The 144,179-nt window shown below is 35.7% G+C and overlaps 5 protein-coding genes across 20 annotated transcripts in view; 2 read left to right on the top strand and 3 right to left on the bottom strand.

The window, feature by feature from the left end:
- The window catches only part of LOC125658750 (mannose-6-phosphate isomerase-like), a 10,520-nt gene extending 2,795 nt beyond the window's left edge, over positions 1 to 7,725 (bottom strand). Inside the window, exons 1-6 of the mRNA XM_056149122.1 lie at positions 7,571 to 7,725; positions 3,684 to 3,811; positions 3,362 to 3,562; positions 3,088 to 3,229; positions 1,990 to 2,175; positions 1,441 to 1,614 (exon numbers count right to left, since the gene is read on the bottom strand). Coding sequence (XP_056005097.1) covers positions 1,441 to 1,614; positions 1,990 to 2,175; positions 3,088 to 3,229; positions 3,362 to 3,562; positions 3,684 to 3,811; positions 7,571 to 7,589 — 850 coding nt within the window. The 5' untranslated portion in view covers positions 7,590 to 7,725. The remainder of the gene's footprint in view (positions 1 to 1,440; positions 1,615 to 1,989; positions 2,176 to 3,087; positions 3,230 to 3,361; positions 3,563 to 3,683; positions 3,812 to 7,570) is intronic.
- Positions 7,726 to 7,940: 215 nt separating this feature from the next.
- LOC125658749 (equilibrative nucleoside transporter 1-like) lies at positions 7,941 to 47,491 on the top strand. 3 transcript variants are annotated; one of them, XM_048890141.2, is made up of 15 exons: positions 7,941 to 8,172; positions 16,194 to 16,286; positions 22,541 to 22,667; positions 24,153 to 24,234; positions 28,635 to 28,774; positions 30,415 to 30,509; positions 31,868 to 31,918; positions 35,051 to 35,136; positions 37,050 to 37,098; positions 38,732 to 38,829; positions 39,307 to 39,414; positions 40,885 to 40,987; positions 41,913 to 41,998; positions 43,453 to 43,655; positions 44,717 to 47,491. In XM_048890141.2, exons 2-15 carry the CDS (start codon positions 16,208 to 16,210, stop codon positions 44,832 to 44,834), a joined length of 1,425 nt encoding a protein of 474 aa, XP_048746098.2. In that variant the 5' UTR covers positions 7,941 to 8,172; positions 16,194 to 16,207; the 3' UTR covers positions 44,835 to 47,491. The 3 variants fall into 3 exon arrangements, with proteins under 3 accessions (XP_048746098.2, XP_056005096.1, XP_048746099.2); XM_056149121.1 differs by having other exon boundaries at positions 8,144 to 9,232; XM_048890142.2 differs by having other exon boundaries at positions 8,166 to 8,403.
- Positions 47,492 to 49,633: 2,142 nt separating this feature from the next.
- On the bottom strand, positions 49,634 to 103,709 carry LOC125658747 (dynactin subunit 1-like). 13 transcript variants are annotated; one of them, XM_056149107.1, is made up of 40 exons: positions 103,522 to 103,598; positions 101,077 to 101,187; positions 100,269 to 100,384; positions 99,907 to 100,021; positions 97,265 to 97,276; positions 95,372 to 95,604; positions 94,294 to 94,521; positions 92,863 to 92,934; positions 92,360 to 92,467; positions 91,988 to 92,084; positions 91,350 to 91,428; positions 90,437 to 90,596; positions 89,652 to 89,756; positions 89,170 to 89,271; positions 88,308 to 88,397; positions 87,587 to 87,706; positions 87,143 to 87,163; positions 84,374 to 84,473; positions 83,966 to 84,051; positions 83,121 to 83,248; positions 82,061 to 82,229; positions 81,809 to 81,940; positions 81,118 to 81,201; positions 80,591 to 80,650; positions 79,835 to 79,937; positions 78,655 to 78,666; positions 75,805 to 75,828; positions 73,660 to 73,680; positions 71,122 to 71,221; positions 68,756 to 68,849; positions 67,364 to 67,492; positions 65,793 to 65,935; positions 63,071 to 63,210; positions 61,178 to 61,251; positions 60,368 to 60,439; positions 59,573 to 59,728; positions 57,373 to 57,430; positions 54,525 to 54,616; positions 53,421 to 53,516; positions 49,634 to 50,870 (listed from the first exon to the last, which is right to left on the bottom strand). In XM_056149107.1, exons 1-40 carry the CDS (start codon positions 103,538 to 103,540, stop codon positions 50,733 to 50,735), a joined length of 3,999 nt encoding a protein of 1,332 aa, XP_056005082.1. In that variant the 5' UTR covers positions 103,541 to 103,598; the 3' UTR covers positions 49,634 to 50,732. The 13 variants fall into 13 exon arrangements, with proteins under 13 accessions (XP_056005082.1, XP_056005087.1, XP_056005084.1 ...); XM_056149112.1 differs by lacking the exon at positions 103,522 to 103,598 and adding an exon at positions 103,009 to 103,134; XM_056149109.1 differs by lacking the exon at positions 97,265 to 97,276 and having other exon boundaries at positions 103,522 to 103,709.
- A 7,867-nt stretch (positions 103,710 to 111,576) lies between these two features.
- LOC125659698 (dentin sialophosphoprotein-like) lies at positions 111,577 to 118,792 on the top strand. The gene is made up of 3 exons (XM_056150727.1): positions 111,577 to 113,350; positions 115,225 to 115,280; positions 116,661 to 118,792. The coding sequence occupies exons 1-3, from the start codon at positions 111,592 to 111,594 to the stop codon at positions 118,224 to 118,226; spliced, it is 3,381 nt and encodes a 1,126-aa protein (XP_056006702.1). The 5' UTR covers positions 111,577 to 111,591; the 3' UTR covers positions 118,227 to 118,792.
- A 3,696-nt stretch (positions 118,793 to 122,488) lies between these two features.
- On the bottom strand, positions 122,489 to 137,809 carry LOC125659456 (monocarboxylate transporter 9-like). 2 transcript variants are annotated; one of them, XM_056149106.1, is made up of 6 exons: positions 136,579 to 137,809; positions 135,187 to 135,313; positions 126,655 to 126,798; positions 126,063 to 126,206; positions 124,475 to 125,665; positions 122,489 to 122,977 (listed from the first exon to the last, which is right to left on the bottom strand). In XM_056149106.1, exons 3-6 carry the CDS (start codon positions 126,782 to 126,784, stop codon positions 122,841 to 122,843), a joined length of 1,602 nt encoding a protein of 533 aa, XP_056005081.1. In that variant the 5' UTR covers positions 126,785 to 126,798; positions 135,187 to 135,313; positions 136,579 to 137,809; the 3' UTR covers positions 122,489 to 122,840. The 2 variants fall into 2 exon arrangements, with proteins under 2 accessions (XP_056005081.1, XP_056005080.1); XM_056149105.1 differs by lacking the exons at positions 135,187 to 135,313; positions 136,579 to 137,809 and adding an exon at positions 131,855 to 132,137.
- Positions 137,810 to 144,179: the final 6,370 nt, after the last annotated feature.

Genomic DNA, 144,179 nt, shown 5'->3' with positions numbered 1-144,179 from the left:
ACCCCAGAGTGATATGCACACAATAAACTTACTCTCTGAGGAGTAATGACAGTTTTAGATTTAAAATATTTACCCCAGAGAGGTAAGAAACAGGTAAATAAACCCTTAACAAGTCAGTGTGAGATATATTTAGGATAATGAAGTTAATAATGTGAGACATATTTAGGATAATGAAGTTAATAATGTGAGATATATTTAGAATAATGAAGTTAATAATGTGAGATAGAGTTAGAATAATGAAGTTACTAATGTGAGATATATTTAGAATAATGAAGTTAATAATGTGAGACATATTTAGAATAATGAAGTTAATATTGTGAGACATATTTAGGATAATGAAGTTACTAATATGGGATATATCTAGGATAATGAAGTTAATAATGTGAGATATATTTAGGATAATAAAGTTAATAATGTGAGCAATATTTAGCATAATTAACCCCTGACAGGTAAATGTGAGGTAGACTTTGGACTTTTACCTCTGACTGTGTGCAATAGATTTCAGACCTTTATGAAGTAGATTTTAGGACATATATTCCCAAAAGTTAAGTGAGGTTTGTCCCCTTGCAGGTAAGTTTGCAGTAGATTAAACTTATTTAAGGACATTTAACCCCTGGTCATGAGGTAGATTTAAGAAATTCCGCCCATGACAGATATTTAGGACACTTTTCCATAACATATAAGTGTGACATACAAATAGGACTCTTACATAAGCAAAATAGGCATAATGTAGATTTAGGACACCCACCGATAAAGACCCTCACTCCTGACAGGTTGACATGACTTAGATTTAGGACACTCACCCCTGAAAGGTAGACATGAGTTAGATTTAGGACACTCACCCCTGACAGGTTGACATGAGTTAGATTTAGGACACTCACCCCCTGAAAGGTAGACATGAGTTAGATTTAGGACACTCACCCCCTGACAGGTAGACAGGAGTTAGATTTAGAACACACACACCCTGACAGGTTGACATGAGTTATATTTAGGACACTCACCCCCTGACAGGTAGGCATGACTTAGATATAGGACACTCACCCCTGACACGTAGGCATGAGTTAGATTTAGAACCCACACACCCTGACAAATAGACATGAGTTAGATTTAGAACACACACTCCCTGACAGATAGACATGAGTTAGATTTAGAACCCACACACCCTGACAAATAGACATGAGTTAGATTTAGAACACACACTCCCTGACAGATAGACATGAGTTAGATTTAGAACACACACTCCCTGACAGATAGACATGAGTTAGATTTAGAACACACACTCCCTGACAAATAGACATGAGTTAGATTTAGAACACACACACCCTGACAGATAGACATGAGTTAGATACAGGACACTCACCCCCTGATAAGAAGGCGTGAGGTAGATTTAGGACACTTACCCCCTGACAGGTAGGCATGAGTTAGATTTAGGACACTTACCCCCTGACAGGTAGGCGTGAGGTAGATTGGCTTCGAGGAACATACTCTCTCCAGGTTTTAATGTGATGACATTGAGGAAGTACACCGTGAAACAGCCCACATCTCCAGGAAACTCGTCATACAGCTTAAACAGAACCTCGCTCTCAAAGTTACAGGAGTCTGTTCCGTCACTATCTATAAAACACATAAAAACAGAGTCTGTTATATAATTTATAACATAATCCTTGTAACTTAAGCCAAAAAAAAAAAAATACTTTCCCGACCGACCCTAAAAATTTCTGCTGACCCTAACACATTTTTTTTCCCATTCTCACAGATTTTACGAATGTCATCACTACAACAAGAGTATATTTATTGACTAATTAAGTTATTTATTATGCACTAACAGATTCCAAAACACAGAAACAGTTTTTGTTTACAGTACAGTGGAAGAAATGTTTTGATTAATCATATAACCTTTATTTGATTACTAGACAATCACTATGTTTTGTTTTGTTTTTTGTTTTTTTTTACAGGTTGAATTATTTTTGTAATGATTTAGTATTCTACCTAATCCTTGTAGGCGATTAATCAGGAGTTTAAGCTGTGTCTGTATGATTTCTGGATCCTGTTTCATCAGTGAAGCAAAGCAGTCCTTCATGGCCTCCCTCTGTAATGGCATCTCCAGTGTTTTGCTGGCAGAGATTAGTTTACATGCATTAGGCCCTCCCACTACTGCTCGAAACTCCTCGATTTCTGCACAAAGAGAATCACATTTACAAGCATTAGGCCCTCCCACTATTGCTCGAAACTCCTCAATTTCTGCACAAAGAGAATCACATTTACAAGCATTAGGCCCTCCCACTACTGCTCGAAACTCCTCAATTTCTGCACAAAGGAGAATCACAATATTCATTTGTTCACTGTAGCAAATATGAAAGATAATATTACAAAGTTTAACACAAAAATTTTGAGCAGATGTAAGTCTTTCAAAAGTAACCTTACTATGCACAATACATAGATCTCATCTGTTCTGAAGTAATTGTGCCATTTACTGGCGCACCTTTGTCCTTGAATTACTTTCATAGTAACTAAATTAATTAAAAAACTATTCTGTTTTTGGATTAATCTTTGATAAATGAATAAAATAAGGATTGTGATCTACAACATTTTCAAAAGGGAAGGGGGGAGGAGGAGGGGGAGGGTTAGTGTGTTCCTTTTCAGTCCATTATAGGAATGTAGCATCAAGTATGGTATAACATGATTTTTATGTTAAAATTTTCCAACAATACAGAAACAATAGATGGGGAGAGGGAATATTTACATAATGTAGATCTACCTCTGAAATGACTGATTCTTCAACATTATCATTCAGGTCAATTCAATTCAATGGTTGAATAACTTTGAAATTCTATTATGAATTAAGTAAAATAAACAATTCTATTATTCATGATACAATAAGCGTTACTCAGGTTAAACAACGAGTAAAACTCATCACAGTAAAATGACTTTACAATAGCTAAAAGCAGACTCCTACACGTACATCACAGATATTCTGCACCACAGTAAAATGACTTTACAATAGCTATAGCAGGCTCCTACAATATACATCACAGATATTCTGCACCACAGTAAAATGACTTTACGATAACTACAGCGGACACCTACTGGACAGATATTCTGCCACCTCCTTGATTGGTCGGAACCCACACAGCGCTTTGAATGGTGTGAGGGCGACAGCTAATTCTGGTTTGTGGTTGTCATCTTTATAAACATCAGGGAAATTCTTGTGAAGTTTTTCTGCCTGAACCTGCAAAAGAACATCAAGAAATCAAGGAAATTTTTTCTTAATTTCCTGCTGTTTTTGGTAACCTATACGTTGCATATCAGTTAACCTATCTGTCTCTGAAAACTTTAAAAATTCATCTATCCTGATACAAACCTTATTTGGATGAGCCTGAACAGACAGGGATTTGTTCACACTCAGAACCTTGAACAAGAATGGCAAATCGTCTCCGAACTTTTTTCTGACCGGATCTCCTAGCTGCTCAGGATGCTGGGTAATCCAGTCTTTCAGTGACAAGTTACTTCCCTTGGGAGTCCGTACCTTTGATGGACAGTTCACATGCGTCCCCATCCACAACTAAGAAAATTTCAACAAACATCAGCTCAAGTTAAAAGTATTAAAACTCAACAGTCCTGAGATCACAAAAACATTCCTTGACTTAACATTTAGCATGATAAACAAACATTGACTGCCAAACCTCTGCATAAGGTGTGGATTCGTCTATCTGCCATGATGGATCTGCAGCTTTCTGAAGAGATGCTACTTCACTCTCCTTGCCAACTTTGCCCCAAGCATAATTCTGTACGGAGCACTTCAGAGGGAAAACTGATAAACAATGAAAATTAATAAAAAATGTTACCTGTATATAATATACAAACCACTGCACTTATCAACAATTTCTTTCTCTCTTAATAATTCAAACCTGCATATGACATTTAAAACTCTGTTAATCTACTATACAGTGGATCAGAATTCAGAAAATAATTCAAAATGGAGACCCCGCTCGCGCCGGTAAGTGAGAAATGGAGACATATGTATCACCAGGAAGGTGCTCAACAAACAATCCATCTGGTCATCAACAAACAACCTAGTATCTGGTCATCCATAAACAACCTATCTGGTCATCAACAAACAACCCATCTGGTCATCAACAAACAACCAACAAACAACCTATCTGGTCATCAACAAACAACCTATCTGGTCATCAACAAACAACCCATCTGGTCATCAACAAACAACCCATCTGGTCATCATCAAACAACCCATCTGGTCATCAACAAACAACCTATCTGGTCATCAACAAACAACCCATCTGGTCATCAACAAACAACCCATCTGGTCATCAACAAACAACCCATCTGGTCATCAACAAACAACCCATTTGGTCATCCATAAACAACCTATCTGGTCATCAACAAACCTATCTGGTCATCAACAAACAACCCATTTGGTCATCCATAAACAACCTATCTGGTCATCAACAAACCTATCTGATCATCAACAAACAACCCATCTGGTCATCAACAAACAACCTATCTGGTCATCCATAAACAACCTATCTGGTCATCAACAAACAACCCATTTGGTCATCCATAAACAACCCATCTGGTCATCAACAAACAACCCATCTGGTCATCATCAAACAACCCATCTGGTCATCAACAAACAACCCATCTGGTCATCAACAACCCATCTGGTCATCAACAAACAACCTATCTGGTCATCCATAAACAACCTATCTGGTCATCAACAAACAACCTATCTGGTCATCAACAAACCTATCTGGTCATCAACAAACAACCCATTTGGTCATCCATAAACAACCCATCTCACTCTGGTTTTCAACAAACAACCCATCTGGTCATCATGATCAAACCAGTCTGATTGCTGCATTTTTATGCAATAATTTTTTTTCTTTATTAGAGGAATGTATGTGAATACCATAGAACAGTTACATACATGTATCATCAGTGTATTTCAGATTCGCTACTCAGTAATCAGTTAATTCTTTGCAAGCTTCAAGTCAAAGCTTTGACTCTGTAGCTGCACTAGCATGGGATTAGTCAGTCTTAAGAATCCCATTACAACCAAATCTTGCCAAGATTATTCAATATCTTGTGCAGGCTGAGACAATTTAAAGCATACCCAGACAATCAACGTAATATCAAATCGATAATAGACAATAAGTCTTGTAGATTGATTGATTGATTGTATCTTGCTTAACGTCTCACTCGAGTTTTTTTCACTCATATGGAGACGTCACCAAGACCGGTGAAGGGCTTCAAATTTAGGCCTATGCTCGGTGCTTACGGCCATTGAGCAGTGAGGGTTCTTTAGCGTGCCACACCTACTGTGACATGGGTCATCCGTTTTTAAGGTCATCTCCGAGGACCTGTGACATTCACATCTGATGCCGAGCGTTTGGCGATGGAACTGTCACTAACTGTTTTAACGACTTAGGTGTGTCACGACCGGGATTCGAACCCCGGGCCTTCCGCGTGCGGGTCGAACGCCTAATTGCCCAAGCCAAAAGAATTAATTCCCCAAGTCTCCTATCCTCACAACAACCTTATTCAAAATTAAACAGCATTTTAATCAAATTCTTATTGTGATAAAATAGATGCGTACTAGATTTGTTTGCCGACGATCTGTAAAACCTACCAAGTCCAAAGTTTACAAACTACACTACTTTCGATTCCGATAAAAATGACTACCGGAAGACAAACATTTAAATATAGATCCCGATTTGTCAGTGATTTTTTTTGTTTTTCAAACTACCACCCCTCCTTTTGAATTGGGAAAAATTAGTGACATTTTCCTCAAATTGGGAAAAATCATTCCTAGTAAATTAAAATGGTAAAGATGCATAAAATAAATCATTATTTAACATTAAATATGTATTGGAAGTCACACCTTGTATATATATCATTTACTTTTTCTAAGAAATACTTATTGTCTAATTTCATAAAGAAAATGATAAATTATTAATTCACCAGCATTTGTACCCATAATCTTGTAAATACTAGTATTATATTAATAATCAAGTTTCCAGAATATCTCTCCTGTTTTGTATTTTTTGAATTTTAGTAAAACCCTATACTGTTGGCCACTTCCTGTTATTAGCCTGACCCTACTAAAAATGGCGGTCAAAATAAATTATAAACAATATGGCTTAATGTGCATCTGGAAGCTATATACTTCGCTGCACATCTGCTTATATGGATGCCTCTATTGTTTTACATATTCTTTACAAAACCTTTTGCATGTGCAGTGGTTTGGAGAATAAAACTGAAGAAAAAAACGTATTTACTCTGTCAGAAATAATACGGTAACTCTTTTTTTTAAATGGCCTAATTTCCCTAGATTTGAAATTGGGAAAAACATATATATATATAATTGGGAAAAAATAGCTAATTTTAGTGAGGGGAAACAGTCGAATATCGGTGGCATTTTAGCCCCAAAAAAATCAGTTTGTAAAATAAATAAATAAATATTAATAACTGTCAGTGGCAAAATGTTCTTCATTTTGAATCTTATCTCATTATCTTTTGAATATTACATGCATATTCTAATTCGCACCTAATTGACTGACACTAAACAAATCGGATTAGGACACTGTGAACTCGGTGGTATTATCTTGGTTCAATAAAGCGTAATGTTTTACCTAGATTTTTTCCCCTACGAGTTTTAATTAATACACAATATCAGGGCTTCTAAGTAAAATTATGATATTTACTCGAATTCCGTGACAAGCCAACAGGACTCGGAATATCAGACAAACTGCTGCATGACGTCCCAAATGAATTTTCTGCATCTAGGACGCATATTCTTATGTTAGTGACAACCCTGATATTCACCATTAAACGTTACTTAACACTTGCATTCGAACAGCATTAATCTTAATATTAAATAAATTAAGATATTTTTAATAATGATTTTTCCTGGGCGTCTTTTTCAAGTCAATGATTGGTGGTGGTGGGAGGGTCTCGACTAATTCAGTACTTGCAGAAACTTGTCTATGTCAGTATTTATCATATAATTATTAAACGTTGGCTGCCTGCCAAGTTTGTCTGGCTTACACCAAAGTGGTCATCTTCTCAAGTCAAGGGTTTCTGATCCGATCCACATATATATGTGGTGCGGAGTGGATCAGAAACCCTTGACTTGGGAAAATGAAAAGTGGTATGGTTGTAGTTGTCTTGTATGTAAGAAGGTTGCATATCATGCTGTCAGAGGAACATCTAATGATGGCTAATCGTCTTTGTGGCTAGGGTGGGTGGGTGTTTGAGTATAACTCCGTTGGTAGGTTACGAGGATCACAGAAGTCGGAAGTTTTATCTGTAAACGTCTACAATGTAAACAACAACCACTGAGCTTTGCGAGTTCGTTACACTCCTGAGGCTCAGTGGCATGGTTGTTGTTTACATTGTAGACCTTTACAAATAAAATGCCGACTCCTGGGATTGGGGTCCCTTGTTCCATTTTACGGAATGTGCATCGCCTTTGCAAAATCATAGATCCTGCAACTTACTGGTTTATGTTTTTAAAAAAGAAAGACTTTTTGCACAAATTATAATATATTACCAAGCTCGCCTTCAGACATTCTTCTGTCGCCGTGTCGGTCTCTTTCACTTCGTGCAACTTCCGGTGTAACACTTGCATTCAGTTGTACAATTTTGCATTCGTAGTAGATCTAGGATCACGAGGGATTCCGAGTTTAAGCGCCAGCAATAACATTTCCCGTGTGTTTTGGTAATCTCTACCGAGAGTTATTGTTCCCGCTACGCTCCACTAATACCTCTGTCAACGTCTAAAAATCATATCAAAACGTACTAAAACTAACTTAGCATATCAATCTGTAATGATCATATCTAAGCTAATCAAACACTTGTCTGAATTTTATAAACGCAGAAGCTGGTAAATATGAGACACCTGAGCAAATTAAAAGGTTTTATATAAATATTCATTCATCCAATAATACTAGAATAATCATGGAATTCGTTGTTTTTGTGAACTTACTGTAAGATTTTAAGCTTAACACTAAAACTTGTAAAAATGCAATAGGTAGAAATAAGTTTTGCCAAGAATCTTGACATCCAGACGTTGACAGAGGTGTTGTAGCGCAGCGTAATACGCCCTCTGGTGAGAGATTGGTGTTTTGGTTGTAATCGAGGTTCTTGTGGCAGGTAGGTTTACGACATTAACATCCATTTTGTTCATTTATGTGTACAGTGTATGGTATAATATAAAAACTAATGACCCTTTAATACACCGTCTTATCTACGTGATCTGTGGTCATTTGGATTCGCGCCAAGGTCTTGTATGTTCACGTGTTGTAGTAGGTCTTGTATGTTCACGTGTTGTGCTTGGTAAACAATGGCAGGTCGATAGGTACGAGCCCTGACCCCTTACTTGAGGTAAATCGGTTTCAAGCCCTGGGTAAAATGCTAGAATCATATGTTATTTGATACATGAAAATCTGTTTATAATATCAATGTCGCTCTAATCTCCTTTCCTCCACTTACAATCAATCTAAATTGTATATCACAATATTGTGTGAACAGAACTTTGTTATATACATATATACATGTATGTTTTATACATGTATTTCCTTTGTGTGTGTGTGTGTATATATATATATATATGTCTAATCATTAATGTTCTTTCAAATAATTCATATCGTATTGTAACAGGGAGAAAATGCAGCGAACCAGGGGTCACAGATCTGATCCTAGATTGATGTTTTCAAGATGTGAAAACATTTAGGGAGGAAGGAATGTGGTCAGACGGTTCGATCACTAGGGCCCAAAAAAATTTATGTGTAAAAAAAAAACTAACGTTGGGGGTCAGTGGTCAGATAGGTTCGATCACTTGGGCCCAAAAAAAATTAGGTGCAAAAAAAAACCAGCGTCGGGGTCAGTGGTCAAATAGGTTCGATCACTAGGGAAAAAAAAAATTAGGTGTAAATAAAACTAGCGTCGGGGGTCAGTGGTCAGATAGGTTAGATCTCTAGGGCAAAAGAAAATTAGGTATAAAAAAAAAAACTATCATGGGTGGTCAGACAGGTTCGATCACTAGGGCCAAAAAAAATTTAGGTGTAAAAAAAGGGGTCGTGTGTGTTTTCAATTACAGCTTGGGAAAAAAAATAGTGTTGGGGATCAGGAAAAAAAATATTTTTTTTATTTCAGTAAATATTGCCTTGTATCACTGGAAAAGAAACTTGTACACAATACATAGGATACATTTGTAAGTATTGACATGTAGCATCAAGTGTTCAGTATTGGGCAAAAAACTACAATAGACCAAAAAAATGGCATTTTGACAACTGATTTTAGTTTATTTAAATTAGACCTATACACAGCCTACATCACAATCAAATGTAAATGCGGAACCACGCGTCCGTTTTCTGAAATGTGGTATTTTAAAGATATCAGTTTGATTTTTACATGGCTATATGATTGTCCAATGTTGATTCCTTCCAAGGCGTTCTTATCAGCTGCGGTCAAATTTTGTATTTAAAAAAAAGGGGTGGGGGCTAAAGATGATTCAAGCTTTAGATAAAAATCGGTTGGAGAACAGACAACATTTTGGCGGATGAGGGCATCCGTGAGATACATTGACTATTCATGTATGTAAAAGTTTTACAATGATCCATGTTCAACATATGGAATTATGCGGGCATCAGAAAGTTGGAGAGACGGATGGGAAAGGGGGGCCAATTCATATTTCTGCCAGCATCATAATAATATTATTTCTTTTGTGAGGATCCGGGTTAAAGTAGGTCCTCAGTACCCCAAGCTTGTCGCAAGAGGCGACTAAATGGGACGGTCCTTCGGATGAGACAACAAAAACTGAGGCCCCATGTCACAGCAGGTGTGGCACGCTAAAAATCACTACTCAAAGACCATCGGTGTCGAGCATAGGCCTAAGTTTTGCAGCCCTTCACCGGCAATGGTGATGTCTCCATATGAGTAAAAAAATCTCGAGCGTAATAATTGCTAATTCAAAACTATGCAGCTGTTGAATCCAAATTATCATGAACAAATACATGGTAAGCTTGTGTAAAAATTAAAGTTCACACTTCGTTGCTCCAGTGACCACAGATATCGTAGTTGTGTTCACTGCTCCAATGTTGCAGATATTGACGCAAGCTTCAAAGAACGGCTGCAAATAATTTGTTTTATTTCACCGACCGTCTTTCATTTCTTCCCCATCCCCTCTCCTTTTTTTCAAAATCATTGGGGCGGCATCTGTTTAACGCGATTAGTTCCTTATTGAGATTGCATCTACATAGATCGGCGTAAGTAGTGTACATGTACGTTTATCCAATTTATGTACATACAAATGATTCCACGATAAAACATATAACACACATTTCACACATGCATCAATCATAATAGCAAACCTATCAAAATTCAGTTTGTTACTTTCGTTTTACATTCACATTGTGAATACCCTCTTCTAGAATGATTTGTTTTCAGATAAAATGTAAAATCTAATTGCAAACCACATGTACACAGTGGAACCCCGTTATTACGTTTTCCATTTTGTCACGATAAAATAACGTAATACCGGGGGCAACGTAATAAACGTTCCCAGTGAAATCCGTTAAAATTATCATTTGGAAATTGTGTTTCTTTGTTTAAAAGACTATGATACTTTGTTTTATTTACATCTTATCTTTAATGTCCGTAATTCTTTATGTTCTTATCCCTTTTCTTTATTTCTGGTGTAGGATACATAAGGATGTTTTGATAAACGTTGCTTTTTCTGCATTCGTTTGGACCGCCATTTTGTTCAACTTTAAAACAATGCGTTCATGTAAATTTCTCTCAATAACTCGTTCTGGTTTGTATTCAACATTCGTACTAAAAAAAATTAACAAAACATCGTTTGTATTAAGTTCTAATTATGCGCAATACACAACACAATAAAAAAAATCCCACCCAAAAAACAACAAAACTATAGACACAAAACGCACACGATACCCAACACTTACACACTTCTCACCAACGGTAAACATGCACGGAGAACAATTTAAGCGCAATCCACATAAAAAAAAATATAATGATGCACGAAGATTTCATTTATAACGCTAAATGATGGCACTAAAATCACGTGCGCATCAAGGGATTTTAAAATATTCACTGAGGTAAATGCCGTGCACGAATCGGCCGATAGATTGGTGTATGTATGGTCGAGATTTACGAACACCCAAGCTGCATGTCCAAACAACGAACATTTTTTTTTAATTGAACACCTATGTCCAAGCAGTTACCCAAGCGGTTGTAACATTGCTACGATAAATCTTGTCTTTCTTGTTTGGTACCAAAGCTGTCCGTAAATAGAGTTTTAATAGCGACGGTAATCACACTATGCTGAACACGCAGGTGGTTGAGAAATTATTTCTTTGATTATCAAAATATGCAAAATAAGTAAATTTCATAGAGTACAATTTCTAAATAAACATTATTTAATTGTTTATCACTGGCTTCTATACGGGGTATTCACCTGTATTGATGTCGCTAGATCTATCGAAGCGTGATCAGCCAAGCGTCTCTAATCCCCAAACAGACCAGGAAATGTACGTGGTGACTGTCTCAGGCAGTCAAGGTGTGAATGGCTTATTATTTTGAGAATCACTATTGAATAATTAGGGGTTTATTACGTTTTTGTCAGAATTTTTACAACGTAATACCGAGTCCCGGCATTTTAGGACAACGTAATAACAAGGTCTATTTTATATAGGTTTGTTAAGAAATGGTTTTGTGCTTTGAAATTCCAACGTAATATGCGGACTAACGTAATAAAGGGGGAACGTAATAACGGGGTTCCACTGTATCTATAATACTTATAGTTTAACATAGTTCAAATTATTATCCAAGGTTATAAATATACTCAAATTTCACATGTATGAAAATATGATAATGTATAATTCAAGATTTGGGGGGGGGGGGGGGGGGTGTACTTGTTATAGAGCTTATAGCTTTTAAAATGATATGTCAACATATGATTTTCTTATGCAAATCCTTTTTCTGAGATAATAATCTGTAAATTAGAAACAATTTATTCAAAGTTTAGTCCATAAAAATTGGGGGAAAGACCAATAATGACATCAAATGGCATTTTCAACAGTATTTCTTTTAACATGTGTGGGCTCACAAAGTGTACATTATGAAAATAGTTATTCAAATTTATTAAAATAAATGATTACATATCATTAAATAATGGGTATATAGTCTATGTTGCTTATTACAGCCCATTTGTTTTGGAAAAATAATAATTATTAAGAAAAATAAGAAGGAGGAATACATTTTCACAATCTGATTAAAATCAGATCCTCGATCCGCTCCTTTATTTCTTGTAGAACACCTTATAGAGATTCTGGGGGGGGGGGGGGGGGGGGGTGGACTGGGTTTGAATCCAATCTGGTCCATTGTATTTTCTCCCTTTCTGTTACCCTATGAACTGAGAACATATGTTCATGCCATCATGGAGCTTCTGATTAATCTATCTATGAATAAAACTCATATGAAAACAAAGCTTGCAAGTAAATTGCTTGAAATGTTAGCTGTGTTGTTGAGCCAAAGAGTAAACATAAGGCTCATAGGCTAGAACACTGATCTGAGTAGCCTCGTAGAATCCTCGGATTGGGACTTGATCAACTTTTACTAGACAGTTGGTCGGTTGTGTATCTTGGATTTATACTGCAGATCATTGATTTGAGGTTTAAGTCCAAGTTCACTCATTGCACACAGGTAAGGCCTGTGTACAAGTACAGCTGATTTATGAGAAATTCGGAATTTAAGTGTAGAGGTGGTTTAAATCAGACTTAATTTGACATAATCCACCTATTCAAGGTGGACAATGTCAAGTCAAATTTAAACCAAATTCAAAATGTGCAAATATTCAGGCATTTTTCAAATTCCTGAATATTTGGACATTTTGAATACATGTATCAACACTTTGCTACGAGTTATGTCCCTTAGCAGGGTCAACGAAAGGTCAATCAGTGAAAAATCAAGTTTTCCTTCTTTACCAAGTATAAGAGGTTACTACTGTGAATTAAAGCAAATATTTAAGTTTTCATACAAGTTTATGGGTTGACCCACCCTGGGGCATTATTGTAGTTAACTACAATTGATGGAAAAATATCAAAACTACAGACCAGAAAATTACAAAGGCCAGCGTAGGGAATACTGCTTTTTAACCGGGAGATGATGGACAAGGGACGTAACTTGTGTGAAGTGTTGATACATGTAATTGTTTTGATATGGATAGACTGATATGTAATTATGAACAAAAGATCTGAGAGCTGATTAAATCCAATAATATTTCATAATAATGAAATAATGATAATAATTGTAAAGTGTATTTTTATCACATATTAAAACTACTCGTCACACATTGAAAATACCAGTCACACAATGAAGTACCTGTCACACAATGAAATACCTGTCACACAATGAAAATACCTGTCACTCAATGAAAATACCTGTCACACAATGAAAATACCAGTCACACAATGAAAATACCTGTCACACAATGAAATACCTGTCACACAATGAAAATACCTATCACACAATGAAAATACCTATCACACAATGAAAATACCTGTCACGCAATGAAATACCTGCACTTTTAAAACGTATAAATGAATCTAGAAATTCGTATTGCAATATACTGTAATACAGGAACTTTCGCACTGTTTACAGACGATGGGCTTATTTTAATTCATGAAAATCAGTCCATTTAAAACGCACCATACTTGCATATTATGGGTGATTTCAAGGTCATGATATAATAGGAATATTACCTTTTTGTATACTACGTGTATCTAAAATTGGAGACTGATATAATGTAGAAGCATTTGACAAGGAAATTTTACATGTACACAGCTTGTCACTTGATAGTGGTAGTAAATAATGACTAAACATTGAGACCTTTTCTCTATGGTTAGACCAGTACATCATGACATACTTTTTCATTGTCATGTCATTTGGTGTTGAGTGCACTGTTGTACAGTGATGTACAGCACTGTGTTGTTGTTTTTTGTTAGGAAGCCCTTTTTAAAGTATTAGCTGTGATCATTTTGTCATAATTAAGGTTTTCAGAATCACTGTCAGACCATATCTATACATTGATGTGTTTATTCTCTGTCCAAGGTACCTAATCTACAAAAAGTTCTCTAATAGAATTCATGTATGGATTTCTTCAGTTAAAAATGGACTAGTAAATCCAAAACAATGTTTCTGTTACGCAATCTGAATGGGTTATATGTGATTTGTAAGATATAGTCTACTACGCGATCTGAATGGGTTATATGTGATTTGTAAGATAGTCTACTACGCGATCTGAATGGGTTATATGTGATTTGTAAGCTAGTCTACAAGCTAGTGCGTATAGTAATTTAACTCTAATCCAATTAGAGCTTTAAATAACTATATAGCCCAAAAAAATATTTGAAATCCATAATAAAGAGTACTACACGTGTAGTTTTTAATATGAAAACAATCGGTAGTTACTTCTTTTTTTTTTCAAATTAGTCTTGCATGTCTATGTCAGTGTATCTAGAATGGACAAAGTGAGACAAGTTCTGATCTAATGTGTACAATGTCTGTATGTCAGTGTATCTAGAATGGACAGAGTGAGACAAGTTCTAATCTAATGTGTACAATGATTGACATCTGATGTTTACAGCATTTTATTGACCACAGTGGTATTCTGACATCTTCCTTGAAGACAAGGTGACCTTCAAACCAAAAATCAATTCTCCTGAAGCAGACAGTCTCTTTGGCTGTATGACAGTGACTTTTGTAAAGAACACTCACAACACTGATTGTGTGATCAGTTGTTTTGTTTAAGGAGGTACTCTACATCATCATAATGGCTGACTTCCGATGAAGATGTAATAGATATTATCAATATTTGTGTATTCACTTCTAATGTTATTACCTAGCGGAGTAGCTTTCGACAGTAGGATAGCACGTTGAGTGCTGAACTGTAGATCGTGTGTTCGAGTCCAGCAGGGGTTTTAGATTTTTTTCAATTTGCTTTCTACTAAAACTGCATTTTTTAAAAACTAAATAAAGTAAATTTGAAAGTTTTCAATTTCAAATTATTATTGCACATTCTCCACTTTTCACCCACATAAAAATTTTCTGGTGTAGAATTCCTCCTTAAGTGTCAACACATATTCATCCTATCTTTTTTTCCAAGGATGTTTATTAATTATGGATATATATCTATCTTAAAGATTGAATGTATTATTTGTAATAGTTGAACAACATGTAGATATATCTATCTTAAAGATTTTGCATACTATTTTTAATAGTTTAATGTATACACACAGTTGCTTTATAGGAGATGTTGTACTGATCTATTTTTTCTTTATCATGCCTAACAAAGGTTTTGCTCAAGTTCCTCGATGCCGTCGAAAATTATAATAAGCAACAGCTATCGCTAAACACAAACAAGTTGTATGTAGTCTAACAAACTACAAACAGAAATGAACACATGGAAGGGAAATGTACAAATGTGATACATAACAAGACGTATACCATGTAAACACAACACCAAAGGCCATGTCTGAAATCACATAAACCTGCACTCTTAACTTACGAAGCTAAGAATAAGTGCACAACAGTTATATATATATATATAGAAACAGGTAGATTTTGTAATTTTTTCATTCCAAGAGTAAACAGATTTTGCTACTATTGTAAGATCAGTACATTGAAGATGAAAAACATTTTTTACTTGATTGTCCTTTTTAAAAACATATATAAGATAAAAAGTATTTTAAAATGGCAAATCTTGTATCTTGTTTACTAAATCCTTTCAATCTCGTTTTGTTTACAAAAGAAATGAGTTGGATACCAAGGATTGTTACAGTGTAATACCATGTAACACAGTATATATATTTACTTACATGTGTTTTAGTGCCAGTAAAGAACTTAATTAATTGAAACCACGTCTGACAAATCAGAATGTTTGATTGATAAAATAAATAGCAGAATTCCTGGTCAGGGACTTGGCCTGCCCTGCATGACCTAGAATCGGTTCAGAATTGGGTTATTTTCAGATGCACCGCATTTCATGTTTTAACCCCTAGGTCTTGTAATATCAACAAGTCTGCAGAAACCCCCCCAGTGCTAAAGCCATTTACCTGGTAATACCTAATCTGTGATGTGTTGTGTAATTATAGCTAGAGACGATAGGATGAGCAGTAAGAACTACTACCCAATGGAAACCAAAGGAAGTCCGAGGAGTTACCAGCCTCACAAAAATGGAAACCTGAGTAAGTACATGTATAGCTCTGGTGGGTGTCATTTAAAGTTCACCAAACTCCTCTGTAGTTGTCACGGTTAAATTCCATAAAACTTCCCTGTATAGTTTCCTGAGAGAAATGAACCCAAGAAATCACTTTTGTTTTCACCATTAAATCAAAGCATACTTTTGAAATGGTGTTAACAGTGTATTAAATAGATTAGTATACTCCTATATATGAAGCAATTTTACAGCAAAATGACTACATATCAATCTGTACTATAAACCCTCAAACAAACTATAGGCCCCTTAGTGTAAATAAAGGTTACTGCTTGTAAGGAGTAATATTTTTAAAATGTTTGTTTTCATGACTGTGACATAGCTGGAGATATTATGATCAATGTTATTGTCTAAAGTTGCTTTTAAAGTTAAATATGATAAGGTATGAGACATATGTAATGAAAACATTGTACAATATCACATCATATCAGCAGTTATATTGTACAATACCATATCACAATGTGTCTGCTGTTATATATCATGTACAATATTGTATCAGCTGTTATATATATCATGTACAATATCATATCAGCTGATATATCGTGTACATTATCATATCAGCTGATATATCGTGTACATTATCACATTGTGTCAGCTATTATAATGCATTTGTAGTATTAGTGTTGAGTGATAGCTAGATTTTGAACTGTATGTGTCTCTCCCTCTCTTTCTTCAGAGTTATCTTGCTTGGTGATAAAAGTTAAACACTTTGTCTTTGTAGATTTATTTTTATAGTCATTTCATGGTCTGTTGCCAGAGTTGGTTTATTTAATTTTCTGTATTGTAAAGATTAACATGGTCAACAAGATTAAAGAGAGAGAAAAAGCAAACCAATTTACTATCAAATTCTTTTCTCAGTTGGTCATGTTGGCTTTGTGCCAGCTTATCCAGATAGCTCACTGCAGGGGCTGCTGTGAAGGCCTGTACATTCTGATTCATTTAACATTGCCTATATTCTGAGATTCTTTGTTCACTCTAAGATTCTGTTTCATCATGCAAACCACTTTTTAGACCATTTTTACAAATGTTTGTCTTTCATTCCTAAGCCTGTAACAAGGGCATGCCACCCACTAAGTCCTGGACCTGCTGAATCAAAATTACATATCAAGAATCCACTGCTTAAATCTCTCTCATCATCATCCATTGTTACTATCCAGGCCGTTTATTAATCCTTTAGTAAGGCCTGGCTGTGACCTGTCAAAATTGAAGTCTTTCTTTCCATACTAGGTAGTCCTCTGGACTGATATTATCCAATCCTGTAGACTCTTAGTCTCGTTTTATTAACTCATCCCACATCAGCTGTGCCTTGAGCTCGATATCCAGTGGCATTCTGTTTACGAACCTGTGATATCCAACCTGTACTGCGCTCAACATTGTCTAGCCATCTCAGCCTACATGTATGGATAACATCAGCGATGTTTCTGATGTTAAGCTAAATAATAAGAGACTCGATGGTGACATTCACTATAGCAGATCCATCTTATCATGGCTTTGTCGTTGCATATCAGTTTCCTTAGAGTAGAGGCTGTTTTTGCCCATGTTTCAGAACCATGTTTCTATATATGATATTTTTCATCATTTACATCATTATTTACTTTCAAGCTGCTAGCACTAAATAAAATTATTATGTTCATATGTATGCTGTTAGAAGATATGATTGTGTATTAATTTGATGTAAAGATCAGGCGTGTAGCCAGAAAGAAAATGAAGTTTACACAAAGTATGGCAAGTGGTCTGGGGTCGCCTTGAGACCCCCAGTGGGTTCATGGCAAAGCCCTGGTGGGGGCCCAGGGGGCAAAGCCTCTGGAAGCTCCTGGGTTTTACCTATTTTTTGTGCATAGAAATAGGGTTTCTTGTCATTTTCCAAAATAAAAAGAATTCACTTAATTATTTTCTAAAGTGTTTTATTATGTCGACCGTGTGTACTAGGAGTGACTTTACATTCGTTCTACATATGTTTTTAGTTGTTTTTGACCGGTATACATGTATATACTGTTAAATGTTGTTGATAACAAGGAATATCCTAATCTGTCTACTACATGTACATTTATGATGTGCATTAAAGTGATATTCAACATGATGTTAATGATTTGAAATTCAAAAAGGACTTTAAATTTGATTGAATTGACATCATGATGCTGATTAAGTCATAAACCGGCACTATATAATGCTGTTATTTTAAGCACAGATATTTTAAAGATCTCTCTCTCTTTCTTTCTATCTCTCTTGCAAATGATGTGTGTACGCAGTTGCTATGCACCTGAAGATTGATTTGTAATTGATGAAAATAAATCATAAGTTTTCAGTGCAGAAAGGTCATGTTTAACACTGTAGCTCAAAAGCAAGCACTATGACTCCATTTCTTTTTATTATCACAAATCCCCTTCCATGTAAAATTCCAAGAAGAATGGACACTCAGGTTGGAACCTCTTTAATGACCAATGTACCCATAATTAATCTATTACTATTTAACTGACCATTTTTCATAATCAGCAGGTAACTAAACTTACATTAATTAACGTCAAAACACAGGTGACCAATTGTGATTGTGTTGATCAATATTTACTTCACTGTTTCTCACCTTGACTGACAAGCAGCAATTCTTTCAACTGTGGCCTAGGGCAGCTAGAGCTTATTAATAAAATCTCAGCCTTTGAGAGGATTAAGTTAAAAGTTAATGTGTTGAAGCAAAAAAAAAGTTGTTTGAGGTATTTTTGAAGTGGAGGGGGCTGGTGGAAAAGTATCATTGATCAAAGTCTTCCTTTATATTATATATAATCTGATCTCTCTCTCTCTCTCTCTCTCTCTCTCTCTCTCTCTCTCTCTCTCTCTCTCTCTCTCTCATTCTCTCTCATCTAAAATGAAAAGGGGGAACTACAGTTATATATTATGTTAAATCTGGCTTAACAAAACTCATCAAACAACCAAAACAAAAATCCTTGACTGAGATAAAAAAAAATTTTTAGAGTACATGTACATTTGTTGCACGGAATTTATTTATGGCTGAAAATTGACACCACTGTACTCAGTCTGATGTTCTATTTACCAATAACAGATTTTACACACAGCTGGGACCAATAGGATACCACACTTGGTGTATTTTGACATTCTGTGTTGGAACATATTACATAAATACATTTAGCTGCTCAGGTTAACTGACATCATAATCTAAGACGGAAAAAATGTGCATACAGTGTATGTTAATTAATCAAGCTGATACAGTATATGTTAATTAATCAAGCTGAGTTAATTAATCAAGCTGAAACACTTGTGAATTGTATTAGTGTTGTTTTTTCAATTTTAAAAGCGAAGATATTAACAACTGTAAATGTTTAGTGCTAAAGAATAGGGAATGCTAAGTGACCATTTTGACCTCCTTTCCAGCTTAAAGTTCAAAACAGCTAGATTTCATTGAAAAGAAAGAATTCTAGATTTCCCAAAGGAAAAGAACGTTCTCAATTTCCTTATTTTCTGTCTCATGAACTTTTTCATTGAAATTTTAAAGGGCATTAAGCTGCCAAGTAATATTTGTTGATTGTTACCAAAATGACTAAAACAGATCCACAGTGACTGTGTATAGAACATAAAATCACCACTGACAAATTAAATCCATATATCATGCAATATATCTTTTGTTGTAATTTTGACATTAAAATTTCTTTTATTTACATAGAAATAATGCCCAAACATTATTGTCCTGAAGTAAATAATTCATTGCAGAAAAGTTTGATATAATTTTTATAAAATCTTTTTTACATGGGGACCCGAGTTAGAATAGGTCCTCAGTATACCCCTTGCTTGTTGTAAGAGGCGACTAAATGGGGCGGTCCTTCAGATGAGACCACAAAAACCAAGGTCCTGTGTCTCAGTGGGTGTGGCACGATAAAGATCCCTTCCCGCTCAATGGCCATAAGCGCTGAGCATAGGCCTAAATTTTGCAGCCCTTCACCAGCAGTGGTGACTCTCCATATTCTCGAGAGGGACGTTAAACAATATTCAATCAATCAAACAAACTGAAATAAACAGGTTTTCAATTTTTGAAACACCAGCAATCAATATTTTCGTGAAAAGTTTTATTGCTGTACGATTTTGCAAGAGTTTCAACAAACTTGCCAAAGTTTGGTTTCTACAATATTAATATTGTCTTGAATAATGAAAAAGTGTCAATAATAAACAGAAATCAATATCATAATTGCTTTAAAGAATACAGAATTAAGACAAACACAGACCCCTGGATCAGGTGCCTAAGATGAGTAAGCATATTACCTTGTTCACTGATCAAACCCGCTGCGAGCTTTATCTCTTAATCAGGTAAACTGAGTAATCAATGGAAAAATTAGTATGTAAAGAGTGACCTAACAATTGGTATGAAACACATCATAGAGTTTTCAACTTAATAGCAGGTTTTATTTGTAAATTAGATCGTTATAACAACCATAGAATTTGCAAAATGCTGACTGTAAACAAGACTGTTGAAACCCTTAATTTGTGACATCAACTTATTTGTCAGTAGCCAGTCTCAATTTAGAAAGTGATCATATGTAGAACATGCTCTTGTGTATGGAATCGATTGAAAGACATAAACATCATATTCAAGTGATACCTATTGTTCTTGAAAATGTGTAATGAAATTTCCATAGAGATTTAGTTAGATGATAATGTGCAGTTTCTTCCTTCTTAGGATCCTGCTTTCTGTAAGATAGTACCACATTCTTATGAACTTTTTGATGATGCACTGAAAACAGGACAAAATGAGAATGACAGTGTGTCTGTCCTCTTTCCAAAGTAGATGAAACTTGAATGTTTGTAAAAAATATTCAGAAATACATGTGATGTATCCAACTACAGGTGACTCTCGATAACTCAAAGTTCAAGGGACCTTCATAAAAGTTTGTGAGATCGAAATTCTGAAATTGAAGGTCTGCCGATATGGTTCATATTTTACAGTAACCGGAAATGTTTACCAACAAGATCATATGATTTTGATATGTTTTTTTTCATGTTTGTCAGGTAGTTAGTTTGATATCTTATTATACCCCCCGCAACAAGTTGTGGGTGGGTATGTACTGGAATCGGGTTGTCCGTCCATCTGTAGACACAATGGTTTCCAGGCTCTAAAGCATTATCCTTTCCACCTACCGTCACCATATCATATATATGGACTACCCATGGGATGAAGATGTTCCCTATTGATTTTGGGGTCCAAAGGTCAAGCGCACTGGACATCGAAGTAGCAGTATGGTTTCCGGGCTCTAAAACGTTATCCTTTCCACCTATAGTCACCATATCATACGTATGGACTACCCATGGGATGAAGATGTTCCCTATCGATTTCGGGGTCAAAAGGTCAAAGGTCACGCGCACTGGACATCGAAGTAGCAATTAACAACACCCTTTTGGGAGATTGGGGTAAGCGGGGGGTATTCTTAGTGAGCATTGCTCACAGTACCTCTTGTTTTGCATTGATAAAAAGATTTCAAAGTTAATGTAATTATTTTTTCTTTAATCATGGTAAGATAGGCATACAAAACCAAGTTCCGATAAAGCTCTACTATTGCTAACTAAACAGAGCTCAATGTTTATATGTCACTCTTTCTAACCAATGTGTAAAACGATGTTTTAGAGTAACTTAACACAAAGAACAAACTCGGGAATTTTAACAGTCTGTAGATCTCTAAATTAATGTATAAAACTTACTCTCTCGCTGTCAAGTCAAAACAAATTATAGATTTTATTCATAGCTGGATTATATACAATTTTAATTATCACAAAACCCCTGTGTAAGATGTAAACTAACCAATTAGCCAATATTGTATACTCAAGTGTGTCACCTCCACAAAGAAGCACATGCGATGTTTCACCTATGTAAACACTAAATGACCACAGCCACACTATCCTCCAGCATTCGACAAAATCCCGGTAAGGTCCAAGTGGAAATTATTACACGTTTGGGTATCAATGGGTAAACGCTACCACCACTTCGAGAGATCAACATTGAAAAACAATGAAGTGTGTTTTGTGGGACCCAACTTCACTTTGAGAAATTGAGAACTTCGAGAGATCGAACGTTTGAGAGATTGATAGTAAATTTGCTTTGTTATATAGAGAGAAAAATCGGGACCATGATTTCACTTTGAGAGATGGAGAACTTCAAGAGACCGAAGTTCTAACCATGGAGAGTCACCTGTACTAAGTTGCCATGGTAATCCTTTTTCTTTTTCGCAGTGGAGAAGGGCTCTGAGGAACAAACAGAGAAATTCCTTCCTGTCATTGAGCCTGGGCTGGATTCCCTGAACAAGAACCCAGATGATCTCCCATTTATCCCCGAAGAGTTTAGCACACCACCGGACAGGTATTAGATTTATAGTATACCACCGGACAGGGATAAAATTGTATCACTACCAGACAGGTTTTACATTTATAGTATATCACCTGACAGGGATAGTATATCACCTGACAGATATAAGATATAAAATATATCACACCACTGGACAGGTATTACATTTATAGTATACCACCGGACAGATATAAAATTATATCACATCACCTTCCAGGTATAAAATTATATCACACCACCGGACAGGTATAAAATTATCAAATCACCTGACAGGTATAGAATTATATCACATCACCTGACAGGTATAGATTTATATCACATCACCTGACAGGTATGAAATTATATCACAGCACCTGACAGGTATAAAATTTTCTCACAATATCACCAGTGTGAGAATGTGAGACAGCCATGTGAGATTTTTCTGTCTCGCACTGCTACGACGTCATTTGATTGTGACATCATATATCTTCTATGGTTTAAGTTACACGGTGAAGATTTACGTTACAAGGTGAAGTAAAAATATTTTGCATTGTTATCTTTAAATTTTAATGTAATTTTAAGGCCAATTCAGCTTAATTGATAGATTATCATCCTCGCCCGCCCCTCAAAAATCCGCCCGTCCGGATTTTTTTTATTTTGAGAAACTTGCGATTTCCGGAAAATTTTCATGTCCGACTCCGGTATTTACAGTTCTTGTTTACATTTCCGGTGTAGCAACGTAAAAATCCACGTGAGGAAAATATAGATCATATGGTTTTCTTAATTTCTCATGCTCATATGGGCGAAAATGAAAGGGATTAATGTTCTTCACATCTTGAAGAAGTTTGGTATCTTTCTGTGTTTGAAAATAAAGCTTAACCTGGAATTCGTCTGTGAAATAAGCATAGATTGATATCCATTTAGCATTAAATGATGCACTTCTGTTGACAAAAAGTCGTTTGTCATTAATATTTTTCTCAGAAAATAGAAATTAAATAATAAAATCCTCTCACCCGCCCCATACTTTTTGGTGACCCTGGATGATAATCTACTAATTAAGTTGAATTGGCCTAATGCTTTCTGGTGGACAACCTTGGGTGTTTTTGTTTACACTTAAAGTGTAAACCATTTTCAGGTACGATCTTTCTGCTTAATATCTAATTAATTTTGGCATCGAAGTTCAAATGAAGATTTTGATAATTTAGAACTTTCTCAAAGCTCCTAAATTTATGTACTAAACTTTAGGTAAAATGTGAGAAAAATAATCCTTCATTATTTACTTGTGTGGGATAGAGAAATTCCACCTCTGGAACAAGATTCGCTGTCTAGGACTCGGCAAAGCCTAGTCCTAGACTGCGAATCTTGTCCCCTCAGTGGAATTTCCCTATCCCACACTCGTACTAATGAAGGGTTCTATTAATATCACATCACCTGACAGGTATAGAATTATGTCACATCACCTGACAGGTATGAAATGATAAGTATAGACTGTTACTAAGGATACATGATTTCATGTTACAGGTACAGAATAGTGTTCTTCATCATGGTGATTCATGGCATAGGGATTCTGATGCCCTGGAACATGCTGATTAATGCAAAAACGGTAAGAACAGTATTAAAATTGTACAGTAATTAAGGCCAAAAAATTTTTATTATTAGTTTTATGGGAATTTTTTTTTTTTAATGGGGGGGGGGGGGGGTCGAAATAAAAATAAAAGTTATAAATTCAAGCAGTCAGTCCAAAAAATAAAACAAATAAATGGATGGATATTTTTATTTTTTTTCTCCGATTTCCAGTCAGTTCTACTTCAAACATGCGGATCATGCAGCACTGTCAGTCTGTCACTGCCTTACAGCTGTTAATGAATTACTTATTTATATGTCATCATTTAATAGATATATACCGTATATACTCACCTATAAGTCGGTCCGCCAATAAGTCGGTAGATATATAGATCGTTTTTATTGTGGAGCAATTTCATCAAAATTTATTGAATGTCAAGTATTGAATGATCTATAGTGACATTTCAGGTTGTGTCAATGAAACATTTCAGTGATAATGCATGTACCCAAAGTCTAGCAAATCTGGAACATAACAGTGTAATCTCAGTTGAGATTCGGCTCGGCTGGATGGCCATCAGTTCAAATATCCAGCCAAGCTAAACCTCAACTGAGATTACGTAACACTGATGTCCACTTCAATGTCACCCTCACCATAATATTTTATAACAGCCACAGAATCACCCATCTCGTTAATGAAATCATTGACAGAGAAAGAGAGATTAACTTTTTAGATCTATGACTTATATGTTTTACCATTATGGTCAACAGTAGCGATCTTGAATCACGATCAAAATGCCTCAAGTCATGGGGGCTGACATCTTGGCGCTACGGTTTCAATTTCCAGCTAAATATCGTCATACGTTTCAAAGTCTCAGATTGGATGATGCCTGTGGAATCGGCCAATGACATGTCTCTTTTTATAAATACCCCTATTAGTCTGGTTCCCGTCCCTGCCACTCATTGATCACTCGAAACGAATGATCAATGAGTGGTGGGCATGGGAACCAGACTGACATTTTATTTTTTTCTCATTCAACAAGGAACGGTCGGCAGAAGAAATTAAAAAACAACAATGAACGGATACTTTTCATTTTATTTCAATTTTGCCTAAAGAACAAGGTACGGTTGTATACATAAAAAGGCCCAAAAAATTTCTCTCTATAAAATGTGTCTGAAATTAACCTTAATCAGTGTTTTAAGAAAGTAAAATATATGCCAGGTTTACTATGTAAACAAAATCAGAATGCTTTACGTAATTGGATACCATCATGACATCATGAATAAGACATTTCCCGCCTTTTTCCAAAATAAGCCTGAAAACTGTCAAATGACATACAGATAATATGATTTGTCAAGCAAAACAAAAATTGTGTATTATTTTAAGATGAAAAACATACTTGAATATGAATTTGCTCGATGCATGCGCTGTATGTTTTCTGAAAGGAAAACCACCTGAATTTGTGAATATTTTCATTGAAAATGGCATTTTTGCAATTTTATGCCAAATTCAAGCTCTCGTCATATGACACAAATCATTTTGCTGATCAAACTGAGCGGATTTTGGGTTAGCTAATCTATTCTTTATTTGAATGCCAGGGTTTGAGCTCCAAGGGAAATCATCGATATTTTGGGCCAAATGACTTTAGAAACTGTACCTACTTCTTTGGGTCTGCCTAAATTTGGGTCGGTGCTCCCGTAAAACAGATATTTAAAAAAAGTTGGCCTAAGTACGGTATTAAAATTGTACAGTAAGTTCAATATTAGAATTGTACAATAAAAACAATATTAAAATTGTACAGTAAGAATAGTATCAAAATTGTACAGTACAAAAGTTGAACAAGAAAAATAACATTGAAATTGAACTGTAAGATGAGCAGGGGAATTTTCAGGGATTTTTTTCAAGCTTTGATTTTAAGGGCTAGGGCCATTCATAATGGAAAACAGTGATATGTGGTTGGTAATGAGGGGGAAAACACTTATAATTCTTAAAAACATTCATCAAGCAAAACTGATTTTATTTACTGATTTAAGCAAACTTTCATATCCTGTTTCTCATGGTATAGAATATTGGAAATGTTCCAGTAAAGACATGACCAAGGCATAGTCTGAGTCAGGGTTTTGACACTATCTGATCGAACTGGTATAGTGTATAGAGTACACTCTATATACTATATATAACCTTGTGGTCTGAGTCAGATTTTATCAAAGGAAAATCAAATTAGCATCAGTCACGAATGTAAGTGGTGACTGAATCATCTAAATTTAAATCTGCAACATTTTGAATATTTTCGTTTTCTTTGTCATTCTCTGAAATCAAAGAAAAACCCGTGGAGTTTCCATTAATTAAACGACTTTGTCACTGGCATGACCATGTTCATTTTGGATCCAGTCTCTTGTTGATTTTTCACCTGTTTAACTCATCAGGAAACTTGGGTTCCTCACTTGAAGATTTATCTGTTGTTTTGAATTAAAATGTTTTACGGTGTGACCATTGAGACGATCAAAGACCCTAAATTAACATCTTGCAACACGACTTCAGACCTTTGATCTGGGTATTCATTTAACACAGGAACTTCAGACCTTTGATCTGGGTATTCATTTAACACAGGAAATACAATGCAGTTGATGTAGCAATGTATTGTGACATCAGATTTAGCTTCACTGTTTGTTTGTTTTTTTCCTTCAAACCTAGCCATATAATCAAAGATCAATTGGGGGGGGGGGGGGGGGGGGGTATCATCCTTTGAGAATTTTTAGCCGAGTTGCGTAGGCTTTTAAATTGGTGAAGGATGGGCGTCCAGTAGGGAACTTTCATACTTTTTGGTGCATCTTTGTGAGACAGACTTACATAACATGATCACATCCAAAAGAGGAGATTCCTATTTATTTTGAGGTCAATTTGTCACTAAATGCCATAGATTTGAGCTTGTCAGGTCTCTAACTTTCATACTACTAGGGGCATCTTTGTGAAACTTGCATAACATGATCACATCCAAAAGAGCAAAGTTCCTATTTATTTTGATGTCCAAAGGTCAAGGTCACTTTGTCACTAAATGCCATAAATTTGAGCTTGTCCTGTCTCTAACTTTCATACTACTTGGTGCGTCTTTGTCAGACTTCCATATTTTGATCACATCCAAAAGGGGAAGGTTCCTATTTATTTTGAGGTTCAAAGGTCAAGGTCTCTTTTTCACTATATACTGTAGATTTGAGCTTGACTCTAACTTTTATACATGTACTTGCTGGTGCATGTTTATCAGACTTCAAATCCTGATGACATTCAAGATTATGTTGCTTTTGACATCCAAAGGCCTAAGGTCAAGGTCATTATCACACTAAATACCTATTGTGGCCATTCAAAGCTTCATACTTATAAACTATATTAAATACATGCATGTTTTTACTTCGTGAATGCAAGCGTGCATAATTTTCCAAACTGCAATTCGGCCATACACATCTTTGATGCATTTTAGCGATTTTTAGGTATCATTTTGGGAAAATAACTGCTTTTCAGCATTGAGAATGGGACCGAATTTCAGCCCTCTACAGACCCTTAAAGATACCTGATTTTTTCGCTATTGAACAGCTTTTAAATTGTATAGTAATATTGGAACTGTATTTATATTGTAAGTAAAAACAGTTTTAAAATTCCATAGGGAAAATAGTGTGAAAAATTGTATGTGCAAATTGAAAAACAAAAAGTACTTAATGATTAAGATTATTGATGGAGAGAAATGTTGAAATATTGGATTGCAATATACAAATAAATAATCCACTTTGTTACCACACGTATGTCAGTATTGTTCCATATTTAAATTTTCTTCTTAATCATATTATTTAATTTTACTTGTAACACGCAAATTGATTGGCTGAGCACGCTGAAACAATTTTGTTCATATTGTATAAATGTAACTTATGGGGAAACACCCCCTTGACAACCAAGACAGCGCAGCACTACTTTTTCTTTTAAAATTTTACATTGTAACATGGAGTACTTTTATGTTGATAGGCCTTCCACCTAGGCCTTTGAATTTAAATATCAATGGAATGTGCACGATAAAATACTATATTGTCTGATAATCCCCCCTCCCCAAATATTTTTGCAGTTTATAATTGTAAACTGCCCCAAACCATTTTAGATCATATGAAATATATTTTTAAAAAATAAATTCACTCCTTAAATAACTTTCCAATCACATTGACTGCATTTGAAAAAGCTAGTTATATACGGGATGAATGGATTTGGACCCTTTCTAAATTTAGGACAGGGTATGCATTTGTTTGCTGCAAATGAAGTGAAGATTGCCCCAAATCCATTTCTTTTTTCCCCCAGTACTTTGAGGAATACAAGTTAGGCAAGAATGAGACGGAATTCTTATTTTATTTTATTTTTCAGTACTTTTAGGAATAATGAAACGGAATTCTTAATTTTTTTTTCAGTACTTTGAGGAATACAAGTTAGGCAAGAATGAGACGGAAGTGGTGGAACTGAAGGGGAAATTCATGTTTTATCTCGGAATCTTCTCCCAGGTCCCAAACTTTGTCATGAGTGGAGTCAACACATTCTGTCAATGTGGAGGGTATGTATTGTGTGCAACATGTTCTGTTAGTGTGGAGGGTACGTAATTGTGTACAACACGTTCTGTTAGTGTGAAGGGTACATGTATTTCATTCTGTGTGTGAACATTTAGATTTTATTCTGTCAGTGGAACAAGAGTTGAATTATTAGATTCATTCTATCAGTGGAACAAGTGTGAACATTAGATTTCATTCTTTCAGTGGAACATGTGTGAACAATTAGATTTTATTCTATCAGTGGAACAAGTGTGAACAATTAGATTTCATTATGTCAGTGGAACAAGAGTGAACAATTAGATTTCATTCTGTTAGTGGAACAAGTGTGAACAATTAGATTTTATTCTGTCAGTGGAACAAGTCTGAACAATTAGATTTCATTCTGTCAGTGGAACAAGAGTGAACAATTAGGTTTCATTTTTTCAATTGAACAAGTGTGAACAATTAGATTTCATTCTGTTAGTGGAACAAGTGTGAACAATTAGATTTCATTCAGGTTTCATTCAGTATGTAATACATGCACAGTGTGTTTGTAATTTAGTAGGAACAAGTTTGAACTCACCAACAATTAGATTTCATTCTGTTAGTATTTAATACATGCACAGTGTGTTTGTAATTTAGTAGAAACAAGTGTGAACTTACCAACTATTAGATTTCAGTTCTGTTTGTATCACATGCACAATATTTTCTGTTACAGTAAGTTTTGTTTGTTTTACATTGTCATAATGATAAGAATTTTTCACTTAATGATGTCACCAGCTGTTAATGAAGTACCAGGGATAATGATCTTTATATATTGCTCAGGGACGTAGCAGTGAGGGTTCTTTATTGTGCCAACACCTTCAGCGTACAGGATCTTGACTTTTAAGGTCCCATCAGAAAAGAAAGACCTGTAATTTTTTGATGCTGAGCAGTCAGTGCTTAGTTTTACCTCCTAGGATTTATGCAGTCTAAACTCGGGAGTGGGGCTTGAACGCACAAAGTCCTGTTCACCGCGAACACTTTAACCATTGAGTCATCACTATTGGTGTGCTCTGTTCACAGGAGCTATTTGATTTCTCTCTGTCAGTAACAACACCTACAACAGGGTTTGTAAGTGTGAAATTGGTCATTCTGATAATTTGATTTCTTTGCATTCACAAACATTGTATGAATTTAATAAAAAAAAATTGTGTATTTCACAGACACGTGTGATTTAATAATTTTTTGTGTGTGTTTTACAGACGTGTGAATTTAGTAATTCTGGTAATTTCTTTGCGTATTTCACAGTGCCTTTGTGTTTACAAATATGGTGTGGATTTATTAATTTTGATCATTTCTTTGCGGTTACAAACGTGTGAATTTAATAATTCTGATGATTTCTTTGTGTCACAGACATTTTGTGAATTTAGTAATTCTGATCATTTCTTCACAAAATTCTGACAATTTCTTTACGATTATAAACGTGAGAATTTAGTCTGTATGATCATAAACGTGTGAATTTAGTCATTCTGATAATTTCTTTACGATTATAAACGTGTGAATTTAGTAATACTGATAATTTCTTTATGATTATAAACGTGTGAATTTAGTAATGCTGATAATTTCTTTATGTCACAGACATTGTGTAATTTCATGATTTTTTATGTTTTCTTTGCGTTCACAGGCAGGCATCACCACGGAGAATCATCATCTCTATCAGCATCATGATTGTTGTATTCATCGCCACGGTGATCTTGGCAATGCTGGACTCTTCAGACTGTAAGCAATGCAGTTATCTCATCACTTATGCATTTATGATTTAATCTCACTTGTAAAATGCAATTGGATTGGTCCATCTGAGTGACTGGTGACCTATCATGATCATTGACTGTCCATTGGTTTTAGGCAAGGATTTCTCAGTCAAAACATAAATTCATAGGCCCTGCCACCCTGGGTGAGGGTTTCTGGTGGGAGACTTCATTGGCCGTGGATCAGGGGTTCTGGTACAAGGCTTCATGGGCCCTGTGTCAGGGGTTCTGATGCAAGACTTCATGCGCCTGGGTCAGGGGTTCTGGTGCGAGACTTATTGGCCCTGGGTCAGGGGTTCTGGTGCAAGGTTTCACGGGTCAGGGGTTCTGGTGCGAGGCTTCACGGGTCAGGGGTTCAGGTGCGAAACTTCAATTGCCGTGGGTCAGGGGTTCTGGTGCGAGGCTTCATGGGCCCAGGGTCAGGGAATTTGGTGCGAGGCTTCATGGGCCCTGGGTCAGGGGTTCTGGTGCGAGACTTTATTGGCCCTGGGTCAGGGGTTCTGGTGCGAGGCTTCATTGGCCCTAGGTCAGGGGTTCTGGTGCAAGGCTTCATGGGCCCAGGGTCAGGGGTTTTGGTGCAAGGCTTTTTGGGCCCAGGGTCAGGGGTTCTGGTGCGAGGCTTCATGGACCCAGGGTCAGGGGTTCTGGTGCGAGGCTTCATGGGCCCCGGGTCAGGGGTTCTTGTGTGAAGCTTCATTGGCCCAGGTTCAGGGTTCTGGTGCGAGGCTTCAGGGGTTCTGGTGCGAGGCTTCATGGACCCGGGTCAGGAGTTCTGGTGTAAAGGTTTAATGGCGGATAAAGTGAATTTCAAAATGTGTCATTCTTTAAAGACTTCTACTTGACTCTTACACGTATAGTGTCCCTACTTTGTATCACAGAAAATTAGTGGAAATTACTTTCATTCAATTTTTCAGTAAAACTTAAACAAGTAATTATTTCACATATATGTAAAATGAGTAGAAATTGCTTTCATTCCTTAAATAAAGAGTACTCGAGTCAAGTAATGACATCAGTTATATATATATATAGAGAGAGAGAGTACAGCTTGAGAATTCCGAGGGATCTACAATTGGGGGGGGGGGGGGGGGGGGGGGGGGGGGGGGGGGGGGGTGACAAAATCATCTGTTGAATCAATTAAGTTGGAGTCATTATAAAAATTTTAATATGGTAGGATTTTTTGTCCGAGGACCTCTTAATGTATGGATTCTACCTGAATTCATGGATTTAATTTTCACAATATGTCTTAGTCAGTGATCACAGTATGTCAGTTTCTACTTTCACAATATCTCTATTTCTACTTTCACAATAAATGTCTTTCTACTTTTGCAGGGTCTGTGACATTTTTCTGGATCACCATGATGACTGCTGTGATTCTAAACAGTAAGAAAGTAATCACTGCTGTTGTTAGTCTGAAAATATCTGACGTTTTCCTGGCTTTTTTATGATTTTGATATTTACTGTGTCAGGAAAACGTTGGAACCAGCGCCATTGTGTAAACTGGAAATTTCGCCGGCATTCTCGGGCCGATTCGAAATACTTGCAAGCCTAATTCAATGCTAAACTCATAATTAATCAATAAAACGATGCTTCTTGTACTTACTAATATTGATTAAAAGAAAATATCACCGCAAAATTTGATAACAGAAGCACACAATTGTAGTCGACTGAATTTTCGCTGTCATTTGAGTGAACGAGTCACGTGACTCAAAACAAAGCTCGACAGTTTGTTAAAATGTTTTCAAGAAACTGTTTATGTGATGAAAGAACCCATAAAATCGATATTAGTAAGTTTAAGAAGCATCGTTTTATTGATTAGTTATGAGTTTAACATTGAATTTGACTTGCAAGTATTTAAATTCGGCCCGAGAATGTCGTCTTGAGGCGGCGAAATTTCCAGTTTACACAATGGCACCAGTTCTGACGTTTTCCTGGCATGATAAATATCTAAATCATTAAAAGGCTTGGAAAAAGCCATATATTTCGGACTATGCTGTTGTACATGTATGTGTATAACTCAGGTTTAAAGTTTATTCAACTCAGGTTTAAAATTTAATTAACTCGGGTTTAAAGTTTATTCAGCTCAGGTTTAAAGTTTAATTATCTCAAATTAAAGTTTAATTAACTCAAATTTAAAGTTTAATCTACTCAGATTTAAAGGTAGCTGCAGAACTGTAGCTCTCTGAAAAAATGTTGTGACAGAACAGAGAGCTACAGATCCACCCCTTATAAAAACCTTCGATTTACGGCGCACAAAAAGCTGCGCACGGTTGAGGCCTGATATCGTTGTATTCTTGTGTTGCTGTCTCATAAATTCAATATCAAAAAATTCTTAACCTATTTTCCTACTATACTTGTGTCCAAACATACCTTCAAATATTAATTAAAGCCCCATACGATCCGAAAACTCGCAGCTTCCGATGATTTCGTTTGTTGACGTAGCCATGTTAGGTAGTCGGGTCAATTCGAACCCTGTTGCTGTTGGTATCTATTCATAAAATTCGTTAAAAGTTATGTATTCGCTCTTCATTTATTATCAACACGAATAATTAATAGAAATTAAAAAATATAGTTTTTCTAAAAGTAAAATAAGCTCTTGATTAATGAAAATACTACAAAAGTCCAATATAATCCTTAACACTCGTGTAACAGGGATGGAGACCGGACCAGACTAATGAAAGCCGCATTGCCGTGAGTTTAGCTATTTGAATAATTATTATTTAAAGGAATTTGGATGATATATTATATACATCTATTTACTGGCTATGAGGACAATAGCAAGTTTATTGTCCCCCAAGACCGCAACTATTTCCCAAGGTGCAGCCGAGGGAAATAGTTGCTGTCGAGGGGGACAATAAACTTGCTATTGTCGGAATAGTTAGTAAATAGGTGTTTTATTATACCAAAGTAGACTTCCCTTGTGTCAGACAAGTGAAGTAAACTAACATTCGGCATTAGATGAAATCGACCAAGGTGATCCTAGTGGTAAACTAAGTAGAGTTATCAGATTTTGACATCACAGAAAAGAAAACGTGGGAAAATATAGCATCCGGTAAATAGTTTCGAGACTATTTCCTTAGGGTGAGATAGTTCAGAAACTATTTCACGGCTAGCGTTATCCATAAGAAATAGCAAATTTATTCACCTAACATTTATATAGCAAAAACATTCTGAGGTAGTTCACATCTAGACATTATGTGCAAGTATGGAAATGAACCAGGATTCAAATTGACCGGCTACCTAACATGGCTACGTCAGCAAACGAAATCATTTCAAAGCTGTGAGTTTTCGGGTCGTTTGGGGCTTTAATTAATATTTAAAGGTATGTTTGGACACAAGTATAGTAGGAAAATATGTTAAGAATTTTTTTATTTTAAAGTTTTGTGGCAGCAACACAAGAATACAACGATATCAGGCCTCAACCATGCGCAGCTTTTTGTGTGCCATAAATCGGAGGTTTTTATAAAAGGTGGATCTGTAGCTCTCTGTTCCGTCCCAATATTATTTTAGAGAGCTACAGTTCTGCAGCTAATTTAAAAGGACATGGACATGATTTGAGTTGAAAATTTCCAAATTTTAGTTTTCCATTTTTGATGTTTAGAATGCTTACCTAAGGTATTTCAAATGGTTAGCAAAAATTTGAGTGTCAGTTGTCGAGGTATATGGGAGATACAGAGCTTACAATTTTTTGTTATGTAAACAAGGTTCGTGTCATGTTTTTGTTTACATAGGTTAAATGTACTAGTAAAGTTCCGTTTAAAGCAGATTTTTTTCAATTTACAAGTGAATTCTGAACACAATTAAATAGTTTCTAGTGTCTAGCACATCTCATTTTATTTTAATCATGCTATTTTCTATTATTGTTAAAACCATCTATATGTAAACAAAAACATGCCACGAGCCTTGTTTTTATAACAAAGAATATATTGTGAGTGCTGTATCTCATTCGTAACTCAACAACTGATATTCAAATTTTGGTTGACCATTAGAAATACTTTAGTTAAGCATTGTAAAAAATAGAATGGAAAAATCAAATTTGGAATTTTTCAACTCAAATTGTGTCCATGCCCCTTTAAAGTTTATTCAACTCAGGTTTAAAGTCTGATTAACTCAGGTTTAGAGTTTGATTAACTCTGGTTTAAAAGTTTAATCAACTCAGGTTTAGAGTTTAATTAATTCAGGTTTAAATTCTAATTAAATCATATGAATTTGTTGATTGAACAAGTCTTATTTCAAATTAGTAGTTGTGTGATTCAATCATACAATAACAATCTTTGATTTGATCATAATTTTATTGGTTAATCATACGAGTAACTATACGTTTCAGGAATAAATTAAATGTAGTTGTTGCTTTTATCACTGTATATAAAAAAAACAAAGGAAGAACTGGATAATTTATACTATTTGCTAAGCAAAAATAATCAGCTGTATGCATATGATGCATAACGAGTTTAAGAATATACATGTATATTTTTTTTTAGAATTGATACATACTTTGTTTTTTGTTTTGCACAGTGGCCACGGGAGTATACCAGAACAGCACATTTGGATTGGCAGCCATATTCCCCATGAAATACACAAATGCCATTGTGTTAGGAACTGTAAGTCAAAAGGAGATATACAAAAACTATGTTATCTTAGAAACTGTGATAAAACAGAAAGTAAAGGATATGTAGCATCAAACATAATATATTTACATATATGTATCAATTGCTTTTCTCTGCTATGAACTCAGCACCTAACAGTTGTATCTATGAGACAATAGACACAATTGTTTTCTCTGCTATGAACTCAGCACCTAGCAGTTGTATCTATGAGACAATAGACACAATTGTTTTCTCTGCTATGAACTCAGCACTTAGCAGTTGTATCTGTGAGACAATAGACACAATTGTTTTCTCTGCTATGAACTCAGCACCTAGCAGTTGTATCTATGAGACAATAGACACAATTGTTTTCTCTGCTATGAACTCAGCACCTAGCAGTTGTATCTATGAGACAATAGACACAATTGTTTTCTCTGCTATGAACTCAGCACTTAGCAGTTGTATCTGTGAGACAATAGACACAATTGTTTTCTCTGCTATGAACTCAGCACCTAGCAGTTGTATCTATGAGACAATAGACACAATTGTTTTCTCTGCTATGAACTCAGCACCTAGCAGTTACATCTGTGTGACAATAGACACAATTGTTTTGTCTATGATCACAGTGCCTTCATTTTGTGTAGGAAATCAGTAACCAATATTATTGGAAATTAATACCTTCAATATATACCAGATAACAAATTGTAAATAGACAGCTTTTAGTGTCTTTATTTATACATTAAATCTTAACAGATGTTCATTTACTAGATACTTTAATGGAATTTAGCATTTTTCCACTCCTTTCAAAATTGATTTTTCATATATTGTTGCAACAGAGAATAAATTCTGGACAATATGAATGTGTTTTATTAACACAAACAAAAACACTAGATTTTATTTTATATGTTAAAGTTTTATGTCACAGAATTTTAGAAAAATGATAACTCCTCCAGAATTTGGAAGTTTGTGCATAGTGATACAAAATTCTAATTATATAGCTCTTATCACAGAAAAATTAATAAATGTTTATGAATAAACCATCATGGTTGCAAATGAACACCCCACAATAAATATGAACTTAAGGTATTCAATGTATAATGACCATATTTCATATCTAATAAATGGATGGTGGAATATTTGTAATCATGGTATCATTTTAAAGGGTTCATCAAATAAAAATAATCCACCATAGGAATTTTTTAAATTTTGTTTACTGCTTGATTTATTTCACCTAGAATTTAACATTGAAGTATATGGGAAAAGCATGTTTTATTTCAATATTTTAAAAACAAATTATATTTTCATAATTATCTCTGGGTAGAAAGTTACATACACTTTCTTCTTATGAAAATATGAAATAAAATTAATCATTGACCACACACATTTTTAGAAAATTAGATTTTTGTTATTTTTACAATGGACAGACAACTCTTCCAAAAAGTCTTAAGTGCAAAAAGGTCAGCTTCTAATCATTTACCAGTCGTGTGAATTTCATCTGCTTCACTTTCATCAATATTTAACAATACACTTTTATATTGATCTAAATCCTTCAAAATTGTTCATTATCCTTTCATTATACATGGAATACCTTAAGTTCTAAACTTGTTTATCATACTGTAAATTGGTGTTTCCAGTGAGATGAATGGCAGAAATATTAAACCAAGAATTTAGTTGAATTGATGTATATGTATGGCAGCTGATGTATAGAAAATGTTCACCTAGGGCTTGTCTGCTATCAAGTTGGGTTTTTTTTTTCCAGATGTTTATTTCTATTTAGCTATTAAACAAACTTCATGCATATTTAGCTATTAAACAAACTTCATGCATATTTAGCTATTAAACAAACTTCATGCATATTTAGCTATTAAACAAACTTCATGCACCTTTGTTGTTCAGTGACTTATGTTCTGTTTTCTGTTTAATTTCAGAATTTTTCTGGAGTGTTCATAGCAGTTGTCAACTTAATCTGCATTGCCAGTGAGTAAAATAATGTAGAATTTCACTGATTTTTGTGAGATCAAATTTTTATTGTTTTAGAAAAATATTGGTATATGGAGTCTTGATTTCCTAATGGAGAATGATACGGTACTTTTATTCTGTGACAGTTCACTATCTCCTTAGTATGGAGAATGATACGGTACTTTTATTCCATGACAGTTCGCTATTTCCTTAGTATGGAGAATGATACGGTACTTTTATTCTGTGACAGTTCACTATCTCCTTAGTATGGACAATGATACGGTACTTTTATTCCATGACAGTTCGCTATTTCCTTAGTATGGAGAATGATACGGTACTTTTATTCTGTGACAGTTCACTATCTCCTTAGTATGGACAATGATACAGTACTTTTATTCTGTGACAGTTCGCTATCTCCTTAGTATGGAGAATGATACGGTACTTTTATTCTGTGACAGTTCACTATCTCCTTAGTATGGACAATGATACGGTACTTTTATTCCATGACAGTTCGCTATTTCCTTAGTATGGAGAATGATACGGTACTTTTATTCTGTGACAGTTCACTATCTCCTTAGTATGGACAATGATACGGTACTTTTATTCCATGACAGTTCGCTATTTCCTTAGTATGGAGAATGATACGGTACTTTTATTCTGTGACAGTTCACTATCTCCTTAGTATGGACAATGATACAGTACTTTTATTCTGTGACAGTTCGCTATCTCCTTAGTATGGAGAATGATACGGTACTTTTATTCTGTGACAGTTCACTATCTCCTTAGTATGGACAATGATACGGTACTTTTATTCCATGACAGTTCGCTATTTCCTTAGTATGGAGAATGATACGGTACTTTTATTCTGTGACAGTTCACTATCTTCTTAGTATGGACAATGATACAGTACTTTTATTCTGTGACAGTTCACTATTTCCTTAGTATGGACAATGATACAGTACTTTTATTCTGTGACAGTTATATACATCTTTTGTATGGGGAATGCGAAAACCTTGTTTGTCTATAGCACAAAAGTGAAAAAGTATGGAAAACACGTCTTCCCAAATCAAGATTTTGTAATCCATCACATTTCTCACAACACCCTTGACATATTTTGTTTCAAAAATGGTGGGTGCTGATATTGCAATTTTTCAGTAAACAATTTTGGCCCCTTTAGATCCTTGACTTTTAGCCAGAGTTAAACAATGTAGCGAGTATCCCAGCAGATCTAATATTTAATTTTGATGTGATTGTTGATATTGTTGAAATGTCCATACTAATTAGAAAGACTTTCAGAATTTTTAGACATGTTTCCAAGGACTTCAATGAGTTGGCCAAAAAATTGGAAGAGGGATAAAAAAATGTCTTCTCTGTCTCTGTGACAGAACATTGGTACATTTCTTACAGACATCATCTTCATTGTTATAAGTTCATGTAAACATGTCTTACACAGACCAGAGCATATGTGTCTCCATTATCTGTTGCATTTTTAGTAATTATATCTTATGGCATTGGGGATAAACCTTTTGACTTGGGAAGTTTGGAATATAATCTGGTTAATATGTCAATACCACACAAATTTGACTCCATAGAAATACAGTGTTGTTTGAGTGTAAAATTTCACATTAGATAAATAAAATGGTGTTTGCAGGTGCCCCTGATCCACGGACTCAGGCTATCTATTACTTTGTGAGTGCTATCGCCGTGCTACTGCTGTCGTTTGATGCCTACTTTCTGCTCCCGTTGACGGTTAGTGTTTCGTTGAACAGAAGTCTTTTTGTCAGATACTTGATGTTTATTTTAGGAACCAATATAGAATGTATATGGAAGGACAGTTCCAGTTTTATTTCCACTTGAAAAAAATGAGTATGTTTATTCTCGTGCCATATTCTTAAAGAACCACTGGACCAATTTTAACGGAATGAAGTTTTACCATTTCAACCTTCATCCATGGGTGAATAAAAGGTCATGCCCCCTTCAAAGGGAAGATAATTAAGAAGAAACTCTTCTTCTCGAAAAATAATGGACACTTTTATGAAAACTTTCCTTCAATCCTTATATACTAAAAGTCAGTGATCAAAATTTGATCAAAACGTGAATCCCCAGGGCTGAATATGAAGGCTTTGGATCTTTTTTTTTTATCAAAAATTCATATTCTTAAATTTACATGTTTCCTCACTTTTGGTAGCTGTATGGAATAAATCCACTGAATGATTTTTGTTGTAGAAATTCTACCAGCATCACCGTGCTCTTGTACGGCGTCAACAGAGCACGAATAGTCCTTCACGCTCATTCTCAGAAACTTGTTCACTGTTTGGACAAGTTCTTAGAAAGGTAAGAAATTCTCAGAAACTCGTTCACTGTTCGGACAAGCTAGTTCTTAGAAAGGTAAGAAATTCTCAGAAACTTGTTCAATGTTCGGTCAAGTTCTTAGAAAGGTAAGAAATTATAAAATATAGGTATGATGATGTCAGAATGATATATGAAGTACACTGTACATTTATCAGACAGGTTTGAGATTAACCAATAAGAAACAATTAAGACATTGAGGATCCAGAGTCACTCTGTCAATGGGGGGGGGGGGGGGGGGGGGGGCTATTCACTATTACACTCTGCTCAGGGATTCTAATCAAAAACAAATGTCTGGACTTTTTCTGATTTATGTATTTGTTCAATAGCCCAATTTATTCATTGATTTTTTCAATCAAGCAACTTATGCTTAAAAATTTAGAGATAGTTTTTATAGACACTGAAACATATCACTATATCCAATGAACCATATCATACGGATGAGTGGACATTGAGTCCAGGCCTCAGGTGAAATTAGTTTCCTTGATATTGGTGTCTTCAGGTGTCAAAACAGGACTTTTTGAGTATGTGTACTAAATGGATACCTTTACATGTACCATTAATTAATTCACCATGAATAATGATACAGTGCAAGCACAAAGTACCACACACCATGTGTGTAAATGTGATTGTGTTTGATTGTTAGGTCACAATAGTCACTATGGTGACCTAGTGCTGTTGGTCTGTGCATTAACATTTAAACATTGTTAACAACTTCTTGATTCCATTCCAGTTCTTTTTAGCCGAGTTGCAACAAAGTTGAACTTGGCTATTGGTTTGGTGATGCGGGCGGGTGGGTTGGCGGGCAGGCGGTTGGGCGTCAACAATTGGTTTCCGGATGATAACTCGAAAAGTTTAAAATCTAATCAAATGAAACTTCGATATATTGTTGGGTACCAGGTAAGGAAGACCCCTATTGATTTTGGAGAAAAATTGTCAAAGGTCAAGGTCACAGTGACCGAAAATAGAATGAAAATTTCAGAAAAATTTTCAAATTTGATGTGAAGCATCTTTTGAACAAGAGGGACATAAATGTAAATTTCAGGAATCCTGCACCTCTTCTGGGTGGGACAAAAAATTACAAATTTTCATAAAATCTTCTCCACAATTGCACATCTGTATATTAAAAAAAAAAAATGAACACATAGTCATGTAGAGCAGGAAAGCCTCTACCAAAATTGTAAATTTCATGATCCCTGGGGTAGAGGTTCTGACTCTAGGGTGCAACCAAACTTGGCATAAAGTGTTTATGTGTAAGATATTTTGATAACATATTTATGCTACATGTATCAATAATACTCATCTTCAAGGATCCCATTCTTGATGAAAACCTGTCTGTTTTTGCGGAGAACCTTTCCGTGCAAACTGGTCAGTGTTAGTTCACCTTTCCACTTGTGCAGCTTCAGGGTCTGTATATTTTTTAATTGAAATTTGAAAAATTTTCTCATTTTGTAGATCTGGGTGCAGGCTCTGTGTGTATGGTTTGTTTTCTTTGTGACCTTGACAATATTCCCCGGGATTTGGAGTAATATCACAAGGAAGAATTTCCCTATACCCGGTAGGTAGTCAACTTTAATAAGACCGGATATCACAGGTTTAATGATTGAATAAATCTCAGATTTCATCTATTTTACAACCCTAAAATACATGTTTAAAAAATGAGAATTATATTTTGAAATATCATTTCTGTAGACAGTCAAGAGATATGTTGACAAGTCAAGTGCAGTGGGCATAGACGGAAAACACAGAGAATAATCTGGAATGTTTAAGAGATTCCCAAATCTTTTTCAGTGATAGTTGTTTTGATTAGTAGCATGAATTTACTCTGTAAGGAGTCATATTCTCAATTGGACTATTTTGTACCAAGGTTGACATGATTTTGTCTCATCTGTCATTGATAAATGGAGTCCGACATTTAACGGGCTGTGGCGGTGCACTCTATTCTTTAATGGTGAGAACAGAGATGAAAGGATTGGAATGTGCCATGACATTTACTGATAAAGTCTATGATGAAATGGGTTTACTCCTACATTTAATATCGATTTGCTACACACATTTGACTACCCCACTTCACACATACATGACAGCACAAATAGACCTTGCTTGAACTGCACTGTAAATAGAGAACTCTATTTTCCTGCACCACCACCGTTACTGACCGTGGTTTTATCTATATACACTCGCTGTGATTGGAATGTGGCATCAATATTACATTGTGTTACCGTCTCCAACCTTTTATACATATGACATAAAAATCTCTATTGCTTCAAATATATATACCGGGTACATGTATTTGAGAGCTGAATGTGCGAGTAAAAAAAAGAATTACAATGCTGTAATTGGCGTCTTCAGTATCATGAATATTCATTGTCTCAGATCACTTTATGCGATGTTGTTAGATATTTTTGTCACAAGTATGCGAGTGAATTTAATGTGTATTTTGAATAGATTGTCTATAAGAGTGAGTGTTTTCTGTTCTGCAGATAACTATTGGGTCGCTGTGTTCTGCTTTCTGAGCTTCAACGTGTTTGCGTTCCTTGGAAACATTGCATCAGAGTGGAAGAAAATCGTAAGTACTTCTAGCTATGTCACATGCAACCTGTAAATTTTACAGGGTTTTTTTTTAGTTTGTGTGTGGGTAGAAAATTGTGAATGTCTGATACATAACAGGTCTGCTGTACTGCATTCTCAATACCTTCACTGACTCATTCAGCTGACAAGAAAACTAGGCCTATATTTGGTTCCTGTTTTCCCCAGTGATGACGAATTCCTGAGTTTTCCCTTTCAATATGGCTAATGATGACAATACTCACTTCATTCCTTGGTTATACAAGGCTTTGATTGGCCAAATCCAATGGAAATCTGTCAGTGCTATATATAAGGACCATTCGAATGAGTATGTGTGTTGTGTTCTTGAACACATGCATTAAAAATAGACATAGACAGAGATGTGAAGCATTGTTGTTCAACATCAAGATGATTTGATCAATAATGATGAACTCTTTTTAATAGTTGTAGTAGGTAATGAGATCAGAACAGGTTTGGGGCACTTGCTTCAATTCAGTATTGTGGTTTATCTTAGATGAGACAGCCGGGGGCTGAATGAGTTGATTAATGTAATTGTATAATTTATGAATGAGTAGATTTTGAATATGGCCAGATTGTGGATCATTGAGAAATATGATAGACTTCAGTTATTAGTCCTCTACCGACGAAGTCAAAGGGGACTTTAGGTTTGCGCTCCGTCCGTCTGTCTGTCCGTCCGTCTGTCCAGTTTTCCACACTTTTTCTCTCTGTTCTTGCAGATATTTATTTTATATTGGGTACATTGCTTTGCCATAATAAGTTACAGATCAAGTTCAAATTTCGTCTCGGTCTGTTGATTTTTCATTAAGTTATGGCCTTTGGACATAGAAAAATAGCATGAATTGTTAGTTTACATCCAAGTTTCTAATCTCTGTAGATAAGAATACTACACTCATTAAAACGTCTAGCATAGTAATACAACAATATAGCTAAATTATTCATGATCACCTACATGTCACAGTTTATTGACTTTGTTAAAGACCTAAACCTAATTATAAATTTGTCTAGTCTCTACTCGAATAGTAGTTGATTTCCAACCATTCCTATCCTGGTTCCCCAATTTTTCCTTTTTACCATAACCTACATAATGAACTTTGAATATTGTTGTGGTACAGTAATTTTTGCAACCGGTAGGGGACTATGTATTTCCATGCAATACTCTTGAAATGCTTGTTTAAAAATGGTGTGTGAAATAAGCTATGTGTTCCTCACTGCTGTGTGATCTTGTACCACTGTGACATTTTTATACCCGATTTCATTTACAGCCATGACCTTGATTTCTCTGACAATCTTTTTTATACCTGATTCTGTTTACAGCCCGGGCCTCCATTCATCTGACAATCTTTTTTATTTACAGCCCAGGCCTCGATTCGTCTGACAATCTTTTTATTTACAGCCTGGGCCTGATTTGTCTGACAATTTTTTTTTTAAATACAGCCCGGGCCTCGATTCATCTGGATCCCTGTTCTCCTGCGAGGCCTGTTTATTCCATTCTTCCTGTTCTGTCGATTCGAGGTGGAGAACAAAGAGCGGACATTTCCCATTCTGATCGACAATGACTATGTGTATATTGTGGCGGGGATTGTGTTGGCCTTCACTAGCGGTTACTATAGTAGTCTTACTATGATGTATGGACCAAAGTAAGTAGAAAACACAAGTGTTCGTGAAACACTATAACACTACACCCCACCCCCCCCATTGTACGGCCCTGTTCAGTTGTGACAAGTTTTACATGACCTTTATTGCACATTTTTGACCCAGACGTCACCGTGACAGTTCAACAAGTCTGAAGTTTCTGTCTTGTATACAGTTCCAAAGATATACGATCAAGATTATAGTTATAAACAAACATTCCAAAAACATGATGGAATATTGATCTTGGAGATAAATCAGATTTGTATATTAATTACATGATGACATGGTTAGCATGTTTCCTGAGTAGGGAACCAGCTTAGTCAGCAACTAGATTTAGAAGCCCAAGATTCATAATTTTGTAAGAGTAAGGTGACTCAAGTGCATTGTGGACCGTCATCTTAATACTGGAGATATACCCTAGCTTTCTGTAATTTCAACTCACCATAGCCATATAGGGAGCTATTCTGATCCCAATTTGTCTACTAATGCAACTATTTCAGTATCTGGGGTGCGTTTTATGAAAGAACTTACGACCAACTTTACATACTGGAATTTTCCAGTTTATTGTAAGGTCATTCGCTCCAAATGCAAATTATTTTTTTTTAAATGTTGAAAATTAAGCCTCAGAAAAGTTTTACTTCATTCATTTAAAGTAATATGTGTAATACAATTTAAGACTTGTGACTTTATCATCGTAAATTGTTTGTAAAACAGACCCCTGTCAGTATTATATCAAAAATAGTTGTTACAAAGCTTATTCATGTAGTACAGATTTACATTTATTGACCCCCAAGACCAGGATGGTCCACAAAAGGTTTTATTTAAGAATCTAAGCTATCAATGTGTTCTAAACTTTTGAGTTTTTGTGCATGAATGTAGTGAGCATTGTGGCCCATGAGCCTCTTGTGTGTATTTGACAGGTTGATCCAACAGATTTCATTGTTTTAGGCTGGTGGAGCCTCTTGTGTGTATTTGACAGGTTGATCCAACAGATTTCATTGTTTTAGGCTGTTGGAGCCTCTTGTGTGTATTTGACAGCTTGATCTAACATATTTCATTGTTTTAGGCTGGTGGAGCCAGAGGTGGCTGGAATAGCTGGGATGATCATGGCATTCTGTCTGGTGATGGGAATTACGACTGGCGTCAATTTCTCTCTGGCCGTGGCGAGTTTGGCCACTCAGTGACCCACATTAACAGATTATCAAAGCAAACATTTAATCCGATGCTGTGGAAATTTCAGGACACAACCACTGCCCATTCAGAATCTTGGATTCCAGACAGTTCTTAAAGCCTGCGACTGCCAATATCTGGTGTCTACAAATACTAAATTCACCTCCATTCACCGCAATGACAGTACACTAGAATTTGTCAAATATCAATGGACGATATTCAGGAATCACCCTGTTTGTCTGTCTGTAAATGATAAAATGCTGAGTACTGCATATATTTCATTATCCGGAAAAATGTTCTCATTTCAACTACAACCTCAACAGTTTGGATTCTTTTTCGTACGAAAGAATGAATCTTGACAATCATGGTTAAATCTCGTCTGAAGACCTGTGGCCATTTTCACAAAAAATCTTACAACTAAGATCAAAATGTTGTCTGTGCTATATACTCAATTAAGTGCAACTATGTCCCAACTTGAAGTAAGAATGCCAGTTTTATCACTTATGTATATGTATATACTAAGTTTCGCTCATTCAGAAATATATGAACTCAGAATTGTAAAAGAATTAGTGTTTTAAAATTTTCATCTTAGTTGGCAAGATGCTGACTTTCAGTTCTGGAAGAAATACTGCTGAGCCATATAACCAAAATGTTCTAGAATGACTTCACTATTAAGGAATGAAGCACTTTGTTAAAAGAGACAGTACAGTTCATTTCCAAATCTTCTTTGTATGTATTAAATACTTATCGATAAAATAATATTAAGAAATCATGGTCATGCATTTCAAATATGCAACAAAATTAGAGAAAGTTGTGGTAAAATTGTCATTTTATGATTTTTGCCTAAAATGAGCTGTGTTGTCTCTTTAACTGCTTTTTATACGCCCATCTTGATGGGGAGCATTATGTTGCTATGCTTTGTTCGGGCCGTAACTTCTATATGCCAGGAATAAAGTCATACTTATTGGAAACCAGTATGTTGTGACCTTAATCCAATGACATACATCATAGGTCAGGGTCACTGAACTTGATGAAATTTTTTCTTTGTTCAGCTTACTATTTTTAAATGCTTTGTTGCAACAAGTTCACACATTATTGAATTATTTTTTTTTACATCTATTGCACTAATAACACTAAATGGTGTGTAGATGGTTGAATAACGTATTACCACATTATGATAATTTCTTGCATGTTTCAGAGAAGTCAAAGAACAAATATTTGTTGAATGCAAGAACTTAACGTTTTCATTTTTCTCAATGAATTTCTTTGACTTAACCTGCGTGTACACCTACACATTTATAATTTGACAGACCAGCAACAGCTCAGTGTTTAGTCCTCATTTTATCTGGTGGGCAGGGACAAAATATTTGAATTTTTATGAATGGAAATATAATGCAATGTGTGATATTTGGGAATGACTGTTGATGTGAATATTAATGTTAAAATAGTTCTGCAGTCTGATAGTGTGTATTGCCGGCTTCCCTGAAATCCATGTGTGGTGCACTGCTCACTGATGTGGCCAGATTTTATATGTACATGTATGTTTGTTGGAGATAGTATGTTGGTGACGAGATATGCATTATATTTTTCAAAGCTACATGCATCTCCTAAATCAACTGTTCCATTACAATCATGTATTATAAAATGGCATAAACATTTTACCATCTATTCAGACAGGTTAATTACGAGTATGTTGAATGCATTTATATTTTATTGTTTGATCTAGAACTATATACATATATCTAGGTAGGATTAATTATATTCATAGTTTTAGGTCACCTGAGTCAAAGACTCCAGTAATTTTTTCTTGTCAAAGTCTGTTATGAACTTTTTACATTTTTTGACTACTGAACCACTTTCAACCAAACTTTCGTAAAAACCTTGTTTGGGTGTGTTCAAATTAATGGCTCATGCCCCTGTCCAAGTGTTTATTGGATGTACATGTATATTGTTTAACGTCTCACTCAAGAATTTTTCACTCATATGGAAACATCATTGCCGATAAAGGGCTGCAAAATTTAGGCCTGCTTGGTGCGCATGTCCAAGGTACATGTTTTAAATGTGAAAATACAACTGACAGGTGAGCAATGAAGCCTGTAGACCTTGTTTTATGTTATTTGTGCTTTGTCTCAATCCGGACTTGCAGGCAGATCCAGAACTCAGGAGATTTGAATGTATATCAGAGACAAAACAAGCCAAGAGCCATGACCTTTAAGTTTGTATGTAATATAAAAGCATTTACAATGTCCTCAAAACCGTCTCTTGTATCATATGATTGAATTCATGCTATTGACATTGTATGGATTGTGACATACATGTATTTAACGTAAAATAGCAGTATGTAATTAATGTAAAATAGCAGTAATGCTAGAAGACGACCAGTTCTTTGACAGGAAATATTCAACAAGAGAAAAGAAACTCGTACTGCTACAATTTAATATCTGGTGATATTGTGTTTAAAGTCTCGTGCTACTGTTCTATTTGTTGTCAGAATTGCTGAATTAGTGACGCCTGTTGAATTTTTAAAGCTGCTCTACTGTAATTTTTTTTTCATCTTGTATAAATGACTGTGCACTAGGTCAAGAGTGTGGGTTTAATTGTGTTTGTTTTTGTTTTTTGGTTCACGATGTTGTGAAAACTTTTCATGATTAAATAAACTGTCAAAAATAGATTTAGTGTGCTTCAATATCTTTTCTGTATTAAGAGGCATTTTTATACCAACCATCATTTGAAACTGAAATGGAAGCATAGTTACATGATCCTATGGGTTATGTGACAAAGGGATGACTTGGCGATTGAAGCGTTTACTTTGTGAACGGAAGGTCGTGGGGTCAAGTCCAGCTAACACGATGGTCATGTCAAGTCTAAGGTGTGATAAAAGGTTATAACTGTTCCTTTGTCAAATGTGCAGCGTTTTATAAAGGTATTGGCATCATACAGAGAAGTTTGGAGTATAGAGAAACAAGACCTTCACCCATAATAGACCAGGCTGAAATTAAAGTAAAATAATGACTTCCAATTTCAGTAGAAAATTATTTTATGAAAGGAGGCCAAGGTGCCCACCTTGTACCTGATGATGTTTTAGATGAAGAGTGATGATACCGATGATGTTTTAGATGAAGAGTGATGATACCGATGATGTTTTAGATGAAGAGTGATGATACCGATGATGTTTTAGATGATACTGATAATGTTTTAGATGAAGAGTGATGATACCGATGATGTTTTAGATGATACTGATAATGTTTTAGATGAAGAGTGATGATACCGATGATGTTTTAGATGATACTGATAATGTTTTAGATGAAGAGTGATGATACCGATGATGTTTTAGATGATACTGATAATGTTTTAGATGAAGAGTGATGATACCGATGATGTTTTAGATGATACTGATAATGTTTTAGATGAAGAGTGATGATACCGATGATGTTTTAGATGATACTGATAATGTTTTAGATGAAGAGTGATGATACCGATAATGTTTTAGATGATACTGATAATGTTTTAGATGAAGAGTGATGATACCGATGATGTTTTAGATGATACTGATAATGTTTTAGATGAAGAGTGATGATACCGATGTTTTAGATGATACTGATAATGTTTTAGATGAAGAGTGATGATACCGATGATGTTTTAGATGATACTGATAATGTTTTAGATGAAGAGTGATACCGATAATGTTTTAGATGATACTGATAATGTTTTAGATGAAGAGTGATGATACCGATGATGTTTTAGATGATACTGATAATGTTTTAGATGAAGAGTGATGATACCGATGATGTTTTAGATGATACTGATAATGTTTTAGATGAAGAGTGATGATACCGATGATGTTTTAGATGATACTGATAATGTTTTAGATGAAGAGTGATGATACCGATAATGTTTTAGATGATACTGATAATGTTTTAGATGAAGAGTGATGATACCGATAATGTTTTAGATGATACTGATAATGTTTTAGATGAAGAGTGATGATACCGATGATGTTTTAGATGATACTGATAATGTTTTAGATGAAGAGTGATGATACCGATAATGTTTTAGATGATACTGATAATGTTTTAGATGAAGAGTGATGATACCGATGATGTTTTAGATGATACTGATAATGTTTTAGATGAAGAGTGATGATACCGATAATGTTTTAGATGATACCGATAATGTTTTAGATGAAGAGTGATGATACCGATGATGTTTTAGATGAAGAGTGATGATACCGATGATGTTTTAGATGAAGAGTGATGATACCGATGATGTTTTAGATGAAGAGTGATGTTCTCTATAACTTTTAAAAGGGAATTGAGGACGACCAATCTGATTTTTCCGATTATGACTGGTTTATCACCGTTTAAAATTTCTGAATAAATCAAAACCAATTATTGAAACCTTCTAAAGTAATTACATTATTTAATATTGAGTGCAGAAGGACAGATAAATCTGGATTTTATCTCGATTTCCCAGCAGAACACCCAAATCAGGATTTTATCTCGAGTTCCCAGAGAGACACATAAATCTGGATTTTATCTTAAGTTCCCAGAAGGACAGAAAAATCATTCCCAGTAACTTCACGTTATTACTGGTCCCATGAAACACGAAGTTAATTAACATGCTAAGCTGTGAACACTGGTCACAAGCTACACAAATATCAAGTGCAAGTTGATGTTTGAAAATGGCAGAGCGAGACTTGTGGCTGATACAATCCCAAGTACATTGTATGTAGCTAAACTGAGACCAAGATGCACTCTGTCAATAATTTTTGTGCAATTCAAAATCCCAACAAAACACAATATAACAGATTTAATTCATTATATACCACTGTTTATTTGGAAGCAAGTAAACATAGCATGCAAGCACAGGAAGGTAAGACTAAGAATCTGAAATCTTTAACAGAACACAGGCTCTGCAATTTATAAATGGATTCACGATAGTTACTGCCCTTTGAATATAATCCTGATAATCTCTACAAATTTTCTGTATTGGGCTTTGACATAGTTCTACTGTACACCAATCATTGTTAGCTCAGGGGGGGGGGGGGGGGGGGGGGGGGGGGTTGATCAGATACTGAAGAAGTTTGTGAACTGCAACTCGTAACACAACACTTCAATACATTGTAATAAAAATAATTTGTTTTGAATACAAAACCACAAAGGATAAACACTAAAGGAAGTACTAGGAGAGGTAAATCTTAGAACAGGTAAATCCTAAGTAAACGCAAAGCTTACAATGTAATACAATACAAATTAATTGTTCTTCTCTCAAATCTCATTAGCAGTACCAGTAAATTTTTAGTAATTTGAACACTTCCTCTATGAATTAATCTCAACTGAATAAGAAATTAAAAGTACATTGTCTCCATATTTATTTAAATATGTGCCTAATGACAGTTGTGTATAATAATAACTGTTTGAGCAATCTGTATTTTGTGCTTAAAAATTTCTGATGGAATTTCCAAATCGTGAAATCATATCTTCAAAATTACAAAAAGGAAGCAAAGTTTTCAAAGTTTAACATCAAACTTTTATAAACTGATTATTTCTGGCTATGAGGTTCTGGAAATATTGAGGCCATTTTCGTGATGTGATCAAAATCAGCCTGCAGTCTCAAATATCTTTCACATTATAAATTTTTTAGTGGAATTTGGGGCAAAAGAACTGTGCTTCAATTATATCGTTTGAATAATTTAAGATAATAAAAACTAATTCCATTATATTGCTCAAATGGTATACTGACTATGATGCCTAATAAATTATCACAAAACCACAACATTTATCATTCATAATTTGTTACAGCTGAAGGTAGGACACAAGATATTGCACAAAACTAATCCACCTAGAAGAATCTGTTCCTGTTAAAGAAAATGCACCGTCATCCACTGTAAATAATGTAACACCTTCACAATATTAATGAACAAAAACTTGATGTATTTCTTTTAATCGGGTAGGCTGAAGATTTAGAGGGATTATCTCTCCTTGTCCTGACTTGGTCGGTATGGAGATGCGCCCGATCAGCTGACTTTCTGCACTTTTCTCGTGAAGCATCTGAAAAAGATAGCATAAAAATCAATAACTTCTTAATTAAACGTCTTAATTAAACTCCCTAGATTATCTACAGTATTTATACATGTGTATCTTGGAGCCTTTATCATAGTTGCAAGTATATAAAAGTCTTATAATACTACATGTATATATACTATAATATGTACCAATACAAAAATAATACTACATGTATATATACTATAATATGTACCAATACAAAACTAAGTACAGTCAACTCTATACTACATGTATATATACTATAATATGTACCAATACAAAACTAAGTACAGTCAACTCTATACTACATGTATATATACTATAATATGTACCAATACAAAAATAAGTACAGTCAACTCTATACTACATGTATATATACTATAATATGTACCAATACAAAAATAAGTACAGTCAACTCTATACTACATGTATATATACTATAATATGTACCAATACAAAAATAATACTACATGTATATATACTATAATATGTACCAATACAAAACTAAGTACAGTCAACTCTATACTACATGTATATATACTATAATATGTACCAATACAAAAATAATACTACATGTATATATACTATAATATGTACCAATACAAAAATAATACTACATGTATATATACTATAATATGTACCAATACAAAAATAAGTACAGTCAACTCTCGATAAACCGCCACCTTTTGTTCTTTTGAATTTATGGCGTTATAACAAATTTGGCGATGAATTCAATTTCCACCATCTTGGGGAGAAAGAGTTTACTTACTTTTCTTGTATATATATATATATATATATATATATATATAAGAGTTAAGTTATCTTTCCTTTACGTACAAACTTACAAAAAATATCTCGTAATTATTTTTCCAAATTTTATAGCATGATTAAAATAGTTTTATCAATAACAAGATGTACTGTGAGCAATGCTCACTAAGAATACCCCCCGTTTACCCCAATCTCCCAAAGGGTGTTGTTAATAGGTATAAATTACCTCTTTCCTGAGCGTAAAAATATGGTATGCATTTGTAGAAGAAAATGGAAGATATAGTCCGAAAACAAATCCATGGCATAAACCTATAATTTTGACCTTGAGATCAAAGGTCAAGGTCATAAAGAGGTCATGAATGTACATGACACATAGTCTCATGGTGATACACCCATGTCTTATGGTATGACTATGTCAAAACCCTATAATCAATTTTGACCTTGAGGTCAAAGTTCAAGAACATATCGAGGTCATGAAGGTACTCGCCACATCGTCTCATGGTGATACACTCATGTGTCAAATATGATATGCCTATGTCAAAGAACAAAGAAGTCATGGCCCCGACAAAAATCCTTTGTAAAAACCTTTAATTTTTACCTTGAGGTCAAGGTCATATGGAGGTCATGAAGCTACATGACACATCGTCTCATGGTGATCCACCTGTGTGCAATATATGGTATGCCTAAGTCAAAGAACACAGAAGTTATGGCCCGGACACAAATCTGCACAGACAGACAGACGGACGGACGGACGGATAGACAGAGTGATTCCTATATACCCCCCAGAACTTCGTTCGGGGGGTATAATAAGGCTTCATTTCAAAACAATACACATACAAGACACATATATACAGTATGTTTCAAGTTATTTATAAACCATGTCCAGTGTTGGTATTTAGCGCAACGCACGGCTGTTTCCTGGTAGGTGAGCCGTCATTAACTGGACAAAGATCAACGAGTATTGCAGCCAAAATATCACCCATTGTCCTCCTTTTCATGAACTTTTCCCATAAAACAGTAGAATAATTGGAGATTTCCTGTTGTGTACATTTCAGATGGTTTCTGTGGTACATGTATGTAATAATTTAAATTGCTTGTTTTCTTAGAAATTCAACAAAAACCTCTTTTGTAGCGAAGCCATAGCTAAAATGAAATATTTTTTGATGAAGTAAAACAACAAGACTACGGTTCATATTAAGTAATTATCTTGTTTATTTAATACTGAGTACCTTCTGTCCAGGTGTACGTCGGAGATCGATAATGACCAATTTCCCGCATCACTGATCACGTGCACCCATGGCGGTTTATCGAGATAATTAACACTTTGATATAGACTTTTGTACTAAAAATACTGTGGCAAATGGCGATAGCGAATTTGGCGTTTTAAAGAGAATTTTAAGTAAAAGGAAAAACGTTCTTAGAAAAATGCGGCGTTATAACAAAAATGGCGATGAACTGAGTAGCGATAATTTGAGAATTAACTGTAGAAGTATTTTTGAATTTTTCATTTTTTGCAACTTTTGTGTGGAATCTTTATGTCTACAACTTTAATGCATAATTAAAATCAATTTTAATTGGTTCATTCATTCGAGGTTCAAGGCATAGTGCATAGTTTTTTATTAACAAACTGGCTTGGATTTCTAAAAAAAAATCTCAAACTTAAGTTCGAGTTTTCGTTTAATTAATCAGTCAAATTTTGAGTAAAATCTCAGATTTCCAGGCCTGAATTAAAGAATAACAGTTACACAGTTAAAGCCCTGATAACAATTAGAATGATTAAAGACTGACCCTGGCAAACTCGGGTGTTGGAAAAGTGGACAGGTCAGTTCTGACCTGACCCCCGGTCCTGTTGGCCGCTAGCAGGTTGGTGATTTGGACTTGAAGCTGTTAAAAGAACACAAGGTTATGAAAGATAAGTTTCTGTATGAAAACTAAGAGCATATATGATAATAATAATTGTTGATTATATTGATCTGCTTATTGTGTTGAAATTCCAGGAAAATAAAACATCATATTAAGAGGGTACTAGAAATAACAAGATCTGTTTGTGAAACACAAATGCCCCCGATAATGGCCAATTCTAAAGATGGCCATTGTCACAAGGACAAATATCTTGGTACCAGTAGAAAGCTCATGTGCAATATGAAAGCTCTAATATGAATTTATCATTTAGAAGTTATGACGAGTGTCAAATTTTTTAAAAGTAGGTCAAACTCCAAGGTCAAGGTCACAGGGTGAAACATTTTTGTTCCCATGGAAAGGTATTGTCACAAGAAATTCTCGTGTGAAATAAAGCTCTAGCACTTACTGTTCAAAAGTTATTAGCAAGGTTAAAGTTTTCAAAAGGTAGGTCAAACTCCAAGGTCAAGGTCACAGGGTAAGAAATGTTGGTACCCACGTCAAGGTCTTGTCACAAGGAATACTCATGTGAAATATCAAAGCTCTAGCACTTACTGTTCAAAAGTCATTAGCAAGGTTAAAGTTTCAAACAGAATGACAGACAGGACAAAAACAATATGCCCCCTGATCTTTGATCTCGGGGGCATAATAAAAATAGATAACTTGCCACATTAATTCTAATTGAGATTAATTCACTCATATTATTCTGGTCCACATTTTTCCATGGAATTCAATCTTACTGTGAATGTTAGTGACAAGGGAATATGAAATAAAATTGTTTCAATACAAATGACTCATTACATTTTAACTATACTTGTGCTACAAAATGTGGAAAGGCAGGGGGTATACAGGAATCAGGTCTGTACATGAAAGGTTCACAAGCCTTTGGTGATTTCCTTTGGGGTTTTTTTACTTGGATTCACCATATTTCAGACACAAGACTCATCATGGGATGAAGATGATGATCCCAATCAATTCTACATGAATACTGACCTGTTGGGTTTTCCTCTCCATCAAGGTCAGTCGGGCAGTTCTGGCCACCAACTCTCGTGCTGGGTTACTGCTCTCTGTCAGAGGCTCATGTCCTGTGGAAATTAATAGTAAACAGTCACATAACTAGATATCATTGTGATGTCATAGTAAACAGTCACATAATTAGATATCATTGTGATGTTATAGTAAACAGGGCTTGAAGCTAACTTTTTATTCACCAGTCCAGCCGGACTGATGGGGTATGATTTTAACCAGTCCGCAGAAAAAATTACCAGTCCAACAGAGTTTTCCAGAAATAATCAAATATATTTTGTTGATATCATTAAACTGAAATTTAACTCATTATGCCTTAGACAATATTGTAACACTTAAATGTGGAATTTATATTTACGAATCAGATTCGTCAGGTTGATTAAACAGATCGAAGCATGCCAAATGTGTATGAAATTTCATATTAAGTACATTTTCCAAAATGATGCTTTAGAAAATTAACCAGTCCCATCAGACTGACTAAAACAAATGTCAGTCAGTCCGCCAGACTTTTAGCCAGTCACAGACTGACGGACATATGTTAATTTCGAGCCCTGAGTAAACAGTCACATAACTAGATATCATTATGATGTCATAGTAAACCAGTCACATAACTAGATATTATTGTGATGTCAATAAACAGTCACATAACTAGATATCAGTGTGATGTCATAGTAAACAGTCACATAACTAGATATCAGTGTGATGTCATAGTAAACAGTCACATAACTAGATATCATTGTGATGTTATAGTAAACAGTCACATAACTAGATATCATTATGATGTCATAGTAAACCAGTCACATAACTAGATATCATTGTGATGTCATTAAACAGTCACACATAACTAGATATCATTGTGATGTCATAGTAAACAGTCACATAACTAGATATCATTGTGATGTCATAGTAAACAGTCACATAACTAGATATCAGTGTGATGTCATAGTAAACAGTCACATAATTCTATATCAGTGTGATGTCATAGTAAACAGTCACATAACTAGATATCATTGTGATGTCAATAAACAGTCACATAACTAGATTTCATTGTGATGTCATTAAACAGTAACATAACTAGATATCATTGTTATGTCAATAAACAGTCACATCACTCGATATTGTTGTGATGTTAATAAACAATCACATAACTAGATATCATTGTGATGTCATTAAACAGTCACATAACTAGATATCATTGTGATGTCATTAAACAGTCACATCACTAGATATCATTGTGATGTCATTAAACAGTCGCATCACTAGATATCATTGTGATGTCATTAAACAGTCACACATAACTAGATATCATTGTGATGTCATAGTAAACCAGTCACATAACTAGATATCATTGTGATGTCATTAAACAGTCACATCACTAGATATCATTGTGATGTCATTAAACAGTCGCATCACTAGATATCATTGTGATGTCATTAAACAGTCGCATCACTAGATATCATTGTGATGTCATTAAACAGTCACACATAACTAGATATCATTGTGATGTCATAGTAAACCAGTCACATAACTAGATATCATTGTGATGTCATTAAACAGTCACATCACTAGATATCATTGTGATGTCATTAAACAGTCGCATCACTAGATATCATTGTGATGTCATTAAACAGTCGCATCACTAGATATCATTGTGATGTCATTAAACAGTCACACATAACTAGATATCATTGTGATGTCATAGTAAACCAGTCACATAACTAGATATCATTGTGATGTCAATAAACAGTCACATAACTAGAGATCATTGTGATGTCATTAAACAGTCACACATAACTAGATATCATTGTGATGTCATAGTAAACAGTCACATAACTAGATATCAGTGTGATGTCATAGTAAACAGTCACATAACTAGATATCATTGTGATGTCAATAAACAATTACATAACTAGATATCATTGTGATGTCATTAAACAATTACATAACTAGATATCATTGTGATGTCATAGTAAACAGTCACATAACTAGATATCTTTGTGATTTCATAGTAAACATGAAGTCACATAACTAGATATCATTATGATGTCATAGTAAACAGTCACACATAACTAGATATCATTGTGATGTCATAGTAAACCAGTCACATAACTAGATATCAGTGTGATGTCAATAAACAGTCACATAATTCTATATCAGTGTGATGTCATAGTAAACCAGTCACATAACTAGATATCATTGTGATGTCAATAAACAGTCACATCACTCGATATTGTTGTGATGTCAATAAACAGTCACATAACTAGATATCATTGTGATGTCAATAAACAGTCACATAACTAGATATCATTGTTATGTCATAGTAAACAGTCACATAACTAGATATGAACACTTACCTGAGTTACCTGATTACATGGAGAACACAGATTGGTGATATGAACACTTAACTGAGTTACCTGATTACACGGAGAACACAGATTGGTGATATGAACACTTAACTGAGTTACCTGAGTTACACGGAGAACACAGATTGGTGATATGAACACTTAACTGAGTTACCTGATTACACGGAGAACACAGATTGGTGATATGAACACTTAACTGAGTTACCTGATTACACGGAGAACACAGATTGGTGATATGAACACTTAACTGAGTTACCTGATTACACGGAGAACACAGATTGGTGATATGAACACCTTATCCGAGTTACCTGATTACACGGAGAAAACAGATTGGTGATATGAACACTTAACTGAGTTACCTGATTACACGGAGAACACAGATTGGTGATATGAACACTTATCTGAGTTACCTGATTACACGGAGAACACAGATTGGTGATATGAACACTTACCTGGTTTTCTTTTGGTGATGTCAATCACTCTGGGGCATGCACACATCGTGTTCACCTCCTACAAAAAAAACTATTCTGTATGCGTCTATTCGACAAGCAGACACACCTGCAATGAATAAATTATCTGTACATGTCTACTCAAAGAGCACAGACACACCTACAATGAATAAATTATCTGTACATGTCTACTCAAAGAGCACAGACACACCTACAATGAATAAATTATCTGTACATGTCTACTCAAAGAGCACAGACACACCTACAATGAATAAATTATCTGTACATGTCTACTCAAAGAGCACAGACACACCTACAATGAATAAATTATCTGTAGATTCCTAAATACACGCGAGGAATTCATTATTTTCATGAGAGGCATCACTCATGAAATAACATTACTCACTTTTAATTTTCTGTTGCTAAAATGCATGCAAAAACTCTTGATTAACAGATGACACACAAATTCATGTTTAAGCAATTTGACACATACGTGAATTCATTTTGTCATATTAACCCTTACTACGCTATATCTACATACAAAATTGTTATAATGGCTGCTGCTGCTGAATTCTTTTTGTTTCAGAAGACAAAATTGATGACTCATTTTTAAACTGTAATAACTTTTTCATTTTTCAAGATACAGAATATGAAAATTGTTCTACAGATTACCATCTTTCTAAATATTTACTTAAAACTTTGATAATTTAAAATCTTACACCTGTGTTTACAGGTAAAACACAGATAAAATATAAAAATATGTCACATCATGTTTGAAACTTGTTTTATTAAAAAAATATTGCCTCATTGATGAAAGGTGAAGATAACGAACAGTGATCAATCTCGTAACTCCTACAATCAATACAAAATAGATAGTTGGGCAAACACAGACCTCTGGACACACCAGAGGTGGGATCAGATACCTTTTATAGATAGTATTAATGGCAAAATATAAATGGTAAAAAAAAGATATGCCATTTTATACCTTTGCAGCAGGTAAATATAGGTACACCAGGTTAAGAAAATAAAAGAATTTTACAAAGAAAAAGTGTTTGCTTTTTCTGCTGTGTTTCTGATTTGTATGCTTTTATCATGTTTACGTATACTACACATCTTCATCACAAAGGACAAAAGGTAATGGGTAACAAGTTTTATTCAGGTAATTAGTTGCATTCAGGTAATTACAGGTAAAAATTTCTTAGATCCGGTGAGTCCATGGAATTCAAAGATTGGCTAACGTTTTCAACTTGACAATTTTTGCTAAAAAGCCATCATTTTGCTAAAAATAGTAGTGGATATAATTTCATCAGTTACCCAGTATGCATCTACATCTCCTTTTCAAGTTAACCCCATAGTAAATAACAAGAGAAAAGAAAACCTTCATCTCATCAACGGAAACTGGCCGCCATTTTTTAGTCGTGATTTTTCTTTCAACTGTTCTTTTTCTATACGATTTGTAGCATATAAATTTGTTTGGTTAACAATCAGACTCCACATCTCATTTTTAAATAGCATGTTAAAAAAATCACAGGGTTTAGGATTCTCTGTTGTTGGTATGTTTAACCCTGGGGTGACCCTGTAAATGGAGCACAAAACGGCATTGAATCGTAACGAGTCCAGCCAAACTCTTCAACTTCGCGAACATTTATATCCTTCACTGAATGATCAAAGTCTATTTCTGGTAGGACTTTAATATTATCTAATATATCTTCAGGCCTGAACCCTTCAAAGTCGCTTTCGTCACCGAAATCTTGTAATAATTGCATTAAATCATCATCAATGTCAGATTCATTTTCACTTTCTGCCATGTTTGTGTCATGCTTTTTTGTCACTTCATCCAAGTTAATTTTCTGCTTAATATTCTTATAAAAGTTTTCATGATTTCATGTGCAAGACCAACCTGATTCATATAACTATAGGTTAAGGATAACTGCCGAGTTGTTCCGAATGATTAGCGATTGCAATGCAATGCTTTCTAAACGTCTATATGAAAACGACATATGCCGCAATCAACAGCAGTGGACAGGAAAGCCAGCGCGACTTAAGCCGCGAATAGCGTAGTAAGGGTTAAGTACTCGTGTAAAAACGGAATCTACAATACATGTATCTGTACATGTCTCGTCGATAATCAGTTCACAAACACAAACTTTAAAAGAAATCATCTGTACATGTCAAATCAGTAGTCAATAAAAAGTTCTACTACCGCCAGTAATTTGGCCGTGTCTTTGCGGAGATTGGTCAGGTCATCTTTTCCTGGGCTTCCCTCGGGTAAATCCTCAGACGTTACAGCCCCAGACTTGGCAGAAAGTACTACAGATTTTTTGGGAACTCTGAGAGGAGGAAGCTTGGCCATCTGTTCCTGGAAAATAAAGATATGTTCATCTCAGAGGAAGATTATCATACATGTACATGGTACATATAGGTGTAATCTTTTTTAATACAAAAGAGCTAGGTAGGATGTAAGTCATTCCCATGTTAAAATACTTAGAAAAGAAAAAAAGAAAAACTTACTTTCATCCGATTTCAATTTTTAAAAATAACCTATAACCTTTATAAAATTCTTTCATACCTTCTTGCCCTAATAAAAATCTATTCATAGCCTCTCATCTTTTATAAAGATCCACTCAAAGCCATTCACCTTAAGTTTGTAGAATACCTGTTCATGGCCTCTCACTTTTATCAAGATCTGTTCATAGCTACTCACCTTCATCAAGATCTGTTCATAGCTACTCACCTTCATCAAGATCTGTTCACAGCTACTCACCTTCATCAAGATCTGTTCACAGCTACTCACCTTCAGCAAGATCTGTTCATAGCTACTCACCTTCATCAAGATCTGTTCACAGCTACTCACCTTCATCAAGATCTGTTCATAGCTACTCACCTTCATCAAGATCTGTTCATAGCTCCTCAGTTTTATCAAGATTTCTTCATAACATCTCACCTTTAGGCAAAGTTCATAATTTCTCACCTTTAGGCCAAGTTCATAACCTCTCACCTTTATTTTGTCTGACTTCAGTCTGATGTTTTCATCTTTGACAGACTTCAACGCCTCTCTTAGGGATGTCATCTGTGGAGATTAAAATAATTCTATTTCAAAATCTTGACCAGCATGCTTGACAAATACAATAATTATTAAAAGTTATAATATTGTTTGTGTCAACAAACAACAGGAGACAGTTTGCAATAGACGACTATTTATATTGACCAATCAGGAGACAGAATTTATGTAAAACCAGGACGGTGGAATTGTAAGTTCCGGGGCTGTGTGCTGACACAAACTTTGTTTATGCAAGCATAAACATTAAATTGTTTTTTTGTAAAAATTTTCTAAAAGACATTCAACAAGCAAATCACATTTAAAAATAATAAAGTTACCAAAAAGTTTTTTTCTCCATAATTACATGTACGTGACTGAGAAAACAGTACATCAATCAATATCATTCAAAAACTGAAAAACTAAAATTAATCAACAAAAAATGCTTTTTGATATAAATCTAATATGATGATTGTGACTGTTGAAATGAATAAAGTGCACTGCTCAGAATATGGAGAAATAGCTGTTGTGACTCTGATACCTCAACTCCTTTTCTATTCTTACCTGGGGAAGGTATCCATTCTTACCTGAGGAAGGTATCTATTCTTACCTGAGGAAGGTATCTATTCTTACCTGAGGAAGGTATCTATTCTTACCTGAGGAAGGTATCCATTCTTACCTGAGGAAGGTATCTATTCTTACCTGAGGAAGGTATCTATTCTTACCTGAGGAAGGTATCCATTCTTACCTGAGGAAGGTATCTATTCTTACCTGTTGTATGAGGAAGGGGGACTCCTGAAGAGGGAATCCTCCCCCTGAATGGACAGGTGACCCCGGGGAAGAAGCTACAGAGTGAAAAGCAGGACATGGACAATAAATACCTGGATATACCGAGGACTAATACCGTGTATAAGCACAGCGTACTAACACAATGTCTTAAAACTCTATACTAATACTCTATACCTATACTGTGTAGTTATAATATGGATTGATAGACTAATCATTTAATATTTATTGTCTAGATGAAATTAGGTTTAATTGGCTGAAAAATTTGTTTGATTTTATCCAATTTTCCCTACGATACAGCCATCAAGAAAAGAATTATATATTCATTTCTTAAATAGAATTCACTAGTACAGTTTACCAGTACTATGTACTGATATTGATGAGTTAGTGGTTATACTAAATTATACAGCTTTATTTCTACTATATTAAACAGGTTTATCTGAACTGTTTTAATGCAAGGAGAAAAACGTGAAATTAACACTGCACATGAAATCATTGACCTTTAAGAGAAAACTACTGAAAGATATATATGTATGAAGAAGGAAATAACAGCGAATACCAAAAAATGGATTTTGTTTTAAGAAAAAGAAATTGCCTTTAGTGAAATCAAAGCTGTCGAATATTCACTTCCAAACAAGCTCATCGACAAAGTGACAGGAATATAACTATGGCCAATATAATGCTGTGTATAGCAATTTAACAATGCAGTGCTTGTAACTATGTGCAAACTCAGCTTCGGAAATCTGAAGCTATACATGTATAAAAAAGTGTCATTTTATCAGGATTTGTTAGGGAAAGTGGACAGTCCTTTTCTGATGAACCAAGACATTTCCATGCTAGTTTGTCTCAAAAGAACATATCTACTGAAATTCAAACATTGAATCCCAAAGATAGTGACTCTGATTAACATGGTATGTAGTTTAGGATCCGTTACTAGAATATGACAAAGTCTAATGTTTCCTAAACAAAGGGTAATGTTTCCTAAGTAAACATTGCTGTTTACCCACAATTTGCACAAATAAAATTGTGAGCACTACCCTGTGAAGAACTAAAATCTATAATAAATGAAAAATAAAATCAAGAAGCTTTTTTTTTTTTGTAAATTTCTCACATACATGTATGATATGAATTCTACATTAATGGCATCATGGAAATTAAACTTTTCCTGTAGTATTTTTGTTCTGTAAATTGGCAATGCATATTGATCAGCACATTTAATTATCAGGGTGCAGTATTTCCTGATAAGCAGGTGTTCGCTGTAACAAGGTAAGAGATAAGCCATGAGGAAAACAAAAATTCATTCACCATAGTTTCTATCACCTTTTTGTCTGTTTAAACATCAAAGGAATTAGTATTTAGAATTCATCATTAACAGTAGGAAGTATCTAACAGGAGTATTGCTATTCATTACATACAAAAAGTTTTTCAACCAAATCAAGCCTAAAGAATGCTGATAAAATTAATCTCAAATCACTTGACTTCAGAGAACTACTGTACTAATATGTAATTTGAAGGAAAAACTGTTATCTAGTACCGTATAAGAGGAATTTTTAATGAGAATTTAATTTTCGCATTATTAACGAGGGTGTTGAAATTGCTAAAATTGAATATCACTAACAATCTATACTGTATCATAGGTAATAGTGATCTTTCTTGGATTTATAAAGAGTTGCTAAAATTACATGTAGCTTTCGCTAAATATGTATATACCCGTTTTTATGGGCAAATTGCTGAATTTGTGTCTCGCTAAAAATTCCCCATCATATGGTATAATGAATCCCTAAAATCCCTTACAGTACCTTGATGAATTTCAAGCTAATTCACAGAAATCTGTACAGACTTGCCGAGATTTACGACTAATAGACAGTGATGACTGACCTGGCTGAGTGGCCTGTCGGGTGATTCCTTCTATGAGCGTTTTCTTGGAGAGTATTTTCAGCCTCTCTTTCAGTTCAATCTTCTCCTGTTCCAGCGTGTCTATGTCCTGTTGAAGAGCATCCATTGTCTCCTCAAACTCCCTGTTTGATTAGAAAAAAAATGTGTGCACACAGAGAAAAATAGGCTAATACATAATAATTAATTCATTTCTTCTTATTATCAATTAATTTATTCAATATCTGTTTTCCTTAAAACATAAAGCTGTTGCTTTCAAACAGTAATCCACAAAGTGTTTAGCAATCATGCAACTTCTTACACAGTATATACAGTGGTATCCCGTTATTACGTTCCCCCTTTATTACGTTAGTCCGCATATTACGTTGGAATTTCAAAGCACAAAACCATTTCTTAACAAACCTATATAAAATAGACCTCGTTATTACGTTGTCCTAAAATGCCGGGACTCAGTATTACGTTGTAAATATTCCGACAAAAACGTAATAAACCACTAATTATTCAATAGTGATTCTCAAAATAATAAGCCATTCACACCTTTACTGCCTGAGGCAGTCACCACGTAAATTTCCTGGTCTGTTTGGGGATTAGAGACGCTTGACTGATAACGCTTCGATAGATCTAGCGACATCAATACAGGTGAATACCCCGTATAGAAGTCAGTGATAAACAATTAAATAATGTTTATTTAGAAATTGTACTCTATGAAATTTACTTCATTTTTCATATTTTGATAATCAAAGAAATAATTTCTCAACCACCTGCGTGTTCAGCATAGTGTGATTACCTTCGCTATTAAAACTCTATTCACGGACAGCTTTGGTACCAAACAAGAAAGACAAAATTTATCGTAGCAATGTTACTACCGCTTGGGTAACTGCTTGGACATAGGTGACTAAAGGTGTTCAATTAAAAAAATTGTTCGTTGTTTGGACATGCAGCTTGGGTGTTCGTAAATCTTGTCCATACATACACCAATGCTTTCTAGACGTTCCGTCCCATTATCAATCCGTCCCTTAGTCGATTCGTCCCATTACCGATCCGTCCCTAGACTATCCGTCCCCTAGTTAATACGTCCCCTAGTCGATCCGGCCCAGAAAAGATAATTACTTTTTTCCAAGCTATTTACAGTACTGAATTGGTTTAATTCATTTGCGTATTTTATCTTTATGGTGTGTGTTCCGCTGATATCTTCTGTCATTAGGTAGGATGACAATAATATGCTGTTTTGATATTTGACAGCTTTTTCAAAGATTGCACAACAATGCAGTTATAAAACTGTTTGCACTCAGGTCAGTGGATAGGGGACACACATTTACATTGATTCCTATACATATTTAAATAACAATGTTTCTACAATAGTTAATGAGCACACATTTTCATAACCATCGCACTTCAAACAAAAATTATAAATCCTGAATAAACAATTTTATTTACACGTCTAACTTCAGCAGTTATCTAATAGCAGGGGCCCTACTGGGCAGTCTGCGCTATAAATCTACTAAACACCATCGCCAGTTATCTAATTTTGATAACTAACTGCAATATATATGCAAAAACGTCCCTTTGTCTTAAGTAATTATTCATTTATTATATCTTTGATAAAAAAAATTGGAGGGGTCGGATCGACTGAGCAAAATGGGCCGAATCGACCATGGGACGGACCGTCTAGGGACGGATCGACTAGGGACGGACTGACTGTGGGACGGAACGACCTGCTACCACACCAATCTATCGGCCGATTTGTGCACGGCATTTACCTCAGTGAATATTTTAAAATCCCTTGATGCGCACGTGATTTTAGTGCCATCATTTAGCGTTATAAATGAAATCTTCGTGCATCATTATATATTTTTTTTTATGTGGATTGCGCTATATTTTTTTATTCTCTGTTTGCCTAAGGTTTGGGGGTGGTGTTAAAAGATTAACATTTCTTTGATTAGTACCTGTTTAGTTGTGACAAGCTTTAGCAGGGACAATCTAAAACATACTTTTGAATGGTGAGGGTATTCATAGGCATTGTAAATGCAATATTCATTTACATGTATACCAGAACAGAATAACTTTGTATCATTCTTTTGAGCTACTCAATTGCTACTAATGGTAATTTGCTAGTAAATGAAATTAGATTAAGATCTGCACAAAAAATTCTGTAAATTTCTGAACTGAGCCAAAAACTCATCATGATTCAGTAAACTCACTTTTTTTTCTTTCTGAGCTGAGACAGACATGATTCAATAAACTCACTTTTCTTTCTTTCTGAGCTGAGACAGACATGATTCAGTAAACTCACTTTTCTTTCTTTCTGAGCTGAGACAGACATGATTCAGTAAACTCACTTTTCTTTCTTTCTGAGCTGAGACAGACATGATTCAATAAACTCACTTTTCTTTCTTTCTGAGCTGAGACAGACATGATTCAATAAATTCACTTTTCTTTCTTTCTGAGCTGAGATAGACATGATTCAATAAACTCACTTTTCTTTCTTTCTGAGCTGAGACAGACATGATTCAGTAAACTCACTTTTCTTTCTTTCTGAGCTGAGACAGACATGATTCAGTAAACTCACTTTTCTTTCTTTCTGAGCTGAGACAGACATGATTCAATAAACTCACTTTTCTTTCTTTCTGAGCTGAGACAGACATGATTCAATAAACTCACTTTTCTTTCTTTCTGAGCTGAGCCAGACATGATTCAGTAAACTCACTTTTCTTTCTTTCTGAGCTGAGCCAGAAGCTCATCATGTTTCCTCTGTACTTTGTCGAGTTTACTGTCACCATCTTTTGTTGCGTTTTCCAGTTTTTTCTCCAAGAGTCCAATCCTGACCTGCATTTCACTGACCTCTTCTTGCTGAAAAACAGGAAGACAATAGTCACCATAGTTACTTCAGATTACAGCCACAAACAGGAAGACAATGGTCACTATAGTTACTTCAGAATACAGCCACAAACAGGAAGACAATGGTTACCATAGTTACTTCAGAATACAGCCACAAACAGGAAGACAATGGTTACCATAGTTACTTCAGAATACAGCCACAAACAGGAAGACAATGGTTACCATAGTTACTTCAGAATACAGCCACAAACAGGAAGACAATGGTTACCATAGTTACTTCAGAATACAGCCACAAACAGGAAGACAATGGTTACCATAGTTACTTCAGAATACAGCCACAAACAGGAAGACAATGGTTACCATAGTTACTTCAGAATACAGCCACAAACAGAAAGACAATGGTTACCATAGTTACTTCAGAATACAGCCACAAACAGGAAGACAATGGTTACCATAGTTACTTCAGAATACAGCCACAAACAGGAAGACAATGGTTAACAAGCATTGTTACCACCAGTTATGTTGTATATATCACAAAGAAACTACGACATAATGAAAGTAAAGGTTGAATACAAAGGGCACCCTAGTAGTGAGAACACAAGGGGTGTTGTAACTCACCCTCCTCATGATGTGTTGTTATAGTCTGAGCTCCTGTGTTACAACAGTCATCGTTTGAGGTCTTTTGTTATAACAGTTAGTATGAGGTCCTGTATTATGAGCATATAGTCTGAGGTCCTGTATTATAAACAGTTAGTCTGAGGTCCTGTACTATAACAGTTAGTCTGAGGGTCTGCGTTATAACAGTTAGTCTGAGGTCCTGTGTTATAAACAGTTAGTCTGAGGGTCTGTGTTATAACAGTTAGTGTGAGGTCCTGTGTTATAACAGTTAGTCTGAGGTCCTGTGTTATAACAGTGTGAGGTCCTGTGTTATAACAGTTAGTGTGAGGTCCTGTGTTATAACAGTTAGTCTGAGGTCCTATGTTATAAACAGTTAGTCTGGGGTCCTGTATTATAAGCATATAGTCTGAGGTCCTGTACTATAACAGTTAGTCTGAGGGTCTGCGTTATAACAGTTAGTCTGAGGTCCTGTGTTATAAACAGTTAGTCTGAGGTCCTATGTTATAAACAGTTAGTCTGGGGTCCTGTATTATAAGCATATAGTCTGAGGTCCTGTGTTATAACAGTTAGTGTGAGGTCCTGTGTTATAACAGTTAGTGTGAGGTCCTGTGTTATAACAGTTAGTGTGAGGTCCTGTACTATAACAGTTAGTCTGAGGGTCTGTGTTATAACAATTAGTCTGAGGTCCTGTGTTAGAAACAGTTAGTCTGAGGTCCTTTGTTGTAAACTTATCCTCAGACTGTAAATGCTCTATAAACCCACCCTCTATAAACGCAACTTGTCTTGAGCCAGTGACTTCTGTAAATATTCTGTAAAACTCACCTTCTTCATGACCTGCAGTTTAAGGTCTTTCACACTTTCTTCTTTGGCCTCCATCTTATGTTTCATGAGGTCCATCTCCGAAATTTGTGCCTTCACAGTTTTGGCTCTGAGTACTACTGGGGAAACAGGCTACAAAACAGCAATGGAACATCATAAAGCAAGCATTTCACTAACAAAGCAATGGAACATCATAAAGTGAACATTTCATTAACACAGCAATGGAACATCATATAGCATTTCACTAACACAGCAATGGAACATCATATAGCATTTCACTAACACAGCAATGGAACATCATAAAGCGAACATTTCACTAACACAGCAATAGAACATCATATAGCATTTCACTAACACAGCAATGGAACATCATAAAGCATTTCACTAACACAGCAATGGAACATCATAAAGTGAACATTTCACTAACACAGCAATGGAACATCATAAAGTGAACATTTCACTAACACAGCAATTGAACAATATAAAGCGAGCATTTCACTAACACAGCAATGGAACAGTATAAAGCGAACATTTCACTAACACAGCAATGGAACTTCATAAAGCGAACATTTCGCTAGCACAGCAATAGAACATCATATAGCATTTCACTAACACAGCAATGGAACATCATAAAGTGAACATTTCACTAACATAGCAATAGAACATCATATAGCATTTCACTAACACAGCAATGGAACATCATAAAGCAAACATTTCACTAACACAGCAATGGAACATCATAAAGTGAACATTTCACTAGCACAGCAATAGAATATCATAAAGTGAACATTTCACTAACACAGCAATAGAACATCATATAGCATTCCACTAACACAGCAATGGAACATCATAAAGTGAACATTTCACTAACACAGCAATGTAACATCATAAAGCGAACATTTCACTAACACAGCAATGGAACATCACATAGCATTTCACTAACACAGCAATGGAACATCATAAAGCAAACATTTCACTAACACAGCAATGGAACATCATAAAGCGAGCATTTCACTAACACAGCTGAAAGCATTTCTACAAGAATTTAGTTAAATCCTACTTTGCAGCAACATAAATCGTGTTGATGTAACACGGTAATTAAAGAATTTCGCTTACTGTAGAATTATGAAAATAAACATTTTTCTTTTGGTATTTTACAGTCAAAGTGAAGTAAGACCATAATTAGAGTTTATCTAAACTAACAGAGCTAACCTTGCTCTTTTCTTGTAGAATATCAATAACACATTTCTACAAGCATGCACAGTATTTTCCAAGATGTGTGAAACTTACGTTACATTCAAAAGTATCCTACACTCCATTATTGTATAGCTTTTGCATGATTTTCTTTAAGTCAATCTATTCTAACTTTAATTGTATCAATATCCTTTGACGCACCGTTTTGTCATGAGTCCCATCAAAGTCATATTCACCATTCTCCATAGCATTGGCCAGCTTGTTCATCGTACCAACCACTTTACCAAATGACATTCTGGAAAAAAAGAATGACTGTGTTTTTTACCTGCTTCAAGTATTTATAATATGCATTTTAACAATTTTCATACAATTTAACAAATGTGGTTAAATGTTGGAAATCCTACACAGATATTCACCATTAAACATTCTGGTTTTCTGTACATGAATAGTAGTCAATCAATTGTCTGCTCTTAAACATCCATGCAAAACAAGAGGTGTTTGTAAAACACATATGCCCCCCATGGTGCAAAATTGAAAAGGGTTATACACACACCTCATTTAATTGATAGTATTATCATCAATTCAAAATATTGAGCAGACAATATCTTCCTATGTCAAGAGTGAATTGACCATGTGACCTAAAATTCAATAGGGGTCATCTACTCCTTATGCTGTACCAGTGTACCAAGTTTGGTACGTGTCAATCAAGCAAATAATTCTTAAAATATAGGAGACAATATATTACTATGTCCAGTTCAACTATTGACTTTTGACCTCAAAATCAATATGGGTCATCCTCTCCTGAAGATGTACCAATGTACTAAGTTTGATGTCTGTCAAGTAAAAGGGTTATCAAGATATTGAGTGGACAGTATATTACTATGTCCAGTTTGACCCTTGACCTTTGATCATGTAACCTCAAAATCAACAGGAGTCATCTTCTCCTGAATATACACCAGTGTACTATTTAAAGTTTGATGTCTGTCGAGCAAAGGGTTCTGAAGATATTGAGCAGACAGTACATTCCAATGTCCAGGTTGACCCTTGACCTTTGCTCATGTGACCTCAAAATAATTAGGGGTCATCTTCTCCTGAAGACGTATCAGTGTACTAAGTTTGATGTCTGTCGAGAAGAGGGTTCTCAAGATACTGAGTAGACAGTATATTCCCATGTCTAGTTTAACCCTTGACCTTTGACCATGTGACCTCAAAATTAATAAGAGTCATTTTCTCCTGCAGATCTACCAGTGTACTAAGTTTGATGACCCTTGATCTTTGACCATGTGACCTCAAAATCAATAGGGGTCAACTTCTCCTGGAGACGTACCAGTGTAACAAGTTTGATGTCTGTCAGGCAAAGGGTTCTCAAGATATTGAACGGACAATATATTCCTATGTCCAGTCTGACCCTTGACCTTTGACCATGTGACCTCAAAATCAATAAGGGTCATCTTCTTCTGAAGACATACTGGTGTACCAAGTTTGACGTCTGTCAAGCAAAGGGTTTTCAAGATATTGAACGGACAGTATATTCCAATGTCCAGTTTGACCCTTGACCTTTGACCATGTGACCTCAAAATCAATAGGGGTCAACTTCTTCTGAAGACGTATCAGTGTACCAAGTTTGATGTCTGTCAAGAAAAGGGTTCTCAATATATTGAACGGACAGTATATTCCTATGTCCAGTTTGACCCTTGACCTTTGACCATGTGACCTCAAAATCAATAGGGGTCATCTTCTTCTGAAGATGTACTGGTGTACCAAGTTTGATGTCTGTCAAGCAAAGGGTTCTCTAGATATTGAATGGTCAGTATATTCCTATGCCCAGTTTGACCCTTGACCTTTGACCATATGACCTCAAAATCAATAGGGGTCATTTACTCCTTAGGATGTACCAGTGTGCCAAGTTTGATGTCTTTCAAGCTAAGGGTTCTCGAGATATTGAGCGGACATTATATTCCTAAGTCCAGAGTAGATTGACTCTTGACCGTTGACCTGAAAAACAATAGGGGTCATCTTCCACTCATAACCAACCCACATATGAAATATCATTATCATCAAGTGAATGGTTCTCAAGATATTGAGCGGACAACATGTGGTCTACAGACCGACCGACCGACGGACCGACAGTTGCAAAACAATATGCCCCCTCTTTTTCAAAGGGGGGCAAAAAAATTCCATGCATATGAGAACAATAAACCTTTTAAAAGGTGTTATCTATTAGTTGCAATCTCAGATAATGCTGTAAAGTTTAGTTACAGTCTCAGATTGATGCTGTAAAGTTTAGTTACAGCCTCAGATTAATGCTGTAAAGTTTAGTTACAGCCTCAGATTAATGCTGTAAAGTTTAGTTACAGCCTCAGGTTAAAATTTAATTACATCCTCACATTAAAGTTTAGTTACAGCCTCACATTAATGCTGTAAAGTTTAGTTACAGTCTCAGATTAAAGTTTAGTTACAGCCTCAGATTAAAATTAAGTTACAGCCTCAGACTAATGTTGCAAACATTAGTTACAGTCTCCAGATTAGGGTTCTTTAATTGGAAAATAACTACTGTTCAGATTTACCTGAGACATTCATATGGCCCAGTGTCATCTTTTCCGTATACTTTATCAGATATCTGGAATGCGATTTCTTCCATCTTTTTTGGCATCAAGCCTTCTGAATCTGTGTTTGACAAGAAAAAGAACTATAACAAATTCATGAACCCATGTTTTCACAAGGCACCTGTTTTCAATTCACAAGCACATATTTACTTCTGTTCTTGTTTGAGGTGCTAAATAAAGAACAAATAAACACCTTTAATCATATGCACATAAATTAAACACACACAAATATGAAGACTTAAGATTCATCATTATAGCAAAATATCAAATATACATACATTTAAAATTATTACACAAACCACTTCAAAATCATTACCATACTCTTTTTTTAATTTTAGGAAAGTCAACTCAAATATGTTAATTAATTTGTTAATATCAATCAATCAAGCAATATATATATAGTGAAAGTGATTATTCATAAAACATTCCACGTCACTCTATACCCGTCTTAGGTTTCAGCCACGATACAACGCTGTCTAAGAGAAGAAAAAGAACCCTGCATGCATAGAAATATCATTCACAATTATAACCAATATACCTACCATAGTACATAGGCTGTCAGAGAGTTCCTCTCTCGTAATATCTAATTCACTTCATTTCACAAAATTATACCAAAAAATATTGTCTGATATCAAAAATGTCTCAATGATCAAACACTAAATGAAAACTGTGCTTTCATATTGACATCAAAGCAACGCTGCGTACAGAATACATCATCAGCAAATATGTTTGGAAAACTAAGCAATTTGAAAATTGATGTCCATCTCATGCTCTAGCTTTCTCCGATACGTATTATAAATGAGCCACCACTTATCAAGGGAAGGCACAAACATATAGAAATTAAGTCAATAAAATATACACAGATGTCATTGCTTATATTTTGGTATCAAATGTATACAACATCAGAGTGTAAATATTCTAATCATCTCATTGAGAGGAATCATGAAATGTTTGTCAGACAATGCCCAGGGCCCTTCCCTGCTTCAGTCACAAATTGTCCAGGATTTACTATATTCACTATCAGTGAAATAATGCCCGGGGCCCTTCCCTGCTCCAGTCACAAATTGTCCAGGATTTACTATATTCACTGTCAGTGAAATAATGCCCGGGGCCCTTCCCTGCTCCAGTCACACAATGTCCTGGGATTTACTATATTCACTGTCAGTGAAATAATGCCCGGGGCCCTTCCCTGCTTTAGTCACACACTGCCCTGGAATTCACGACATCATTATTCAACTTCGATATGTCGAAAAAAATCTCAAACTGAAGTTTGTCATTCTTTTTTTTATTATTTGAGCAGTCAAAATTTGAGTAAAATCTCAAACAGGTCCAAGTTTTGAATGAATTTTTTTTTCTCTGAGAAATCCAAGTCCGGGGCCCTTCCTTGCTCCAGTCACACACTGCCCTGGGATTTCCTATATCCACTGTCAGTGAAATAATGCCCAGGGCCCTTCCCTGCTTCAGTCACATATTGCCTTTCAAACCTTGCTGTCAGTGTTCAGTGTAGTACAGAAGATCTGGATGGCCCAACAAGTTAACAATTGGAAGTACATGGACGTTAACAATTGGAAGTACATGGACGTTAACGATTGGAAGTACATGGACGTTAACAATTGGAAGTACATGGACGTTAACGATTAGAAGTACATGGACGTTAACAATTGGAAGTACATGGACGTTAACGATTGGAAGTACATGGACGTTAACAATTGGAAGTACATGGACGTTAACGATTAGAAGTACATGGACGTTAGCAATTGGAAGTACATGGACGTTAACAATTGGAAGTACATGGACATTTCAATAAGATCGAGTTTCCAAGAAAACATGGCAAGAAATCGCAATTTCTAAATATATACTCTACCACGGTTATTGCAAAGATCAAAGGAATCATTATTTCTTAAGTATCCTTCTATAAAATTATAAATTACAAACATAGTGATGTGGGACAGATTGATTAAGATTTTGTAAATTTAGTAATGCAACTTTGTAAGTATGCATGACTAGTGAAACTTATTTAATCTGACATGCTCCTGAAGATGACTTATGTGTCAGATTAGACAGGACGTCGGATTAGACAGGATGTCATAATAGATAGGACGTCGGATTAGACAGGACATCAGATTAGACAGGACGTCAGATTAGACAGGATGTCATAATAGACAGGACGTCGGATTAGACAGGACGTCGGATTAGACAGGATGTCGTAATAGATAGGACGTCGGATTAGACAGGACATCAGATTAGACAGGACGTCGTATTAGACAGGATGCCTGAATGTACAATATGAAGAAAATTTGGGGATGAAAATAAGGTCGGAATGAACAGTGAATCAGCACACGGGTGTCAGATTTTGACAGGTTCATAAGCTGATTTTGATAGTAGGTCTATTTTCAGAAATTCAGGCAGATATTTGTATTAGAACAGGTCATCCACTCATGCACATGAAATTATGCTGTAGTGAAAAGAAGAGTAGATGCCATCGAGAATGTAACTTACTCCAGTATTCACCAAAGCAATCTAACAATTTTAGATTAACATTCGAAATTTGAAATACCATCTAAGAATGATATTAAATCCTCTGAAAACTATCAGACTACAATTCATACCTAACTAGTACAAAAATAATTATGTAACGTTAAACACTAATTTTCAACAAAATGAATCAATCAAATTAATTCAAATAACAGTCATTCAGAAAATATAACATATTTGATAATTCATAAAATAAAACATTTCTTATTATCATTCATACAGTTTCAAGTCCATTGATTTCAGAAAAGAAAAAAAAACATGCATGATTTAATCATTCAAAGTCCATGCACAAACTTACATAGAAACAGGTCTCAGAACACCAGCAACAATTGTAATCTCAAAACACAGTTCAGCTCTTTCAGTTGTATTTCACAGCTGTCTGACGTTGGGGCGTGGGAAAGGAAATTATCTATACAACACCACAGTGAAAACTGGTGGCTTGATGCTTTACCTTAAAACATTGGACAGAGGGATTGATTTCTCACCATTTATCATGGAAGAGGGACATGATTCCGACTATGCATATGGGGAGGGGGGGGGGGTATCATGACCACTGAAGGTGGGATAGAAGAGTCCATCACCACTCCTAAACATGGCAAAGTATTTTAATACCCTACCCTACCTCCCCATCATGCACACACATGAGTAAAAGGACTTAATCCTGACTTCTGAGCATGGGGTTGAATAAAAGAAGGTTTGATCCCAAACCCTGTTGTAAGACAGAGGGCTTGATCCTGAACCCTGAACATGTGACAATGAGCTTAATTTCATTCTTTGAAAAATGGGACAGCGGATTTGTTCCTGACCTATGAAAATGGGACAGAGGGTTTGTTCCTGACCTATGAAAATGGGACAGAGGGTTTGGACAGAGGGTTTGTTCCTGACCTATGAAAATGGGACAGAGGGTTTGTTCCTGACCTATGAACATGGGACAGAGGTTTGATCCCGACCACTGAAAATGGAATGGGCTGAATTGCCTATCCTTAAGCTTTGGACAAATTTTAAGGGGTTAATTCCCCATACAAATACCAAACAGAGGGCTTGTCTACCCACACCCCCCAAACAAGGAGCAGAGGGTTTGATCCTGACCCTAAGAATGGAGCAGAGGCTAGAATCTTTCCTTCCTTTTCTTTTCTAAGAATATTTCTCATTTGGAAAATACGTTGGTTTTTATTTGAAATTAAATTTTGGCTGCTGAAAATAATTTCTAATCTCACACTGCTCTTTAATAGCATACAAAGCAAACCAGTTCAAATCTAGCATTGTACTACATGCTGCTTTAGTCAAGCAAGCTTTATCCATGTAACACACCTCAAAGCTCAATGTCTCTGTTAATCTCATTTCTGAATTGCATAATCTATCTCTGAACAAACAAAATATTATGATAAGGTTATGATGCAGTTGAGTCTTTGCCTATTTTCAGCATTACATTATCAATTTGCATTTTAAATTTCTTACTTAACACTGATATAAACTTTTTGATAGTTTCTAAAGCAGTCATATTGACCAATTTACTGCAAACTATACAACTCAGAGTTTACTGTTGTTTCTTGCTAATTGAACAACTTGTTGTTTGTTGCTTATAGAAAAGATCTTTTGCTTGTTGCTTATTGAAAACATCTGTTGCTTGTTGCATATTGAAAAGATCTGCTGATTGTTGCTTATTGAAAATATTTGTTGCTCGTTCCTTATAGAAAATATTTGTTGCTTGTTGCTTATAGAGATTTAAAGATCTTTTGCTTATTGCTCATTGAAAAGATTTGTTGTTTGTTGCATATTGAAAAGATCTGCTGATTGTTGCTTATTGAAAATATTTATTGCTTGTTGCTTATTGAAAAGATTTGTTTCTTGTTGGTTGCTGAAAAGATTTGCTACTTGTTGCTTGCAGAGACGATTTGCTGTTTGTTGCTAACTAATCTGTTTTGTTGCTTGTTGCTAACTGAACAGATTTGTTGCTTGTTGCTAGCTGAACAGATTAGTTGCTTGCATTTTGAGTATTGCAAAACTTCAATTTTTGCTTGTAAATAATTTGAACAGAATTGTTGCTGGTTGCTGAGGGGGCTATTTTTAGAAACTACAAGATAGTAGCAGGCCTAAAGAAATTGTTACCATAGTAATCCTCCAGCTTTCCTCCTAACAACAACACACAATTACTTAATAATCAGATTATTGAATATCATAATGATAACAAGTCATTAATGTCTGCTAAATTCCAGTGAATATTCAATAAAAATCAATGTTTGTCTATGACATTCCCATGGCATTTTAATAGCCATTCATACCTCTGTAAATCATCTAAGCTCCATGATTTCCCAGTCTTTCAATTCATCAATATCCGCATTATTAATGTACTAAACTTGAATACTAATGATAATTTTATCATATTATTTGCCTTTCATATAAGTAAATATTGCTTTCAAGGTACTTTCTGTAACAAACAACTATTGATAGTTGTCAACAATATTCACTTTTAAAAAAAAGTACAAGTTTATCAAATTGATAAATGCTTGTGATGAAAATCAACAAGGTATGACAGGTTAGCACACACTCACTATGCGTAAACAGTAATGTCTGATTTGTTTATCAGCTGATCAAGCCTGCTGCATCAAGCTTTTCTTTCATCGCCTTGCCAAATGACTCACCTGTCTTTTAAGAAGGAATAACACACCAAAAACATGTTATGGACAGAAAATTGAAGAAATATATTAGGATATTTTGTAAATGAAAATGTGGATTTTTATATTATCTAGCAAATATTGCAGCTTTAGTTCCACACAATAGGAAACAAAATTAAGGGACTCGCACTCGTGATCTAAATGAACAGATAAGACAATCATTGGCATTAATCTTCGGAGCTAACTCATTAGACAACTGTATCCAATAATACTCAAAGTTAACAGGTAAGACAACCATATACAATAATCCACCAAGCTAACAGATATGACAGGCGTTTTTTCCATGTCAAACATTACTTGTGGGGGCAAAAATGATGCGGTAAATGAATAGAATTTATATAATAATTGTGAAATATTTACAACTATACATGTGGGGGAAATTTATGCACTTATTACGTGATCGCATAATTAGTGTAAATTTCCACCACCAGTAAATAACCACTTTAACAGTACCGGGTATTTAATCATGCACTCTTTTGATTTCTCAAAAAGAAGTTGTACATTAAGACGATGTGTTATTCCTGCTTAAATATATGTACTACTAAACAATGCCTTTCATCTAGTACATGTAATTAACATGAAATGACCTCGTTAAAACTACAAACAACCTCAATCAATTCCAAACAAGCTGTGCAGAGAAATCAAATCCATGAGACACAATCTGAAGACATGCGGTCATCTTCCCCGATTAAATGAATCTGAATCATACAAAATACCACCACAGTGACTGTAGAAGTTCACAGTTTATAAAAAAAAAAATACATCTGTGCAGAATATGCCTTTTGCTACATCTGTGATTGTAATGTGCAAAATTGAAATCCGTGGAAAAGCAGTATATCAAGCAAAAATATGCTTCTAAAGATTGAAATCATGATTCATATTATTTTTATCTAAAAATAAGAATTTTCGTTCAATATCAGGCCCTCGCTGACAAATTAAATGTAAATATACATACTCTAATACATGCTATATTGTGGAAATATTAGTTGTTAAAATCTCCAAATGTACCAGTCTTGAGTTATTTTGATACGCACAAAAATTGCTTTGATTTGAAAAGACATGCCCCTATTTCTGTCTTTCTTTGGGGGGGGGGGGGATTTTTGTATACATCTTACTTCCATTTGTTTACAAGATTGTCATCAATGTCTCTTTATCCTACCATCAGAATCCCAAGGGAAATCCATAAATAAATTAAAAAAACCACTTACAACTTCAATACTTCCTGATATCCCATCTGCAGGATTGTATATCCTAAGAATTTGACTTATATTCTTTAGATCTGGTCACATTTTGATATAAATTTAACTTTTAAAATTATACACTATCCATTCATGTCAGAAAGCATACTTACAAACTAGGTTAGAATACAGACGATTCCTGTTAACATATCCATTTTCCCTCTAGTTTTTTGTTCAAATTATCAAGCCTCAGTTATGAGGAAGGGCAAGGCTAGTAGCGACATCTTAAAATGGTGATCAGATGTTTCACAAGGGTTGGGGCATCTTAAAACAAGTCAGTTTCATTTCTTTTAACTCAAAATAATTTTTTTGTTTTTGTCCCATTTAGTGAAAAATTAATTGATATACAATCTATGTATACTTGTAAAATTCTATTAATGATTATTATGCTTCCTGTAAGTTTGTTTCTATACATACATTATCATGCCATCAGATGCCAAATGCTCTATCGGCTGAGCTTTAATATTCAGACTTACAAAAATAAATGTGACTATAACACAATATAAACCCAATATCTTTAAATCAACAAATAGAAAGACAGAAACCCATAGAAATATTTCCATTGATTGATACACACGTTTATGTTTTTATCTTATGTGGGTTTTTTTATTCTAAAAAAGCACAGGTAGATTATTCTGATTAGTCTCTGAAACGTTTGATGTGATACTGTTTCAGTGAGATGCTTACAATGACAGAGACTGTGACATCTGCTAATTTGTAAATATATGAACAGCTGATGAAGTAATTTTTCTAAAGACAGTCAGCATAATAATCATAGTGTTGTGCTTTGTATGTACTATGCCTAAACAGTAGCCAGAGTTTTGACATATGGTGCTCTTGTCGTCCACTCAGGAACCATGTGTATACACCCTTACTACTATTTCAGCATAGGATATGCATAACCCAACACTTTATAATTAATAGGTGTCCTATATCACTAATGTTACACGAGTATTGAATATAAATGTATAACTGTGCTAAAAAAAAAGCCATTCTTTGTAACCTTGGTAACCACTCAAACAAGATACGTCTGATCCAAGCCTTACCTGCTAATGAATCTGAATCAAACAACAATTTATTTTTAGTCATGGTGGGACAAATTCTTTGATTTGTAAAGTAGAGCAATCAGGTGGTAATGCCAATTGGACATTTACTCTTGTGTGAATACCACTGGTTAGTATGGAATGATTCATTCTAACCTTATATTCAACAAATGTGTGAGAGAAAAAAAACATCTGTCACATACAATTATTTCATCTATAGTTTAAAATGATGAGATCCACAGTAATAATCAGACTTGTGTTGCACAAAATAATGAGACCAAAAAATCTCAAAAAATCAAATTATACCGACCAGTCATATGTATTCACTGTGAGATCACAGTACACACGATCGCTGTGACACAATCCCTGAATAACTCATCCCTCCGAAAAATCTACTGATCATTCCCATCTATTTCAATGAATAATCCCTCCCTTACCAACCATCTGTCAAACAGTAAGGACCTCCCCTTTACCATCCACCTGTTAAACAGTAAGGACCTCCCCCTTACCAATCATCTGTCAAACAGTAAGGACCTCCCCCTTACCAATCATCTGTCAAACAGTAAGGACCTCCCCCTTACCAATCATCTGTCAAACAGTAAGGACCTCCCCCTTATCATCCACCTGTCCAACAGTAAGGACCTCCCCCTTATCATCCATCTGTCTAACAGTAAGGACCTCCCCTTTACCATCCATCTGTCGAACAGTAGGACCCCTCCATTACCTAACATCCACCAATCTAATAAATGTCCCCTTCCTAGTCATTCATCCATAAAATAATAAGTACACTGTACATCTCCCTTATCATCTACTCGTCAGGCAATAAGGACCCTTCCCTTATCCATTCATCAATATAATAAATAAGTCATCCATCCACAAAATAATAAGGACCCTTCCCTTATTGACCATACATCAAAAAACTGGCTCATCCCTCTCAGGCCCTCTAACGATAACGACTCATCCTTTACAGGTCATCCCTCTAACAATAATGACTCATCCCTAACAGGTCATCTCTCTACCAATAATGGCCCCTTTCTTCTGGTCATTTCTTTAACAATAATGGCCCCTTTCTTACCGGTCATCCCTCTAACAATAATGGCCCCTTTCTTACTGGTCATCCCTCTAACAATAATGGCCCCTTTCTTAATGGTCATCTCTTTAACAATAATGGCCCCTTTCTTACCGGTCATCAATGCAGCCTGTTGCATGGCACCTGCTGTCAAAAAGTGTAATGTCCTGGTTACCATGGTGATGTTTTTACTGCAGTCCATTAATAAATCTTGCACCTGACAATTGACATTTTTTGAAACTAAAAATTTCAAAATAACATATATTGTAGATAATTACAACATTATCAATCAAAAACGATTTAAGGATTAACGGTCTTGCTTTTAGAGTAGATGGGGCAATGAATTGATCGGAGCATGTGATTACTAACATAAATGTCAAAGATGTTTCAGCAAGAATTCCACAGGCTTCAATTCATTGATCACCCCATTGATATCCCAAAAACCTGAAAGTTAATAGTACTTAATAACTTATTTATATGCAAACTAATCTTTTGCCCAAACTACAGTGGTTTAATGCATAATCATTAACTGTGTACACTATTTGTTTTCCAAAAGGACAGTCAGTGGCTTATTGTATAATTGTCAATCATGTACACTATTTAACCTTTTTCCCAAACGACATCAATTTGGTGTAATATGAATACTGACCTCTTTTCTAAAAAGACTGGTGTTAAATATGAATACTGCCCTCTTTCCCAAAAGACAGTAGTGTAATATGAATACTGACCTCTTTCCCAAAAGACAGTAGTGTAATATGAATACTGACCTCTTTCCCTAAAGACAGTGGTGTAATATGAATAAAAAGACAGTGGTGTAATATGAATACTGACCTCTTACCCAAAAGACAGTGGTGTAATATGAATACTGACCTCTTTCCCAAAAGACAGCGGTGTTGCAGAGCCATCCCCTTGTGGCAGTCTTCTCTTTATCTAATCAGTAAGCAAAACATTCATTTCAATACACTCTGTATGCAATCGCAAAAATTATTTCTCTGCTTTTACACTGTGGGGAACTTTTTAAGTTTGAGATTCAAATTGTCAGGTACGATTGTCAGAAGACAGTGGGAATCTATCTGGATGTAATTTATGTAGTACAGAAAGGCCACTTGTTCTTATTATGGTTGAAGTTGTAGAGGTATCGGGAGTTTCACATCTAATTCATGTTGGGATAACAACTCGTTGCTTTGAAATTCCTAGTTTTACCCATATCAATTTTGTGCTCTGCTTACTAGATAAAACTTAGTGAGAAGAATGATAACCGGACTCCTAGTTTTACCCATATCAATTTTGCACTCTGCTTAGCTAAAACTTAGTGAGAAGAATGATAACCGGACTCCTAGTTTTACCCATATCAATTTTGCGCACTGTATAGATAGTGAGAAGTATGATGATCCTACCTTTCGGGCACACATTTTGGTGTCACTGTTACAATTCTCCAAGTCCTTAAAGAGAATGGCTATCTCAGACTTTTCCTGTCCAGGCTGAAAAAATCCAACAAAGAAATTAATGACATCAATAATCAAGAAATCAATTTTTGTGTTTTCTAATACAATATCACTGGTTTAATTTAATTCATCGACATGTAACCTATATTTTCTCTCATTACAGAAAAGCAGGGTTTTTTCTGTGGGGTGATAAATTTAGCTTATTTCAGTGGTTAGATAGCTTTCTGCAAAAATTTCATTCGCCAAATATGCAGCCAAATGCGACTTCAGTATTTGCAAGAGAGATAACTCTTCCTTGTCCACCAAACTTTATTACTCTAAAATTATTAGCATACTTTAGAGCCAGCAAATCACCAAATTTTAGACCCACGGAAAAAAAAAAACGATATACGGTATATCACTGCGCACCACAAAAAACAAGAGATAAAAGAATTCAACAAATCAATGTAAAACCACAAGTAAAGGTAAGTATTGATATAAGTAAAAAAAATTGGTGTTTCTAAGACCAAAACCACTGACCAATAGACAGTCTGAGTCACATGACAGTCAGGTGACGTCTATACAACACATAACTCACCATCAGAAGGACCATGTGTCATGTGACAGTCATATAATGACCTTTGACCTTGCACTTATTACTCACCATCAGAAGGACCCTGAGTCGGGTGATGTCAGTCCCCACACATTCAGTAGCGCTCTGTACAAGGCGGACTTGATCAGCCATCAGAGCGGTACAATCCACTTTCTCTTGGGCCAGATGTACTGAATGCAGTTGCTAAGTAAACAATACATCCAATTATACAACAACTATCAGCAGAGAACAATTCTACACTTTGTAATATTGTCTCAAGAAGGAGAAACCAATGTTTTTAACTGAGCATTTAGGATTTCTTACCTGGAAGTAACTAATAGACTTCTCCAGCAAATCCAGTGATATGGTCTCATCGAGCTGATCTTTCCGCAGAAGTTCAATGAAGTAATCGACCGATGTTTCATGGGCACTGATCTCGGGTAGGAGGGTTCCAATCTTCAGTAGTAAATCCACATTGCAAGTCTTCAAGGCACTAGTGATAAATACAACAAAGAATAAAACTGGCAACATTTTCTACAAACTACAACAATAAACTAAAATTTTAAAGTAGAGCAAAAACCATCAATTTGATCTTGTTTCAATTGAATTTCTGAATCAGTAAATTTGTCTTCATCCCAATGCTGGTGTTATTCAAACTAGCAGTAAGAGTACGTAATATTTCACCCCAGGTGTTGGTTGTATATCGTTTAATGTCAATCTTGAGAATTTTTCACTCATATGGAGACATCACGATTACCAGTGAAGGGCTGCAAATCTTAGGTCTATGCTTGGCACTTACTGAGTTTGAGCAGGGAGGGATCTTTACCATGCCACACCTGCTGTGACATGGGGCCTCAGTTTTTGCAGTCTCATCCAAAGGACTGTCACATTTAGTCACCTCTTACGACAAGCAAGAGGTAATGAGGACCTATTCTACCCCAGATCCTCGCGGGCTGATGCGTTCAATAACTAGGTAAAGCTTTTATTTCATTGGAGGGTTAAATAGTTGATACATGTGACAATTCATCTACCTCTCTAGTCTAAATATCCCAGGATTTGATGTTTCTATCTCTGGGGTGAAACAGACCTAAAACTCCTGTTTGATATTGAGGACTAACAAGAGTTATAACCCTTGTTCAATATTTAATATCTAAGGTTAACAAAGATCATATCCTTTTTAAATAATACTCACTAGTCATACTATCACATGATCCCCTGTAGTGTGTTCAGTAATAGGGAACCAGATTACAGGAGAACCAGACTGCTGGAGAAACTTAATAATACTCACTAGTCATACTGTCTCATGATCCCCTGTAGAGTGTTCAGTAACAGAGAACCAGACTACCAGAGAACCAGACTACTGGAGAAACTTAATAATACTCACTAGTCATACTGTCTCATGATCCCCTGTAGAGTGTTCAGTAACAGAACCAGACTACTGGAGAAACTGCTCTGCTCTGCACTGTGACTCTTCAACACGCTGTCTCTATTGATCTCCTCCGTCAACTCAAACTAAATTTAACATTTTTTTTAGAAATTTTGTTTTATCCTATAATTCTCTCTTTCTGGTAGAGTTCAACACATTTTTAAGGTGAAGCATTCTTCAGCTTAATCCATAAACTAGAGGTCATTTTTAACATCAGACCTTTTTTTATCAAATCTTATCTTGTAATAGCACTAACATGAGATTAATTTTATCCTTTTAGTACACACGAGTGATATCAAAATTTTGTTTGCCCAAAAGTGTGCTCCATATTTTCTAAACAGAAAAACATAAACAAAAATTAACATTTTCACAAAAAGTTATGAAGGTTCGCTATAACCGTGTTTTACTATATAATGAAGTTTAGTTATAATGAACTGTTTTTTGCTGGCCCTGAAGGTTTGCTATAACTGTGTTTTACTGTATAATAAAGTTTAGTTATAACCAACTGTTTTTGCTGGCCTTGGAGTTTCATTATAACTGTGTTTTACTGTATAATGAAGTTAAGTTATAATGAACTGTGTTTGCTGGCCCTGAAGGTTCATCATAACTGTGTTCTACTGTATTGCATAAATATAGATACCCAGAAGCAGACATCAGAAAGTGAAATGTCGGAGAAATGCATTGTCATCAAGTTAACTTATTGTTCGACTGCTTTGGTTTAACTTTTTTAACATTCTTGAACCAAGAGTTGCAGAACATGTCAGAAGGATGCTCCACCTTAAGACACATGTTAACTTACATACCTTGTCTTTAACTTGTGAGGCCAGCAGTTCTGCTTTACTTATAATGCGAGGAATCATGAGCAGGACCAGGATAGCATCATGGTCACCTGTAAACAAAGATTGAAAGCATCCATATTTATATATATATTATGTGTTTCTCAATCTTTGTTGATAGGATATCTATCTATCTATCTATCTATCTATCTATTTATATTTATATATATATATATTTATATATATATATATATATATATATATATATATATATATATATATATATATATTGGATTTTTGTGAAACTTTTACCCAATCTATTAATCTAATAAATAGCCATTTCATTTTGGACAAGATTAATGGTTGAATGAAGAATTAAATTTTTTGTTGAGTTTCGAGGAGACTTTTTGTATGTGAGTTTTTACTGTGACTTACCTCCCCTGTTCATGAAGTTATCCCCCATGAAGGACTGTAACAACCCCACATGTCTGTTAGCCTGTTGAACCTCCAGTTTTCTCAACTCCATGTCTATAGTCTACATAGATAGCAAAAATTATCAAGAAAATTCAAAAAGTTTGTAAATATCTATAAGTGGATAATTGTATAATATCCAGACCTATTGTTTAAATAAATGGATAATTATGAATGTTTTAAATCCAGAACTGATGTACAGATGTGGATAAATAAAAGTATATCATGTTCAGGCCTGTTGTACAGATGTGGATAATTTCTAAGCCTATTGTATAGACCAGTGGATAATCGTATCATTTCTAAGTCTATCGTAAACACTAGTGAATAATTGTATCATTTCTAAGTCTATCGTAAACACCAGTGGATAATCGTATCATTTCTAAGTCTATCGTAAACACCAGTGGATAATCGTATCATTTCTAAGTCTATCGTAAACACCAGTGGATAATTGTATCATTTCTAAGTCTATCGTAAACACCAGTGGATAATCGTATCATTTCTAAGTCTATCGTATAGACAAGTGGACAATTGTATCATTGTAACACTTATCACCCAGAATGTAACACTTATCACCCAGAATGTAACACTTATCACCCATACTGAAATGATTGAACAGATAACATCCAGTTTGTAACACTTATCATTCAGATGGTAAGAGTTATACTTTCTTTGATTCTGACATACATATATAAACTAAAACTATGTGAATGATATTTTCAAAGCCACATGTAATCACTACAGACAAGTTTACACATTAAAAGGAAAACACACAGCTAGTTAATTCTAATGTGAACCAAAAGTTTTGTTCTGGTGCTGACACACATCAGTACACTTAAAGGTCATATGAAATGATATCCTGATATATATTTTTAACCACACCCGAACCTATGAAGAATGTGGTGACTATAAATGAAAGGAAGAAGGAACAAGAATTTCAGTCATAAATGCATTAAACTGCACCATTTTAAAATTTTCCCGGTTGAGGGCCCCCCCCCCCCCCACCCCCTCCCCCAATTGGAAAGGGTTAACCCCTTCCCATAACCTCCCTTTGGGCCTCAACAACCCACCTCAACAACCCACAACCCCCCCCCCCCCCCCCACCCCCACAGTAAGGTCTAGATCCGCCACTGTTTAGCGCTATTTCAATATTGTGGTTATTTGTATTTAAAAAGAAGGGAAATGGGATTACTATTACAGTTTTTAGACATTTTTTATTACGATAAACCATAAATGAAATGTACACAAGTTAATACGACTTTTAATCTTTTTAAAATGATAGTTAAACATCAATATCTGATTGCATGGGGTTTTGAAATTCATAGGCATCTGATGTATGGACAGTACTACACCCCACCCCCCCCCCCCCCCACCCCCATTCTGATTTTTTTTTTGCGGCAATAATTTCTTCAAAATGTGTGGATTCCCTTTCTAACCCTCTCAATTTCAATATGTATTACTAATCATTTCCCAAATTTTGTAAGATTTCGAGATTGGTCTTCTACCGGCTTTATCACTGGTAGAAGGCCAATCTCTAAAGGCTAAAAGCTTATAAAAAGTGTGAAATGATTACATAAATCAAAATTTGCATGGGATAGACAAGGAATCCACACATTTTGGAGGAGAAATTATCCCCGAAAAAAAGTCTTGACTGGTTTAAACTGATATGGTTGAACCACAAAATTGGGCAGTTCATCTGAAAACAGAAATTAGTCCATATCCATTAAATGTAGTGAGATATTTCCTTGAACAAAACGGTAGGCCTACACTATTTCCATTGCGTTGTTTACATCGATGGGTCGTTGTGACATCACGAACACACAGAATCAAGCACACTAAGCGGGTAACAAATTCATTCCATGTACAAGTTTACAGCTTTATTTCTTATCAATCTAAAGACAATATATTTTTATTAAACTCTATTTGACTTTCATTCATACCTATCTTTATGTTTATAAAGTAAAATATCACTGTTAGAAATCGTTTCATATGACCTTTAAATACTTTTGAATTATCTACAAAACTATACTTTGCAAAAGTGTTTTTGTACAGGAAATGAGTTTTCAATATTTTGTCTGCGTCAATATACAGGATTCCAGGCAGACACTGGGGACAGAGAGTTTGGCACGTCTTTCTGATTTAATATAGATAATTATACAACGTAATCAATGTCCTCTCACCGATGAACCCAAGCCTTCATAAGATTCAGGACATGCAAGAAGACAGTTCTTTTTTATAAAAGCAGAAAATTTTGTTTATGTACTGTGAAATCATTTAGTACAGTCGTGAACTGAAATTAATAATTTGTCATTTTGTGATAAATGGGTGGGGTTTTTTTACAGTCAAAAGTAATTCTAGCCTTCCCTGAAGCATTGCTTTACCTAAAATCTTATTGTGGTAGTTTTTTCAAATATCAAAATTCCACAGTACATCTCTCTCTCTCTCTCTCTCTCTCTCTCTCTCTCTCTCTCTCTCTCTCTCTCTCTCTCTCTCTCTTAGAAAACCTGCTAGGGAATGAAAAACTAATATAATTAAATATAAAAAAAATTTTTTATATATTTCCCACATATATTTAAAGAAAGGAATGTAAACTATAGTAATGAATAATGGAAAATGTGAATAAAATAAACAATCAAATAAAAGCTTTAAAACTATTAATCAATGATCCTTGAACAAAATGTGAAACAAAATTAGAACAAACTCAAACACCCCGAGGAAAAGCCCCTCATTACCCACCGAGGTCATGGTAGGCGTATGCTGTAAAGGAAAAAGCCCAGCATTTCAGTCATCTTGTCATAAAGCATGTAACTGTGGAGATATTTCTAATTTCTCTGATGCATGGGATGGATACATTTCTGTTAGGTATAATGCATTATGTAGCAGTTTATAGTATTATATTTGAAATGCCATATATTTATAAAATTTTCCCCATCTGTATTAGAATAATGTAACAATTTTAGAGTAGATTCATTTTCAATGATTAATCATGCTGTATTGAGAATTAGAGTATGTAATAGTCTATATCTGTATCTGATGGGTTTTAGAAAACACCTTGAGTTAGTCGGACAAATCTCTGTAGGATCTAATCCTCAAATTTATCCATATCATCCGACTTTATCCCCCACCCAGATTCCGCTATGCCCTGCTGTTATTTTAGACACAGCAGAGTCTCTTTCTCACCTTTGCGTAAGCTTTCGTCTCGGCAAACTTGGTTTTGAAGTCGATGACTTCAATCGTTGGTGTAGTTTCTGACTTTTGCTCTGTCTCAGCTTGTCTACTTCTCATATCTCGTATAGTGTCCTGATAACAGAAAAATAAGGTTATGCTGCAGAATTAAAAGCATAGTAGATAAGTAAAAGTTTATTTAGACATAAAGCAACACATTTACTAATTTAGTAACCTTAACAGAAAGATCTTTTAACTCTCAGCAAGTTTTGAATTATATGTAGTTCCAGCACAAGACAAGATTTGATTGTAAAATACAATGCCGCCAAAGATGGCCATATTTGATTGTGGCAATTTGTGACTTTGAATATGGTAAATGATCTCCACCTTTAGCAGTCACACATCAATGACCTTCACCTTTTACTTCCCCAAGTATGTTGAGTTTTGTTTCTCATTATAAAACTTTTTTGAGCACGTTTTCATAATCAAACTCAAACCCCGTGCTCTAAATCGTACTCATACTCAAAAGTGAAGGTTACAAAACTTTTATATAATCATTCTCATACTCAAATGGAGTACATGCTCAAGATTTTTCGAGTATGCTGGTAGCTTGCTCAGAGAACTTTGTAAAGAAAACAAATATGGCTGAGTTTGATTATGAGTGTGGTAGAAGTTTTATAACCTCCGGACCTGGTCAGACCATGACAACATTATTACTTAGAAAACCAGAACCTACCTGCAATGTGGACACTAGCTCTCGGAATTTGCTGATTGTGGCCTCATAGTCTGCAAATGTTTCTGCTGTGGCATCGAGCTTCCTTTTAAACTAAAAATGTCAAGAAAATCTTTATTGCATTGTTGGTCTTAAATCATAGACATTCATAAATTCAGGAAGTCTGCTGAATCTTACAATCAACAACCACAGGCTCTCAGACCTAATCTCTCTACCCACTAATCCCAGACTCCGAAACAACACCTTTACACACCAGCCACAGACTTCCTAACAACATCTCTACCCAACAACCACAGGATCTCTACTCATCAATGACAGACTCCCTAACAACATCTCTTTCCATCAAACCCAGACTCCCTAACAACATCTCTACCCACCAACCCCAGACTCCCTAACAACATCTCTACTCATCAACCCCAGACTCCCTAACAACATTCTCTACCCATCAACCCCAGACTCCCTAACAACATCTCTACCCATCAACCCCAGACTCCCTAACAACATCTCTACCCACCAATCACAGACTCCCTTACAACATCTCTACCCATCAACCCCAGACTCCCTAACAACATCGCTACCCATCAATCACAGACACCCTAACAACATCTCTACCCATCAACCCCAGACTCCCTAACAACATCTCTACCCACCAATCACAGACTCCCTAACATCTCTACCCATCAACCCCAGACTCCCTAACAACATCTCTACCCATCAACCCAAACTCCCTAACAACATCTCTACCCACCAATCACAGACTCCCTAACATCTCTACCCATCAACCCCAGACTCCCTAACAACATCTCTACCCAACAATCACAGACTCCCTAACAACATCTCTACCCACCATAGATTTTTAATTTACCTCATTAGCACGTCCTGTTGCCAGATCTAGTTCCTCACGTAACTCTAACTCCGCCTCTCGAGCCGTCTCTTGCAGTTCTTCATTCATATCATGCAAGGCTTCCTATAATATCACACAATATGCAAATCAACATTTGATAGTAACATCATCTTTTTCCTCTTTGCATGCATTTAGATGAAGCTATGAAAATGTTTCAGCATTGCTATTACAGATGTATATCTGGTAGGTGTCCATGACCTCTGTTGTCAAGTTTACCCATGAACCTGACCCTCTCTTGACACCAGGGCTGTGTTCAAAATGTAGCAGTAACATAGTGCTAAATAGCACAATGAAATTGAACGAACATCTAGACTATCCCTATGTAGGGATAACAAGCATTGATTCATACAGTGTGTTCAATAGACCTAAATGTAGATATCTAGCCTAGCAGGTAGGCTATGTGTTACCATCCTGAACACAGCCTAGTAATCATGGTGACTCACCAGGTCTGCCTTTTCCTCCTCTAGTTCCTGAATCTTTTCCTCCAGAGCTAAATTCCTGTCCGTGAGGGTCTCCACCATTTCCTCTGCACCCAAAGCTGCATCCACCTAAAACCCCAAAAAAGAAAATCAACAAAAAATTTGAACTACAGTTATGTACAAACAGAATATGTAAAAAGTCTGAAGATTGAGGAAAGACAATCAGGTTGTCTCTTTCACTGTAACTTGTTATATCAGCATGTACAATGTAACCTCACAGAATATAAACTCAAAGTATTGCAACTTGAATAGTGGTGACAGATGTTTTATCACTGACATTCCAAAATAAAAATTTACATCAGGCATATCCATGTTATATTGACAAGAACTAAGGAATCTTGGAACACATTAAATGAGTCTTGACTTAAAAAAATTAATTAGGGTTCCAAACTTCCAGCCATCATTTTGCCTCCACAATGATTTAGCCTTGTTAATAGAACCATGTAATATTGAATATTTCTCTCTCAGACTGAGTGCAGGGTAAGAGTTATTGTGGACACACACTCAAAGTCCTGATTTATACAATGATCTTAAATCCTACATTACTAAAAGAAGTTTTGAACTTATCAATAAATTGATAATCCAGCACCTGACAACAGGATTTCTTTTGGGCTATCATGTTTATTGGATTTGATCATTTTATCCAACTTCAACTCTAATAGATTTCAGGTCAATCACCTGCTGTCACAGTGGAAGTCGATTTGGTCACCTGACATTTTAAAATGATTCAGCAGATTAGAAATTCTGACCTGTTCTTTGAGGTCAATCATCTGTTGAGACAGCTGCTCCACCTCCCCAGCAAATCTCTCTTTATCTTTCTTTAAGTTCGTAATTTCCGCCGTGAATTTCTCGTTGACTTTTGTCAGTCGTTGAACTTCCTGTTTCTCCTGGTTGGATAAATCCCTCATTCTGATAACAAACAAGAGAATAGATTAATGTGTCTGATCCTCATGTCAAAAATTTCCAACTATAATTCAGTATTTACATTAATTTCTTATCATGAATTTATAGTATTTACAATAATTTCCAACATGATCTAAATCTATTATACTTTATGTAAAAAACTCCAATCTGATTGGCCAAGAAACATTTGAAAAAACTTAAATGTTTCTCTTTGGGAGTAAAAGCCACATCTTCCAGAGTGATGGTGTCTAGCAACAGGAAACATTAACTGACAACGGGTGATACAATGTATTAAAAAAAATTTGTCCTTATGTGTCAAATTAATCCGCCATTGAATTTTGATAAAGACATCCTTTAAGCATTTGAAATAGAGAGACGTCCCAAGACTAGTTCTCGACCTAAGATTAGGCGTTAATTGCGTGTTTCTTTGCTGTTCACTGATCCCTGTCCATTCTTAGATTCAACACAGCAGCGAGAAATTACGCCCTGATTACGAAAGTAAAATTTGAATTCCAATACTGATCGTTACAGACTAAGTCAAATTTATTTTCCTCCTATTTTAGGTACAATATGTTGACAAAAAAATAAATCCAGACAATGAGTTACTAGGAATAAGTTTAGGAATTATGAGTGCTTCGGAATGATGTGAGAAATGGCACCTACTTGACCAGGGCCTCCCTCAGACTCTTTTAAATGAGTTACTAGGAATAAGTTTAGGCATTATGAGTGCTTCGGAATGATGTGAGAAATGGCACCTACTTGACCAGGGCCTCCCTCAGCCTCTCTATTTGCTGGTCTCTCTGCTTCAGTTCGTACTCGGATGCCACTCCGTCTGTTCCTGTGAATAAAAAAGAAACAATTAATCTCAGTCGTCTGACCCGTGTGTAGTGATCTATGTTGATGTTTACAAGGCTAAATAAAGGGACACTACCAATCACCATCTCACTGTATATCGATAGAGGAATAAAAACTATGTGTATGAAGTCACAAGAGATATCAATTATTAATCAGCATCAATTCTCCAGCAAATACTTGTTAAAATGCTCATTAAAGATAACTTGGCTGATAAGTTTACTTTGTGTCATATTTTATTTATTAACATCCGATCATCTGCTCATTGAAGGCTAGAAAAATCAAACAATGTGAAATGAACAATCAACAATACACTGTACCTGTCTGGCAACTAACGAAAAAATCAGGGAGGTGTAAGATTTCATCTTAGTGTCAGTTTCATTAAATTCAAACTGAAAAGCATGGTCTGCCATGTAGAACATTTTCATTATCTGAGCATGCTGGCTGATCTTGTTCCTCAGAACTTCAAACTCAGACCTTTCTGGCTGATCTCGTTCCTCAGAACTTCAAACTCAGACCTTTCTCTTTAGAAGCTCATGGTTTACCTTTCTCACTGATCTCATTCTTGAGAATCTCGAGGTCCATGTTGAGTTCCTCAGCTCGTTCTCGCAGACTGTCCACTTCCTGTTGCAATCCTTCTGCCTGAAAAAGTAAAAAATGAAATCTATTAGGATGAAATCTCTGATTTTCTTTTCAGTCAATTTTTTTTTTCCAAAAATTGAATGATGTAAACAAAACTGTCCTTCTCAGTATTCTTCAGGTTTTACAGTAAATAAATGTATTTCAATTGCATATTGAATTTATAGAATGAGATATAGCAAAAGTTTTTAAATTGCCTTAACTTCCTGAATTCAGACATTACCAAGAGAATCTAATTTTTCCATGATCAGAAAATGGTCTTTGTTACATGTAGATACCTTCTCTTCTGCCATTTCTTTATCGAGTGTTGCTATTTCCACTGTCTCAGCGAGGTCAGACATTTCGTCTTTATATCGATCAAAGCTCTCCTGAATGTCCTTAGCTTCCTACAATAATCGACAAACAACTGAATTATTACACAAAACATATGATTTAAAGCAAAGCTACTTAATTCCCTTGGTTGTCTTCTAATTCCTACAAAAATTAACAAATAATTAAATGATTACACTCCAACATTGGCACTCAAATACATACATGTATAATTCGGTTATATAAAACTTTCAAAACTTCAATTATCCAAATGACTCTACCTGGAACCAAAGGGTACGGTTTAACAGGGCTCCTTTTCTTTATTTTCTAGGATGGAGCTAACCATGACTACATTATACATGTAACAGTATCAAATTACTCAACTATCCTATCACAGCCTCTCAATATAATACAATAAGTGCTTTCTTTGTTTTTTGGAGGTTTTTTTTTTTTTTTTTTTTTTTTTTTTTACCTTTCTGGCCGTCTGCAGCTGCTGTTGAAGATCTTTTTGTGTTTCCTGCATTTTACTTTTGTACTCTTGCAACTGAAATTAAAAGTATTGATTATCAGCCATGTTTATGTATCTTCTTTATCTCACTGCCCAGAAACCATATACATTGTACATATCTATCCCCTCACTGAATAAATACATCTCTATCTCCTTAATGGATTCAATAAATACATCTCTATCTCCTTCATGGATTCAATAATCCATCACTATCTCCTTAATGGATTCAATAAATACATCTCTATCTCCTTAATGGATTCAATAAATACATCTCTATCTCCTTAATGGATTCAATAAATACATCTCTATCTCCTTAATGAACTCAATAAATACATTGCTATCCCCTTCATGGATTCAATAAATACATCTCTATCTCCTTAATGGATTCAATAATACATCACTATCTCCTTAATGAATCCAATGAATACATTGCTATCTCCTTAACGGATTCAATAATCCAATAAATAAATCTCTATCTCCTATCTCCCTAATGGATTGAATAAATAGATCTCTATCTCCTTATCTCCCTAATGGATTCAATAAATACATCTTTATCTCCTTAATGAATTCAATAATAAATACATCTCTATCTCCTTAATGAATTCAATAAATACATTGCTATCTCCTTCATGGATTCAATAGATACATCTCTATCTCCTTAATGAATTCAATAATACATCACTATCTCCTAATAGAATTTAATAAATACATCTCTATCTCCTTAACGGATTCAATAAATACCTCTCTATCTCCTTAATATATTCACTAAATACATCTCTATCTCCTTAACGGATTCAATGAATACACCTCTTACACCTTAATGGATTCAATAGATACATCTCCTTGATGGATTCAATAAATACATCTCTATCTCCTTAACGAATTCAATAAATACATCTCTATCTTCTTAATGGATTCACTGAATACATCTCTTTCTCCTTAATGGATTCAATAGATACATCTCCTTGATGGATTCAATAATACATCACTATCTCCTTAATGGATTCAATAATACATTGCTATCTCCTTAAAGAATTCAATAAATACATCTCTATCTCCTTAACGGACTCAATGAATACACCTCTTACACCTTAATGGATTCAATAGATAGATCTCCTTGATGGATTCACTAAATACATCGCTATCTCCTTAATGGATTCAATAAATACATTTATATCTCCTTAATGGATTCAATAATACATCACTATCTCCTTAATGGATTCAATAAATACATCTCTATCTCCTTAATGGATTCAATAAATACATCTCTATCTCCTTAATGGATTCAATAGATACATCTCCTTAATGGATTCACTAAATACATCTTAATGGATTCACTAAATACATCTTAATGGATTCACTAAATACATCTACACCTATAATTACACTGTTTACCTGCTGAAGCTGTATTTTGGCTTTCTCAAACTCCTTCAGTTTAGTTTTGTCTTCTGCCCTTTTAATTTTCAGTGTCTCGAGTTTCTCGTTGAGATCTTTAATCTCGGCTTTGAGCCCCTCCATCTCCTGTTGGGTTTGTAGATTGGACAATTTGTCCTCAGAGCCAGCGGTGGTCAGCGAGCTGTCCAAGGAACGTGTCATGGAGGTCAAGTCTGGTACTGAATCCGTCTGCAAACAATAGTTTGAAATATTAGAAAATTGTTAAAGCTGATATGTGTTTACAAATTTTGTACCTGTTACAAGAAAATCAAGTTTAAGAATAGATGTACTGTCCAAAAAATTATAATTCAACACACTCAAAAAATACTCAGGAAATTCTCCATATTTATTATGACTATTGAAAAGTGAAGATAATGAACAGTGATTATTCTCATACATTTTCCTATACAGAATAAGAAAGTGAAAGTAGGGCAAACATGGACCCCTGGAAACACTAAAGGTGGGATCAGGTACCTAGGAGGAGTAAGTATCCCTTGTTGACTGGCCATACCCGTCGTGAGCCTTAACAATCAAACTTCATTATCTCAAACTCGAAGAAGAACTTTGACATATCCAAGAAATCTAGATATTGAGGGTAAAATACTATAAGAAAGTGGTTGATGGGACTTCAAAATCACTTCAACAAATACATGGTATTTGAGATATCGGTGTTCCAGATACCGAAGTTTAACTGTATCGTGAGTAATACAGTCCAAATCAGTATATAAAGAACCGTCTAACAATTGATATATGACACTCGTCAGACAGCATTCTACCTAATGACCAGTTCTTCCATTATAATGACCATAGCATTTGTGAAATGCTGGCAAACGAGACTGTTGAAACATACAATATCAAAGTCAAAACAAAGGAAGAAATTCTATAATCTTATGTTTTCCAGCATGTAAAAAACAAACAATACACTGTATAGTCATTTAATTAGATGATGAGACTATCATGGCTAACATATGCCCCACCACAAACCTTTTTCTCTATCCCTTTTGGTTTTATCATGACTAACATATGCCCCATCACTAACCTTTTTCTCTATCCCTTTTGTTTTCCCTTTCTGGGTGTCCGCCAAATTCTCATTGCTGGGGGTGGATTCCCGACTGCTGCTATCACGTCCAGATTTCGGTCCTGGTAGTCGTGTCATTGACCCCCGACCTTTAGGAGTAGAGAGACCGCTACTGCTAGCAATCTTCGAAAGGTCAGAGGGCACACTGGGGGCCTTTTTCGGGGTGTCACTCAGTTCAACCAAATTCTCAGAACCTACATAGACACCATTCATTGGATCATAGGAAATGCTCTGTATTGCTTGACATTAATTTATGTGCATTTTTCAAAATCTAAATATTTTTCATGCGGTGCATGTAACACATTTTTCATTGGCATAAAAAATCACTCCCTGTCAAAATATACAGTGAGAAATAAAATTACTAATAGACTGCTAAACTTTGTCAGATTTAGAGTTAATGAAAATCAAATTACCATCATCTTGACCTATCCAAGAAAACGATTCATATCTATATCAAGTAGACATTCATTTTGGCACTGAACAAAAGTGACAAAGAGTGTATACATAACATATTATTTCTAATGAAATGTATCTTGTTTAAATATGATGATTTTGTACGAGCACATGCAAGTATATGTTTTTAAATAGTGCAAAAACATGTTGTTGATGTACTGCATATAGATTTCAATGAGAAACATCAAACAAGAAGAAATTAAAATCGTCAAAACAAGACATGAAATCTCTAGAAAGATCTCTAGCACTCAGCCTCTCTTCCCGACATCAACTGTCGGAATAACTGAAGCAGTGAGAGTGAAATATACAGTGTTCAGTATAAACTCCAGAGATGACTGATATACATACTGGTGAAATATCTGATAACAGAAATCAAATATCCTGCAGATATCTCCGATATCTGAGATGTCAATTGGAAGCGAGATATATTTCCATTAAAGGGAAAGGCAACCCTAACCACATTGTTGCTTTTATGAATAAAGTATTACTTACTGATATCATTAATGACAGTCTTTAACAACAACTATCCTTGCTTAACAATTAAATCAATATTTACCTATCATATATTTTAAATTATCCGCCGCTAAGAGAGCGGCCATTAAAGTTTGATTTATGATGTCATACTGTCGGTTCCGGTTTATTTCATCAGCAGCACTGTAAACATGACAAGTCACGAACAGTTAAGTTTGGAGCCGTATAGATTTGAGCCTGTTCTTTCGCAAGAAGAAATTGAGAAAAGAAGACGTTCAGTCAAGTCGCAGACCAGGCAGATGGTACTCATTTCTTCATTCAAATTTCTCGAACCTCAATTTGTCATTATGCAAATGATGGATCCAGTTTACATAGTATTTTCTTTTCAGATGACTTGGTTGGGTCAGGAATTTCGAAGAAAAAAAATCTTTTTTCACATCTCCCCTTCGCGTTAGTGCAATTAACAACTTGACAGGAAGGCATCATCCTACAGTATATTTATTTGTAAAATCTACCACATACACAACTTCGATGATCTTAGAATCTCATCAAAACCGGAACAGATGGTGAGATATCAAAATTATTGATTTTTGTGGTCTTGAATACAAAAGAGTTCCACACCATGGCAGCCTCTATAGATGGTGGAAATTTCAATTCTTAATGTTTTCAAATTAGTACTGAAGCTTATCTAGGCTGTATATCAACAGAATAGTATGACAAATTTTTATTATATAATTAATCCTATATCATTTATTATGTAAATTTTTTTGGGGTTGCCTTCCCCTTTAAACATGATAGAAAGTAACGTATGATATACATGTACAATGAATCTAGAATGATGTATGTATTAAAATAGACTGCTTTGAGACTAAGATGATTAAAGAAGACACACTGTCAATTCTGACGGTGTGTTTACTTATCATAACTCACGTTGTCGAAACCCTAATAAAATACACAGAGCCATAATTAAATTACAATGCTGCATTGTTTAATCATACAAATTAAACAAAAACAAGCTAGCTAGCTGTTACACTGAATAGATGCTCAAGTAAATATTTGTATTTACATTCCAACATGTTTTTCTGAAGAAAATCTCCACAACATAGGGCAATAAGATCAGTGTGATAGAAATAAAATATGCTGAAACACCTATCACATCAACATCACAACATAAATCTAACCAATCCCATTCAAGAACGTAGCCCTGGCTATTCCGAGGCTATTGTTTCTTGTTGACTCACAAGTGCAAAACTTTTTTTTAAACTCAATTTACAAGGATGTCATTCAAATGTCACAAGTAAATATAAGTTCTAATCTATTTTTTTTTTCATCTACTGTATCATAGCACGGAACAAGTGTGCATACATGCGTACCTAACACAATATTTACATTCACTGAATCTTTTCTCTTGTATTTCTTTTGAAATTAACATTGCTTTCATCATACAATGAATACATGTTTGTTAAATTGCAAACTAGTTTGATCCGCTTGTTTAATACGATCTGTCCATGTAATCATTACCAAATATGGAGCGTCGTCAAGGCCAAAGTTTGTATTGGCTGTTCTGTTTAAAGTACTGATATAGTCACCGGATGATATTTCAGTACTTAAATCTTGTTTATATTATTTTTTAAATACATAAAAATATGAATATAAACAATCAAATGTCTCTTTCGTTGTTGTTATCAGGTGCTGAAGGTAGGTAGCATTGCAGGTGAAAAAATTTGAATTTTTTCTGCAATGCTAGCTACCTTCATCGTCCAATAAAACAACAAAGAAAGACATTTGATTGTTTAATTAGCAGGCCTGCTAAAAGTGAGCAGCTAATAATTATATGTATATTCGGAATACCGAAATCATTAACATGTGTAAATGCTTTATGTCTTTTTTAACTCTATTTAATCTAGCAATTTATCTTAATGTCAATTGAAGTATAATTATTTGAAAAATACATAGTTGACATTCTATTTTGTAACATCCATTGAAGGCCCTTGTCTGGTTCTTTCTTTGGTTATAATGTATGGCAAGATTTCAGATCAGACCAATCACTTTCAAGACTCCTTTAAGGAGGATCCCATTGGGAATCAGCCCCATATGGCTGATAAAACAATGTCATACATTTTTTTCAGCAACATTTAAAAGTATTTATAAGTTACTAGATCCCATGGAATGTCCTTTTACTCAGTAGTTTATTTATGGTGATATTTACATGTATTCAAATAAAAGTTTGTTTTATGTTATAACTACTCTACGAGGACTGTTCAATATGTAAGGGCTGTTCCAGAAATGATCAAATGGGGGGGTCGGGCGGCAAACGATATTTTTTTGTGTGGGTGGTCGTATTTTTTCATATTTTATTTGGTCCATGGTTGGACTGTTCAAAATTTTTTTTATTATGGTTAGTGGGTAGTTTCTATTGTTTTTTAATTTTGTGCCACGTGGGTGTTGAGTTTTCAGAATATTTTGATTGTCGCTCTTGTCGTGTTGGTTACAAAACGTCGGAGGGAAAATTGAAAACGTGCTTTCGAAATGCTGCTTTCGAAATCGGAAGTAACATAGAACTATTCGAGTTGTCGCTCTTTGTAGCGCATAACTTTCTATTTTCATTACGGGGCACTCTTCAAATTAGAGGCGCGTTTGGTAGGGTCCCTTGGGACGTGATGGCGGCAAACTCTGTAGATTATTACAGTTTACAGTGCATCGATCTTGGGAATATTTTGAATTCAATAGGTATTCCGTTTTCTAATAAAAATAGGCAAACCTTGGTTGATTTATGCGAGGGTACCGATGCGTTATATTTATCAGTCAGTGTGATGGTGATATTATAGAGGCCTCCATTAGAAGACGAATGATTCGAGGAAAAACATATCCATACCCATTTCATGATAATAGCATCGCTTGGACTCCCAATCTTTCCAACATTCCCGCCATAGATGCCTTTGATTGTTGATGTGACATCGTTTCTTCAGAACTACTGGGATACAATGTCGCACAGGCATTACCGCATCATTGACTACTAGAATGTTTGTATCGAAAACCTCGCGAGGTTTGTACTGTTTTCATTTTTTAAAATATTTTTGTGGTGGGTCTGGTTAGGGTTTTTTTTAATTAGATGGGTCATTGTAAAATGAGTTTTATCAATTTGATGGGTCATGGGACAATTTTTTATTTTTTTTTTTATGGGTGCTTGGTATATACAAACGCTGACTCCCGACCCCCCCATGTATTTATTTCTGGAATAGCCCTAATGTGTATTGTACGATATCTCAAAAGCATTCGACTCAAATAGTGAAATTAACATTACATCCCTTCAAAGTATTCTTCGCGATTTGAAATAAATTAATTTCAATATCTAAATACAAATGTAACTGGTCAACTTGGTAAACAAATACATAAATTTTCATTAAATAGTTACCAGGTTAAATAGTTACCCTGGTAACTATATACATGTACATGTCACATGCACAAATAGTTACCATGGTGAACAGTAACCGTAGGAAACAAATGACAAAGGTCACCATGAAGAATTAGTAAGAACAGTTGACATGGTAGAGAAAATTTAGTCAGCTTACTTTTTCCAGCATAACTTGGAGGTCGAAGGCCAAATTTCTTCACAGTTGATGACGACGGAAGTTTACTGGCAGGAATCGATGCTGGAGTTCCAGTTCCTTCATCTAGAACTGTTATCTGTTAAAAACACCAAATCATTTAAATGCTTCATTCTTAAACTTATATCAGCTAATAATGCATGTGATCTTCATCAGCACTGAAGTCAAATTAGATATCGTGAACACAAACAGGAACACATTTTCTTAGAACAACTGCTAATTTTACTAATAACTGCCCAATTTCAAACAATGATGCAGTGGTAACTCAAAAAACTTCAAATTAATAATTTGTTGACACATGTACAATGATCACAGACTTGACAAACCTGAGACTGCCTGACGAATATGCCGTGGTTTGGATTGCACGTGAAATACGTCTTTCCCTGGACTGTTCCATTGTTTTTTCCTTTCTCATCATCCAAAATGACACCAATCCACTTTCCTAAAAGTTTGTGTAAAAATAAAACACCTTTATTACAATGGTGCCCAGTAGAATGCTTCAACAAGCAGTACCAACAAAATCAGAAGCCTTGTCACAGAGCTTCAACATTCAATACTAACAACATCAAAAAAAGTTTGCATGGTGAGAAGGGACTAGCCATAATTTGTTTAGAAACCTCACTTGTATCGATTAAATGTCAAACATTTGTAAAGAATCTGAATTCAAATGGATTGAAAGTTTATTTTGAATCCCATTCTGAGTCCGACAATTGTATGGAATTCCGTTGTGAATGGACTTTTTAAAAAGAAGAATGTTGTGTTGATGTTTGGTGCACACATACGGAGCCAACATGCCATTTGATACGTAAAGACTTACTGTAGATCCTTATTTTATGACAGTACTTAATACAGCAATTTGAATTGTAAAATGAACATGTGTGTCGTCTATTCATCAAGAGTTCTTACATGATTGTATTTTAGCAACAGGAAATCAAATGGGAGTAATTTTATTTCGCAAGAAATGCTTCTTGCGAAATTACGTGCTAATAAATTCCTTGTGTATAATTAGGAATCTACACCCCTACAACGTTGTATAAAATGTACGCCATACTGTGCTGTTTGTTATGTAAAGACTTGCCATTAAATAAAAGAATCATACAGATGTAAGCTGCTGTGCTATTTGTAACGACTTACCACTAGAGAAAAGCGTTGTTCCGACATATGCCACAGTTCCCAGAAGGCCTTTGTCCGTCAGCTCCACACGAGTTCCCACCTTGACGGACTTCCCATCTGCCATTTTTAACTCTGAAATTATACAACAGGTATAGATTTTATCTGCTTTCCTTTCTCTCCCCTTTTTAGGGGGTGGGGTAATAAATAATGTAACAGTAAAGGAGAAAGTGCAACAGACCAAACCAGGATTAAAACCCAAAGCCCCTGAATTCTGAAGACAGGTGCTCTACCAACTAAACTATCTGGCCACTGGTAATTGAACCCGGCTCACCATCACATTCCTCCCTCCTTAAATGTCTTCACACTTGAAGACATCAACCCAGGATCTTTATCCCCTGGATGACATTTACACCTGTCAGTTCCTGGGGCTGGTCTATGGCACCAAACATAACAGAAGGGAGGAAATGCAACAGATTAAAATCCTGGTCTTGTCTGTTACAGTTCCTCCCTTCCTGTTCCATTTGGTGTAATAGAGAATACATGACTGTATATGTAAATGTATGAATATTCAGAACCTCTTGAATATAATGTAATGCAAGTCTTGAGCTCCAATTCTGTACATGTACACCAATCATATTCACAGAACACATGTACACCAATCATATTCACAGAACACATGTACACCAATCATATTCACAAAACACATGTACACCAATCATATTCACATTATGTTCATTTATTCAACTCGCATCTCATGACAGTAGTTGAACTGTAGTATTCCATTTTAATGGCTATTTTAACAATAAGTTTCACTGTCCCCCTTCACAACAACTACACTTCTCTTGGCTGTGCCTCAGGAAACAGCTGCTGGGAAACAAGTGTGCTGTCTCAGGGGCAGAGTATGGCTACATAGCCAGTAGAGGTTTACAATATTTTTGTAAACTTCTTTTATCAGTCAGGGACATAATGCAAACACGTTATTTGAAAAATAACATAAGAAGCTATTTTTCACAGAGATATTTCTTTATAAAATAACACACTTTCGTTATTTTTTTTATTCTGACATTTCATCTGAAATCTTCAGCAGAAGACACATAGCATGTGTAGACTAGTAGTAATTACTCGTTACTTTGAGGTGGGTTTTTTTTCAGATTTGAGCAAGCTTTTAAATGAAACAAATATTTGTTTTTGTCTTGGTGCACCAGTGAAAGTTTGTGGTGCATTTAACTAGTGTGAAATGAAATGTGAAATGTGACATAGTTAACTAAAACAAACCCATTTGAATTATTTAATAAAAGGAAGAGAGTATTGCGCGGCATTTGGTGAAGGTCAGGAGCAAAAAGAGGTAACTCACTCTGACAAAAAAAGAAAGTTCTTATGTGCGTTATTTTTATAATAACGATTTTGTATTATATCAATGCCCCTGACAATCTGCAACAGGAAATGAAAGTTAGTAACAGGTAAACATTAAACAAATGTATATTTTCTGATAAATCAACAGAAAATATTGATTTGTGAGTAAGAAATAATGTAAAATTATTAAACATTTATTATCACCACTAATCGGAGAACTATAGCTACTAGATAATGTTAATCATGGAACTAACATCAGATTTAACAGGTTAACAGGTTAAGATTCTTGTAACAAAATCAGCTGCTAATATAGAATTCCAGTTTTGGCAAAACAACATTCTTACCAGTTAACACAAAATGTTAAATTTAGGGTCGGGCTACAAAAACCGTGATTTGAGGTAGCTCCCTGGGTAGTGAAACGTTCAAAAGATGTGTTAATAAATTATCTATGCCTGGTACATAACATTTGTTGTGATTTACAAAATCGTGGGCTCCAAACTATACCACGTTTAAAATATAGAGAGAAAAAGCATCACACCTCACGGAGCCACAAAACTCTAAGGTAAACTAATAGGCATTGATCAGAAAAGTGTCACTTACTTTACGCCAAAGTTCTCTCAGTCTCATCGATCATCAATGCAAGACCGCTCATATCAATAAAAATATTGTGAAAACTTATTCTCTCTAAAGCGCTTACATTTTGTACAAAAATATGCTTAAAATAGTGTACTCAAAGTTTTGGTATGCAGATATTGCAAAACATGTAATGTAAATATCAGTAGATATATATTTTTCTAAATGTTGTATGGGATAAAAAGCGGTTCGGGACGTTTTAATGTCAATACATTTCGGTCTGCTTACTTGTTACAATATTACACAAGATTTTTACATAAAATTCTCCCTCAGTCATATCATCACTATACTTATTCTAATTACGACTCCAATATGTTCATGGAATGAGAAAAATTCTATACCACAAAATGGGGGGGGGGGGGGGGGGGGAACACCACGTTTACATCACTGTAATTAGGGAAAAGTTCAAATTTCTTATGAAAAAAACTTGAAATATATTCTGTATAGGACATTGCAACATTAGTTTTAATTCTTGCTTACCATCTCCTTCATCGTTCATGCTAAGGTCAGATCACCACTCAGCTATTAGCCACAGTGTAGCCGTGCAATGACACCTTTTTATAAATTGTTGATTTATTTATCAGCTGTTACTGATAAGTGAACGACCTCTTTGGGCGTGGATCCAAGGAGGTGGTACGTCCCTGAAATTTTCTCTTGTGGATCCCTGTCTGGTAAATGATGATATATATGAATATGATTTGATTTATTTCCAAATTAGGGCCCTCTCGGGCATATACAGCATACGTACATGATTGTTAACATTTCAATGTGCAATGTTTATTTTTTTTTTTTAAATGATGATATAAAGAAAAGAACAAAACAAGAGCAAAATATGCATTATTAGTATGAGCAATGTTCATACATGTGACATGTTGAACATGATAATACTTATTTGTATTGAATGTAAGTACCACCGTGAATCTTAATGCAAAACAGTCAGAAATACATATAGGGGGGGGAAATATATATATATACATGTACATAACAACTCTACATGTAATAATAGTAAAGGTAGTATAAGTACATATGATTAACTCCACTGTAATGCAAAAGATACCACGGGACGGTGCATTGGTACTAGGTCAACATGTCATGTTTATAATGAGTGCATATGTGCAAATATGGTTTCATATGGTTCACACATAATATACAGTAATACTAGTAGTATGAGCTTAGACAATGTACATAACATCATTCTATTCTCAACACTTGCATGCGTTGAGAGATATTGAGTAACATATTGGTTATTACATATCAGTCGAGCCCTTGCATGCATTTGTTCAAACTGTGTATTGTATCCGATAATTGTTCTGTTGAACCACCCCCAGTCCCTGGCACACCCGACTCTGGTTGTGAGTATTTCTCTTCCCCATTGACATTATTGCATGCCTTTGGGACCTTCCACCGAGAATCTGTACAGTATATTTACCATAGTGATTAATTGGGGGGGGGGGGGGGGGGGGGGGGCTCGCATTTCTGCGCTATTAATGTGGTCAGATCATAAAATTATCATAACATATAAATGCGAAGTGTTTTCAAAGGAACAGAATCATTTGTTTGATATCCTTTTATTTACAATTTACATGACACCGGTCACAGATAAAACAATTGTATTCATTTTTAAAGTCGATTCGACGTATTGATCAATACAAGTTTATACCTTGCACTGTACATAATGACAATGTAAAGCATTGACTGATGGTATTGTATGCTACAACACTGTCATAAATTCATTGACTTTGGTACAGTTTAGACTATTGCTACTTCATTCGAAATTGACCAAAAGAAATTGTACAGTTGGTTGGCAATGTAGGCTTTAGTTTAGACAATCCACAGAGTGGGAGTGCCCACTGCGGTATGAAAGGCCCTAAGGTAGTGTTGTTTTGTCAGTGAACATTCATGGGTGGCGATTATTTCACTCCGTCCTTGCCTTCTTGTTTGAGGGAGGAGTTGGAAGGTTCAGGGCTGCCAATGGTAGGGGTGAGGTTTACTGGTTCCCAGTTCAGTCCTCAAGAGATTGACAGTTCAGATTTTTTTATGGCGATCCATATAGTAGGTGCGACTTCCCGGAGAACTTTATTATTTTCGCTTCACCCCAAAAAAGTTCTACCCATGATACCCGAAGGTTTAGGGACTTAGATAGGTTGGCTGATGACTACTCATCTCCCATGGGGGGAGGGGGTCCGTTATGCCCGATCTCCTGGTGAGGCCTCCAACGATTGTACAGTAAAGGATTACATATCCAGTTCTGGAAATCTCCCAGAATATCATAACCCCGTCACTGCATCCCTTAATCACTCCAGTGTCGGGGAGATCAGCCCAACTCCCTCACCGATAAGTTGATAAGCAGACCCCAGGTCAGTTCAGTCAGGTTTGTATCAGGAGTTCTAGTCAGTGCCAACATATCCCTACACCAGGACCGTATCCTCTAGTTGCCCTTTTGTTGGAGCCAGGGGTTACACTCACCCCCCCCCCCCCTGCGGAACTCACCAGGTCCTGTAGTCTCTACATTGTCCCGATCTCCTCACAGGGTCCTCTGGTCCTTTATCATGCAGTACAGCTTCATAAAACCTACTTATTCCATTTCCTTGACTCTATGTCTGGGAGAGTGCCCAGTACGCCTAACCCTTGGTATCCCCCATGGTTGGTTGCTATGCGATCACACATATGCACCACATCGTTGCCATTACCGTCCCCAATCAGCAGCAGGGGCCTTCTGTTCATTTTCAGGCACAGCCTGGCAGCACTGTTTGTAGGGGGAGATGGGGAGAGTAGCCACATACGCCATTCTCTGAACGTTCCGCATAAGGGCTAGCCCAAGTGCCCCACACACCCTTCCCGGTCCCCCAGTACTCTTATACATGGGTAACACGCGATTGGCACGGGTAGAAACGCGCCTAGGTACACGGATCTGCGGTATGATGGGAATTCTACTTATAAATCCTTCTTGCACAAGATTGTTCGGTTAGCTTGCAGTCAACAATGAACAGAGATGGAGCATCACAACCAATTCTACTTCTTAGATGACACTTCGAACGACTATATTACATCTTGTTGGAGATGGACGATAACCTCTCACTGGCTTAGATCTTGAGACGTTTCCAGAAGCGCTTTGGATCGTCAGTGCACACACCAGATTAATTTCCAGTCAGTTTCTCAGAATATGTGAGACTCGCTGCACCACTGGACAGACAGGGTCCTCAGCTTAGCGATACATGCTTTCCCATCTGTGCCTGCACATATCATTGTTAGGCTGTGTTGAGAAATGTCCGGAGGCAGCGACGCAGGGAGTTTCTCAGCCAGAGGAGAAAAGTAGGTTTCTGGGCCCTACAGAGACTTGTTTACACCTATTGGACAATTACCTCCGACCACATGATTCATGGCAGAAATGACAATCCAGGGAGTGCAGCTGCAATCAGTGGTGGACACAGGTACCGAGGTCAGTGTTCTGTCCACCATGGTCTATGAGGAGCTTGACCCCAAGTGGCCCATAAAGCAACATGTCACCCTTGTGCAGGCTGCAGAGAACGCAAGGATGAGAGGGTTTATCATCGGTCCCGTGTTTATACGCCTAGGCAATGTGGAATACAGTTCTTATTTCTATGTGGTTCCCTTAGAGAATCAGATTATGTGGGAATGGAGTTCATGCATCCGCAGAAAGCTCGCCTCAATCTGGAATATGATACTCATGGGAGAGGAGATAGTCCCCTTGACGTTCGGGATTTCTGGGGAGAAACAGGAGGCCCAGATCTCTGTGGCCAAGACAGTCCAGTCAATTACTAAGTTGTTATTTGCCTTCGTTATGACCCTACATTATATAGAATTAAAAACTTTCAGGCCTATACGATCCCTTTCAGGGGTTCTGTATGTTTGACTTCGTTGCTCTCTATCCGTGTGTCAGTTTCGTTTCGTTAGATCACCCAATTACCAGAGAGGTCTGAAAAGTGGACCCACCCTCGCAAGGCCCCATTTGGTACCCCTAGAGCCACAAAGTGAGGATGGAAAATGATAGTCCAAGTGGTCTTCTTCCTTGCTTGCATAATCCTTTTACGGACTTTTCAGAGATTAAATTGTGATTAACCTCCATTATATAACCCTACATGATGTAAAATCATGAAAATTCAGATGAGCTCAGTTGCTCTTAAAGGCCAATCTTACCCTTTTAGGGTTCTATGTGTTTGACATCATTGTTCTCTAGTCGTTTATTAGTTTTGTTTTATTCAAACACTTTATAGTCAATTATTAGAGAGGTCTTCAAAGTGGCCCCACCCTTGGAAGGCCCCTGATGATACCCCTAAAGCCTGTACCCGAGGCCGGAAAATAATAGCCCTACGGGTCCCCTTTCTTTCTTGCACACTCCTTTTGTGGACTCTTCAAAGAATAAGTTGTTACTAACCTCCAATTTGACCCTACATGATGTAAAATCATGAACTTTCAGGTGAGCTTAATTGTCCTTAAAGGGACTGGTTCACGTTTTTCGAAAGAAATGTTTTTCATTTTTGGTGTCAAAAATTAAAAATATAGCTCATTTAATGTTGACAACCAACATTTGGACCGTATGAATGCAAGGATAAGAGCAATAATTTAGCTTTGATTTTGTGTTATATAAACAATTAAAGACTCGAGTCTTTTTATGTAAACAAACAAACCAGTGAACCGTTAATTTTGTAATTTAAAGCCTCTTCATTTTGTACAATCACCAATTTTAACTTTTAAATGACACATTTGACCTAAAGTATACTTGAGATGTGATATATATGATGAACTTGGACCAATATCCATTTATTTTGAAAACCCCGTAAACAATAACACACCTTAATCTTTGTTTTCAAAACAAAAAAATAAACTCTCTATAATCAGCTTCTGTCATACTGAATAACTTAATTTTTTTGTGAAACCTTCTAAACTTATTAGACTGTAGATTTTCGATTATTTAAGATGAAAAATAAAATTTGGAGGACAATCGTGAATCAGTCCCTTTAAAGGCCCATATATAACCCCTTTAAAGGGTTGTATGTGTTTGACATCATTGTTTTCTAGTCGTTTATCAGTTTTGTTTTATTCCAACACCCTTTAGTCAATAATTACAGAGGTCTGAAAAGTGGTCCCACCCCCTGGGAGCCCCCAGATGCAACACCAACCTGAGGGTGGAAATGGTAGCTTTAGGGGGCCCCTTTCTTACCTGAATTATATTTTAGCGAACTCTTCAAAGATTAAGCTGTTATTAGCCTTCACCATGACCCTACATGATGTAAAATCATGAACTTTCAGGAGAACTTAATTGCACTTAAAGGTCTATATGACCCCTTTAAAGGGCTGTATGTGTTTGACATCATTGTTTTCTCGTCCTTTATCAATTTTGTTTTTATTCTAACACCCTTTAGTCAATCGTTACAGAGGTTTGAAAAGTGGTCCCACCCGTGGGAGGCCCCATATGGTACCCTTACAATTCCAAATTGAGGGTGGAAATGATAGCTTTGGGGGTCCATTTTCTTATCTGCATAATCTTTTGGCAGACTCTTCAAAGATTAAGTTGTTATTAGGCTCCATTATGAACCTAAATGATGTAAAATCGTGAACTTTCAGGTGAACTTAATTGCCCTTAGAGGCCTATATGACAGCTTTAAAGGGTTGAATGTGTCTGACATCATTGTTCTCTAGTCCTTTATCAGTCTTGTTTTATTCCAACACCCGTTTGTCAATTATTAGAGAGGTCTGAAAAGTGACCCCACCATTGGGAGGCCCTAGGTGAAACCCCTACAGCTCCAAGCCGAGGATGGAAAATGATAGCTCTAGGGGTCCACTTCCTTGCCTGCATATTCTTTTTATGGACTCTTCAAAGATGAAGTTATTAGCCATCATCAAGACCCTACATGATATAAAATTAGGAACTTTCAAGTGAGCTTAATTGCTCTTAAAGGCTTATGTGACCCCTTTTAAAGGTTCTATATGTTTGACTTCATTGTTTTCTAGTCCTTTATCAGTTTCGTTTTATTCCAACACCCTATAATCATTTATTAGAAAAGTCTGAAAATTGGTCCAACCTTTTAATGGTCTCAGGTGGTACCCCTACAACCCCAAACTGAGGGCGGAAAATGATAGTCCTAGGGTCCACTTCCTTGCCTGTATATTCCTTTTGTGGACTCATCAAAGATTAAGTTGTTATTAACATTCATTATCTCCTATGTTATGTAATGTCAGGAACTTTCAGGTGAACTCAATTTCCTTCAAGTATGAAACTTGGTGATTAAAAATTTGTTGAATAATTGTTTGAAAAATTATCAATTCTGATTTATTACGTGTTACTTTTTAAGTATTCCGACTGAGTACTCGCAGTACTTTGATGAACTTTCCTATTGGCTGCTACCTTCTATGGCCTTATTGGCTGCTGGTTAGTGGCTGCTAGCTTCAGCCTAGTCATAAAGCTATTATCATTGAAATAAATTTTGGTGACAGATAATGCCCCTTTAATTTATTTCACGCAAAATGAAAAGAGTGGCCAAATACTACTTTAGCTGCAATCTAAACATGAAAGTTTTAGTGATGTTAAAATAAACTTAAAGCAGCTAAACGAAGGCAAAATATTTCTTAAAGAGGAAAAGCACTAAGAGAGTCAACTATGCACCAAAGCACTAGCATGACTAAGCAGGATTATATATATATATATATATATATATATATATATATATATATATATATATATATATATATATCTCTGATTTAATAACAATAATGTGTCAACGCCTGCCGCGATACGGGAGCCCCGTTTTTAAGGTCATATTTGAAAGATTCGTAATGCCAAGAATTCGTTTGGTGAAGAAGCAATTACTACCCGTTTACGTCTTAGGTTTGAAACAAGTGGGGCTCGAACTCACTATCTTACGGTTAGGAAGCGAATGCTATACCACTGAGCTTGGTGAAGGAATATCTTGGTGTAGTAATACCTTGGTGTAGTAATACTTTGGTGTAGGAATATCTTGGTGTAGTAATACCTTGGTTTAGGAATATCTTGGTGAAGGAATATCTTGGTGTAGTAATACCTTGGTGTAGTAATACTTTGGTGTAGGAATATCTTGGTGTAGGAATATTTTGGTGTAGGAATATCTTGGTGTAGGAATACCTTGGTTTAGGAATACCTTGGTTTAGGAATATCTTGGTGTAGGAATATCTTGGTTTAGGAATATCTTGGTGTAGGAATATCTTGGTTTAGGAATATCTTGGTGTAGTAATACCTTGGTGTAGTAATACCTTGGTGTAGTAATACCTTGGTGTAGGAATATCTTGGTGTAGTAATACCTTAATGTAGGAATGCCTTGTGTAGGAACCCCTGTAGGACGTTGGGACAGGAATATCCTGGTGTAAGAATACTACAATAGTCATAGTGCGGTTTGGGGTTAATGCGCGGTTCTAATAAGCAATTTTTATGAAAATGAGAACAATTCAAAATCTTTAAAAATCTACACGTGAGTTGAGAATTGCCTTTGCATCATATATACGATGATTTCCATACAACAAAATTTTGTTTTTTGTATTTATACATCCGTCTTTAGACGGGGCGTATTATGGTACAGCGATGTCTGTACGTCCATCCGTCCGTCCGTTCGGGGTTTTCTCTTTATAATTTCATTTCCCTTTCACATATCATGCTGAAACTTGCTGTACAACTTTTTCGTAGGTCACTTTAGATCATACTGCAATTTTGATCCATTTCGACCTTTTTTCCAGGAGTTTTGCCCCTTTATTTGGTAATAATTATTATATGGAGGGTACATAATTTGTCCGTCCTACTCCTCCCACAATTTTCAAGTGAGAGCCTTCTTAATGTATAGAGTGTCTGTATAGGTACTGAAGATGTGCATGTGGGATGGATTTTGATTTTCTACAATTTTTGACAAAATTACAGGCTGTTGAACTTAGTCTATTTGGAAATTAATATTCTATGGAGGGTACATAATTTGTCTGCCCAACTCCTCCCACAGTTTTCAAGTGAGGACCTTCTTATTTTGTGGAGTGTTTGTATGGGTATTGAAGATATGCATCTGGGGGAGGATTTTGATTTTCTTCCATTTTTGAAAAAATTACAGGTTGTTGAACTTGGTCCATTTTGAGGAAATCTCGATTTTTAATCTAAGACCCTTTGTTCATATGAAAGTTTGTCACAGCCTCATGATGGCCGATACTACCTGAAGCAAAGTTATACAAATTATAGCACATGAAAAACACCCTATGTAAGCATTTCACAGGGCGTATTATGTACCGTTTGGGGTACTCTTGTTTTTTAAAGTTCTGACAATCTGCCGGGTCTAGAATCTGGATCCTTACCTCTCTCGGGTAAGGGTAGTGTAATCGATATCGTGAAATTGGCTTCCTTGTTGCGCAACAGTTGTTACAGAAATTATCTTATCAGGCGCAGTTGTACTAAGTAACAAAGACACGATGATTAAATAAAATAATTAATGTGTAGCTAATCTTTCAAACTGCAAACATTTAGAAAGTGAGGTAAACGATCGGTCTTGCTTAATGCATTATAGTTGTAACAGCTGGATTTGGATGTCGGACGATATGTCTCGAGACCGGAATAAGCAGACTCAATACCCCTCCGATGAGCTGTCGAGTTCTAGTAGTTCTGACGAAGAGCACGATGATGTGAACGATGACAGTGAAAGCGATGTAACTGTAGATCAATCCGAGGATCTCGATAGCTCTAGTGAAACAAGTGAAGATGACGAAATCCTGAGGGAGGTAAACAGATCCTCCAGCAGCGATGATGATGACGACGAAGCCGATGATTATGCAAATGACTTTTATGAAATGAGAAAGGATGTCTATAAAGTAACGGATCCGGATAACAAACAATATCCGTTTGAAAGAATGGCGTATAAAGAGATCTCGCAGAATGTTCCAAAATATCCTGGTGCAACACAAGACAAGGTCTGTAGTAATAATGACGATGATGACTCAGATGATAGTGACGATGACTCAGAGTCTGGGGATAGCCATGGTATCTCAACAGCTGAAAAAGAAGGATTCGCTGACCTGTGTAAAGGGATCACTCTGGTTAATAACAGAGAAGGGGGTAAAAGCAGTAACGATAAGGAAAACTCAGCTCATAGCAACGAGGACCCAGAGTCCGAGATTAAAAGTTACGTCAAAATGATAGACGCCACTACTAACACAGACGTTATCAAAGGAAAATTGACCATCTCAAAAGTCGATATAGGAGAATTTGTTGAAATACATCAAGATAGTCAAGACAAATTATCTCCCAGAACTTATGACACAGATAACATCGAAAGCATCCAAAAACTCAACTCCCAAAGTAAAGATTTTACACATGACAAAAAATTGGTAGATTTTGAACCAGAAATCTTTTTACAAGATGAAACTCAACAACGGGAGCTTCTTGTCTCTGGTCCGTCAAGTCTTCCTGCGGATAAAGAATTAAACGAAGCAGTCCCTATTGCGATGCAACAACTACCCACAGAATATGTCGAAACAGATTTACTAACCGATGTGATACTAGTGTCACGTGATTCTTATATTCATAATGGTAAGGATACGCAAACGGATATGTCGTCAAAGCATCCATCAATTCACAACTCTTCTGTAGATACGCAAACGGATATGTCGTCATGGCATCTGTCAATTCACAACTCTTCTGTAGATACGCAAACGGATATGTCGTCATGGCATCTGTCAATTCACAACTCTTCTGTAGATACGCAAACGGAAGGTTTGTCTTTGCCTAAAGCCACAGCATTGCTCCTAAAATACGAGCAGAAGTATTCACAAACGGATGCAGGTAATTGCGACATGTCAAGTCAACGTCCCACAAGGACGATTTCAACACAGTCTGATGTTCCTATGACTCTGTTTCATGACCTGCTTAAAGAAATGGATTGTCAGAAGAAAGAAAACGAATTCGACAAAGAAGACCCACACGCTTCCTCTACAACGGCTCCCATTGAAAACATTCACATGGAGATCCGAAACGGTAAGCAAATTCAGTGTGAGAGAACAGAGATCAAGGACAGATCTAGACACGTAGCAGCTCAGTCGAAATGGAAGAAGGATATGCCAAGGGAAAAAATAATATCAGATGAGAAAATTAATGCTAAAATAGAAGTACCGAAAAACAACAGTATCAATCAAGCACTTCCAACCACTTGCAAGAGAGGGAAACTGACAAGAAATCTGAGAAGAGCCCGAGGACTATTATCACGAGGTATGAAATTAACAACTGCAGATTTTCCGGCGTCTACAGGACAGGGGAAAGCCGTGTCGCAGGCACAGTATCGCGTATTGTCTCGTTATCACTAGTCTTGAATGACAATGTGCTCCAATCAGCAATTACGAAAAGGGTCATTTCTTAGATTTTTTAAAAAGTTTCTTATAGGACACACCCTGATTTGGTTGGTTGTATCATCAATGATTTACTGTCATAAAATGAATGTTGTTTTTCAATAAAAACAAAATGGGTGTCACTTGTCATTATGACTTGTTTTAGAGCTAAACCACAGGGGAACAAGGGATGACACGAAAATAGGATACCGGTTGTAAACAAATCTCAAAATCACCTTAGTTCCAAGAAACAGATCGAATCTTCCTATCCAAAGGGTGTTAAACATCTCGTAATACAAGTCCAACGTAGTCCGATCCTTTCATATTTAATTTAATGAGTTTTATAAACGAAAATAATTCAAGCTGTCTGCGTTGTCGTCGATCACGCACAGGAAAAGATAACTCCTGCAATGAAAGTAACGTAGTCCAATCCTTTTATGTTCGATTTAATGAGTTTTATAGACTGGAGTGTTGTACACTGCATTTAAAATCAGGCTGAAATAAAATATTACCTTACAAAGAAAAACAAATCCCGTTTTAAATACCGTTATTTGCGTTAAAAAAATTCTAGATTTTTCGTCTAAATATAAACACTCCCGAGAGTTTCCGAAAGCTGGAAGTTACTTTCATTGCAGGAGTTATCTTTTCCTGTGCGTGATCGACGACAACGCAGACAGCTTGAATTATTTTCGTTTATAAAACTCATTAAATTAAATATGAAAGGATCGGACTACGTTGGACTTGTATTACGAGAAGTTTAACACCCTTTGTATAAGAAGATTCGATCTGTTTCTTGGAACTAAGGTGATTTTGAGCTTTGTTTACAACCGGTATCCTATTTTCGTGTCATCCCTTGTTAGATATTTATATATAGATTGAGAACAAAATGGATAATGTGGCTAAACCTTACTTTACTTTAGTACAAAACTGTAATTACAATAGGAAAACCGCAATAGACGTTTTATCTTCTGCAAAATGTGTACAATTTTCTCCAACGAAATGTGCAATTTCAAAAAGAAAAAGTAATAGATAGTTATAAAAGCAAAATTGATAGTGAAAATCTTTCCAAATGAAGAGGAAGATTTCACAAAAGCATCGTGTCGTCATCAAGTCCGCTCAACGTTAGATTGTGTTTCAAGTTTTAAGAATTTTTCATTACATTTACAAGTAAATATATTGCCTTGGTTGTTTTACACCCTGTCGAGAATTTTTCACTCATATTGAGACGTCACTTATTGAAGACGAAGAACCTCAAATTTAGACATGCTTAGCGCTTACGACCGTAGCGATGAGGATTCTTCAACGTGCCAACACCTGACGCGACACGAGAACTCCGTGTTTAATCTAAGGTTGTATCAGAAAACCCGTGTTTCTCATTTCTAAATGCCGAGTGCTTGGCGAAGGAGCGATACTACCTATGTTAACGTCTTATGTTTAACGCGGCAAGGGCACGAGCAGGGCTCGAACTCACGACCTTCCGGTTAAGACGCGAACGTCTACAGCTGAGCTACCGCAACCGATACGTCACATTACTTTGAGAAACATTGTTTTGGGAAAATCTGTCCAAATGAAAAGGAAGATTTCACAAAAACATTCTGTCGTCTTCAAGTCCACTCAACATTAGTTTGTGATTTCGTATTTTTATGAATTTTCCCCCCATTCATTCACTAGTATTTACACACTATGTTCACAACTAGACTATCACAAGCATTCGAAATTGAAGACAGCTCCAAAGTCATGATTTATGTTAATCTGTATAAGGATATCTCAATTTTAAAGGATAGAAATTGCTGATGAATTGCACGAAGAAGAGTTTTGTTGAAAGTGACAAATTATTATGAGAGACCAAAGTGAAAGTAGACTTCGCAGCAGCTTCTTCCGTTGTTATCGTCATACAGGTAACTTTTTTTTATGAAGGATAAGAGTATGAATACATTGTAATAATGCAATGTCTCTGATTTTTGCATTTAAGCTTATTTTTGAAGGCGTTGTCATTAAAATGAGCATCAACTTATAGATTTCGCAGTTGTTAACAATAATCCGTATATTGGAGTTTACATAACAAACTTTGACTGAAATTGGATCTGTAGTTATGGAGAAGTTGAAAAATGTTAAGAATTTTCAGACGGACGCCAGACAAAGTGATCAGAAAAGCTCACATAAGCCCCCAGCTCAGATGAGCTAAAAAAAATTAAGTCATTGAACATTTCTTAACTGTTTACGCAAATTTTATATTGAAATGCAACTCCAGAATATTGAATTTACAAAGTCTGGTAAACTATACTTCTTTATTCAAATTAGGAAAGACTACGAACTGCAACGTCTGTTATGGTATTATTCCTCGGATATTTTGCATGGCATTTCCTTCAGGTATCACGTGTGTTCCCCAGGAACTCGTAATGCATTTCCCCTTGGTACCTAGTATGTTATTTCTTCTCTTGTTATATCCCTCAAGTACCTAAAATGATATTTCCCTTTTGTACTGTTTATGTTTCATCCCCGCGGTACCTCGAATGATACTTTCCTCGCGTGCTTCTTATGATATTTCCCTCGGGTACCTTGCATGGTATTCCCCCCTGGTGCCCTGTGTGTTACCCCGGTAGATCCCTAGGTTATCTCGTATGATGTATCTCTCGCGTTCCTCGGACGGTATTTCCCTAAGTACTTCGCATGGTCTTCCAAAGAAGCAATATAATCATATGTAGTACGAGACCTTGTTACATGAAGAAAAGATTCACAACTTTGAGACTGTCTTTTCAGTTGCAACGACCTATTATTTTAATTCATGTTTTCGGAATAGGATTTCATGATTAATTTTTTTTGGGGGGGGGGGGGGGTATCGGATACCGCACTAGTTTTACTGGGGGGAAATACCGCATTGGTTTTTTTAACCTTCTAAACCAACTTCGTATCTATAGACAATCATTCGTTTAAACATACGCTCTTTTGAGGAGACGAATTGCTCTATTGATTAATTAGTTTAAATGTTTATTATCGTGCTGTTGTCAATGTGTTGTGTTGCTATCTTTTGAGCAGGAAGGGTTTTGGACGTTTTAAACACTCAAGATATTGGATCGTTAGAATATTGACAAGTCATATTTCGTGATATATACGTAAGCGACAGAAACTTCGCATGGTCTCAAAAAAATAGGTGGGTCATTTAAATTGCACATAGAGCAAACATTCACCGCCGTGTTGAATTTTGTGTGTATTGTCTTTTGTATTGCACGGTGGCCTAGGAGTCCTAGATCTGGCATAATTTTCTTCGAATTACCTAGATCGAGGTTTTCGTTGGTGCATGTATTGATAGTAACTGTCTTCTACTCGTTGTATACAGAGATCGGGCGTTAACAGAACAGCTTACGAATATGTCTTCAGAGTCGGAGTCAACGGATACAGAATCTGAAGAGGAGAACGAGGAAAAGGAAGATACTGATGAAGAAGACAATTCTAGTGAAAGTGAAGAAAGCAAAAGTTCTGAGGAAGAAAATGACGAAGAAAGTGACGATGATTCTTCGTCTGACGAAAGTGAAGAAGGTAGAAAGCCGTCGAAAGTGATCACTGAAGAAAAAGAATCTCAAACAGAATTCAAATTTGATTCATTTGGTAACGATTCAACGAAACCAGAATATAAGGACATTAGCTGCGGGAGTGAAATCGTTACCAACAGCCAGGAATCCCAAACGGATAATGCCGTTCCAGTATTGCCTGCTCCGGTGGACCTACATGTAAGGAACATGGAATCAATGACAGATGTACAACTGGGTCCCAGTGAGAGTTATGTACCCTTTCCTAAGCCTGAGCAGAAGGACTCTACCACATGGACGGATGTATCTATAAGTAATAGGGAAGTACAGACGGACGAGATCTTGTTTCCGTCTCCAAAGTCTGCTTCAGAAGTGATAAACTCCGAAATTGATCGAGTGCCGAGTTCTTTGAATAAAGAAGAATCTCCTCTGTTAACAAATGTACATGTATCACCAATCAAGAACTCTGGACAAGATCGAGGGGTGCAGGCGGACATCGCCTTGAAATCAAGAAGAGTAAGAACGCAGACGAAAGTGAAACGTCATGACGTCCAAACTCTAACGAGCGGACTAATAAAGCGAGTAAATATGCAAACTTATACATCCGGGCTTGTGTCAAAATCAGATCACAGTACCAATACCGTGGACATGAAAAACACAGTGAACATAAAAATGAAGAACAGAAAGACTCAAACCGAAGATTACATCTCAGGGACAATCAACGAGAAACACGGAGAGGAGAATGGAACATCAACAAACACATCACAGAAATCTTATAGAGTTCCGAATCTGACAGACGTCTCTCCCGAATCTGCCGCTTCTCATCGTGCGTCCGGGGGCAAACAAGTGGAACGTAAAATACAAAAATCAAATACGAAAGAACCCTGTCAACCGCGTGATAAAATACAGTATAAGAGATCGGAATCTATATCTAAACAGAATTCTGGAGACGGAGAAGAGGAGAAGAAGCAAAGAAATAAAGCATTTAAACAGGATTCAGGGAGCGAGGAGGAAGAAAAGCAAACAGTTAAACCATCTGAACAGGATCCAGGGAGTGGGAAGGAGAAGAAGAAGACAGATAAAGAAAAGGAAAACTTTCACAGGCGTAGGCGCAGGAGAAGGGAATTGTATTTTTTGCCTATACGACATCCGTCATCAGATTCAAAATCTTCCAATCAGAAACGATCAAGAAAGCGCCCAAAATCATCCGGATCACTGCCAAAAAGGAAGAGTATGGAACACAGAAATGCCCGGCCCTTGTCATGCGCACAATACAGAATGTTGTATCATCATCGCTGGGCAGAAATTCCCTTCTAGTCTCTAGAATCCAGCGGAATATGATAATATTTCATCGACAAGATCTTTACAATGTGTTTATTGTCTAGAAATAATAATTAACTTTAATTGATTATACAAGGCACAGCCTATATACTTCAGTTGGAAAATACAAAACATGATTGCTTTCGTGGCATGATACGGCAAAGAATTTCGAGTGCTTGAATCCAATAATTCACCTGGCAATTTAAAACCCAGTTATCAGACCTCGAATCACGTGAAACTTCGATCGATTACCAAGGTCATGAATTAATTTCTTACCTATGAAGTACAAAGAATAAACATTTTTTAACTTTAAATTTAGTGTAGCATACATATTTACTCATTTTGTAACTATATTTATGTGGAATTTGGTACTCTTTCTAAGCCTGTTAACACTAAATATCTTATGTTCAATCTTTTTTAATCTTGTCGCTTGAAAGTAATGCTTCAAGATCACAGCTCTTCGTCTTTGAGGTTTCGGGGATATTCGTAACAGGGGACCCATACATTGCATTTGTAATCTTGAAAATCATTATACCAATAAATTTACAATTAAAATAATGATACGAGGACTTATGAATTAGATATTTGATTTACATGTACCATTGAATTAATTTTTAGAGTATTTCATGTTTAATGTCAGTGACTATCCGTGTTTTAACGTCTTGGATTTGATGCGGCGCCAGGATCGAACTCGGAACCTCCGAACATCCCAACCACTAGGGTACTGCGACCAGTCCACATTTGATATAATGGAGTAATTCAATTTCATTGACCTTAGTATCAATATCATTAACCTTACTTGTACTGTATCAATATCATTAACCTTACCTGTACTGTATCAATATCATTACCTGTACTGTATCAATATCATTAACCTTACCTGTACTGTATCAATATCATTGACATTACCTGTACTGTATCAATATCATTAACATTACCTGTACTGTATCAATATCATTAACCTTACCTGTACTGTATCAATATCATTAACCTTACCTGTACTGCATCAATATCATTAACCTTACCTGTACTGTATCAATATCATTACCTGTACTGTATCAATATCATTGACATTACCTGTACTGTATCAATATCATTAACATTACCTGTACTGTATCAATATCATTACCTGTACTGTATCAATATTATTAACCTTACCTGTACTGTATCATTAACATTACCTGTACTGTATCAATATTATTAACCTTACCTGTACTGTATCATTAACATTACCTGTACTGTATCAATATTATTAACCTTACCTGTACTGTATCAATATCATTAACATTACCTGTACTGTATCAATATCATTAACATTACCTGTACTGTATCAATATCATTAACATTACCTGTACTGTATCAATATCATTGACATTACCTGTACTGTATCAATATCATTACCTGTACTGTATCAATATCATTAACCTTACCTGTACTGTATCAATATCATTTACATTACCTGTACTTCATCAATATCATTAACATTACCTGTACTGTATCAATATCATTAACTTTACCTGTACTGTATCAATATCATTAACATTACCTGTACTGTATCAATATCATTAACATTACCTGTACTGTATCAATATCATTAACCTTACCTGTACTGTATCAATATCATTACCTGTACTGTATCAATATCATTAACATTACCTGTACTGTATCAATATCATTAGCATTACCTGTACTGTATCAATATCATTACCTGTACTGTATCAATATCATTAGCATTACCTGTACTGTATCAATATCATTACCTGTACTGTATCAATATCATTAGCATTACCTGTACTGTATCAATATCATTACCTGTACTGTATCAATATCATTAACATTACCTGTACTGTATCAATATCATTAACCTTACCTGTACTGTATCAATATCATTAACCTTACCTGTACTGTATCAATATAATTAACATTACCTGTACTGTATCAATATCATTAACATTACCTGTTTCAATATCATTAGCATTACCTGTACTGTATCAATATCATTACCTGTACTGTATCAATATCATTAGCATTACCTGTACTGTATCAATATCATTACCTGTACTGTATCAATATCATTAACATTACCTGTACTGTATCAATATCATTAACATTACCTGTACTGTATCAATATCATTACCTGTACTGTATCAATATCATTACCTGTACTGTATCAATATCATTAACATTACCTATACTGTATCAATATCATTGACATTACCTGTACTGTATCAATATCATTACCTGTACTGTATCAATATCATTGACATTACCTGTACTGTATCAATATCATTGACATTACCTGTACTGTATCAATATCATTGACATTACCTGTACTGTATCAATATCATTAACATTACCTGTACTGTATCAATATCATTAACCTTACCTGTACTGTATCAATATCATTAACATTACCTGTACTGTATCAATATCATTACCTGTACTGTATCAATATCATTACCTGTACTGTATCAATATCATTAACATTACCTGTACTGTATCAATATCATTGACATTACCTGTACTGTATCAATATCATTACCTGTACTGTATCAATATCATTGACATTACCTGTACTGTATCAATATCATTAACCTTACCTGTACTGTATCAATATCATTACCTGTACTGTATCAATATCATTGACATTACCTGTACTGTATCAATATCATTGACATTACCTGTACTGTATCAATATCATTGACATTACCTGTACTGTATCAATATCATTAACATTACCTGTACTGTATCAATATCATTAACCTTACCTGTACTGTATCAATATCATTAACATTACCTGTACTGTATCAATATCATTAACCTTACCTGTACTGTATCAATATCATTAACCTTACCTGTACTGTATCAATATCATTGACATAAAACGGAGATCCCGTGTCGCGTTAAATAACCCTCACTGCTACAAACCTTAGCGCTAAGCCTACATTTGGGTATAAATTTATGGTACTTCACCCTCTGCAGGTGACGTCTCAGTAGAAGTGAACAATTCTTCATGGGATGTAAAACAAACAATCAACAATCATTGACTTTACCTTTACCTGAAGTTGGTAGAAATCACAAATTTTATACGTCTTCTAGTTTTTCAATCGCAGGTACTCTAAAGAGTTTCCCCCACACGGATTTTCCAATTTTGTAATTCAAATGTGAATACAATTTTGATTTTGTGCCACCTAAGTTTTGAAGCAGACAGCGGTGTCAATATATGTTGATCATGTGCAGTTTTAGATCTTAAATCTTGATGAAAAGGGTAAAGATAACGAACAGTGATCAATCTCATAAATCCTAAACAGAATACAAAACACGGACCCCTAGAAATACCAGAGGTAAGTTTTGCTAGTCGAGGTTTTCTGTCCACTCCGCTCCTCACAAAACAGTGGGGAGTGGAGTGAACCGAAAAAATTTGGCTAGCAAAGATGACCAGAGGTGGGATCGGGTATCTTGGAGGTGTAAACATCCCCTGTTGAGCGGTCAAACTCGCAGTGAGCCCTTTATCTTAAAGCAATACAAGCTGTAACTGACGGCATTTTTTCAACTATCCAATTATTCACCAAATAACACCTACCGGTTTAACTAATATAATCCCAAAGATCTGAAGAAAAATTCAGCAAAATAAACAAGGGAATATTGTTTGAGAGCACACCTACAATGAGCGTTTCGTATAAATCGCCATTGTGTCGTATACACGGACATGGGAACGATGATTGGCAAACATAATCGGGTTGCTGAGACCGAGGCCATATACAAAGACGGAAACTGGCGCGAGTAACTACACGTGTCGTTTGTTTTAAAATATTATGTTGTTTCATGAATGACTAGAAATACTATGCAAGTGTAAAATGGTAATAATTACGCAAATGTGCCACTCAAATGAAATTTTGAATTTTCTATAAAATTGGCATGTTAAACTGTTTACAAATCTAACACGTGCTCAGTGCCTCTCTTTTGCTTTTTCCGAACTGGTGACCTCAAAGGTCAATGTACATCGGAGGTTACGAGCAGGAATTACTGACAGGATGAAAATGATTCATGAATCTATATTTTCTGCTGATTTGACGGGTTTCTTGCTTCAGATTCACTTTGATTCTATCAAGTTATACATATTCAATCACATATATGTTGATTATTTGTTCTTTTATTTTTTAATTTATTTTCAGTCAGTTACAGCTTGTATTGCTTTAATATTCCGAAATAAAATCAGTAATATAAAAACAAAAAATATATAAAAAGAACAGATATTTTGGTACACATTTTTATTAGGACTATTTTCTTCTCATAAAAGGAAAATGTTCACATCTAATGATTTACCAATGTTTTTAACTTGTATCAATGATTCTTGATAAATGCACCGACCTTTCATGTTGACATACAAACCTATATATTACAAAATTTAGGATATAACTGGCATGGCGAAATATCCAGGTTGTTCGTGTTATAGTGATATATAAACACTGGACCCACGGGGTGTTTTCTGCGCAGTCCGCTTTCCTCCCACTGTTTAAACCCCTAACAGATAATGTACACCCATACATGTTGAGTAAAACTGGACGGCAGCTCTTCATACAACATCGTAGATTATCATATAACAAAATTTTAAGACCTTTGTCGTTTCTTCTCTAAACATTTTCGGACGTACGGTACTGTAAAGAGAACCGCTGCACTTAGAAATCCAGAAACAGAGGACATTCGGAATGCGTTCACCCACGATCCAGAAGAATCTTTGATTGCACCTAAAGATAGAACAACAAAAAATGTAACGATGAAAAGAATCAATATAAAGGTCATAATCAAATAATGAATGAAAATACCTATAAAATCAAAATTATGTAATTATTCACTTTTACAATTCTATCGCGAAGTTGCACATACTTTAAAAGTTAATATATGTATGTGGTAGTGTCTGACACCCGATAGTACCTTATTGCATTGAATCATTCATTTCCGTAAAGACCCATTTTATATGGATTTTATTGACGAAGTAATCAATGAAAGGCGAAGATAACGAATAGTGATCAATCTCATAACTCCTATTAGGAATACAAAATAAAGAGTTAGGCAAACACGGACCCTGGATATACCAGAGGTGGGATCAGGTGCCAAGGAGGAGTGAGCATCCCCTGTCGACCGGTCACACCCGCCATGAGCCCTATGTCTTGGTCAGGTAAATGGAGGTATCCGTAGTCAAATTCATTCTGCCAAGAACGACCTAGCAATCAGTATGAAACACGTCAGACAGCATTGAACACAATGATAGGTTGTATTGGTAAACTAGATCATCATAATGACTATAGAATTGCTTTGGGAGAAAATTTCTCGAGTTGTTTGATATCAAATAAGAGGTGGCTCATTGTATTGTAAAATGATTCCTTAAATAGATAATGAATACAGAGGGGTAACGAAATTCAAATTTGCATTTTCAGAATTAACTTTTGTTTGCTATAATGACTGAAAAATCACATTATACATCTGATTCGAAAATTTACAACTTTAAATCACTGGATTTTACCTGTAATTACGTCATTTATCATGAATTTGCCTGAAATTACGTTATTTATCATGAATTTACCCGAGATTACAGTATTTATCGTGAATTTACCCGAGATCACGTTATTCATCATGACTTCACCAGAGATTATAAATAGGTTAATGTCAGAGTACCTCTCCATTCCTTAATTAAAAGTAATGGAGCAGAGGCCTTAAATGGTCCGAGGTCCATTGAATGGAGAGGAACGAAGACATTGGCCGACTTCAAATCCACCCCCAGTTTAAATCTAAGTATATTTATAACTCGTATTGGGAAATGCTTTCAATAAATTATAGAAATGCTATTTAATATCTGCGAGTCAGAATTACATAATACTCGTTTTGTCATATAAAACATCCATTGTTTAATTTTTCTCAAGTTTTCGTCGCCCTCAGTGGATCAGTGAATATCCTAGAGCTTCTGTCTCTCGTGTCTTGGGTTCGACTCTCATCTGTGCCTTTAGGTTTTAATATGAAATTTATTCTTTCCATTTTGTTAAAACAGTGACAGAGAAGGGGGATTATGGGAACGTTTTCATTTAAAAAATTATATTTAACTCAATAGAACATTATTAAGCAGTTGTCTGAAACTTTCCTTTCCTGAACAATAATAGAACGCTATTACAATAGAATGACATCACAGCTGGATTTTAAGTTATTCATCATGAATTTACCTGAGGTCAGGTTATTTATTATGAATTCACCTGAGAGCACGTTGTTTATTGTGGATTCACCTGAAAGCACGTTTATAGTGAATTTACCCGAGGTCAGGTTATTCATTATGACTTCATCTGAAAGCACGTTGTTTATCGTGAATTTCCCTGAGATCACGGGGTTTATTAAGATGGAAAAGGAAGAAAAGAAAGCGATATATCCCCAGGCTGTTGGCAAGTTTTCTTTTCCCAGTTCGTCCGCGATCATCGAAAGTTTGACCCCGACATAACCCCCGGTAGATAGTCCAATCAAGCAGCAGAATACAATAAAAATGTAAACATTTGTGATATGAATCACTATCATGGTGCACGTGGCGAACACTAGAAGGCAAATGATGTAAAGCTTGATTCGTCGAGTAAAGAACGTATTGCCTATGACGCCACTGGAAGCCCTGCCAATCAGATCCGTTAATCCAACGATCGAGACACATAGCGCTCCTTCGGATTCAGTGAACCCAAATTCGTCTGCAAGAGGAGGAATGAAATTAAATACGATGTGATGAGCAAAAATGGCTAAGAAAACACCAATAGTGACTAGAATGAACAAAGGGTCAGTAAGCATCTTCCAGTTAATGAAAGAAGGATTTGGCGGCTTCAGCAGATCTTCAACAGCTTCTACCCTTTGTCTAGAATTTTTTTTTGAAAACTTCAGATCAACTTTTTTCTTCTCGAAATATACACTGTTGTCACTGTAAGAAGATGTCATTTGCTGCTTATTGATAACATTTGAAAACCACGTTAACGATTGTGTTCGAGAGAGCCCTGGTTTAGTAATGGATCCAGAATCCGTCCCTGTTTTCCATATATCATTCAAACTTCCCTTCTTCACTGTTAGTAATTTTTTGCTTTCCTCATCTTGAATTTGCATCTCTACATCACTTGTCCATTTATCTTTATTTTCAGTATAGTGTTTTTCTATGGTTATATCATTGCCTGTTTCCCAGTATGATAAAGGTCGTAAGAGAAGGGCGAAAAAACAAACGTGTAACACTATCCCTCCCATAACAAGCAAACAACCAGACACAGAATATTCATCCATGAGATATCTCATCAGGTTTGGGAATATGAAGGATCCCAAACCCGACCCTGCAGCACTAAGTCCAAGGCCCAATGGCAGCTTCTTGTCAAGATAAAGACCCGGAAACACCGTGGTGGGTCCAAAGGCGAGACCGAACCCAATGCCTGTGAATAAAAAGAATAAAGTGCTGCAGATGGCATGGCTAATATTTGTTTGCTTTTCAAAATGGTGAACACCTTCTTTGGCAATACAATACCAGCATTGTGTTTACATGTATTTGCAAGAAGTTGCATGTTTCCGTTCAATGTACAAATTGTAGTTAAACTATATGTTTATCACTCAGCTTATAAACTAGAAGGTTTTCAGCTTTTTGTTACAACTGTCGAACATCACTATGGTGTCAAAAAAAATTGTGTAAATCATATTTCGTGGTTTTGCAAAAAACTACAATCATCGGTCTCTAAATTTGTGGGTTACCACACCCTTGAAATATAAAGGAAAATGTTGTTCAATAATATAGGTCTCATCGTACTATATGTTTGGGAAGGCGATATAAATTACCTGTAATGACTCCATATGTCACAAAGAACCACTCAATCTCCGTTACAAATCCTGCGGCGATCAGTCCTAGAGCTGACAAAGCGCCACCAAAAAACACCACTCGGCGGTAACTGAACCGCTGACTGAGGTTATTCGATACTGGGGCTGTAACATAGATCATTAAAAATGGTCAATGGTCAAATACATTAAACTGTGTGACCGTAACATTACAAATACAGATAGCGAATGGGAATGAGAGCAAAAAAAGACCTGTGTATTCCTGAAGACAAAAGTTGGTTAAAGCCATTTATTGACAAGTCAAACAAATCATATACATGTATCGACCGAATCCAAGCCAATAAGTGTTTTGTTTTCATACCCAGACTGACATGGTGGGTCCAGCAGAAAGACTTGGACTTGCTAGCAGATATTGCTTACAGTACATGTACCAAGACAGAAATGCAGTCCTTCACAAAGAGACTGTCACCAAGGAAACGTGTCGGTAGGGGTGTTGCCAGCAGCTGACAGAGGAGTATGCAGAATGATGTGACGTGTCTATCATACTGGTGAGGCGTCGCTATCAAATTAGTGGGGGCGTGGCTAGCATACCTACCAAGTCCTAAATGCAGCCATCCACAGAGAGATTGTGAAGAAGCCAACACACTTGCAGGAGCGTTGTATCTGTGTGACAGCTCTACCAGAAGCACCCCGAAGGACTTCAGCGTTCCTACGACAAGGGCCATATTTCCAAAAGTTCCTGAATGAGATAATATAAATTTACATGTATATATAACCACTAAACGAGGTTCACGTTTTAAAATAGAAAATAAGGTTATCAAATTTACAGAGTCATACATCTTCATCAGGCATACAGAGTAATCTGTAGTCAAAATCAATATGTTAAGAACGGTCTAACAATATTGTATAAAGCACGTCAGACAACATTCGACCCCGTGATAGTTTATATGAAAGAAGGTGTTGCACGTCTCATGTTAAGGCAGTACTCTACATCGTCATAATGGCTGACTTCCTTTAAAAACATGGATGAAAAAATCGATATCAGCAATATTTGACTTTTCCTTTCCATTTAAATACCTAGCCGAGTAGCTCAGTAGGTTAGCATACCGACTGGTGAACTGTAGGTCGCAAGTTCGAGTCCAGCAGGGGTTTTAAATTTTTTTTCAGATTACCTTCTACTAAAACTGTATTTTTTGACAAAATAAAATAAATTTGAAAATTTTCAACTTCAAAATATTGTTGTACATATCCTCCACTTTTCATCTACATCAAATTTCTATGGTGTAGCATACCTCCTTAATTTCTTTAAAGGTGTTGCGTGAGATGTCGATGAAATAAACATATTCAAATATATGATAAAATCAATTGGAACTTATGTCTTAATTCAAACATTTTTGAAAATAAGTTTAAAAGACGTGAATTACCGGTAACAAGAATTAGCCAAAATAATTTGAGTTTAAATAAAGCAATAAGCGATTTCTATGATTTTTGGCGTTAAAATAGAGGGGTATCCCCGAATTTCAGAAAAAACTGCCTCCATGAAACAAAATTAATTTAGCATGAACATGTTCTTCGAGTTTTCCACTGAAAAAAAAAAAAAAAAAAAACCACTGTCGCTTTGAAATTTTGTTTCACGAGGGCATTTTGTTTTATAAATTTCAAAAAATCGAAACGATTTCACTGATATCATTTTCAACTTCACCTGTACGTTAATTTTCCATTACTAAAGTTCTACTGCTTGGTTCAGTGGATAAGGTCGTAGAATTTAGAGTTTAAAGAAGTCACTTTTTTTAACGACCGCGTTCGAATCCCTCAAGGATACAAGGTTGGTTTTTTGGGGTTTAATGTTAAGTTTTCCATCTAGATTTTTTTCCATAATTGAAACACACAATATGTCGAGTTTGAAATAAAATTCCAACCTAGACACTGTTTAGTTTGTGAAAACACGCCGAACACAGCATGTGGTACCTGTGTTTTAAAAGTCAAGGCTATTAAAGGACACAACGCATGTTTCTAAACTTTTTCATTTTTTCAGCAAAATTAACTCTTTTTATGCCTAAAACTACTTTAAATGTGCTTTAAATGAAATATTTTGCGTAGTTTTCGAGTTTGAAAGCGATGAAATTCAAATCTTGCGATATGCATATTTTCTTTGGCTAGTTTACGCGCCATTATGTGTGACGTCATATGCGCCCTCGGGTTTGAAAACATCTATTAGCCATTTCATAAACAGATTAGATTTAATCAACAAAAAACCAATTACCACGTTAAAGGCTTGTAAATAATAATGCATTAAGATGTTTTGTGCCGTGCTCGGGTGTACTAGTTGTCGGTAGAAAGGATTTAGACTGAGTATTTTTCAATTTTTCGAAGGAAGGTACGAGAAAAAAGACGTGGATAATTTTTTTGTTGGAGCAAGAACTTTACCTTAAAAAACACACCCAGTCACCTTTTCAAAAACCGCTTGGACAGAGACCCTGATAAACTGTGAGAAAATGGATATATCGAAGCTATAAGCACTGGTAGGTCTATAGCATACATTCTGTTTTGCTCTTCAAATTCAATACACACTCGGATCAACTGACCTTCACCTTGTAACAACATATATCGACGATACAATGTAACTTCTACCAACTGGTAGATTTACAACAACAAAAATTAAAGATACAAAATAATTGAACTTTTAATTATACAAATAATAGAATATTGTATTTCCTAACTTTAAATTGAATTATAAAATTATTTCCCTATAGAACTCGTAGCATCAGTGCGTCAGTAGGCTATATAACGCCGTGCTCCCACTTCGTACTTCCTAAAGACGTGCAGATCACAATTCAAAACTAGTAATAATATTGCTTTATCAAAATAAAATAATGTGACTACCACTTTAAATTTGAATATTTTTATTGATTTGTGTGTGTGTTGTCTTTCTTTCTTTTCGAAATGCACTCGTGACAATAGCTTGGCATAGGGCCTAGTTGTCAACAATTTAACGTATCATAATTTGTCTAATCCAAAAATAAATAATGATTGCATTGTTTATTTTAGAAAAACAGCGCCAATTACAGATGTATAAAGGAATAACATCATCAAACAGTTTGTAGACAGCGACCCATATAAACATTATTTACTCACAATATTGCCGATTTCATACACGATTTACTCGCTATATTTGGGTATTTATATCGTTATATGTGTGCACTGGTGGCGAACACATATAACACTCGGACAATTTGTCAACATCGATTTAAATGTTGCCCATGGTAAATAAATTAGGCTCCTAAAAGTTGAGTTTTTAATAATATCTCACAGTACTTTCACAATCCGAAGGGCGCATGTGACGTCACTGTACCACGTGACTACCTACCTAATTAACTAGACTTTTTGAAATCGGGGCTTAGATTTAAGTCTGTATTGTGGTTAATTATCGCAAAATTTCGGCGAACGAACTATTAGAACTAATTACTATAAGCATAAAGAAGACGAAATGCATGTAATGTTGTATACTTTGAAAACATGAGATGTGTCCTTTAACGAGAATTCTTAGGTTTTAAAGTCCCGTGGGGATCAGGGCTAGAATAGGTCCTCAGTACCCCCTTGCTTGTCGTAGGAGGCGACTAAATGGGGCGGTCCTTCGGATGAGACCACAAAAACCGAGACCCCGTGTCACAGCAGGTGTGGCACGATAAAGATCCCTCCCTGCTCAAAGGCCATAAGCGCCGAGCATAGGCCTAAATTTTGCAGCCCTTCACCGGCAGTGGTGATGTCTCCATATGGGTGAAATATTCTCGAGAGGGACGTTAAACAATATTCAATCAATCAATCTTAGGTTTTAAAGCTTTAAAAGAAAAATGTCAAACAAGGTAAATAACTGTTAAACAGTTTGAATGGATAAGACAATATGTATTCCAGTAGGAAATTGCTATGATAATCAATGTTTTCAAGTGCATGTACTTGCGTGTAGAATCAGAATGGTGTTTAACAAAGAAATTTATAAATGACTGATCACAATATATGAATATTTCCGTTTTTATTGAGAAAGCAGCTGTCTATGAAGTCAGTCTAGTCTTCAGTTTATTGTAAGGTGTGAACTGCTGAAAAGTTATACTTTTTGATGCTCTTGATTTGGGAAAAGCTTGTAATTTCAAACTTACTAAAAGTCCTTTGTAGAATTGTTTAGAATCCACATTTGATATACACACTTCTGGCATATATTGTAATACAATTCATCTTAGGTCTCTACATCAAAGGAGTGGATATTTCTGTGAGGAGCAAAGATAGGGGCTTGGTAGAACATTTACTGGGTCCAGCAATATAGCTACGTTTTTAAGGGTTTTTGTGAAGTTTCGGAATCCAGTACAGGTCGATTAGACATTAACTGAAACTGACAACTATTAGAAGAATTTTGTCCTCAGAAAGGGCAATTGGAAGATAAGTTGAATTACTGTGGAATTAAAGCCAAGTTCGTTTCCAATACAGTTTTCATAATGAACCTTTCAAAAAAGATATGTTGTTACAAGCTTTGTCAGCTTGAACCAAAACACATCCCTAATGTAACCTATCGGGTCAAATACTGTCTGACGTGTTTCATACCGATTGTTAGGCCGTTCTTGGTACACTGATTTTGACTACGGATATCCCTGTTTACCTGATCAAGATATAGGGCCGGTCGACAGGGGACGCTTACTCCTCTGGTGAATCCAGGGATCCGTGTTTGCCTAACTATCTATTTTGTATTCCTTGTGGGAGTTATGAGATTGATCACTATTCGTTATCTTTACATTTCATCTAATTCTTTAATCACTTCTGACTTACCAAACACAGAATGACAGATGGTACGCATTTTTGTTTTGTTTTATACGAAATTTTAATATTCCTCTTATACTGACAAGGTGTCAAATTCTTCTTCATATTTAGCTCATCGTCTGCCATAATCGTCAACAGTATTCATAACAGAGATGAAGTTCTGTTGCCATTTGAAAAATCGGATTCTCTCGATTTCGGACCTTTTGAAATAAGTGACTTTAGGTAACCATTCTCAACAATATTTACACCACAAATAATGACATGTCCAGCTGGACTATAGTTGAAAGAACAAAAACATTATAAGGATTTCGTATAAAATGGTTTATATCTAGGCATTGTAAAGTTTGTTTGCAATTAAAAAGTTTCGATGCAATGAGTGTATTCATAGGTAAAAAATGGCGAATAGGGATTTCTATAGTGTTTCTGATAATACAGTTGTCATATGATTACAATATTGATTAATAATATAAACAAGTGGTATATATGAACAAGAACATAAAAAAAAATGTCAATTACAATCTATGGATTATAACATAAGGTGAAGACATTGTAAGTTGCTAGAACTTGTTACCAATCTCTTTGTATATTGATTATAAATGTATGTAGAACAGAATTTGATCACAGCAAACCAACAATTTTTCATTTAAACATCAAATATAGAAGACACGGTTCATCATACAAAATATCATTTTTGATTTAGTAACGCACAACCGATGTTGACATTTTTCACCGTCGGCAATGTTAACACGATATATGGAATGCAGACTGGATGTACAATATTGTGTAACATTATAAAGGCCCTACCTACAAAATGCACAATTACTTCAATGCATATTACCTATTTTATATTCGAACTCTAGATAGCGGCATCAATTGCACCCAATTTTCCTTCTAGGACGGGTGAATTAATACAAATTTCAGATTATTGAAATAAATAACACAGGAAAATGATAATAAAACATTTAGATACAGATAACGATAGAACTGACCTAAGACCACGACCCACGCCCACCCTCTGTCCACTGGTACACGGGAGGGACGAATGTGTGTTGCACGTGCCATAATGTCGGGGGGAATGATGCCACAAGAGGTGTGCATGCATGTAAGTACGGAACAACAATTGTGTCAGCGGCTATTTCTCGATCTACGAAGGAATCCCAAACCTTGTCTAATCAATACAGGCCAGATGTTTAATTGTTTGTGTAAAATAACATTCAGGTCCGTAAAACCAGTCACGATAGCGTAGTGGTTGTGTAAGGAGGTCCCAAGTTTGAGTATCAGTAGAGATGAAAGATACGAAGGCACGATAAAAAATAATTATGGAGGTATTTCAGTGCCACAATTGTATATTTACACTTGATTTTAACATTTCTGTGCCTATTTATAATTTTCATTCTATATATGTATATTTTAACAATTATGTTTCTGAGTATGGTTTTATTTTATTTATTTTAAGTATTTAATTTAACATTTTTATTTCAGTACATAATTTTAATTCTATAATTTTCTTTTAACATTTTGCTTCGGGTAATTTTGGATTAATTATATTTCGTTACGTAAATTAAATTAACAACACAACTTTATGACAATCGAGATGACTTCAGCTTCTCCATTGTCAGCTTTCTATATTTGCGCAGCAATATTCCACTATTACCTGCATATGGTGTTTATGTCTCTCAACTGATTCGCTACGCGAGAGCATGTTCTGCGTATGATCAATTTTTAAATCGAGACAATCTACTGACAACTAAGTTGATGTTACATAGGTTTAAACATTTTCGTTTAAAGTCAATATTTCGCAAATTCTATGTTCGTTATAATGATCTGATTTGCCAATACAAACTATCATTGGATCGCATGCTGTCTGACGTGTTACCAGTTATTAGGCCGTTCTTTACATACAGATTTGACTACGGATTACTCCATTTACCTAATAAAAATATAGGGCTCACGGAGGGTTTGACTGGTCAAGATGGGACGCTTACTCCTCCTAAGCACCTGCTCCTACCTCTTTTGTATCCAGGAGTCCGTGTTTGTCCTTATTCTTTCTTCATGAAATTGATCACTGTTCGTTATCTTCGCCTTTTCATTTTTCTAGTTGGTCTACTATCTAACGATTTTATTTTTGTAAGTTTTTACATAGTTTGTAATTCCAGTTTAAAATGAATTGATAACTATTCAATCCATGTTCAGATCGGGATATCAAAATAGAAATAAATCCGAATGTAAAACTAAGTTATTTCTAAGAAGTTATTTGCAAAATATCATATTGATTTATTGGGAAACCGGATGAAAAATAGCTCTACTGTTTAAGTAGATTGGGGGTTTCCATGTGTATGTTTTGGTTCTTATCACTCTGACTTTTGCTTCATTTTATTTATAGAATAGTAAATTTTTGTCCATAGTATATAGGAATGAAATTAGAACAGAAACGAAAAGGTTTGAACAGAATTGTTAAAGCAGAAATGTTGAAATATTATTGTGTCACTATTCTCCCTATATAAAAGTGCACCTGTTTATTGAAATTAGACTGAACATCGAGACGTATGTACGTACAGTGGTCAAAATTTATTTACCTAATCTTGGTGACTACTCTTCATCAATGAAAAATTTTGAATGGGACGGATAGTGGATTATTTAAACAAAAACATCCTTAAAACCAGTAAATATTTAGTTTCTATACAGATGTCCGTAATACTGAATTTAACATGATATATTTTCTTATTACAAATTTTCAATCATTCTCATGAATAATGATTCAAACTTACTGCCCAATCAAATTAATTTATACAGGAACTCAACTCTTCTGTTTTTTATGACTAGTGTTACTTTAATAGAGGGTTACGTCTGCATGACCTTTCGTTAAGCCAATCAAATACACGCTGTCAGATTCTGCCAGCGATGTTTCCCCATCAACCCTTGTGTCCATTTCAATATTTCAATATGTTAAAGATGACTGCGCCCATGATTGGAGGCAGCACACCATTCTCTTCGACAGAATTATCGGTCCTTCCTCTCCCTTATACATGTCACCACATTTGTTTGCCATCTCTACAACTGGTCCAGGAGATCACCAGTACGTCTCCAGTTTCTACTCTCTATTTGAGAAGTAGACGAAAGAGATCTACTGGAGATCTCCGAGCTGCAAACGAGCAAGTTGGGATCCCTCGTGTAGATCTCCACCCGACCAAACGAATACACCCGTTGATGTATGTATGAAGGAGAGAAAGGACCGATAACTCTGTGGAAGAGAATGGCAGCACACTTGTCAAAACATGTAATTTATGTTCTTATTCGTTCCACTCAAACGAACATAAATAATTTATAAAATAAACACAAACACGTATAATAGGATGTGAAGCGCTCTGATAGTGCAGTTTAATTATTTCGAAAGACAAAGAAGAGCGATATAGAAAATAATTTGAATATGAAACTTTAAATACCTAAATTTTTTGGTAACTGATAGTTTATCGTTAATGTTTTCTCTCACATAGCCATCCTTAGCTTTTTCTGACCGCCACCGCCCATGCTTTTTAAACAATCTGTCACTAATACCAGCTGCTGCAGCTGATGTTGCCCCGCCCGACCGTAGGCTATGAAGACCAAACTTGCTCTTATCTAACCCTACTTCTCCAAAAGCATCCAAAACGATTTCTCGTGCCCTCGTATAAGACAGAGGGCGATTATCTCTCCTAATCTTATATGTATTAGTATTTTTACAGAATGTCAAAGATCTGAATAAATATTCTGAGGAACTAACTTCAACATCCAACAATTTAATGTATTCTTCTAAAGTATGAACAGGACAAGTATCACCATGAGTTCTAGCAATACACAACTCATGCCCTTCTTTATAAACATCCGTCTTACTTTTGACAATATTTATTCTCATGCAAACATTATCAAATGACAAATCACTAAGTTTAATATTTGCCAGCTCAGAAAATCTTAGGAACCCTGCAAAACCTAACAAACACATACATAAAGTGTGCATTTTATACAAATTGTTCGATTTGTATCTCCTAGCCAATAATTTCAAATGATCTGGTGTAATTGGTTCTTTCTTCACAACAGGCTTGGAAGTCTCTCTTATCGCACCCTCCTTTGTTAACTTCACTAACGCAGATTCACATGGATCTTTTAGTCCTGCTAACTGATGGGCCCAACTTATAGAATGTGTAGCTAGTTGAATTTTGTTTAATGATTTGTAATCTTTAGCGATAGAAATTAAATATAGAGCCACATGTTCATCCGCTGCGGGTAGTGCAGAAATAGACGGCAGAAAGTGCCGCACCATCGACAGAAAGCATTGAATGCGTACCTGTATTGACTCCATGTATTGCCTGCTCTTGATTTAAGACAGAAAGTTGGTAAAAGGTCCCGTAGCTGTTGTAATCGCTGATCTTCAATCCTTACACTATCGGACCACCTTCCCGTTTTAAATATATCTGAAAAATGTATATAACGGAATACAAAAATTAATTTTAAAACTAGAAAAGTTCTACATATGGTGCACCAGGATCCTTAATTAACTGCAATACACCAAATACATATACATAGATGTATCAGGACCAAATATCATCTGCAATACATCTAACCAATAAAACAATCTGGTGTACCAGGACCAAGCTCATCTGCAATACACCCAAAAACATATCTACATTTCTATACCGAACCCATCATGAATTCGTCAACAGAAACTTGAGCATTCCTTGCATCCAACTTAATTGACAGTATTCCAGACGTAAAATATTTAGACCCAAACAAACATGTTTTGTTATTACCCTGAATAAGTATGTCTGTACATTCATTAAACAACAAAGCATCTTTAACATACCATCTATATATCGTATCTTTATCAAAGATAAACGGCCAAAAAACGGCAGAGGGCCAGTTTGGAACAATTAAGACCCCAAAAGCTTTGCAGACAATTAGATGTTTAATAGCTCGGACGACCAAGTAAATTTGGGGTACTAACCAATTGTTTTCGTGTTCCCAGTTTTGGGTAAAACAGTCGATGGCTTCTGAGCCAGGATTCCAAAATTTTGAATTATACCGTTCCAGCTTGCAGTTATTATAATTTGCAAATCTGTCAACAGTAAAAGGCCCAAACAAGCTGTTAACAAAGTCAAAAAACGTTACGGTAACACCCCAATCATCATGATCTATGATATTGCTCAGAAAATCCGCTTTCTCATTTTCTAGTCTGGGAATCCATTGAATGTCAATTGAAATTTTTTGCTCTACACACATCTTGAAAATATTATAAGCAAGGGATTGTAAATGATGTTTCATACTACCCGACTTAACAATTTTTACGCAACTCTGATTATCAGTGAACCATTTTACTTCTTTGTTCACCAAACTATCTTTAAAGGAAGCTAAAGCTAACTCAATCGCTCTAAGCTCTCTCCACGTAGAGCTCATACTCCTCTCAAACTCTTTCCACATTAAGTGAAACGTTTTTGAATCAGCTTCAACCGTGTAAGCTCCTGAAGCGGAACTACTTGCGTCAGAGTAAATAATGACACTTTTCTTAATCGGCGTGTGTAAATATCGTGTTTTTTTCTGAATGTATACATTGTAGCCAAAAATTACATTCATTTAGAACCTCATTCTTATGCGTAAATACAATATTTTCGTCCCATGACTTTCTAATTGCTACAGTGTATCTCTATAGAAGAGAATCTTGTCATAATGCTACATATGTTACCCATAACTGGTGACATTGACATTATTTTTTCCACAACTCTCGCCAATTGTCTCGCCGTCACTTTAGGAAAACACTTCACCAATTGCTGTAAAGAAGCAACTGTGTCGTCAAGACGTCTTTTGGGCACTGAAATAGAAAAAGACTTTGAATCCCACAAAATTCCTAACCATTCTAAATTCTGAGTTGGATAAAATACTGATTTTTCAATATTGATAAGTAGCCCAAATTCTGATAAACTACTTTTGATGAATTCAGAAACTGACAAACATTCATGTTTAGATGATGCGAATACGAAACCGTCATCTAGGTAAAGAACTATTTTAATTCCCCTTTTTCTCCAGAATTTAACAATAGGTCTTAGACATTTCGTAAAAATAAATGGAGCGGATGACAAACCAAACGGAAGCACGGTATAACAATAAAACTTGTCATTCCATGAGAACCCGAGATATGTTTGGAAACTATCAGATATATCTATATGATGGTAACCGGATTTAAGATCAAATTTTTTGCAATAACAATCTTTTTCAAAATAATCGATGGCTGTTTTCCAATCTTCAAACTTTATTTTTTCATATCTCACATAATTATTCAGTCTACTCAAATCTAGTATCAATCTCTTTTTCGACCTGTTTTCTGCTACGCTGAGAGGACTTACAATATATGGTTTGTTTGTAACTTCTACGACACAACCCGCCTTAATTAACTGAGATATTTCTGATGTGACAAAATCAGCGTTAATTTGTGCAGATTTATTATTTCTAAAATTCATAGACGGTGGTATGGAGACAAAAGGAATTTCATAACCAGAATGTACTATTTTCAAAATATATTGAAAAGCCCCTATTTCCTCCCATTTACTGTAATGCCTTTTTAGACTATGTTTTATACCGCATTCCGTTTTACTCTTTTCAACAACACAAGTCAAACAACCTGTATACTTATCATTGACTTTGAGTGGCCTTTCCCTTTGGGCAGTTGGACTTCCAGTGCCCTGTTGCGAAACGGTTGAAACAAACGTCGTACGGCATAGGCTGTCTCCTTGACTGCTTGTTTCTGCCCTGGCCGTAGAGAAATGGCTGTTGTTGCTGCTGTTGAAACGCAGGAAAGGGTTGAAAAGTATTAGAAGCCCCAGGAAAAGCCAATTGAGCTGGAGATCCCGCTGCTGCTGGTGTTTTTTGCGTCCCATAAGGCTGAAATCTCTTGTTCTGCTTTTGGTGTCTGAGGGCCCTGTTTTCATCACTGCGGATCTTCTTTTCATCATCAGAGTTGTCTGCGATTTCGTTACACTGATATTCGTTGACGGTTTTCCATCCTTCGGACTTGATCTTGTGCAGAGAATTTTCTTTTAGCTTCTTTGAAATCGACTCTGACTGCTCGGCTTTTAATTGTCCCGAGAAAGTTTTAAATTGGGACTGTATAACTCCCGTAAATAATTTGACAATATCTGAGACTTCCAGTGTAGAATTCCCTCCTGTGTTTTCTTTTGTCAATCTATCAGTATCTAAAGTCAGCTCGTCACCCGAATCGCCCATATTACGTGTCATAGAGAGAGTAAAAAAAGAGCCTTCGAATGGCTATAAATCTTTCCGCGCTAACAGCGGTCAGTTAAAACCCGTGCTATGAATATTTAAATGTCACCTGACAAGGTGACCAGCATTACAACCAATAGATTACACGTATAAATAAACACGAACACGTGTTATTCCACCTTTAATAAATACATGTAAACAATATCTGCATTCGGCGCGGTTTTATTTTATTCAACCAGTTAAAAATCTCCGATGGAGTGGAAATAAAAAATAAAACTTCTTGGATAGAAAATTATAATTGACCGACGAAAGAAAATACTTGATTAGCAGTGTTTTAAACCTCGACATTGTTGAAAGTACCGATACAGATGTGTGCCAGACATTTTAGGTCGGTACAACAGTTAAAGAATCCTTGGAGATAAACGGCACAGTGAGAAAGTGCTTTCTTCATGTATCAATAATTGGCAAGGAAGATTTTCCAAACACCACTTCAACAGCTGCATTCAAATCGTACCCAACGCTATTCATGCATGAATCGTAGTTGACAATTGACCCTATTTGGTTGCATTTTATCTCGTACGTTTGACCCGAATAAATAAGGTACTGTTGTGAAAGTGTTGAAAATCCTCAGGCGAGCACATACAGTTTTATAGTGTGGAACAAACTCCGTGGGGGAGAGGTTACTGTGATTTCTTTACGAATGAACTCGAACGTCGTTATCTTTATGGCACAATGTGATTATTGATCGATGTTTGGAACGAAAGGTCATGTGGACGTGACCCTCTATTGGATTACTTCAGATCCTTGTGTAGCGATCTACGTGGGCGGATCAAATGATATGATTTTAATCAGATTGACAAAATCATGAATAGAACAAACACGGACTTCTGGACACACTAGAGGTGGGATCAGGTCCCTAAGAGGAGTAAGCACTCTCTGCTGACCTGTCACACCCGTCATTCACCATTTAACTCGATCAGATAAATGGAGTAATCGTAGTCAATATATGTATGCAAAGAAGGGGCTAACAATTGGTATGAAACATGTCCGACAGTATTCGACCAACCAACAAATTAGATCATTTACAAACAAAGGAATATATGACGTCAACATAAGCAACATTCTTCGCCATAAAACAGTTCAGTCGTGTATTCCAACTTATTTCAACTTCAGGTCTAAACCCAGTATTTCCTACAAATATACTTCTACTATTGTATCCAAAGTTTTTAATTATAAATAAACTTTGCAGTGCCTAGATATAGACCATCTTATACTTAATCCACCTACGTGTTCTTGTTCTTCTTTCAACTATCGTCCAATTAGACATATCATTACTGATGTTAATATAGTTGAAAAATGAGGACCTCAAATCACTTATTCTAAATAGTCCTAAATACAAAGAATCTTGGTCTTTCAGTTAGCGACAGAACATCATCTCTATTATGAATTCTGTCGAGGATTATGCCAGACGATGAGCTAAATATCAAAAAGAACTTGATACATTGTCAGAATGGGTTAAAAGTATGAGAGGAATATTTAAAATCCCACATTAGACATATTTTAAAAACAAAAGTACGTACCATCTATCCTTCTGTTTCCAGAAGTGATAATAGAATTAGATAGGTTACCTGAGGAATATGTTTTGGTTTCAGCTGACAAAGCTTGTAACAACATTGTCTTTGTGTGTGAGGCTCATTATCACAGCTGTATTTTAAACGAACTTGACATTAATTCCACTTTTGGCAATCGTACTTATACTCCAACTGTCCTTTCAAATTCTTTAAAACCATGCTTCAGTTTTAGACACATTTAATATCCCAGTCAATGGATCGGGTGAATGTGAGTTACCGTACCTGGATTCCTAAACCTCATAAAAACCCTTACAAATAAAGATACATTGCTGGATCCAGTAAGTGTTCTACCAAGCCCCTATCTTTGCTCCTCATGAAAATATTAACAGCTGTGAAAGTACTGTGCGACCACATATGTAAGAAGTGGTGTAAATCAAATGTGGATTCTAAAAAACTTTTAGTAAACTTGAAATCGCAAAGACTTTTTGACATCGTAGACAGTTGCTTCTTCAACAAAAATGGAAAACGCAAATAGATTATCTGGTGATGTCATCCAAAAAATTAGTTTGTTAAACACCACTCTGATTCCACGCACAAGTACTCTGAAGTTGAAATAAAAGATATACTGGAGTTCCTCACTGACTATATCTTCGTGGTCTTTGGTGATCAGATCTTCCAACAGTCTGTTAGAATTCCCATGGGCACGAATTGTGCCGTGTTAAAAAAAATCCTAGGTTTGCACCGGCTAATCATACGGTACAGACAAACGCCAGAAAGTAACATAAGTCTTACTAGAGCTTGTTGAAAGCATAAGACGTTTAAAGACCCCCCCCCCCCCAAAAAAAAATCCAAAAAACGCCGTACGGTTGCTCCACGGATCACTGAATGTGGGCGGAGCTTATCTATGGTCAATGTTATTTACCAGGGGCCAGTTTCACAAAACTAACTTACGACTAAGATCTAACTTAAGACATAAATTTTTCCTAAGTTCATTCCTTATCCGTTTCACAAAAAGTGTCGTATCTTATGATTTTCATAAGTTCTTTCGTAACTTTACGACAGATAAGTAGGTGTCTTAAGTTCAAACTAAATATGGCGGTGGACTTTATTTTGCTGTGTCGTCGTCAACTTAGACGAGAAAGGCAGTTCAGGGATAGAAACAATCCTTTAGATTATATGAACGACATGGAGATTGTTTCAAAATTTAAACTACCACTTCATTTGATCATTGACTTATGCCAAATGATGGAAAACGATTTGAAAAGACACACTCGTAGGTCCCAATCATTGCCGACATCGTTAAAAGTCATGGCTGCCCTCAGGTTTTATGCCACGGGGAATTTCCAATTGGTGACTGTTAATCTCCATGGCATCAGTAAGTCCAACGTTTCCAGAATAGTTAGAGATGTTTCTTCTGTACTTTCAAACATGAGCCCTAACTACATCAAGATGCCTGAAGGAGATGCAGAGGGCTTAGTGGAACTTGAATGTTCCTTATCAAAAGTATCAACCCCACCCGAAATCCCAGAAACGCACGTGTTTCCAATTATATCTTGGATTTTGTCCTCTATTGGAGTGATTTCTACTTCTCTGGGCAGGGGGCCACCACCAGTTTTTCGCTGTTCTCGTCTATTCAAAGCCATCTCCCTTTTCGTATCACTCGTTAAGCAGCTCCATTTCTTTTTTAGCTCATCAACTGTCCTTCTTGGGAGGTATTAACTGCGTTCACCTTTGCTGTAATTTCTTCCCATTGTCTTTTTTTTAGCTGAATTTATCACGCTGGAGTACTGTTTGGATATAACACTTCTTTTCTTTTTTCTACCTCCCCAGTTAAGATTTATATTTCTGCCGTTGAGATATTAGGATTTCTTTTTGATTGCGACATGTTTACATTTCGAGCACGGCATGGGTTGTGTGGCTCGATTTATTCGTTGAATTGGATAGCGAGTTGAACACTAAAATCATTGAAACATGACAGACCGTCAATTATTGGAAATGTGTTGAATTTCTACATGTAGTTGCAATATCGGGCTGAAACAGGTGACAGCCCCCCTCCCCCTCTCTGAAACTATGTACCAATGTCAAACTTAATTGCTTGTAGTGTGTATCTAATAAGGTTTTCTATCAATTATCATTTTTCAATGATTAATTTACACAAGCCATTTATTCACTACCGGTATTTAAACTGTTAATGCAAAATCTGAAAACACTGATCACCTGTTTTGATATACACATATTTAAGATGTATCTTAGGAAAAGAGATTTCTTATGAACGTTTCGTGAAACAGTTGTGGATATTCTTAGGAAATTCGTAAGTTAGAACTTAAGAATATCTTACGACATATCTTAAGATATATCTTAGGAAAGTTTTATGAAACTGGACCCTGGCCAAGAGATCCGTTGTTGTGTATATTTTTATGATATACACAGGAAATTTCCCCGGTTATTACAAATAATGCTTAGTGTCTTGATTTGTGCACACACACAAAAATAATTAAAAGTTCTACCTACATGCATACCGCATTTCTATTTCCCGTAAACCTTCAAACTTGGTCATATTTATGTATTGCAAATGACAGGTTTAGCCCATTTCTAAACCTTTGCTTTTTAAAACTTCTAATTAAATTGTTATATATCGTATATAAATAATTTCCTAATTAATTTCCTAAATATAATATTACCCGGCGTTTCCGGGCACTTCCTGGTGTCCTGGGAGTTCGCGGTGTCGTGGGTGTAGTAGGTAAAATATCCATGTTTCGAGAGAATGAATAAATCCAAGTAGATCTGTGTACATGTACAACCAAATGAAGAATGATCAAGATATCCCTCAATATGGGCCGTCTGTAGGGTTTATGTAGCTGTAGTGTTTGCGTAATGCTGGTATCCCAAACTGAAGCTGACACGAAGTCTACCCCCCCCCCCCCACCTCCTCTCTCTTTAGGGTTTCTGTGGACGTAGTGTTTGTGTAACGATGGCATCCCAAACAGAAGCTGACACGAAGTCTACACCCCCTCCTCTCTCTCTCTTTAGGGTTTCTGTGGACGTAGTGTTTGTGTAACGATGGTATCCCAAACAGAAGCTGACACATAGCTAGTCTACCCCCCCCCTTTCTCTCTCTCCCTTACTCTCAATCATTGACTAAATGAGTAATTATTGGCATACGTATGCAACACTTTTGCCATGCCATATTATTTCATCTATATTATTGCTACTGTTTTACACATTTCTCTCTCCCTCTCTCATTTTATAAATATAAAACCGTGATAAATTATAAATATCTCAACTCTCTCTCTCTCTCTCTCTCTCTCTCTCTCTCTCTCTCTCAATATAAAGCCGTGATAAATTATAAATAGAAATATCTCAATAACTCTCTCTCTCTCTCTCTCTCTAAATATAAAGCCGTGATAACTTACAAATAGAAATATCTCAATAACTTATTTATGCTTTTTAACTATTGTTTGATTTCTGATTGTGTAATTTATAATCCATGTGATATCTCAAACAGAAGCATTTTTTAAAACTACTGAAACAATTTTACGCATGAGCAATATAACCATTATACATGTTGATGTGCTGCTCCAATAAAGAATTGTTCATGTTTTTATAAATATAAAGCCACAATAAATCATTAATAGAAAATATTCCAATAACTTATGTTTTTGGGTTGGGTTTTTTTTAATTCTTATTGTTTGATTTCTGATTGTTTAATCTATAATACATGTATAAAGATGGAGAGAGAAAATACGATGATAAATTGCATTGTATAGGGGACGTTAGAAATCAAAATATTATTAGTGCGAGTCAATGCTATCAAAACTCAGGTATACTGGGGCTTTCCTCGAGATCTGAAGACTGCCGGTCATCATTAGCCATGATTGTTATCAAAACATCTTTCTCAGGTAGCTGTAGACCATGGTCTCTGCAAACGTCAATCAACCTAAGCTCTATTGTTAAAAGTTTGATTGACCAGCGGCTTATCATTGATCGCGACACAGGTAAAATTTGGGGGCGTTAACGTAAAGTTGGGTCTTTAACGTCCCTTATTTACCCAACAGCGGTAGATGACAACCAAGGATCCATTTGTTGATGTACTGAATGACTTTATAAGTGCCTTCGCATTCAATAATCGCACCCTAAGTTGCTAGATAATGCTGTTCTTTTACCGGTTGGAATAGAAGGTCTCTGCAAAGTGGAACATCAAAGGAGACGAAATATCGAATTCACCCCGCACACTACCAAGGACCAAGATGTTACATCAAACCTGTCGCCAGAACATACAATTACGTGATGAACTTCAGGCATCACGTGAAGATTTAGAAAACAATCAAACAATTCCGATTACCACCTACCATGTGTAATCCTCACAAATCAAGTGGCTTTCCTTACAGGTGTCGCAATTCACAGGGATTTGACACAATCTGAGCAATATTGAGTAAAAGGAGCTAACAAAGGAGCCATTAAAATTCTCGGTTGCTCGCTTCAAACTCTCAAACCTTCG

This window comes from Ostrea edulis, chromosome 9, assembly GCF_947568905.1.
Source record: "Ostrea edulis chromosome 9, xbOstEdul1.1, whole genome shotgun sequence".
Classification (NCBI taxonomy): Eukaryota; Metazoa; Mollusca; class Bivalvia; order Ostreida; family Ostreidae; genus Ostrea; species Ostrea edulis.
This window is presented reverse-complemented; position numbering and strand designations above follow the sequence as displayed.

Bases quoted from the DNA above. Each gene is read 5' to 3' on its own strand.
- LOC125658749 (XM_048890141.2), top strand. From the start codon at position 16,208: ATGAGCAGTAAGAACTACTACCCAATGGAAACCAAAGGAAGTCCGAGG. The intron at 24,235-28,634 runs GTAAGAACAGTA...TTTTTTTTTCAG, and splicing joins TGCTGATTAATGCAAAAACG to TACTTTGAGGAATACAAGTT. The intron at 30,510-31,867 runs GTAAGCAATGCA...CTACTTTTGCAG, and splicing joins AATGCTGGACTCTTCAGACT to GGTCTGTGACATTTTTCTGG.
- LOC125658747 (XM_056149107.1), bottom strand. The intron at 94,522-95,371 runs GTTAGTGATGGG...TATTGTTTGCAG, and splicing joins CAAAAGGGATAGAGAAAAAG to ACGGATTCAGTACCAGACTT. The intron at 60,440-61,177 runs GTAAGAATAGAT...TAATCTCCACAG, and splicing joins CCCCCTTCCTCATACAACAG to ATGACATCCCTAAGAGAGGC.
- LOC125659698 (XM_056150727.1), top strand. From the start codon at position 111,592: ATGTCGGACGATATGTCTCGAGACCGGAATAAGCAGACTCAATACCCC. The intron at 113,351-115,224 runs GTTATCACTAGT...AATTATTATGAG, and splicing joins ACAGTATCGCGTATTGTCTC to AGACCAAAGTGAAAGTAGAC. The intron at 115,281-116,660 runs GTAACTTTTTTT...CGAATTACCTAG, and splicing joins CCGTTGTTATCGTCATACAG to ATCGAGGTTTTCGTTGGTGC.
- LOC125659456 (XM_056149105.1), bottom strand. From the start codon at position 131,963: ATGCACACCTCTTGTGGCATCATTCCCCCCGACATTATGGCACGTGCA. The intron at 126,207-126,654 runs GTAGGTATGCTA...TCTATGTTACAG, and splicing joins ATGGCTGCATTTAGGACTTG to CCCCAGTATCGAATAACCTC. The intron at 125,666-126,062 runs GTAATTTATATC...TTTTATTCACAG, and splicing joins GACATATGGAGTCATTACAG to GCATTGGGTTCGGTCTCGCC.